This window comes from Marmota monax, unplaced genomic scaffold (genome assembly GCF_021218885.2).
Source record: "Marmota monax isolate L192 unplaced genomic scaffold, Marmota_monax_Labrador192_F-V1.1 WCK01_AAM20220418_F8-fsc00196, whole genome shotgun sequence".
NCBI lineage: Eukaryota > Metazoa > Chordata > Mammalia > Rodentia > Sciuridae > Marmota > Marmota monax.
Window position 1 is genome coordinate 706,314 of NW_026694390.1, and position 143,834 is coordinate 850,147.

The window sequence follows — 143,834 nt, forward strand, 5'->3', positions numbered from 1 at the left end:
GAACTGGAACTGACATATGGAAGAGCTTGCCAATAAACGGGCGACCTGTTACCTACCTCAGCCCCTGCTACCTCTCTTAGACCTATATAAACACACAGCCTTTTGTAATAAAGCGGAAACCTCTTTGGTAATCTGTGTCGTGTGGTGCGGCGTTTTCCAGTCTTACACATATGAACCTGAAAGTCACATTCTCAATGACCTACTTCCACACTACATGCCTACAGTGACTACTGTAATTCATTCATGTTATTAATCCATCAAATGAATTAATCCACTGATTAGGTTACAGTCATCATAATCTAATCATTTCACCTCTGAACATTTCTGTGTTGTCTGGTATGAGCTTTTTGGGAGAACACTGCATATCAAAACCATAACAACAAGATGAGGAGTTTGGTCTGTACCTGAAAGTCATGGGGTGGGGAGGCTATCTGAAAGTGGACACTGCGTAGACAACTTTGCAGTTGATCTTTGGTGGGATGGGAGAAGAGAAAGGTAGTTAGATGAGCCCTGGAGTAGAATAGGGATTTTATTAGGGTAGCCTGGGGTTCATCTGGACAGCAGAAAAAAGAATAGTTAAATGCAGTTGGAAAGAAGTAAGTAGAGGGAGGTGTAGAACATACAGATGAGCAAGGAGTTAGGTAACCTGAGAAGCAGGAAGGGACACCAGGTATTGTGCCAATTACCTAAAGCCTAAGGGCTTTTCAGGGGCCCACAAACATAGTTGATTGCTAAAAATAAAATTACTGACTCCAATTATTTTTTTTAAAGTGCAAAATTAAAATCAATGTTTCACTAAATACCTGCAACACATACTAAAATGTCAGCTTCATTTATGACTACATTTAATTTTTATAAAAATAGCCTTGCATTTGAAAACAAACAGCTTGGGAGTTAGAATTTTTCTCATTTTGAAATAAATCCCAAGCAAGCACCTTGGAGCTCCTAAAAAACCATAGTTAATCACTAATTAGACAAGCTTGTCTAATTAGTGATTAACTATTAACTATTATTAACTTAGAATCAAATAATTTTAAAAGCAAAACTTCAAAAAATTCACTTAAATTTTTCACAGCAAAAATACATATTTAACATGGAAAGTAAGTATGTTTAAATATTTGGGGGATGGTATGTGATTATGTTAGCCAGCTTTCCATTGTCGTGACAAAATATCTGAGAAAATCAACTTATAAGGAGAAAACATTTATCTTGGTTCATGGTTTCAGAGGTTTCAGTCCATGATTGCTTGGCTCTGTTGCTTTGGGGACTTTGGTGAAACAAAACATCATTATAGGGAGCACATGTAAAACAAAGCTGCTCACCTCCTGTTGTCCAGGAAGCAGAAAAATAAACAGGAAGGGTCACAGTCTCAATGTTCCCTTCAAGGGCACACTCCTATTGACCTATCTTCCTTGGCTAGGCCCCACCTGCTAAAGATTCCACTCTCTCCCAAAAGTACCACAGGCTGGCAACCAAGCCTTTAACACATGGGATTTGGGGGCACACTCCTGATCCAAAGGATAACAACCCAAGGTGTGTCCATAGCATGTGAGGGGATGATCTTGGCGAGGAAGAAGGTTTCAGGGAATTTGGTTGGCAAGAACTTCTCTGATGTTCTTTTGTTTGTTTGTTTTCTTTTGGTTTGGTTTGGTTTTATCTGTGAAGTAGGAGATGATGTTGTCTCTTCTGTGAACAGAAAGAGGGAGATGGGGCTGGGCAAAGAGGGAGGAACATGAAGATGATTTGAAATTGCCATTTCAGAGACAGAAAAGTGACTGGGAGGGCCAGGGCTGGGGCTCGGTGGCAGAGCAAGCGTGAGGCACTGGGTTCGATCCCCGGCACCACATAGAAATAACAAATAAAATAAAGGTATTGTGTCCATCTACAACTAAAAAAATATTTAAAAAAAAAAATCTAAAGGAAGCCGCGCACGGTGGCACACACCTGTAATCCCAGTGGCTCGGAAAGCTAAGGCAGGAGGATTGTGAGTTTGAAGCCAGCCTCAGCAAAAGTGAGGAGCTAATCAACTTCATGAAACCCTGTCTCTAAATAAAATACAAAATAGGGCTAGGGATGTGGCTCAGTGGCCAAGTGCCCCTGAGTTCAATCCCCAGTACTTATCCCCCCCAAAAATCTAAAAGAAGCCAGGTGCAGTGGTGCATACTTGTAATCCCAGTAGTATGTCTCACCAACTCCCAAAAAATCATATCAGATGTTGCATTAAGATGAAGTATTTACATATATTCTTTTCTATCTTTTTTTTTAATACCAGGTATTGAACCCAGGTGTGCTTAACCACTGAACCACATCCTTAACCCTTTGTATTTTGAGACAGGGTCTCACTAAGTGGCTTAAGGCCTCACTAAATTACTGAGGCTGGCTTTGAACTTGTGATCTTCCTGACTCAGCCTCCCAAGCTTCTGGGGATTACAAATGAGCATCACCATGCCCGGCATCTTTTTCCTTTTTCATGATGGTGCTGGGAATTAAACTCAGGACTCACACATGCTAGGCAAGTGCCTTACCACTAAGCTACATCCCCAGCCTTCATTAAGCTACTTATAGGTATGTGTGTGTGGTGATGGGGATTGAACCCACAGCCTGTGCATGCTAAGACAAGCTCCACAATTGAGCTACACCCCCAGCCCCATTAAGCTATTCTTAAATTTATTCTGTGAGTTTGAAATTTTTTTAAAGAAAACAACTGGGTAAAATCCAATTATAAAGTGACTTAGTTGGGACTCATTTACTTGAAAGGAAACCCAACTCCACCAGCTTTACTGATGGAATCCCTCCTGAAAACCTGAAACCAGAGGCTCAAATTTTCTCTTTCTCATCTTTTCACATTATCTTCACTCTCTCAGTGTCTGTAGGCAGCACAACTACTGATAGCTCTCAAGCTTGACTTGCATCTATAGCACATTGCCTCTGTTTTTCAATATCGGTTTGAAAGACCCCAAAGAAGGCTTGGTCTGGCCTAGTCTCCTCACACTCAATCAGCTATGGCCAGGTGGACATGATAATGTTGGGAATCAGACAAGTCAAGAAGTGCAAAGGGCACTCAGAGACTGGGAGAACTCAATCTTTACTTTACACCATCAGGCCCAGATTCTGAACCCCCCTCTCCAGTTTCTCACAACATTTATAGGCTGTCTGGTGCTGTGAATTCTCTAGCCTACACGATGGAAGGCCGCGCAGGGTATCTACTGGGAAGCATGTTTACAGAAGTGAGTGGAAGGGGAAGAACTGGCTCTCTCAACCAGACCTTCCATAAATCTCAAGCATTGGGCCCAAAGCCTCAATAGGGGCATTTACACTTCAAAGAGGAGTAGTTAGATTCCTAGAGGTAGTTAATTAGGTTCACTGAAGCAGAGCTGACTAAAAGGGGAGGAAAACTTTCCCTTTCCCAGGCACTAGTTTTCTGAGACAGTGTTTTTATAGTTTATTTTACATCCAGGTCTGGTTTTGTCATCCATCACAATAACATTAGAAAATGTCAACTTTCTTGATCAATGGGTACTCAGTTATAGTTATGGGGTGAGAAATTATGGTGTGCTATTGCACAGTAGGAATATACATTTCAAAATGGAATATACATTTCAAAATGTCAGAAAAAAGGAGTTAGAGTATTTTCATCCTAAAGAAATGATACAATGGCCGGGTGCATGCCTGTAATACCAGAAGCTCTGGAGGTTAACATAGGAAAATTGCAAGTTTAAAGCCATCCTCAGCAATGCTGAGGCGCTAAGCAACTCAGTAAGACCCTGTCTCTAAATAAAATACAAAATAGGGCTGGGGATGTGGCTCAGTAGTCGAATGCCCCTGAGTTCAATCCCCAGTACCCCCCCAAAAAAGAAAGAAATCATAAATGCTTGAGGAGACAGACATGTTTAGGCTAATTTAAACATTACACAGTATATTACTAGTACCTCATAAATACACACCATTTTTACATTTTTATGTATCAATTAAAAATAAATTTAGGTGGGTATGGAGGCACACACCTATAATCCCAGCAGTTTGGGAGGCTGAGACAGGAGAATCGCAAGTTCAAAGCTAGGCTCAGCAATGGTGAGGCACTAAGCAACTCAGTACAAATAGGTTGGGATGTGGCTCAGTGGCCAAGTGCCCCTGAGTTCAGTCCCCAATACTACCACCCCCCAAAAAAATCACAGAAATGATGGTTGTTATCGGTGCAGGGATAATTGGTTTAGAATTGGATTCCACTTGGCAAGGACTAAGCACAGATGTGACAGCAGTTGAATTTTTGGGTCATGTTGGTAGAAAGTCAGAATTGATATGAAAAATTGATAAAATTTTTCATATTTTAGGTATCTAAAAACATTCAAAGAATCCTTCAAAACCAAGGGATTAAGTTTAAGTTGAATATAAAGGTTACTTGTGTTACCAAAAAAGTCATATGGAAAAATTATGTTTCTATTGAAGCTGCTTCTGGTGGTAAAGCTGAAGTTACCACTTTTGTGTACTCTTGGTTTGCATTGGTAAACAACTCTTTCCTCTGAATTTGGGACTAGAAGAGATTGGTTTGAAACAGATCCCAGAGGAAAAATTCCAGTCCATAACAGATTCCAAACAAAAATTCCAAATGTCTATGCTATTGGTGATATGGTTGCTGGTCCCATGCTGGCTCACAAAGCAGAGGATGAAGGCATTATGAGTGTTAAAGGAATGGCTGGGGTGCTGTGTACACTGACTACAATTGTGTGCCATTGCTGATTTACAGACACCCCAAAGTTGCATGGGGCAAATCAAAAGAGCAGTTGGAGAAAGAGGGTATCGAGTACAAAGTCGGAAAATTTCCCTTTGCTGCTAACAGCAGAGCTAAGACAAATGTTGACACAGATGGCATGATGAAGATTCTTAAGCAGAAATCAATGAACCAAATACTGGGAGCACATATTCTAGGACCAGGTGCTGGAGAAATGGTAAATGAAGCTGCTTTGGCTTTGGAATATGAAGCCTCCTGTGAAGATACAGCTAGAGTCTGCCATGTGCATCCAACCTTATTAGAAGCTCTTAGAGAAGCAAATCTGGCTGCATCATTTCGCAAATCAATCAAATTTTAAATTAGAAGATATATTTTCTGAAATCTCCTGGAAGTTTGTATGTTTGTTTGTTTGGTTTGTACTGGGGATTGAACTCAGGGCCACTCGACCACTGAGCCACATCACCGGCCCTATTTTGTATTTTATTTAGAGATAGGATCTCATTGAGTTTCTCAGTGCCTCAGCATTGCTGAGGCTGGCTTTGAACTTGAAATCCTCCTGCCTCAGCCTCCTGAACCACTGGGATTACAGGTGTGCGCCACCACGCCCAGCATTCCTGGAAGCTTTTATAGAAGTCACAAGATATGCTCACAGTTTCATCAATTTCTATAACTGAATTATGAAACTTTTGGAAGGTATTTAATAGACTTGGACAGAATGGAATAATCTATATTCTCAAATATCTTGTTTCAGAGCATTAACGTGCAGGACAAAAAGCTACTAATAGTAGCATCCTGCAAAGTTTTCATCAACCCATATTTTCATGCTACTTATAAAAAAAAAGGCTCAACCTCATTGAATTAATGTTAGGTGGCTTTTATCTGATTCAGTAAAGTTGAATTTACTGGAGCTGGAGTATGATATATCAACAGTTGTGTATGGGGAGGCAGCCAGTGCCTCGTTAGGGGGTTTCTTCTTCCTGCCAAGGAGGGTGTAAGCCACCTGAGAAATTAAAGTCTAGAACAATGAGTGAAGAACAAAAGACAAAGTCAAAATTAGGTTTAAAAAATTGGAGCACCTGATAGATCCAATCCATGCAAGAGCTGAAACTAGACAATTAGAAAATGGCTCCCGTGGTTTATTTAAGGGGATACATCAAAGGCAGGGGTAAGGTTTTGGGGGTGGAGTCTTGCTCCTAGATGTCTTGCAGGCAACAGGTTGATGGCATCTTGGCAAGTCACACCCATGTCTGAGAGGCTGTGCAACTATAGCAGGTCACCCCATCTCCAGTGCTGTGTGGGACATGGCAGAGCAGAATAGAAATTCATAATGCTAGTGTGGTCCACATACAGCCCAAGGATGGCTCGCGACAGTTGCTTTGTTTGAAAGAAAGTGATCAAGTTATTCTAAATTTGGTTTTCATATTGGAAACAAATCAGTTATTAGAACAAGATTCAAATATGTATGAACTGACTTATATGAATAAAGAGACCATTTCTTTCATTTAAAACTCCTAAATTCTTGCAATTTAGAGATAGAATTTATGTATTTAAGAAGTTTTTATCTTTTATTGATTTTATTTTTTTAAATACACAACAGCAGTGGAATGCATTACAATTCTTATTACACATATAGAGCACAATTTTTCATATCTCTGCATATAAAGTATGTTCATGCCAAATTATGCCTTTATACATGTACTTTTTTTTGCATTACAATTCTTAATACACATATATATATACCACAATTTTTCATATCTCTGTATATAAAGTATGTTGACACCCAATTCGAGTCTTCATACATGTACTTTGTATAATGATGTCCATCATATTCCACCATTCTTGCTAATCCCATGCCCCCTCCCTTTTCCTCCCACCCCTCTTCCCTATCTAGAATTCATCTAATCCTCCTATGCTCCCCCTCCCTACCCCATTATGAATCAGCCCCCTTATATCACAGAAAACATTTGGCATTTGTTTTGGGGGGGATTGGCTAACTTCACTTAGCATTATCTTCTCCAATGCCATCCATTTGCCTGCAAATGCCAGGATTTTATTTAAGAAGTTTTTAAAGGTTCCATTGAGGTCTACAAATAGTTACACAGCTACTCACCAGTTTCATCTACTTGAAACTTAAATATTAAATGGAGACTCAAATGTATTATAGCAAGAAATGAAGATATGAAAATAAATGTCTTTTTTTGTTTGTTTGTTTTGTTTTATTTTTAATTTTTTATTGTGGGTTGTTCAAAACATTACAAATTTCTTGACATATCATATTCCACACTTTGATTCAAGTGGGTTATGAACTCCCACCTTCACCCCATACACAGATTGCAGAATCACATCAGTTACACATCCATTGATTTACATATTGCCATACTAGTGTCTGTTGTGCTCCGCTGCCTTTCCCATCCTCCCCCCTCCCCCCTCCCCACCTCTCCCCTCCCCTCCCCTCCTCTCTCTCTACCCCCTCCACTGTATAACCCTGAGGGTCTCCTTCCATTACCATGCAATTTCCCTTCTCTCTCCCTTTCCCTCCCACCTCTCATCCCTGTTAAATGTTAATCTTCTTCTCCTGCTCTTCGTCCCTACTCTGATCTTAGTTACTCTCCTTATATCAAAGAAGACATTTGGCATTTGTTTTTTAGGGATTGGCTAGCTTCACTTAGCATAATCTGCTCTAATGCCATCTGAAAATAAATGTCTTAATGTTAAAAAATAAATGTTTTGATAAATAACAAGTGGAGAATGGAAAATTGCAATTAATAAATACAGAAGCATTGTGAGAAGCCAGGTGTGGTGGTGCACACATGTAATCCCCACTACTTGAGAGGCTGAGGCAAGTGGATCACAAGTTTGAGGCCAGCCTCTGCAAATTACTAAGAATAAAAACTAAAACAAAAAAGCTAAGGATACAACTCAGTCGCAAAACATCCCTGGGTTCAATCCCAGTGCAAAAAAAAAAAAAAAAGTAATTTGAAAAATAGAATATTTAAGTAAACACCACAGTAATAATTGCTCCAAGCAAGATCCAGCAATGTATGCTAAAATAGTGGGTGAATGTTTAATAAAAAGCAAGATATTTGCATTGCCTCAAAGTATCTTCACCAAAGTAACTACTAAGTGTTAAGTGCAGGGCAGGCTGAACGAATGTTAACTGCAGGACACTGGACACTCAACCCCCCATCTATCTGGTTCTTTATCACCTGTTTGCCTCAAGTCCGAAGGCTCAAACCGCGCTCCTTAAAGACTGAATGCTTCACCTCCCTGCTCAAAGCTAAACACTCAACCCCCCCTTATGCCAACAAGGCAGCTTGCAAACCCAGAGACCCTATTAGATTTAGGCAGCACAGCAGAATGGCTATAAAATCCTTCTCCTGCTGAGCTCTCTCTCTCTCTTTTCTCCTCTTTCTCACTGCTGCAATAAAGATCTCTCGGTTGTTCTGAGTGTTATGGCCACTTTCTTTTCATCTGGTGCCAAAACCCAGGAAAAGGGTTAAAACCCACTTTTGGGTCCCTCTTGCTTCAGAAGTGCCACTTACTGGATGGACCTGAACCCATTTTCTCGACCGCCTGAACTACATCCACCACCGGCCTTCGATTGGTGAGTTTCCCCTTCCTGGAGTCCTAAACCCAATGGTGGGGTAGGGAGGACTTGACCATTGATCATCTAGCAAACCACTTTGCCCACCTATGGGGAGGAAAACACCCCACCACAGCCTTCAAGGCCACAGTGGCCCTCAGGGACTCCCTCCACGGGCAGATTCAACTCTTGGGTCCAAAATTATTTCCCTTCTCCTTCCCCGGCATAGACTTTATAGGTCACCCTCAAAGGACTGTGTAACCTCAGGGAACACATAACAGAGAACTGAAGATCACACCCCACCCAGACCTTCACGGTCCTGGTGGCCCTCATAAAGTCCTCTCACCTTTAAGACTCAGCCTCTAGAGATAGGCTTACCCTCCCCCCACCTCCTCGCTCAGGCCCTGGGAGTCTCTGGCCCCTCCAGAAGGGGTCCCGAAAAGCCTTGGCCAAGGTCTCCCACAGCTCCGCCCTGTCCGGGACGAGAGCCTCAACTGTCAGGGTACGGTAACGACCAATCTTTGCAGCTAGAACCTGCCACTAGGCACTGCCTGATTGGAGCTCTAGCAGGGATGCCCCTTTCGCCAATAAATCAGTTCCTTCCCCCTCCCTTATACTATGTTTGCGGCTCCTTTCCGCCCCTATCTTATACTACGTTTGCAACATGGGTAATGCATACTCTCTGCTGGTCAACTCTCCCTTACAATGCCTTTTAGACAACCTCAAAACCCTCTCCTCGACACCAGTTATTAAACCCCCCCAAAATTGATCAAATATAGCACCCAGGCTTGGCCAACTTATCCCCTAAACAACTAAAATAAATGGCCCCCATCTGGGTCTTTAGATCCCTCTATTCTAAGGGATCTTTACAATTACTGTGAGCATTCAAAAAATGGGTAGAGATCCCTTATGTCCAAGCTTTCTTCTTACTGTAATCCAATCCTGCTCTCTGCACCTCTTACAAACCTCTACAAATTCTTTTAGCTTGCAAACCAACCCCCCCCAACCACCAATCCCCAACCTTCTCCTCCTCTGGACTCATATTTGACCCTGCTGATGAACCTCCACCCTATTGGCCGGCTCCAATAGGTCCTCACCCTCAGCCTTCTGCCCCAGCCCCTCCACCGTCACTCCCGCCTCAACAACCTGCTTTCTCCTCTTCAATTACTAGATCAAAAGCCCAAACCACCTCCCTTCCTCAGAGCGTTGCCCCCTTGCGTGAGGTAGCAGGTACTGAAGGTAATGTCCAAGTGCATGTTCCTTCTCTATAGCTGACCTTTCCCGAACTGAAAAACAACTAGACTCATATACTACCAACCCAGTCCTATATACTAAAAAATTCCAACATTTAACACAGGCCTACAGCCTCACCTTCCATGATGTCTATATGATCCTCTCCAATACTTTACTTCCTGAGGAGAGGAGATGGGTTTGGGAACAGGCTTGCACTCATGCAGATGGGATCCATCAGACCAATCCAGCACATCCCATTGGGCCCCAAGCAGTCCCAGACCAAGATCCCCTCTGGGATTACAACACCAACAATGGCATTACAGACATCATTTCACCACTTGTATTCTAGCAGGCCTAAAAAGGGCAGCCCAGAAAGCAGTCAATTTTGAGAAACTTTAGGAAATTACCCAAGATAAACATGAAAACCCATCAGCCTTTCTAGACCGCCTAACTAAGGCTCTCCTGCAATACACTAATTTGGACCCAGACCTCTGATGGCCAACAGTTATTGATGGCTTATTTCTTTGCCCAAAGTTTTCCTGATATTCAGATCAAACTTAAAAAATTAAAACGGGGTCCCTCACTCCCCAGACCCCAGATTATTGCTACTGCTTTTAAGGTCTATCATAACAGAGATGAAAAGGCTAAATACCTAAAGTGCCAAATGCTGGCTCAGGCCTTCCGTGGGCCTTCCCAAAACTCATCTCCTACGCTGAGAGACCATCCCCCAGGTCAGAGCCCCCTGGAGCCTGCTTTAAGTGTGGACAAGAGGACATTGGAGCACAGAGCCTGCCCCAAAGGCCACCTACCAGACCATGCCCAAAATGTTCCACGATGGGCCACTGGGCTTCGGACTGTCCCACTACTCGAAAGGGTGCCCAGACAGGCCCTAGACCCCATGATCTCATAGGACTGGCCATTGACAATTGATGGGGCCTCAAGACTCCTGTCCCAACAAGTCCAATCTCCATGCTAGAACCCAAGGTCCAAATGACGGTTGATGGTCACAAAATCCTTTTTTTAATAGATACTTGAGCAACATTCTCGGTCCTACAGGAGTTTTTGGGACCCTTACTTCCCTCTCAGTCCCCTATTGTTGGGGTAGGTGGACAAACAATATATCCCAGAACCACCCAACCCCTACCCTGCTTACTTTCAGGCTGCCCATTCTCACACTCCTTCCTGGTGATGCCCCAATGCCCTGTTCCCCTTTTGGGCAGAGATATTCTATCCAAGTTTAAGGCCATGATTTCCTTTCCACTGTTTTCACCTTTTCCCTCCCTTCAATTATAGCTATGGCTGCCCTACAGGCTATGCCAAATCATTTCCTTCCACTTCCACAGATCAAGTTAACCCATTAGTCTGGGTCACCGAGACTCCATCCTTGGCTCAATGCCCCCCAACTGAGATCCACTTAAAAAACATCCATCACATTCCAAACAAGCTTCAATATCCCCTCCCGATGTCCAATCAAAAGGGGCTACAACTCATCATTTCCAGCCTTCTCAAAAAGGGTTTTCTTAGGCCCACCCACACATTCACCATATAATACTCCCATTCTTGCAGTCAAGAAACCCAATGGGACTTACTGCTTGGTCCAGGATCTTCGTCTCGTGAACGAGGCAGTCAAACCTATCCACCCACTAGTCCCAAACCCATATACTCTCCTGTCCCTTATTCCAGCCTCAACTTCCTATTTTTCTGTTATAGACTTAAAGGATTCCTTTTTCACCATTCCTTTGGCCCCACTTTCCCAAGACCTCTTTGTCTTTACCTGGACAGATCCAGATACTCAACAATCCCAACAATTAATATGAACTGTCCTCCCTCAAGGCTTTAGAGACAGGCCACACATTTTTAGTCAGATATTGTCTGCCTATCTAAAGGGCCTCAACCTCCCTCTTTCAACTCTCCTCCAATATGTAGAAGACTTACTCCTCTGCAGTCCCTCCCTCAATATTTCAAAGACTGATACCAACACATTTCTTAACGTTCTGGAAAACAAGTGTCTCCCCAAAAAGTACAATTATCATAACCCCAGGTCACCTACCTTGGAGTCCAACTCTTCCAAGATTCCAAGGCAATCATTCTAGATGGAAAGGCTCTAATTCATGACTACCCCATCCCAAAAACTAAGGAGGAAATCTTATCCTTTCTGGGTCTAGCAGGATATTTTAGGACTTGGATTCCCAACTTCTCACTCCTGGCCAAACCACTATACGAAATGGCCAAGGCAGATAAACAGGAGCTCCTCCCCTTGTCACCTAAATCTCATTTTCTCTCCATGATCCCTCCATTTCCACCAGCCCTACATCTCCCGGATATCCAACAAATCTTTATTCTTTATGTTCATGAAAAAAACAGGCTTAGCCCTTGGAGTGTTGGGTCAGAATAAAGGGCCCACCTTCGCTACTGTTGCTTACTTTTCCAGACAACTGGATCCGACTGTTAGGAGGCAGGCTCCATGCCTGTGTGCTCTAGCTGCAGCACACATTTTACTACAGGAGACAAAAACCTGACTTTCGGAGCATGAACTATTATTATTTCCCCTCGCACTCTAGAGCATCTTCATACTTACAAAGGCTTACATACCCTTCCCGGCTTGCTGCATCCTTTCCCTTCTGGTCTCATTCCTCCATGATCCCTCCATTTCCTTTAAGGCCTGCCCACCCTTAAAACCAGCCACTCTTCTTCCCAAGACTGAAACATCTCCCTCACACCACTGCCTCGAAATACTCGAAAACCTTATGCCCTGCCCCACTCATATCCATGAAGGGCCTTTGCCCGACCTAATGCCACTTACACTTGGTTTACTGTCTGCTAAGAGCCATAGCCAAGTAATATGATGCATGGCATTTTTGGTTGAAAGGTGACGCCAGCAAGCCATTGAGATGATATGATTATGTTAAGATCTGCATTCATATGGATATTGGACTCCTGCTGTCCACCTCGGCCTGCTACAAGACTCCTGGAGAGTTCCCATTGGTTGGGGAAGTGCGGTAGGAGGGAATTCCGGAGGAGGGACTTCCTGTTGGGGTCCGGCAATTTTCCCGGGAGCGGGAGCCTACGGGGCATTGCGGCAGTTTCAAAATAAAGTTTGTTCCTGCTGAGTGGCTTGTGATTTTGTGCCCAGCCAGACTGCGGCAACTGTCGGCAGCGTCTTCACACTAGATGGCCATCACCATGCAGGATAGGCTATTATCTCCCTGACTGACCCAAAATTTTTGGCACAAAATTTTCTACAACGGAGGCAATCCCTGCCTCTGCACACCACCAACCAGCAAGCTGAATTAACAGCCAGCCGTCACTAGGGCATTCCATCTGGCAGCTGACCATTCCCTATATTTATACACAGACTCTAAATATGTTTATCACTTAATCCTCTCCCACTCTGCCATATGGAAAGAGAGAGGACTCCTTATAACTAGGGGCTCCTAGTCACCAATGCTAAGCTCATCACTGATCTTAGAGCCTCACTCCTTCCCACTAAAATCGGAATCACACACTAACTCCCAAAGCCTCAAAGCTTTTACAAGCTCATTTCTCACACTCAGCCCCAATGATGTCCACTTTCCGCAACAGCTAACTTCTAACTGCTCCATCTGTAAAAGAACAAATCCTCAAACCCTTTTGAAACCTGGAACCTTCCCCACACATCAAGCTCGGGGCCACATTCCAGCAGCTGATTGGCAGCTAGATTTCACCAACATGCTACCGGTCCGCAAACTCAAATATCTACTAGTTCTAGTAGATACTTTCTCAGAATGGGTTGAAGCCTTTGCTACTTATGATATGCCCCTCAACTCAACTGCCCCCATTACCATGTCTCTTGCAAATTCTCATTTCTACAAAACAGCCTCAGTAGGACCCTATCTCTGCTTTCTATCGTATCAGACCCAAGATTACTGCAAATGGTGGCCAGACACTTATGAAGGCTGTCCTTACTTGTCATGTAAAATCCATCATTATGACAGGAGATTAGAAACCAGTATGTTCCATATGGTACCTGAGGAGACTTGGCAAGAGGCCAGAGCACAGGGCAGATGGCAAAAATACTATTTGGCACTAAAAATCTATGATCCAGCTCACCCACGATGGGCCTCAGGAGTCACGGGCGCTGCTTTTTGGGCAAACTACCAGGCCAAACCCTTTGGATATTTATGAATAGGGAGAAGCATAGTAGCACAGGCCCCATCCAGGTCAACAATCTTAACCTCAGACATATGGCACTCTGAAAAGGTCCTAACTAGGCAGATAGAGGAACTCCAAGGTCCCTCCTCCTCAGACCCCTCCAAACCCCGTTCTCAGATCCATACTTGGATCAAAATCATCCAAGACACACTGTCACTTCTAAACACAACAGTCCCCACCCTAAATCCCCAAAACTGTTTTCTTTGTGCCTCCCTGGAAAGGTCCCTCCTAGCTGCAGTCCCCCTTAACTTCTCCTCATATGATCTTTCCTCCACCGGCATTAAAATGCAACCTGCCTCAAATATCCCTTTGTGGGAATCCACACCCAGTAACACCAATTCCTCTTCCTTGCCCCGATGGCTCTGCATTAGCACTTCATCACACACCCAACTCGACAGATGCTCACATTACACGATTGCTTCCACAAATAAATACACAAACCCTGGAGACTTTCTTTGGTGTAACGGAACCTTAAATGATTCACATCTCTGACAATATAACCACTCCCTGTTTCATTGTCCAAGTACTTTATATAGCACCACAGAGTTTGAACTCTTACTCACTCACCCTAATTCCCCATGCAGCAAGCCAATTTTGATAGGAATCTCCATAGCAGTGGCTGGAGTATCAGGAGAAGCTATAGGGCACTCTACCTGGACTAAAGATGACCTTCACAAAAAGCTTCAAGCAGCTCTCAATGCTACAGCAGAGTCACTCTTCTCCAGAGACAGATCACCTCACTGGCTCAGGTGGTTCTCCAAAACCCACGACCTCTAGACTTATTGACAGCTGGAAAGGGAGGTACTTGCCTTTTTATAAGGGAGGAATGCTGCTATTATGTGAATGAATCAGGCCTAGTAGAACAGAATGTTAACAAACTCACTGACCTTGCAATCCAACTGACTAAAACTATTTCCCAAACTATTTTTCTGGGATTTTTTCAAAATCCCTTTTTCACGTGGCTCCTGCCCCTCCTAGGCCCACTTAGAGGCATACTGCTCTTCTGCACCTTCCTCTCATGCATAATAAGTTCCTCTAAAATCAGACGAACACAATTTCTAACCGTACCTTTAACCAGCTTATTCTCAGGGACTACCAACTGCTTCATGACCTAGATGACTCCAACTCCTCTCCGAAGTCCTCACCCAGTGTTGACAATGAGAAAACAACGGCCAATGGACAACGCGAGACAATGTACCCAGAGAACCTCTTAGCCTGTCATCCCAGATTTTTGAGCCTTTATGCCCTTTTGAGCCTCCTCATGGCCCTTGGCCTCTTCTCTGTTAGTCCCCCATCATGGAACTCCTGCCCCAAACTGACGTTTGCTTTAATCCTCATTCTGTTTTTGCTCGCTCTGACCCTCTTCAGTTGCTGGTGACGCCATGTGGAGCCAACGCTTTCAATACTTCCCTAGAGTCCCTATGACAGAACCAGTGGCTGATACCAAGGATCTCCTTCACTCAGGAATAGTTTGATGCCATTGACAACTTATGGCTTCAAGGAACCCTGCCGAGATAACTGTCTATAGCCACTGGGTACTATCCCTAGCTGTCCTGGCATTCCCAGGCCTGCCCAAGAACATTTCTCCACTCTCCCAGGCAGGTCCCACACCACCCCCTCTCTCAGAAGGAAGTAGCCATACAAAATTGCTCCACCCCCCACATCATTTAGAAAAATAAAAAGGAAGGAATGTTAGGTGCAGGGCAGACTGAACGAATGTTAGCTGCAGGATAACCTGAGCACTCAAACCCCCATCTGTCTGGTTTTTTATCGCCTGTTTGCCTCAAGTCCAAAAGCTCAGCACCCCCTTAAAGGCTAAATGCTTCACCCCCTTATGCCAACAAGGCAGCTTGCAAACCCAGAGACCCTATTAGATTTAGGCAGCACAGCAGAAGGACTATAAAAACCTTCTCCTGCAGGGTTCTCTCTCTCTCTCTTTTCTCCTTTTTCTCACTGCTGCAATAAAGATCTCTTGGTTGCTCTGAGTGTTGTGGTCACTTTCTTTTCACTAAGTACTATGTTTTTGGCACCTTTGTCAAGGGTTAGATGACTATAGATGTGTGGGTTTGTCTCTGTGCCTTCTATTCTGTACCATTGGTCTATATGCATTCGATATATATATATATGTGTGTGTGTGTGTGTGTGTGTGTGTGTGTGTGTTAGATGGGCACAATACCTTTATTTTATTTTTTATGTGGTGCGGAGCATCAAACCCAGTGCCTCACACATTCGAGGCAAGCACCCTATGGCTGAGCCACAACCCCAGCCCCATGTCTGTTTTATGTCACTACCATGCAGGCATTTTACGACAGCTCTATAGCATATTTTGAAGTCAGGTATTGTGATACCTCCAGCATTGAATTTTTGGCTTAAAATTGCTTTGACTAGTCTGGGTTTTTCTATTCTTCCAAATCAATTTTCTAGTTCTTCAAAGAATTTCATTGGTATTTTGATGGGGATTGTATTGAATATTTACATTGCTTTTGGTAGAATGGCATTTTAACAATATTATAACTGCCTTTCCATAAACATAGCAGGTCTTTCCATCTTCTGAGGTCTTCTTCAATTTCTTCGTTCAGCATTCAATAGTTTTATTGTAGAGGTCTTTTACCACTATGGTTAGATTTATTCCTAGGTTTTGTTTTGTTTTTGAGGCTATTGTGACTGGAATTGTTTTCCTAATTTCTTTCTCAGCAGATTCATTGTTGGTATACAAGAAAGCCATTGATTTTTGTATGTTGATTTTGTAACCTGCTACTTTGCCAAATTTGTTAACTCATGATCCACTTTGAGTGAACAGAATATGAAAAGGAAAAATTATAACATGATTGTAAGAAACCTGGCAGACACCAAGTGCTCAAAGTTAAATCATCAATAATATGGACACACTGAAGTAATGTACCTCCTGATATGATCCCAACAAAGGTGTATCATCTCTTTTTCCTCCTGATTTGTTTTTCTCAAAATTCCATAACTTCACTCTAATCATGAGAAATAAACAAATTCAAATTGAGGGACATTGTATAAAATGTACCCTTTGAAACTGCCAAATTCATGAAAGACAAAGAAAAACTAAGAACTGACAGAGGTTTGAGAAAACTGAGAACTAAATGCCACATTTAGCATTCTGGATTGGGCCATATAGAAAAAAAAAGCCACTGGGAAAATAGGATGAATCTGAATAAAGCCTATCATTTAGTTAATAGCATCATTCCAATGTTAATTTCTTAATTTTTGTTTTGTTTTTGTGGTAAGGGGAATTGAACCCAAGGGCACATTACCACTGAGCTACATCCCCAGCCCTTTTTTATTTTTTATTTTGAGACAAGAGTTTCACTAAGTTGCTCAGGCTGGCCTCAAACTTGCAATCCTCCTTTCTCAGCCTCCCAAGTTTCTTGGATTACAAACCTACCTGTACCATGGTTATGTAAGATGCTAACTTTAGGGGAAATAAAATGAGGTGTATGCAGGAACTTTCTGTACTACTGCTATAGTTTGGATCTTAAATGCTGTGCAAAGGCTGTATTAAAGACTTGGTCCTCAGGGTGGTGCTATTGGAAGGTGGTAGAAGCTTTAAGAGGCGGAGCATTCACCAGTCAGGTTCAATTCTTGGTGCCAAAAAAAATAAAAATAAAAGGAAGTGGGATCTAATTGGAGGTCTTTAGGTCACTGAGGGTGTACTATCAGACTGGACAATGGGGTCCAGCCTCTTCTCTCTCTTGCTCCCTAACCATGAGGGGAACAGATTTGCCCCAGATACACTCCCCCCCATTAAGGGTGGCCTCTCCCAAAGCAACAGGGCTGACTGATCATGGACTGAAATCTCTAAAAATTTGAGTCAAAATAATATTTTCTCTGTAAAAGTCAAATATCTCAGGTATTTGTCATCATAACAGAAAGCTGACTAGTACAACTACCTTTGAAGCTTTTCTCTAAATCTAAAATGACTTCAAAATAAAATGTTAAAAAGAAGTTTGTTGTGTGGTTACCATATTAAAGTCCCTTGTTTGGTTGCAAGAGAGAGAAAACCAACTTAGAGAGGACAAGAACAATCAAGATCTAGGCATGGTGGTACAGGCCTGTAGTCCCAGCTACTCAGGAGTCTGAGGTAAGAGGATCACTTTGAAGACAGGAATTCAAAAGCAGCCATGGCAACATAATGATACCCATTGAAAAAACAAACAGAAGGAGAAAATTAGAGAAATTATAGAAGGAAGGAAGTTATAGAAGAGTTGAACAAAAACAAACTCTGGATCTTAAAAACATCTGTATCTAGGGATGCAAATGGCATTGGGGTTCCAGGTTTACCTTCTACATCTTTGATATTTCCTATTTGGTGTTACTCTCTTTGACCTCAAAATATCTTCTTCATAAGTGTGAAAAATAGCTTCCAATGGCTAGTGGATTTTACATCTTGTACCATCAGAGAGTGCTGAGAGCCATTGCCAAGTAGGCATGACGCATGGCAATTTCTTCATCAGCCTACCCCATGTTGCTTAGAGGAAGGACTCTCCATTGTGGAACCAGATCATTTGCAGTGACTTTGCATGAAAGGTGACCTTGCTCAAGGACCAGGGCGGATCCAGGTTTAGGGCGTATCTTGCTGCCTCAGGCACGCCCGCTCCTTGAGTTCCTCTTGAGTTCTCCTGGGATTCAGAGAGTATTTTGGGATACAGAGCCCAGTGGAGGTGTGGATTTGCCCAGAACGTGTTTGTAGAGTGCCAGTGTGAGTTCGGGAATAAAGAATTGCTGTTTGAATCTACAAGGCTGTGAGTGGCTCGTGATTTTGTGCCCAGCCAGACTGCAGCATTTGGTGGCCCGTACGCGGAACGTCTGAAACTTGGAGGTAAGTGAAATTGCTTGCCCCTGAGGGAAGGTGAGAGAATGGGTGACCATTTCAAAAAACAATGTGTTCTTGTTTTGATTTATTTTGTTTTTGTTTCAAGCTGCCTATCCCTAGAAATTTCTCAGGCAAACTGGGAAAAATGGTTGGCTAAAAGTTTGAAGTTTGTCGGCCCGGAGGAAGAGAAAATGATACAACGATTTTTTATTCCATTTTTGTTTCATTCAGTTTCGGTTTTGTTTTGTGTTATCTTATTGGGTTGCATTATCTTTATAGTAGATTAGAAATTAGTAAAAAACAAACCGAAAAGGTGTTAAGTAAATTGTTGGAGTTTCAGACCATGGAGAAAGACATTTTAGATCAAGCAAAAGAGAAGGTCTCTCGAGCTAGTCAGACAGAGGAAGAAAATTTAAAGGAAAAGGGGTTATTAGGAAAAAGGCTACAACAGGAGGCTGTTACTAACTCCGTTTTATCACCAGAGGGTGTAATTCAACCAACAGCCCCACCTATGGAGACAGCTGAGTGGCCCTCAAACCCCGTAGTTGATAAATGGGATCCTGAGACAGGACCTCAAAGATTAGCATGCCCTGTACTTGAACAGGTAGGAGGGCAGCGAATTCACTGTGCTTTAGATTTTAAAACAGTGAAGCAGATAAAGGAGGCTGTAACAACCTATGGTCTCCAAGCACCCTTCACGGTAAGCATGGTCGAGTCCATTACTAACTTGGACATGACGCCAGCAGATTGGGCTAGCATGTGTAAATCTGTGCTAAATGGAGGAAAATATTTGTTATGGAAGGTTGCCAATGAGGAATTTTGCACGGAGACAGTAGGCGAAATGCAGCAGCCCGTTACCCTCAAAGAAATTTAGATATGTTGTTAGGAAAAGGACCTAGTGAGGGTCAACGGCAACAAATTGAATATGATCCTGCTATATATGCACAAATTGCTGCAGACGCAGTTAGGGCATGGAAGACTTTACAAGGACATGGAGATTTACAAGGTCAGCTATCTAAGGTAATACAGGGAACTAATGAACCTTACGCTGAATTTGTAGATATGCCTATTCAAACAGCTTCCAGAATTTTTGGGGATACAGAACAGGCAATGCCATTAATAAAACAACTGGCTTATGACCAAGCAAATCGTTGCTGCAGAGAGGTCATTAGACCATGGAGACATGAAGATTTAAACACATATATTAAATTATGTAGAGACATTAATGAACAAGGGCAAGTCTTGGCAGCTGCAGTACAACAGGCTTTAGATGCCAGGCCAAAAAAATGCTACAATTGTGAACAAACAGGACATTTTAAAAGGAGTTGCCCCATAGGAGGAGGGTTTAACAAAACTAGGTATCAAAGGAATAGAATACCGGGTATTTGCCCACGATGCCATAGAGGGAGACATTGGGCTAATGAATGCTGTTCTCAAACCACCATAGAGGGTACTCCCTTATCAAACAACAGACAAGGACCAGGTATTTACCCATGATATCGTGGAGAAAGGCATCAGGCTCCATTGCCAAAAAACGGACTGGGGGACCCAATGCTCCGGGGCCCACAACCACAAATATACGGAGCAGTGGAGGAACCCAGCAACACCATCAGGGTAGTGCCCAGGACACATTGTCCATTAAATCCCTTATCAGACAAACCCAAGGGAGCGCAGGGTTGGACATCTGCGCCTCTGCCAGAGCAGTACTAACTCCAGAGATGGGAGTTCAAATCTATCACACAGGAGTAAAAGGACCTCTTCCCCAAGGAACAGTAGGCTTATTATTGGGACGTAGTTCATCTATACTAAAAGGAACTATGATAAGTCCTGGGGTAATTGATCCCGATTATGTAGGTGAAATAAAAATTATAGCTAGTTCTCCAAGAGGTATATCAGTAATTTCACCAGGAGATAGAATAGCACAGTTGTTAATAATACCTAGCCTACATGATAAATTCTCTAGTTGTAGTGTAGAAAGAGGTTCCAGGGGATTAGGCTCCACAGGTGTAGATTGGGCTATGCTGTCTTTAAATTTAGATTCTTGCCCAATGCTAAAACTAAATATTCAAGGACATGAGTTTAATGGACTACTGGACACAGGTGCTGACCTTAGCATCATATCTCATCAAGTATGGCCAAAACATTGGCCATTACAACAAGCCACTCAAATGCTTCGAGGCCTAGGAGTGGCGACTAATCCCCATAGAAGTGCAATGATATTAGATTGGAAGGATCCTGAAGGATGTGAAGGAACTATACAGCCATATGTACTGGATCATCTTCCTATAAATTTATGGGGACGAGATGTCCTAGATCAATTAGGTTTGACGTTAACAAATAACATCAATCCTAATGCGCCCACTACTAGGGCTAGACAATGTTTTAGGAAAGAAAAAAGATTAGGAGAACAAGAACAAGGTATAGCAGCACCAATACAAATAGATCAAGGAACAGAGAGACATGGGTTGGATTTTCAGAAAGGGCCACTGAGACAATCAAAATTACTTGGAGATCAGAAAGACCAGTGTGGGTTCCTCAGTGGCCCCTGACTAAAGAAAAGATATAAGTAGCCCATGATCTGGTCAAACAACAATTAGCGGAAGGACATATACAACCTTCCGTATCTCCCCATAATACTCCCATTTTTGTCATCAAAAAGAAATCTGGTAAATGGAGATTATTGCAAGATTTAAGAGCCATTAATAATGAGATGGTTATTATGGGACCTGCTCAATCAGGGATTCCTCAATTGTCTGCTTTGCCAAAAACCTGGCATGTTTTAGCTATAGATATTAAAGATTGTTTTTTTTCGATTCCAATTCATCCCGAGGATAGTCCACGTTTTGCATTTACTATCCCTGCATTAAATCATGAAGGTCCTGATCAGAGATATGAATGGAAAGTACTCCCTTAAGGGATGGCTAACAGTCCAACTATGTGTTAAATCTATGTTAACAAAGTAATCCAGCCACTTAGAAATCAAAATCCTGAACTACAAATATTTCACTATATGGATGATGTATTATTAGCACATAAAGATAAAAACACATTGCTGGAATGTAATGCCACACTTACAAACTTATTAAAAAATTATAATCTAGAGATAGCAATAGATAAAGTACAATTAAATTTTCCAATTAATTATTTAGGAGTTCTATTATCCTCAACCATGGTCCCTCCACCAAAAATTCAAATACGAGTAGATCAACTCAAATCACTTAACGACTTTCAAAAGTTATTGGGAGACATAAATTGGATAAGGCCTTATCTAGGCATACCAACAGGAGAGTTGGGACCTTTATTTGATATTCTAAAAGGTCCATCAGATCCAAATTCACCCCGCATGTTAACTCCTAAAGCAAGAAAGGCATTAAAAATTATTGAAACATATATGGAAAATATGCATTTGGATAGAATTGATATAAGTTTGCCTTTATTATTTATTGTACTACCAACAAAAAATATTCCTACAGGAGTATTTTGGCAAGAAGGTCCATTATTGTGGATACATTTATCTTATTCTCCTAACACTATTCTTACTAGGTATCCTGAGGCTGTAGGACAATTAATAATCAAAGGAATAAAAGCAGCAAAGGGAGTGTTTGGAATTTCTCCCAATAAAATTATTACTCCATATACTATGGATCAAATTGATGAGTTAGCTAATGAGTTAAATACTTGGGCAATAATCATGTGTAAATCTAATGTTACATTTGATAATCACTTACCATCTAATCCTTTGTTGTCTTTTTGGTCTAAGCATCCTGTAGTTTTTCCAAAAATGACAAGAAAAACCCCTATCATGAATGCTCCAAATATATTCACTGATGGGTCAAATAATGGTACAGCAGCAGTAGTTACACCTGATCAAACTTTTACATTTTTAGTACCCAAACAATCAGCTCAAAAGGTAGAGCTTAATGCAGTTTTACAAGCTTTTGTGATGTTTAAAGATTCTGTATTTAATTTATTTTCTGATAGTCAGTATATAGTTAATGCTATAGCATCCCTTGAAGATGCTGGTAGGATTTCTCCTTCCTCTACTGTTTTCTCTTTGTTTTCCACTATACAAAGTCTAATCTGGGACAGAAAAGATCCATTCTTTATAGGACATATCAGGGCACATACAGAATTGCCTGGAGCCCTTAGTTTGGGCAATGATTTAGCAGATAAAACTACACATGACATACATATTTTCTCTACACTAGAAGAAGCTACAAATTTTCATAAAAGATTCCATGTTAATGCTAATACTTTACAAAAGTATTTTAAAATAACTAAGGAACAAGCCAGACATATAATAAAACAATGTTGGGGCTGGGGATGTGGCTCAAGCGGTAGCGTGCTCGCCTGGCATGTGTGCGGCCCGGGTTCGATCCTCAGCACCACATACAAACAAAGATGTTGTGTCCGCCAATAACTAAAAAAATAAATATTAAAAAATTTCTTAAAAAAAAAAAAAAACAATGTCAAAATTGTGTGACATTTTTACCACAAGTTAATCTTGGAGTCAATCCTAGAGGACTGATACCTAACCATATTTGGCAGATGGACATCACACACTTGCCAGAATTTGGAAAATTAAAATATTTACATGTTACAGTTGATACTTCTTCCGGATTTTTGATGGGCTCCCTTCATGCCGGAGAAAAAACTAAAGATGTTATAGCTCATTGCTTACAAAATTTTGCCACTGTGGGCATTCCTAAACAGTTAAAAACAGATAATGGTCCTGGTTATACTTCTACCTCTTTTAAACAATTTTGCTCATCATTTGGCATTACTCATATAACAGGAATCCCATACAATCCACAGGGACAAGGCATAGTTGAAAGAGCTCATCAAACTATTAAAACGTACTTATTAAAGCAAAAAGAGGGAATTGGAAAGGGGTATATATCCCCCAAAGATAAACTTAAAATAACGCTTTTTACTCTAAACTTTTTAAATTTGGATTCATCAGGACTTAGTGCTGCAGAAAGACATATGTATCCAAAAAATGTACATAAGCTTAAGGTACTTTGGAAAGATATTCTAACAGGACAATGGAAAGGTCCTGACCCAGTGATTGTCTGGAGTTGGGCTTCTGTTTGTGTGTTTCCACAGGGAGAACAGCAGCCGATTTGGATTCCAGAGAGACTAACCAAGACAATTTCTACAGACCAAAGATGATTTGACTCAAATCCATAACAGCTGATATCCAGAGCTCCAGCTTGGCTATTCTTACATCTGTGACAGTGATTAACCAGGATGCTTTTTTCAATATCTATTTTATTATTGCCTTTTCCCACATCACAAAGTTCTATTTTATTTTTGAGCTCATACAGACCTAGGTTAATGTTTTTCTGATCAGTTTTATTTTTTGACTGTGGAGTTTTTAAACATTGCAATGGAGATTTCACCTAGGTAAAGCTACAAGGCCTTTACTATTGTCTTATGTGTTGTACGTTTGTGTGCACTCTTGTGTTTTGTGTTGTATGTCTGTATGTGCGTATGTCCATATTTCATATATGAGGAGCACTCATGAAAAAATGGATCCGAATTTTTTTTATTCACGTGATTTAAATGGTTTAATTTAAATTAGGTAAAAAGCTGTTAAGGATTGTTTTTAAAGGTGGTTAACAGATCTGTTTGTTTACTAATTTAAATTAGGTAAACAGCTGTTAAGGATTATTTTTAAAGGAGGTTAACAGATCTGTTTGTTTACTTTCACCTTTCCTTTTCATCATATTTAATAATTCTGTTCAGGATAATGTCTCTTTAGCATCATTGCCAGAATTCCTATCTCCATCCCAGTGGTGGTGAAGACAAAGATAAAACCAAACTACAGCTTCTATGATAGCTATCACAGTAAACTGTATAAACTGATGCATCAATGAATATAACTCAACAAGCAATGCTCAATCAAGGAGTCGATTTACTTTGGGAGGAAATGGACATATTGATAGACTCCTCCGCTTTGAACTGCTTGCAGAACTTGCCTGGACTATGTATCACTTGTATGCATTGTGAACTATCGTTTGGTGCAGCGAATTGTGGTAGTGCTGGCATATCTTTGCTGATGGTGTCACCAGTGATGCAATTTTTCCAAAGGAGCCATCAATTGGCTTGGTGTCGTGGCATTTCTGTATCCTCCTCCCTTCTGCTAGTGATGGTCTAACATTTGGGGGCCAACAGAGGTGAGGCAAAGAACCTCACCCCCCCACTGGTGCATAGGCCTATCCACAAGTATGGCTGTATGCTGGACCGGTAGTCAGTGACGGGTATGATCCAATTGCAGTGGTATCAACCTAAGACAGGAGGCTGACGCCTAGAGGTCAGTTTTTCCCATGACGGGTAAGAACCATATGTTGAATTGGACAACCTACCAGGCACGGTCCTTAAGCCACATTGCTTGTTGTTTAATTAATCAGAAGGGGGGAGATGCTGAGAGCCATTGCCAAGTAGGAATGACGCATGGCAATTTCTTTGTCAGCCTACCCCATGTTGCTTAGAGGAAGGACTCTCCATTGTGGAACCAGATCATTTGCAGTGACTTTGCATGAAAGGTGACCTTGCTCAAGGACCAGGGCGGATCCAAGTTTAGGGTGTATCCTGCTGGGAATAGGGAGTATCCTGCTCCTTGGGTTTAGGGCGGTTCCAGGTTTAAGGTGTACCCTGCTGGGAATAGGGCATATCCTGCTGCCTCAGGCACGCCTGCTCCTTGAGTTCCTGTTGAGTTCTTGCGGGATTCAGAGAGTATTTTGGGTTACAGAGCCCAGTGGAGGTGTGGATTTGCCCAGAACGTGTTTGTAGAGTGCCGGTGTGAGTTCGGGAATAAAGAATTGCTGTTTGAATCTACAAGGCTATGAGTGGCTCGTGATTTTGTGCCCAGCCAGACTGCAGCAAGAGAGAGCTTGGTTCAAGGCCCTGGGTATGAAATTTTAAAATCCTAGCAAAAGAAATTGGTCTAGTATGACTCAAGTCACTACCTCTGCACTCATTATTTGTGCAAAATGCCTTGTAAAAACATGGTAGGTTCACTGGAACACTTATTCTATTGTGTAGAATGAAGTGTTGCCTGATTCTAGAATCAGAAGAATGAAGGTTAATAAGCAAACAACATGGCAGATCTTGGGTTAATTAAACTGTTGGAGGTACAGTCTTCAGGAGAATGCAATGATTAGTCCAGACCTGAAACACAGTAGGTGATCATTAATTGTTGGTCCCTTCTGTCTTCTTGCTTATCATCAGAGACATGTAGTATATGTCCAGGTAGAGGTGTGAAGCCACCAAGGAATTTTAAGTGGAAAATGACATATCAGTTTCTTTCAGAAAGATGGCTCTGTAGCAATACAGAAATTAGACTATATAAGGAAGGTTGGCATTGCTTATCTTTGTAATTTAACCTTTAGTTACAGAATATCCTGGTGGGGTCAAGACTAAAGGGCAATTTATAGTACCCAAGGATACTACATATATTGACTGAAAGCACTTTGTCTTCCCTTTTATTTTTTCAGATGGTTAATAGTGGCTCTGTTTTTACAACGGATATTGCATCATGTTAAATCAAAGCCAAAGCCGAGAATGGATCTAAAAGCGTAAATGGCTGGGTGAAATACTGCAGGCCTATAATCCCAGTAACTTGGGAAGGTGAGGCAGGAGGATCACAAGTTTGAGGACAGCCTTGGCAACTTCAAGAGAACCTGACTCAAAATAAAAATTCAAAAGTGCCTGCCCAGGGGCAGACACTTGTCATCCCAGCAACTTGGGAGGTTGAGGCAGGAAGGTGGCAATTTTGAGACAAGGCTAGGCAACTTAAGTGAGGTCCTAAGCAACCAAGCGAGACCCTGTCTCAAAATTAAAAAAAAAATGTAAAAGGAGTGGAGACATAGCTGAGTAGTAAAGTGCCTCTGGGTTCAATCCCCAGTACCACATATAAATAAATAATAAATAAAATTTAAAAGGACTAGGTGACAGCTCAGTGGCAGAGTGCCCCTGGGTTTAACCTCTGGTACTGCAAATAAAATAATAAAAGTTAAAAATTATCCTTGTTACCCACTAAATTGATGTCACAACTCACTGTCTTAATCACAGTATGAAATAGCACTGGAGTCATGTTCTCTCCCAGAGTCATACTTTCTCTAAACCCTCACTCACTCCTCCCCAAAGGAGATATTTATTTGAACAAGGAGTTGAGGAGGAGGCAGTTGACAAGCTCCACCCAGCAGCTTCTGAGTTCCCCTTTTGGCTCTGCTCATCTGCCCAAACTGGGCATTGGGTTGCTCCCTACTTCTGGGGGAGGGGAATGGTGACACTTTTCTCTCCATTTGACTATCTTCTGCATCTTCTCAATTAGTTCTAAACTTGGGGAGAGGAGATGTTATTTAAGAGCCCTTATTGTATTCTCCCTATTCCTGCCTTCAGACATTACCTCTCAAATAAGCTATACAAACTGCTCCCCACAAGTGTTAACATAAAAATAAATTTTAAAAAGCTGAAAGTAATAAATAAAAAATTAAGATGGCAGGAGAACAGCATAAATATGTAGCCAAAGGTAAAGGGAAGTCAAGTAAGAAGGAAAAGAGGGTGGGGCTAAGAGCCAGGGTACAGAGGTACTGGTAATTATAAGGAAGTGAAAAGTTGTGACTATACTGGGAAAAAGGCAGGCCCTGATGGGCACTGAGAGCCTTAGGCTCCCTCTTCACCCATTACTTCACAGCCCCCGCCCCCCATGAAGTGCCAAAGGATGCTAACGTTGCCCCCACCAAAATGCCAAGGGAGCTGGGTGTGGTGGTGCACGACTATAATCCCAGTGGCTCAAGAGGCTGAGGCTGGAGGACCAGGAGTTCAAAGCCAGCCTCAGCAAAAGCTAGGCGCTAAGCAACTCAATGAGACTCTGTCTCTAAATAAAATACAAAATATGGTTGGGGATGTGGCTCAGTGGTCAAATGCCCCCGAGTTCAATTCTTGCCTCTCCCCCACATACACACACCCAAAAAAAAGAAAAAATGCCAAGGGACGGTTGTTGGTATAACTTTCAGTTTATAGCTAGCAGCTAGCAGCTATGAGCAGCTCAGAGTGCTTGAAGAATCTACACTCTGTTCAAGCCTGATGGAACGCCTGCAGGATGCGATGCTCTGCTCCAGAGAGCTGTTAGTGAAACCACATCCTTAGCATTGTGGTTAGCATTGCTAAGCTGCCAGGCCAGTAAATCAATAGCCAGGAGCTTCAGGCATGGAACTCCTAACTTAGGACACCCCTCCCCTAGGGACAAAGACCCTTCCTGATGATAGCAATATTTACAGCATCCTCCTAGTGCAGTTACATTAGGCATAAGATGATTGGCTTATGGATACTATGGGCACGCCCCACTGGAACCCTATAACAATTGTATGCATTCCAAAAATAAACTGAGCTACTGGACAAGACTTGAGGTTTATCTTCTGCCAGTTCTCTCACCAGCCCCTGGATTCTGCGTCTCTCCCTCCAAGGACTGAGATAGCTGAGCACATCAGTGACTAGGAACGTCAGCAATTGGTTATATCTCAGACATTTCTCATTCCTTCTAGTGTTCTATCTGGAAGCTTTGGCAGTCACTGGGACTGACTGAAGATAAAATAGTAGACTTAAACATTCTGACTGCTGGCCCTGTCCATTTTAAAGTGCCCAGGACTCCAATACCGCAGAGCCTTTAAGCTCCAGGAGGTAGCCAAAGGAGGGTGGAAGTTACTGGAGTCAGGGATTGTGGTTCTGCTCCCATCTCTGCCACCTCATAACTAAGCATCTTGGATGCCGGCATCTTGTTTCAATTTCTTTCCTTAAGTCTTTTAAGCATGCTTGGGTTTAAATTCAGGCTACACCAATGTACTACAGTGCGAATTAGGGAAGGTTTTACTTAACTCCTGGGTCTCAGTTACTTTTGTTAAGTAGTAACAGAGAGCCGGGCTCGGGAGGCAGAGACAGCAGGAACACGAGTTCAAAACCAGCTTCATCAAGGCGAGGCGCTAAGCAACTCAGTGAGACCCTGTCTCTAATAGAACACAAGATAGGACTGGGAATATGGCTCAGTGGTTGCACCCCTGAGTTCAATCCCTGGTACCCGCACGCCCACACGCACCCCTCCCCACCACAAAGGAAATAACAGAGAAAATCCGTGAGCCAAGAAAGTACCCAGTAATTGTTAGGAAAATACTGCCAAGTCCCACCCTCCCCTGGCGCACCGCACAACACCTGGCAGAGACATCCTTAAGTCTCCGCTTGCCGGCCCGCGCCCCCAACCCGGGCCGCCAGGTCGCGGGCAGCCTGTCGCGACAGCGGCGGTGCATTGTGGGGTTTGTAGTGCGGGGCTGGGGTTGGGTGGGTGGGCGCGGCCGGCAGTCGCAGTGGGGCCATCTTCGGCAGGCAGGCGGGCAGGCGGGCTGGCGGGCTAGCTCCGCCTTTGCAGCCCGCACCTGCTCCCCTCGCCTGGCCCGATGGCGCCGCGCCCGCTGGGCCCCTTGGTGCTGGCCTTGGGCGGTGCCGCGGCAGTGCTCGGCTCTGTGCTCTTCATCCTCTGGAAAACCTACTTCGGCAGTGGACGGGAGAGGCGTTGGGACCGGGGCGAGGCCTGGTGGGGCGCGGAGCCAGCCCGTCTACCCCAGTGGGACGAGTGGGACGTGAGTGCTGGGCCGGGTTCTGCTGAGGGGCTGGGCGGGCTGGGGTCTGCACCTTTGCACGTGCGGCCCAGCCGTAAGAGCGCCAGAAGCGCTCTCTGGGGCTTGTCCGCCGCAGCGCGGATGGACACGAGGCGGGCAGTCATGGGGTCCTGGAACCCAGGTACGCGCGAGCAAGTTTGGGTGTGTGTGGCGCCGTCGTGCGACGCTGTGGGACTCGACATCCGGTCGTCAGGGTGCGGCCTGGGAGAGAAGGTGCGGCCCAACCGGGTCCGGCCGGCGCCTGCGCAGTGTGCGCGGCACGCAGCCAAGGGGGATCCTGGGAGAATTCTCAGCCCCTCCGGAGGCAGGCAGCGGGTCGGTCCCGCAACTCTGCAGACCTTAAGGGGCTGGGGCTGGGGTCTGTAGTCTGCGGAAATTGAGGCTCCGCGAGGGAAAGGAATGTGTCCGAGATCGTTCAGAGTAGCGGGGGAATTGAGGACTCCAAAAGCAGCTCTAGCGCCACTCCTTCAGATCACACCTGCCTGTCCCTGGACGGGAAGAGGGCGGGGATGGTGCTTTGGTCTAACCTAGGGTGAGGCAGGACGTTGTCAGCCGCAGCCTGACCTCTGTCCCGCAGCCCGAGGACGAGGAGGAGGAGGAGGAGCCGGCGCTGGAAGAGTTAGAGCAGCGCGAGGTGCTGGTGCTGGGACTGGATGGCTCTGGGAAGAGCACGTTCCTACGTGTGCTGTCAGGGAAGCCACCGCTGGAAGGCCACATCCCCACCTGGGGCTTCAACTCCGTGAGGCTACCTACCAAGGACTTCGAGGTGGACCTGCTAGAGAGTGAGCAGAGACACCCCCCCCACCCCACCCCCGCATTCCATCTCCTCATCATCACTGATGCTGGACCTAAGCCTGAATTGTTTAGAGGGACCGGGAGCCAAGAATGCATGTATAAGCAGGACACTCCCCTGTATGAAATTCTTCCCACCCCACTCCCAGAGGCAGAAGATACAGTTCAAATTCCATATACTGGCATTTCAGATACTTCATGATGGGTCATCTCTAATACGGTCACCTGCCCCTCACTACTAGTGAAGTTCACATATCTTAACACTGAGAAACTAACAGCTAAGGGTTCATATGCCAAGTACTTTATAAGAATTACTTAATAAAATCCTCCCAACAGTTCCCTAAATTATAATCAGTTACTACCTTCATCAAACAAGTTCAGTCATTTAGCCAAGGTCATCCTGCTTTTCAGTGTTCTAATGCAGTGTCTGGCTCTGGCTATTAAACACTGTGCTACATTGCTTGTTTCTGAAGGTCACTTGGTGGTCTCTTTCTTATCTTGTCTTTTGCATGCACTGTTCCCTCAGTCTGAAAAGCCCTTCTTCTCTTGATAAACTGCTATTTGACATCAGACTTTAAATATGATATGAGTTTGAAGCCTTCCCTGATTCTCAGATTAAGAACTCCTTTGCCCTCCCTTTCTGCCGTAGCCTATGCTCTTGACTAAGCCTATGCACCTTGTACACATATTAGTATGTTTCATCTTTATCCACAAGGGCTCATCCCCAAGTTGGTAGCTAGCAGAGCATATAGAGTGAGTGATCAGAGAGGTTCTTGAGGAACCCCTGTCTTAATTTCTAGGCTTCTTGAAATTTTAGGAGAGAATGGCAGAGAGGATTGAGACGGTAGCAATATTTAATCACTTATATCCAGCCTTAGTCTCACTGGGCAGGACTAGGGACTTCCTGATAGCCACAGGACTCAGGTCATAAAGACTGGGTACATTTAAGTACTAGGAATTAGAATCAGACTTTGAATGAGGCCTGAGTGGGCCTCGTTCCTTTGGTTTCAGATACTTGCCTATTGGATTGGTTTAACCGTGTCTCTTCTTCCTGCTTGTAGCAAACATTTACCCAGGATTCTGGTCCTTACACCAAACCTTCTCAGACTCCTTCTCATGTGCCAGGGACACAGCTTAAGTGGGGGCTATGCACTTGAGGCTTATTTGTCAGCAGAGACAATATCACTTTTCCCCCAGTTCTGCCAGAAGGAAAAGGATTTTTCATGCTTTCTGAGGGTCTGATATATAACAGTCCAAGCTCAATGGAGACCTTCAGCCTGGATTCAAACTTAGATCTCCCAATTCTGAAAGGCCTGGGACTTTTCTCTCTCAGTCCCTTCACTGAGACCCCTTATAATGCCTATTCTGAAGCCCAAGAGAGAATGGGCCCTTTGGGCATAATTGGTGACTGAATGAATGAATTCAAAACACTTTGATGACTATTCCCTTTCCCACCTCCAGCGCCCAATTTATTAGACAGTTCTGTCAGCTGTATCCTCTGATACATTCTGTATTGTCCACCTCCCATCTCCTCTGTTGCTTCCTGGTCCAAGCCACTGTCCTCTCTCTTGTCAGTACTACAATAGTTATCAAAGGGAATGACTTTACCATTCATTGCTCTGCTTAAAACTTGGGAGGCATTCTGGTAAGGAAATGGGCTTATTCAAAGCCAGTTTTGAGGAAGGTAGAGAAGAACTTCCTGTCCCAAATCTCCATCTTGGTGGTTGGGGGCTGGTAGGGGAGGCAGCTCAGGGTCTTTTACAAGAAGAGAGAAGGCAGAGTGGGGCAAAGGGTAGGAAATGAACATATGTAGATTGAACTACACTAATTAGGTTTCTCTAGGTTTTTAATCAGAAACATGTCAGTCCTGGGTTCCCTGACACCTGTCAGGCTACAGAGAGGCAGCCTGCACCCTTGACTCAGTATAAGGAAATATGGGATACAGAAAAAGTTGCCAGAATGTTGCCCTTAATTTTCTTTTTTTAAAATTTGTTCCTTTTTATGGTGCTGGGGATCAAACCCAGGGCATTATACATGCTAGGCAAGCACTTGACAAGTGACTACATTTGGTTATAGTGTCCAGTCCGTCCTCCCCATGAAGATATTACAGATTATTTTCCAAGAAAAGATTAGCTCTTAGAGCAGAAAAAATAAAATATCAATAAGAACAAAGCAATCCAGTCTGTACTATAGATTTGAACTAATAGTTTTTTTGTTTGTTTGTTTTTGTTTTTTGGTACTAGAAGTTGAACCTAAGGGTGCCTTACTGTTGAGCTACATTTTATTATTTTGAGACAGGGTCTCACTAAATTTTTGAGGATGGCCCTGAACTTGTGGTTCCCCTGCCTCAGCAGGATTTGTAGTCCCAAGTTGCTGGGACTACAGGTATGTGCATACTGTGTCCAGCATAGTTGTTTCAATTTGATCTAATCAAAGAAAACCAACATGGTTGTAAAAATAGTCCTGTCAGATGTGCACTAAAGAATGCCTGATATCTGGAGTCCTTCTTAGGTAAATCTGGATTGATCACCATCTGGGTAGAAAGTTTAACATTTCCATAACATCTTCAGAATTTAGGTATATTCCATAGGACCGTAAAACCTTGAACACAGTCTATGAGAATTAATATCAATCCATCAATTAAGAACATACAGCCAGGGCTGGGGATGTGGCTCAAATGGTAGTGCGCTCGCCTAGCATGCGTGAGGCACTGGGTTCAATTCTCAGCACCACATAAAAATAAAATAAAGATATTGTGTCCACCTAAAACTAAAAAATATAATATTTGAAAAAAAAAAAAGAACATACAGCCAGGCACAGTGGCACACACCTGTAATCCCAGCAGTTTGGGAGGCTGAGATAAAGCCAGCCTCAACAAAAGCAGGGTGCTAAGCAACTCAGTGAAACCCTGTGTCTAAATAAAATATAAAATAGGGCTGGGCATGTGGCTCAGTGGCCGAGTGCCCTTGAGTTCAATACCCAGTATCAAAAAAAAAAAGAAAGAAAGAAAGAAAAAGAATATATATAACTGGGTGTAGTGGCACATGCCTGTAATCCCTGCAATTTGGGAGGCTGAGAAAGGAGGATTGTGGGTTCAAGGCCAGACTTAACAGCTTAATGAAAACCTGTTTCAAAATAAAAAGGACTAGGGTTATAGCACAGTGGTACCCCTGGCTCAGTCCCCAGTGCCAAAAAAAAAAAAAAAAAACAATAAACCAACAATAACAAAACATTTAGGGCTGGGGATATAGCTCAGTGATAGAGTGTCTGCCTTTTCGTGTATGATGCCCTAAGTTTGATCCCCAGCATCACACACACAAAAAAGGAACCTACCTAAATACACTTACATGTATTTTATAAACTAAGTTATAATGCAAACAATACATTTGAGAAAACTCTTAAAACAGCCAGTCTTATCCTGTATCAAAATCTTCAACCTTAAATTTGTCTCAAGATAGAGGATGAATAAAGCAGGATTGCCCCTTATCAACTATAGAACTACAGTTCATGTTATTTAAAATAACTGCAAGCAGTACATAAGGTATTATTACTTAGCAGGCTTAAGTTAACTTCACAAAACAATTTAGTTACCCCTACAGTATGTTAAGACAACAATCGTGATTTATAGCATAATATCCAGATGCAGATTAGAGAGAGTATCAATAAATCACATCATCATAAAAATAATATTCATTTAACCAGTTATAAACCAAAAAGAGACTTTAGAACAAATAAAATTAGAATGAATCCTGATTCTTATAGGACTTAATTTTATTTTAAGCAATCGAAACCTAACAAAGGGGGCTTGGGATATAGCTCACTTGGTAGAGTGCTTGCCTCACATGCACAAGGGCCTGAATTCAATCCTCAATACCACCAAAAAAAAAAAAAAAAAAAAAACTAACAAAGGGCTGCGGATATTGCTCAGTTGTAGTCTGCTTTCCTACCATACACAAGGCCCAGGTTTGATCACGAAATAAATAATAACAAAAGCAGAAAACAGGAAATTGTCTTGATAAAACAAAATCTTTAAGTCAGTTTTTTCCAAACTTTGTTAAGAGCAGATCAATATAAGAAATCCTAAGTTCCTCTAGAATTTAATCAAGCAAACCGAAATGGTGAAAATATTTTCTGTATTTCTTTTTCAGAATTTCTATATCACATATGCTGATTTGTTACAAAATAGGTTTGCTCTGACCTCTGATACTATCTAATGGCCTGCAAGCCCTCTTCAACTTCACATTGCTTTGGAGAAATAGTCATTTAAATCTAACCATTATTTAGAAAGTTATTGATAAAAGAGACATATATCAAACCTGAAAAAAAATATTCCGAGGTAAAATTCTGACTCAAAAGAACAAAATTCACTCTTATCTTATGTCCTTAGATAATTGAAAATGGAGAAAATAAAACATATTTAAAATAATGTAGCTGGGCACAGTGGTGCACATCTGTAATCCTAGCAACTTGGAAGGCTAAAGCAAGAGAAATACAAGTTATGGTCAGCCTTAACAACTTAGCAAGACCCTGTCTCAAAATAAAAAGGACTGGGGATGTAGCTCAGTGGAAAAGCACCCCTGGGTTTATTCCCTAGTACCATAAATAAATAAATAAAAAATACTAGTAGGGCATGCCTGTAATCCCAGAAACCCAGGAGACTGAGGCAGGAAGCCAGCCTTGGCAATATGTTGAGACCCTGTCTCAAAATAAAAAAGGTCTAGGGATATAGCTCAGTGGTAGAATGCCCCTGGATCCAATTCCCAGTACCACTAAAAAGAAAGAAAGAAAGAAAACACAAGATATTTGAGTGGTGAAAAGCCTAAGATTTCTAGCTCTGAATTAAGGTTTTCTTATAAAAATAAAACCATTTTAAAAACTACATCTTTAAATGGTGTGCAGTGGTGCATGCCTGTATTCCCAGTTTCTCAGGAGGCTGAGGCAGGAGAGTTACAAGTTTGAGGACAGCCTTAGCAATTTAGTGAGACTGTCTCAAAATAAAAAAGGTTAGGAATGTAGCTTATTTGGAGAGCTCCCCTGGGTTCAATCCTAGTACCACAGCTACATTTTAAATCTAAGCAAAGAATAGTTTGGAAAACATTAGTAGCTCATCTATTACAAAGAAGCAGGTAAGCCTTTTCAGTTTTTATCATAGACTGTTGGCATTAGGTCACATAAATAATCATATGTGGTGACCATTAATTCTATGTGGAAAAGCCTTTGTTTATGGGCTTTTATACAAAACAAAGAATGTTTTTATAAAGCACTGAACATTTACAAATGTCTTTCCTAATATATTTATCTAATTTACTCATTTTAACAGCTATTTTGAGATTACCCATGGACATAGGAAGCATTGAACGTTATATCTTTAATCTTCTTAATATCCAAGTCAGTTTAGTAGGCCAGAAAAAAATGTGTCACCAAATTGTAAAAATATCCTTATTATCAACATTCAAATTAACCTTTTTGTCATAGATTTACTAAAGTCATGTGAATCAAAAGGCATTTGGATGACAGATTTCAAATTATGTGCTTACTTATCTATAAATCAACTTGTTGCCAGGCAAACAAACAATAGATAAGCATATAAACATAGGTACACACAAAATTTCAAAGCTTAGATTTATTTGCTAGATATATCAGACTATTAAGGCTATGATATAACCTTAAGCAGTCTATAAATCTTAAATTTGCATTGTCATTTGAGGTCAGGTAGAAATTTTACATCTCAAAGTTTCAGACCAACAAACCTTAAATAACCAGTTTCTTATTAGAGAAAATCAAATTTTTTTTTTTTTTAATATTCATTCTTCAGTTATCGGCGGACACAACATCTTTGTTTGTATGTGGTGCTGAGGATCGAACCTGGGCCACACGCATGCCAGACGAGCGTGCCACCGCTTGAGCCACATCCCCAGCCCTCAAATTTTTTAAAAATGTTTATTTTTTAGTTGTAGTTGGGCACAATATCTTAATTAATTAATTAATTTTTATGTGGTGCTAAGGATTGAACCCAGGGCCTCACACGAACTAGGCGAGCACTTTACCCCTGAGCCATAGACACAGCCCCCAAAAGACATAATTTAAATACACAAAATCAAAAAAAGAATTACCAGAGGGGAAAAACATGAGTTCAAAATAAAGTCCATTGTGGATAAGTTTTATCCATCTTGTTGATAGAGGCTCCTAAAGGCTGATGACTAAAGCAAGAGTTATGCTTGGGAAAATGGAATTCCCTATCTTATGCAGATAAATCTATTGCAATAGCCACCAGAGTTTAGCCTCTTAAGCCAACTTTCAATTTAACAAGCATTAAATCAGCATGCACTTTCAGATATATAGGCCATGCTATTATCTTTTTTTCCAAACCAAAACCAAACCCAGAGGAGCTCTCCAAACAAACCAACAGAATTACTGGAATTTTTACCTATGAATTTTACCTCATCCATCTGTACTCTGAAATCAAGTTCCAGATGGTAGAGAGAATTTACCTGATACCATCCTGTATTGCAAAATTAGCCACTCAAGACCCAAAGCTTCAAATGACTGAGATAAAATTCTCAATGTGCACCATGATGTGATACCCAGCCAGCAGGACTCAGTTCCCAAATAGACTTTTTCCCTCACCAACAAATCATTTTTAGGTAGCTGATGATACAGCAGAAAGATGCGGGGTGGAGGAGGGGTATTCCCCCAAATTTCACCTGTAGGTTCAACTAGCCATGAGCAGAGAAGCCCCCTTCTCCTTGGAGATGGCTGGGGGTTTGAACCATGCTGCTCAAGGGCAGGATCCTTTCCCCAGTACGGCTTGCCAAAAGTATGGCCTGAGGGAATGGTATTACAGCTCCTTGCTCCACTAGAAACTCAGGAGGCACACTGGCGAGGAAATAGGTTTATTCCAAGCCAGCTTTGAAGAGGATAGAGGAAAACTTCATGTCTCAAATTCCCATCCGGGGGTGCCTTAGGGGGGTGCAGAAAGTTTTTGTAAGAGAAGGCAGAGTGGGACAAAAGAGCTAGGCTGTGTTAATCAGAAACATGTCAGTCTTGGGTTCCCTGGACCCATCAGGCCAGGGGAGGCTGGCCTTCAGCCTCTATTCTTAATATAAGGACATATGGGATGCAGAGAAACAGTTATCAGGAAGTTGCCCTTAATTTCCAAAAGGTGGCTTTTTATCCTCATTACTCTTCCTGCTTCCATTTATGTCCTCAGTGTCAGAGGTGTCTTTCAGAAATCCATGTCAGATGTCAGTCTTGTTTAAATTGCCTAAGGGACTCCCTGTGGCCTTAATGGCCCTGTGCAGCCCACCACTGACCAACCTCACCTGTCATGCTGTCTTCGTCTCTCCCTCTGGTGGTGCCTCAGCCACAACATACTCAAGCATGTCAAGCTTCCCTCTGCCTGTGATGCTTTTCTCTGCCTTTTCTTTTGACTAGCTCCTTATTTTCCCAGACTCAGTTCACGTGCCACTTCCTTCACAGACCACCTAATTCAAGGCCATCCCTGCCCCCAACCACTTTCCCTTGTTCTGTTTTATCTCCTCCCTTTTTGTATTATCACCTGGTCCATCCTGGTTAGAGAGGGAGCTCCTTGAGAGCAGGGCCCCTGCCTGCTTGGGTTACCTCTGTATCCCCAGCACCCAGATCAGTGCTTGGCACCTAGTAAGCACTCAGTAAATACTTGATGAGTGCCTGCTATGTGCCAGGCATTGTGCTGAGGCTTTGGGGGGATCCAGAGGTAAGTACCTCTCAGAAGAGCTTAGAGTACAAGTATCAAAACCAGAAATACTGGGATGCAGGTGACCATGGGTACAGAGCAGAGAGGCAGAGAGGATCAGGAAGGTGGAGACACTATGTGGACAACCATGTGTTGGTAGGATAGAATATGGTATTTCCAAGAGAAGAGAACAAGATGACATGAGAACAGGGAGAAACTGACTAGGAATGGCTGTGAATAGGCAGGGCAGAAATCCTGTCTTTTCTAGGCATTGGGACTCCTGGCTTCTCATCACAGCCATCACTCACCTGGGAGAAAGCTAGGAAATGGTAATTGCAGAGCACCTATGTGCCACTCTTATGAAGGGTGCATTGCATATGGTACTTTTGGGTTTTAGTGCAACTCTGATAACTTCAGTGAGGAAGGTACTGATGCTCAAAAATAGCTACATCCCCTAAGAGACCTGGCTGTTGGAGCTAGAGCCAAACTCAGGTCTGATTAGTTTTGAACTCTGTGGTCCTTTCACTGCCCCTGGATGGTAGAGCCTTGGGAAGCTGGAATTGGGGTGGGGTTGCTGTGGGCAGAGAACCAGGCCCCAGGAAGGCTCTGATCTGGCCCCTGGCCTCTTCTCAGTCGGTGGCAGCCAGAACCTACGCTTCTACTGGAAGGAGTTTGTGAATGAGGTGGATGTGCTGGTCTTCATGGTGGACTCAGCTGACCGGCTGCGGTTGCCCTGGGCCCGGCAAGAACTTCATAAACTGCTGGACAAAGACCCTGACCTGCCTGTCGTTGTGGTTGCCAATAAGCAGGTAAGGGCCATGGGAGGCTGGCTAAAGCCAGTTGAACTTCTCACACATGCCTGGGAAGGGCAGGGAGCACTATAGAAGGATTTGGGTCTGTGCTTGGAGGACTTAGCTGAGATACTGTCCCCTGAGTCTTCTACCTATGCTCTTTCCTCATCCCTACCTCTGTCTTCACTCCTCTTTGCCTCCCTATCCTCTGTCACCCTGGAGACATAAGAAAAATAATTACTAAGTACCCACTATGTACCAGGTATGGTTTTGAGTGACATTTCTTATTGGGCTTCTGTTGACCCTACAAGGTGTGGGATAGTCTCAGAGAGGTTTTTTATCCCCCAAAGTTTGTATTAGTGGAATTGGGGTAAGAGTAGTAGAATTGGGATGTCTGATCCAAAATCTGTACGTTTACCTGGGTATGATGGTGCATACCTGAAATCTGAGCAATTCAGGAGGCTGAGGCAAGAACACTGCAAGTTCAAGGCCAGCCTGAGCAACTTAGGGAGACCCTGTCTCAAAATTAAAAAATAAAATGTCTGGGATGTAGATCAGTAGTAGAGCACCCTGGGTTTCAGCCCCAATACTAGGAGGAAAAAAAAAAAAAAAAACTTTTACCTTTTTCACTCTGTTCTGCCCTTTCAACTTCTGGTTATAAACCAGAGAGCTAAAGTGACAAGAAATAGAATGGATTAAATAATAATAACAACATTTATTATGTGCTCATAGTGTTCCAGGCATCTAACAACCATGATCTCACTTCATTACTGTAAAAATTCATGATGGGCTGGGCACAGAGGCGCACGCCTATAATCCTAGCTGCTCGGGAGGCTGAAGCCAGGAGGATTGCAAGTTCAAAGCCAACCTCAGCAAAAGCCAGGTGCTAAGCAACTCAGTGAGACCATGTCTCTAAATACAATACAAAATATGGCTGGAGATGTGGCTCAGTGATCAAGTGTCCCTGAGTTTAATCCCCAGTACCAACAACAACAACAAAAAAAAAACAACCCATGATGGGCCCTGCTGTCATCCCTCAATGCCTGAAGTTCCAACTTTAGCAAAGCCAAGACTCAAACTCAGGTCTTCCTCAATGCTTTTAACCATAACAGAGGGCTACCTTGGGTCCACCAAACTTCAACATCACAGACCTTCGGTGCAATCCTTGATACCTGGAAGCTCTGCAGTCCAGAACCCTGTCATACTTCCTATGGCCTGTGCCTGGGTGTCTCAGAAATGTGGGATATGTTTTTTTGTTTGGATTTTGGTGGTAATAGTGATGGAACCCAGGGCTCCAAGCATGCTACAAGCACTCTACCATTGAGCTATATCCCCTGTCCTGTGGAATATGATTCTAACTGAACTGGAGAGAAGCTCTATGTCTTTGACCTTAGATTCCCCCTACCTATTGACAACTATTTATAAATACAGTGACCATGACTGGACATGTAGCTCAATGGCAGAGCACTTGCGTGGCATGCACAAGACCCTAGGTTCAATCCCCAGTACTGCAAATGAATAAATAAATAATAGTGGTGACCAAATGGCCGGGTCTGCATCAGGCATTCCCCATCTATGTCTGTTACTCTGGTGTGACTATTAATAGTTCCTAGCCTCTGAAGTACCCTGGCTTAGACAATGAATTATATCTTCATCTTATTTATAACTAACAGCAATTTTACACCTATGGGAGTCAATGATTAATTTATAGTAATTTTGTGTTTTTTTTTTAAACTTTTTTTAGTTGTAGTTGGACACAGTACCCCAGCCCCTATAGTAGGTTTTTGTTTGTTTGTTTGTTTGGGTTTTTTTTTTTAGTTTTCAGCGGACACAACAACTTTGTTTGTATGTGGTGCTGAGGATCAAACCCAGGCCGCACACATGCTAGGCGAGCGCGCTACCGCTTGAGCCACATCCCCAGCCCTATAGTAGGTTTTTTAATATAATGTTTGGTTACTTTATATAGCAGCTTTAAACCTACAGGAGTTAAAACCAAAGGTCCCAGCATTCTATGAATTAGTACAAGAGAATCCTTTTAATCTTGGGCCATGATTGAAATTAAAATATATCATCAGCAGCCATGCTGTGAGTACGTTCTTTCTTTCTTTCAGCTAATTTTTAGGGTATTGTCTGGAAGTAACCCTCTATATGAACTCTACCATTCAGTGTAGGAAACTGAGCCAGGATTTCTATAAGGGTCAAAACTTGGTCATCAAACCAACCTGAGTTTGGAACCTGTCTCTGCAATTTATTACTGTTACTTGGGCTAAAAGACTTCACCTCCCTGTACCAATTTCCTCATCAGTTACGTGCACACTGCAGGAATTAGTCTAGGTGTATAAGCACCTGTCATGATGGCTGATACATAGGAAGTGTTCTGTTTGTTTGTTTTTAATTTTTATTTATTTTATTCACTTTAGTTGTTGATGGACCTTTAATTGTTATTTTTATGTGGTGCTGAGAATTGAACCTAGTGCCTCAACATTCGAGGCAAGCGCTCTACCACTGAGCCACAACCCCAGCCCGAAGTGTTCTGTTTCTTACTGTAGTTGCTGATAGTGCAATGAAAAGTAAGTCAGGTGGTACAAAAGTATGTCAGGGATGAGGGAGAGAGTTTTTGTTTTATTTTGGTACTAGAGATTAAACCCATGGCATTTTGCCACTAAGCTACAGCCACATCCCTGTTTTTTGTTTGTTTGTTCATTTCTTTTGTTTTACAGTACTGGGGATTAAACCCAGAGCCTCGCTATGCTAGGCAAGTACCCTACCACTGAGATAAACATCCCCAGCCCATCCCCAGTCTTTTATTTTGACACATGGCCTAAGTCCTGAGCTGGCCTTGAATATGTCAGCCTCCCGAATTGCTAGGATCACAGGTGCACCACTACGCCCATCGAGAACTCTGAGTTTATTACAAGGTACCCAGAGATGGCTCCTGGAAACTTGGGCCCTGATGTTCCCGGAAGTAGCCAAAGAGTAGTTGATTTCATGGATGACAGGATAACAAGAGTGGCAGTGTTGGGAACCACTGTCAGCTGTGTCCTAACTGGTTTCTGTGTCTACCCTAGGACCTGAGCGAGGCCATGAGTATGGTGGAGCTGCAGCAGGAGCTGGGCTTGCAGGCCGTCGACAGCCAACGGGAAGTTTTCCTCTTGGCAGCCAGCATTGCCCCTGCTGGACCTGGCTTTGAAAATCCTGGCACCGTGCATATTTGGAAACTGCTCTTGGAGCTTCTCTCCTAGGCTGGAGCCACCTGCTCATTGCCCAGCCAGGGACCACAGTTCCCTGCCTCCTGCTTCTTCATCACCAGCCTGGGCCTGGGGCAGGACCCACACGACACTTCCCTTCTCCCCTCCTTGCCCTCTCAAGAGCAAGGTCAAGTCCTGTGCATACACCTTCCTGGTGAGGTAGCCATGAGGCTGAAACAGAGAGGTGGGAGAGGGTAGTTTCTTGCTTATTCTAGGCTGGAGTGTGGATCCAGCGTTCCTTTCTGTTACCTGCACAGTGAGATGCTTACTGGGCTCAGTCCTCCCCTCCTTGAAGGTCTCAGTGGTTGAAAGAACCAGTGCAGGTGTCACAAATACTCCCTGGCACCTCCAGGTCTCCCAGTCTAGACTGTCCCTCCTGGTGACCATGCCCTTCACATCCGAGCAGGTTCTGTGTGGTTTGGAGTGAGCCCTTGCTTCCAGCTCTGCATTTGTCCTTCAGGCCCTGCTCTGCCAGCCAAGCTCAATGGCACATACCTGTAATCCTAGTGACTCAGGAGACTGAGGCAGGAGGATTGCAAGTTCATGGCCAGCCTGGGCAACTTAGCAAGCCCCTGCTCTTGTGTAGTCTCTGCCTCTCTGGTCCCTAGGCCATCATTTCAAAGGGAGGTGATTGCCATGTTTTGTTCTAACTGCCAACCATGGAGATGTGAAGTACTAGGATGAACCTGGAGACCCTAGCAAGGACCTTCTCAACACCTCCCTGCTTTTAAGGCCTGGATTGCCAGCTTCTCTTGACCGCAGAATAAGTACAGTTCACCAGACAGAAAGGGTTAAGGCTGGGTTTCCCCCTGATCTGGAGACAAGCTGCTGCTCTTGTACTAACTGTGCCAATGCTCATGTTTACATAAGCCTGAGTCCCTGGGAATGAGACTGTTGACTGGAGTTAGGAGTCAGCATCAGAACTGTGTTTTATTTATTTATTTATGTATTTATCAAAGGAACAGGCCAAAGTTCTAGGTTCTGTTTCTAGGTGCTGTAATCACAACCCCAGGTGATTGTCATAGAAAATTTGGAACATTGAGGAAAATGGAATCATGATGATATTGAAATAACCTACAGATGACAATGGAGACAAAGCTGTAGCCACACCTCCTCCTGCCTTTGAGATTGTAATTGATATCATATTTTACATTGATTCACATGAACTTAAACTCATCCCTTTGGCTCAGTATGTTGAAGGAACACAAACCCCTTCTGGATAGATAAAAATGACTCTGGGAGAGGAAATTTCTGTAAATCCAGGTAAAAAGATGAAAAAAAAAAAAATTCATCATGTGAATCTATAGGACAGGAATAGCAGACCAGCCAACAAGGTGGCCTTGGGCATATCACTCAGCCTTCCTGGACCATTTACTCCCCAACAAAAGCAAAGTTGGACTGAAATTCTGGAATTATCTCCAGTGCACATTCCATGATTCTATGAATAGTGATCAGCCAATTTAAGGACTGTCTCCACATCAACAGTTCTTGTTTGTACAGGCAAAAGAAGGAGCCTGTTGTCTGTCAGGGGCCACTGAATAATCAACAACTGCAAACGGACTTATTTTTTTAAGGTGATATCCCACTCAATTTGCTTTCTAATTGAGAACAGAAGTGTGTGCCTTTGTTTCATTTGACGTGTACCAGCATGCTTCAGTACCATAATGTGGTCAGGAAGGGCACTGTGGAGGGGCAGTGTGTGGGAAGCTTTTAAGTCCAGAAATAAGTGTGATCTGTGGGAATGTGGCCCACTGTGCCCTTGGACTGTGGAACTAACAGAATGGAATCACTGTTCTTTGATATGCCAATTCATCTTCCATGGCAAGAAGGGATGTTTCTGCTTTTGTATTAAATATTTAAGGAATGACTTGGGTTTTAGAGTAGCCTTTGAAATTTTGCTAGCAGTTTTTCATCTTGTCATTGGAAGAGTGAGAAACTGTGTCTTTGTTCTATAAAATTCACCTTGTTCTCCAGGGCTTAAAGGTTGCCTTCGGAACCAGCATTGACTGTTGAGAGGGATACTTTTTTTCCTAATTAAGATCTGCCTTTGTCTAATGAATATCATTATGTAGTACAATTTTTAAAGTCCTCAATAAGGGGAGATGAACTTGAAGAATAAACAATTCTACTATATATATCTACTTGAGCTGCTTTTATAAAGACCACTCTCAGAACCTCAGGTGTCAGTGGCACATTGAGGAGCTAGAGTAGCATCACCACCCCATCCTTATACAGCATATAGGAATTCCAGTGGCCTCTGGGTGCTAGTACACTCACATGGTGGGGGCTGCTAGCACATTCTTTTCCCTCCCTGCCTGGCCTTGTGGAGATTTTGTTGTTGTGTTTGGGTTTTTTTTTTTTTTTTTTTGGGGGGGGGTTGGTAGTAGGGATTGAACCGAGAGGTGCTTTACCACTAACCTATAACCCAGTCCTTTTTGTTTTTGAGACAAGATGCTGAGTCTGGTCTCAAATGTGCAATCCTTTTGCCTCAGCCTCCTGAATCACTGGGATTTTTAGGTATGTGCCACCATGCAGGACTCCTGTGGTGCTTTTACCTAGTTGCTGGGGATTGAACCCAAGGGCACTCTACCACTGAGCTACATCCCTAGCCCTTTTTTATTTTTTGTTTTGAGACAGGGTCTCTCTAAATTGCCCAGGCTGGTCTCGAAATCCTCCTGCCTCAGCTCCCACGTTGATGTAATTACAGTGTACACCACCACACCTGGCACTCAGCTACTTCTGAATAGTACTTTCTGGGACCAGGAGCTGAGAACATCTGGCTCTTGCAAATCAGCCAGTTACCTACAGCTTCTCATCTCAAAGTATGTTCCCCAGTCTAGCCTGGGTGACACTCTATTCCTCCCAGTGCCCCAGCCCCACAGTTGCCAATTTAGATGAGCTTAGAAACACCAAATTAAATGTCTGGGATGCACTCACATTCTAACAAGGTCAGCCAGAGGGAAGACACAAACCAGAATGAAGAGATGCCTCTGGGATCTGCTCACCTGTTGCACCTGTGCCAGGATCATTCACCTGGCCTTAGCAGCCTGGGTTGTTTTGGGAGGTGTTAGGGATCAAACCTAGGGCTTCATACATGCTAGGTGGGGCCTTTGTTCTTAAGCTATTTAAACAGAACTATGGCCTCTTGGTTTTCCATTTTGTGACCTGTGGCCATACTTTCTAGAGAGGCCACGTTGGCCCATATCATGGACATTTGTATGGTCAGGATGAGAGGGTTCTTGAGGTTCCTGGGACTAGCTTCCCATCCCAAGAGGCTATGTCCAGAAACTCTTGGTGCCTGGAACTGCAGGTTTTAAGATTGTGCTGATAACTTGATACCTGGCTGTGAGGACAGGAAGGAAAAGTCAGTCCATCACAGCCTCATGGTCTTCTGTGGGGAGGGTGCTGATGGAAATCTGATACTTGTCTCCCAGCCTGAATGAAACGTATTCTCCAAAAAATATTTCCACTTACCTTTAAAAAAACAATTCAACATCTGCCTTGGCCCACCCTGTGGATTCCCAGGCAGGATCCCTGCCCTCAAGCTTATCTAGCAAGGGATGCCAAGTAAAGAAAAATGATTGCTGGGCTTAGTGGCACATGCTTGTAATCCCATCAATTTGGGAGCCTGAGGCAGTTGGATCACAAGTTAAAGGTAAGCCTTGGCAACTTAGTGAGACCCCTCTCAAAAAAATTAAAGGACTGGGGATATAGCTCAATGGTAAAGGACCCCTGGGTTCAATCCCCAGTACCAAAACAAAAAAGAAAAATAGGTAGATATGGGGCTCAGGTCTTTGGCCCTGGTTTTGATCCCTAGCACAAAAAAATAAACATGTATTGTTATAGGAAGTCTGGGGGTGGCAACTACAGGGTACACCCAGCCTAGGGGCAAGGGCTAGTGGTAGGGAAGGCTTCCTAAAGTTGGCACCTGAACTGGATAAAAAAACAGGGCAAGGGGATAGCCTGGTCAAATGCTAGAATTTGGAATTCTGTAGACAGGAAGTTATGAAGCCAAATAGGCCCTCAGGAGCTCTGCTAGACAAGATCCTAAAAACCGCTCTCAATGCTCATAATGGCCAGTCACTGATGAAATCTAAGGCTGAGTCCAAAAGAGGGTGTTCTGGGACTCTTCCAGCCCACCTTGATAGTGTGGGATGGGTGGGCTGCAGAAAGCCTAGGAGATTTGACTTCAAGCCCCACTTTAACATCTCTCCAGCCTGTTTCCTTTATATGTAAGATGAAGATAAAAGCTCGCACCTCACAGGGTTTCTCAAAAGCAATGAAATGTAAACACACCAAGCCTTTTTTCTCTTTTTTTTTTTAGTCCTGGGGATTAAACCCAGGGGTACTCTACCCCTGAGCTATATCCCTCCCACCCCCTTTTAAAATTTTGAGACAGCATCTTGCTAAGTTGCTGAAGATGGCCTTGAACCTCAGATCTTTCTGCATCAGCCTCCAGAATTGCTGATTCTGTGTACCACAGCACCCAAGTCAAGCCCCTACTTTGAAGAACAGTGAAGACACATTATAGGTGCTTCTAGGAGAAACCCTAACAATAAGGCCTAAGTTGCGGATGAAGTATTAGGACTTAAGGAAATACCCACCCCATGCCCTGCCTCACATGTCACTGCATTCAGGTAGGCCTGGCTCAAGGATGACCACAAAATGTACAGCCCAATGCACTGCTCACAACAGAGTGGTATACAGCAAGCAGTCCACCATAGTCCCAGAGGCAGGTTTGGGGCCTGGGGTTCACTTCAGGCCAAAGTCAACAAGCAGTTTAAAGTAGAAAGGTAGATCACTTGGCGGGCAGACTAGGAGTTGGCTCCTTAACCTCTGGCAGAGAAGCCATAGCTGGCTCAGGGTTGGGATTAGAATACCAAGGCAGGCTCCCTTCCAAGCAGTGAGCTTCTATGGGAGGGTAAACTGAACTGCTGCACAGGAGACAAAGGCAGAGAGCAATCAAGAAAAGGAAGGAGAGGCTGGGGATATAGCTGTTTGGTAGAGTGCTTGCCTTGAAGCAGAAGTCCCTGGGTTTGATCCCCAGCACCCCCCACCCCCAAAAAAGGAAGGAGACTACCTACAAGGCATGTGCATGTGGCATATGCTTGTTGGGCAAGATGATCTCTGCGCTATTACAGTTGGTTTTCTCTGAGGCAGCCCCAGGACTTGGGATTGGGAAATATAAAACTAGCAACAAAGTAAAATATCTTATTTTATTATGTACAGACATATTCAAATAAAGCACCCACTCTGAAAACAAGTTCTGGCATTTCTGAGAGCTCCCAAAGGAATATAAATTGGAGTCTCAGAGACAGTTCCTTTCCCAGAGGAGGAGGAATGTAACCTGACTCCACAGGATTAGCCAATCTCATCTAAAGCCACACTCTCTCTGCCTTAAACCCTGGCTCCAGCTTCACTGGTCCTGGAAAAGCCTCAGCCTGAAACAGGTATAAACCAGTCACTCAACCTCCATTTTATTCTTCTGCAAAGAATCGATGAAAGTTTGCCACTCTGCTGGGTAAAAACGTTTATAGACGTTGATCTTATTCCGAATTTGTTTGGGGGTATCTTGATAGTAATTCTTCTCATCCCGAGCCATGGCCTAAAGAAGAGAGGAGGGCTACTTGAAGAAAGCTAGACAGGCAAAGTTTTCAATCATAGTGATACCGCTGGTTATCAATGATGAATTCTGCTCCCTCACATGTTTTAAGTTTGAACATTAGAGAAGCACACCGAGGCACGCATATAAAGCAGTGTTTATTTAAAAGAGGGTAACAGACTTCTCTCAGGAGAAGGGGGCCATAGCTGGTATCCTAGTATGCCAAGAAGCAAGTATTTTGCCTTTATCCCTCTCCTTCCTGCTTACGTGATTAGGCCCAGGAATACTTGGTGTGATGGCCAAAAGGTGGGAAAAAGGTGGGCTGAAGGGGGAAAGGCAGGATGGAGCAGCCTAGGACACACAGCTCCCAGTAGGAAGGGGCAATTCCTGGGATAGGTTACCTTAGCAACAGGTTGGAGCAGGGGCAGGTTCTTGATAAGGGTGGAGGAAAGGCTCTGAAGGAATTAAGATTTCAGTCCCTCAGGGGACAGTCTCTAACTTCCCATAAAATTGACTTCAATTGATCAAAACTGACTTCCTTGATCAACGTGACTTGATTTACCTATCTACACTGACTGCTTGTCTAATTCTGGCTTCAATAGCTCTGCCTGAATTGAGCAAGCCATTTCCTACCTTGAGGTCCAGATGCCTCACCTCAAAAGCCATGGTATATGTGGAACTCTTCTGTACTATGGAGCTAGGGAAATGAGTACAAATGTCTTTAAAGACCAGGCAGAAAGAAGAGTTCAGTGGGCCAAATAGGAACTATAGCCAGCTAAATAGTTCATTTCCCATAGACAGCCAGCTAATCCCACCTGGGCGCAGAGGTCCAGTATAGCCAGCTCTTTCAATTAAAAAAAAAAAAAAAAGAATCAAAAATATATATCGGGCTGGGGATGTGGCTCAAGAGGTAACGCGCTCGCCTGGCATGCGCGGGGCGCTGGGTTCGATCCCCAGCACCACATAAAAATAAAGATGTCGTGTCCACCGAAAACTGAAAAAATAAATATTAAAAAATTCTCTCTCTTCCAAGAAAAACACACACACACACATATAGTTTTATCCCTCCCATACCTAAAATGGCAACTAGTTTAAGTTGTTCAGTTCTTTAAAAACAACATCGAGGGCTGGGGATGTGGCTCAAGCAGTAGCGCGCTCGCCTGGCATGCGTGCGGCCTGGGTTCGATCCTCAGCACCACATACAAACAAAGATGTTGTGTCCTCCAAAAACTAAATAAAATTTAAAAATAAATAAATAAATAAAAATAAAAACAACATCGAAGCTGGGCATGGTGGCGCACACCTGTAATCCCAGGGGCTAGGAAGACTGAGACAGGAGAATCGGGAGTTCAAGGCCAGCCTCAGCAATGGTGAAGCACTAAGCAACTCAGAGAGACTCTGTCTCTAAATAAAATACAAAATAGGGCTGGGATGTGGCTCAGTGGTTGAGTGCCCCTGAGTTCACTCCCCAGTACAAAAAAAAAAAAAAAAGCCAGGCAGTCTCACATGCCTATAATCCCGAGGCTCAGGAGGCTGAGGCAGGAGGAACCCAAGTTCAAAGCCAGCCTTAGCAACTTAGTGAGACCCTATCTCTAAATAAAAAAATTAAAAAGGCCTGAGGATGTGGCTCAGTGGTTAAGTGCCCTTGGTTCATTCCCCAGTACCAAAACAAACAAAACACCATGGAAGCAAAACAACATGTTTGTGAATGGGATATGAACCACAAGCAACTGTCTATCTCTACTGTTAGCATTCTGTTCATTTGGGATCCCTTTCCTAGAGCCTCTTTCCTCCCTTTCCTTGTACTCAGTCTCAGGAAACAGGCAGTAGGCAAGCAGAAAAGGCCCTGAAGAGTCCAGTATGCCTTCCCAAGCAGTTCAAGTAGTTCTTCCTGTAAATCCTGAGCCACTCACCTTATAGTCCTCTCCATGGTTCTCCACCATGTAGCGGACATAGTCAATGAGGTCCCGAGACAGGGTGTTTCCTTTCTTTTCTGGGAGGCTGGCTTCTGCTTCTAGATCTGGGGTAAGAGAAGCCAGGAGACAGAATGAGGCTTTGCCTTCTACATTGTTAGAGCTACCCTCAATACCCCCTTACCCAATCCCAGGCCACAAGTATTTCTTTACCAACCCATTCCCAAATTCACTGCTGCAATCTTCTTTAGCCCTAGGATCCCAGACTCTGCCTATGACACAAATATCTGTCAGTATGGCAACTACCTGAAAAGCAAATCACTTCTCTCTAGGACTTAGATGGATTTAAAAGGCACCAAACTACCTGTTTAGTACCAGGTTCTGGGACTAAGAGAAATGAAGATACATTGCCTTCCCAGAAAGCAGGGCTCCCAGTGGTAGAGCACTTACTTAGCACAGCTGAGGCCCTCAGCACCATATTAAAACAACAACAAACAAACAACTAAATAAAATAAAGATTAAATTCTTTTTTTTTTTTAATATTTATTTCTTAGTTTTAGGTGAACACAATATCTTTGTTTCAATGTGGTGCTGAGAATCGAACCCAGTGCCTCACACATGCTAGGCGAGCACGCTACCACTTGAGCCACATCCCCAGCCCCAAGATTAAATTCTTAAAAAAAAAAAAAAAGGACCATCTTTTCTTGGTGTCTTGCACCAACACAGGAAATGGAAATGTCTATATAAGTGAAAACAAGAGCTGCAGGGACTAGGAGGGCCTTTCTCTATGCAAGGGGAAAAAAATCTAAGCTATGGAGACAACTGTTTCACTTTAATAAATAACTGCATAGGCTGAGGGTATAACTCAGCAGTGGAGTGCTTGCCTAGCAACAATAAAAGAAAAGCTAGGCAAAAAAATCATCCCATTTCTCATCTATGAAGGGAGGAAAATAGCTACTTCATAGAAACAAGGATGTTAAATCTAATCTAGTTGTTAGGTGCTAATATTGCTTATAGTCAAAATTATGTTTGTCATAACTGGAGCAGGGAGAAAAAGGGAGTAGTTTAAGGGGTATAGTTTGAGTTTTGCAAAATCAAAGTTCTAGAGATCTGTTGCCCAACACTGAATATAACACCAGTGAACTTAAAAACATCTCAGATGGTAAATTTATTTATGTATTTATTTATTTATATTGGGGGGATTGAACCCAGGGGTGCTTTACCACTAAGCAACATCCCCATTCCTTTTTATTTTTTGAGACAGAATCTAACTAAGTTGTTTAGGGCCTAAGTTGCTGAGGCTGGCCTTGATCCTTCTGCCTCAACTCCCAAGTCACTGGACTTACAGGTGTGCACCACCAAGCCCAGCCAGATGGTAAATTTTATGTAATTTTAAAGCCACGATTTAAATTTTTAAAAATAATAAAAAAAAAATCAAAAACAAAATTTTTATAATAAATACATGTAGCTTTGGGTATACAATCCTGTGCAGTATTTTTTTTTTCCCACATTGAACAGTCCACTAATTCTTATGAGAACCATAAAGATAAGCTACAGACAGGAATACAGGCTGAGGCTCAATCCTTTCCACTGAAAAAAATTACAAAAAAGCACAAGAAAACCCATGAAGTTAAGGGAAAGGATCAATGGGTGAAAAACTCTTTATAGAGTATTCCTGTTTTCCTGACTTAGTATCAGTCTCCAGCTGGGTGTGGTGGTACACACCTGTGATCCCAGCAACTCAGGATAATCACAAGTTCCAGGCCAACCTGAGCAACTTAAGGACACCCTGTCTTAAACTAAAAGAAATGAAATGAATTAGAAAAGGGCAGGGGCTGTAGCTCAGGGTTCAATCCCTAGTGTGGCCAGGGGTAGGGAATCCAGTCTCTTTAGCCTTAATACTACCTGACAATCTTTAGTCTTAATACACATGAAATTGATTTGCCATTGGAAAAATTAAATAAAATAAATGGTGGAATCTCCAAAAGTAAGTTCATCCTTAAATTCATGAGAAGCCAAATACATGCCTGAGACTTATTGGTTTCTTTTCCAGACTCATTTACCTGGCTATATCCCCCTGAACATCTCTTGACTTTAGTTGACACACTTTTTGTCTTTCTTTTTTTTGGTTGTACTGGGGACTGAACCCAGGAACACTTTACCACTGAACTACATCCCCAGCTCTTTATATTTTTTTCATTTTAAGGTAGGGTCTCCCTCTTGTTGCTCCAGCTGGCCCCAAACTTGCGATACTCCTAACTCAGCCTCCTGGATTAATGGAATTACAGGTGGGCACCACCACACCTGGCTCACACACTTAAGTTTAGTCAATATTAGCCTGAAAATGTCTCAGTGGAGGACACAGTCCTAACTTTACAGAGACCTAGACCATCTCCTTTTCCCTCTCTGAACCTTGGTCTCTCCAGCTTTAAAATGAGGACATCCGAGGACTCTTTCCAACTCTGATAGTATAGGACCATGAATTAGAGGCCCATACCCACCATTTAGCACATAGGGCTTCCGCACAAGCTCCTTAGGCCTCTCCTCCACGTCAATGTCCATGCCCATGGCCTTCACCTGCAGAGAACAGAAGCTGTGAGACCAGCAGACAAGGAAGGTCCTTTGATCAAGGAAAGTTTGATCAGAATCAAAGAAAGATGCTGCCACCTGAACACAACTATATCATCCCTAAGAATCCCTGCCCAAGACTAAGCAGAACTAGATAACAAGAACCAGTGCCCTGAAGGTTTCTAGAACCAAAATCCAAAGTTCCCAAAGAATCACATAAAGGCCTATGTACATGACTGTTTATAAAATGAGTACAGTACTCCTTGCCTTCCTCATTTGGTTGTATGACAACTGAGCTGAAACAATGCAAGGGAAAGTACTTTATAATTTTAAACGGGAGGAGGAGCGTCTACCTGACAGTGCTTAGCTATAACTTCATAACTGTTCAAGAAGCAGAAGTGTCATTTTCCTCTGGCATGAAGAATTAAAGAGAAATTTGCCTAAAGACATGGGACAAATTCATTCAGCAAGCCCATTCCTTAGGTTATCAAGTGACATCCTAAGCACACCAGAGAAAAACACAAGAGATTCTGTTACCAAGGAAATTATGTTAGGAGGAAGATGCACAGACAATAAACAGAGAAGCAAATAAGTTAATAAGCATATACTATGATATCTTTACAAGTGCTATAAATTAAAGGGGGGAAGAGATGCTGGGTGAAGAAGGATGCTATTTTTGAAAGTTTGAAGGCATGGTCCAGAAAAAGACTTACAGAGGAGAAACTAGTCTTAGCGAAACCTTAGGCCAAGGATGACTAGGGAAAGGTGTAGGAAATAATAAATTAAAGTCTCAAACTCCAGGGCGTCCTTATTAGGAAAGTCAAGAACAGAAAAAGATAAATTCCGGAAACTAACCTTCGAGATGCCAAGGGACCCCAAAAGGTTAATTTCCAAGGAAAATATTGAGTGCAGGAAGAGAGAATAAACTCCAAATCAGGTCCAAACGTGTGCTGAGGAGATGTGTGAGAGGTGGTGAAGGGACCCTCGACAACAGTCAGTACAGGATGACCAAATGAACTGTGGGCAAGTGGAGAAAAGCGTGAGGGAGCATCAAATTCTGAATCCCAGCAAGGCAGAGGAAGAAGGAAGAAGGAAAAAAGAGATAAAAAACCTGAGGAAAGGGAGCAAGGAAAGGAGAGGAGGAAGGAAGGAGAAAAAGAAAAGGAGACAAGGCCCGGGATGCTGCCTTGTCAATACCTTTTTCTTACGGAGGGGAACCGCCTTGTTGGGATCCATGGCCAACCCCATCTCCGCCAGGTTCTGCCGCACGGATTTGGCGTGGTCCCAGGCATGTCGGATGTGGGAGCTACCGGCAAAAAGAGAGTTCGTGGTTCTATCACCTCGCGGGCGATCCTTGTCAATGTCCCCCTGTTCCCCAAACCCCGAGCCACTCACCACTCGATCCGTGGCGCTGCCTTCCGTCGAGCATTCCGATTCAGACGCTTTCGGTTGACATTATAGCCGAACTTCTGCCTCCGAGTTTTGCCCTTAGCCTTGGGCATTGCGCTGACCGCCTCACCAGCAGCTCACCCCTGAAGCCCCGCACTTACAACCTCGTGTTAACAGACTCCTTCCGGCGGAGGAGCGCCGGGCTTTTCAGGCTTTTTTGGGAAATGTAGTCTTTCCCTTGGCGCTTCCGCATCGATTACTACGACTCCCAGAATGCAATTGGTTCTTGCGCCTGCGTACTACACGAATATGTTCGTTTTCCCCGCCCCTTTCATGACCTCATCAGGAGGCGGAGTTCAACGTCCGGAGTATCTCCTTACCTCTGTTGCCCCAGACATGGCAACTCCCAGTCCTGTGACTCCCGAGACACCCTTTGAACCATCTAAGCCCCCAGTCATTGAGGGCTTCAGCCCCAGTATTTACAGCAATCCGGAAGGCTTCAAGGAAAAGTTTCTTCGCAAGACTCGAGAAAACCCAATGGTACCCATAGGTAAGTGAGTACTGTAGGAACTGTAAACGAAGAGGACAGTGATGTCGGGGGGAATGAAACTGGGGAGGACCGGGAACTCCAGGAGGCACCGAATGAGATCGAACCGGAGACGTGGGAGAAGGGGCGGGGCAGTGAGGGTAAAACTGGAACCAGAGCAGTGCATGTTTGGCGGGGCCGGGATGGGACGGACTCTTGGACTCTCGAGGAAGACCCCGCCTCGGCCAACCACTTCCTCTCTCCCTGCTGTTGTTTAGTGGTCTCGTCCTTGGGGAAGGGACCTCTGGTACCCTACTCGCTGCTCCCCTAGTTTTGTCCCCTCCCCAGGCTGCCTGGGCACGGCGGCCGCCCTCACCTATGGCCTCTACTGCTTCCATCGCGGCCATAGCCAGCGCTCACAGCTCATGATGCGAACCCGGATCGCCGCCCAGGGCTTCACGGTCGCAGCCATCTTGTTGGGTTTAGCTGCATCGGCTATGAAGTCTCGACCCTGATGCCACTGCCGGCTCGTGAAAGCTCCGCGGAAGATCATTCCAAACCGCAGGAGCAACCACCAGCCCTGCCAAAGAGACTCATTCCCTGTCTCCTCGACAGGCTTCAGGCCCCTGTGTTGTTTAGGGAGGAAGTGGCCGATTGTGTGATCGACAAGATTTTTTTTTCCAGAAATCCCAGATTCGGTGGTTTGGGTGTTGCCCTTCCTCCCTACTTAATAAACTCTAATCCACCAGTGGTATGGTGAATGCATTCTCAGCCTCACTCCCGTGGCCAAAACCATGGTTTGGGGTCTTTGGTTTTAGGAGGAATCAGACTGAATATTGGAGTGACCCTTAAAAAATCTTGGCGTCTGGTCTTTCCCAAACTTTCCTGGTTAACAGTCACCTGGGACACTTGTTAAAAGGGGAGATTTTATGGGCATAGTGGTGCGCGGCTCAGTTGACTGTGACAAGAGGATTTCAATTTCCAGGCCAGCCTGGGCAGTTAAAGGAAAGCTATATCAAATTTTTAAAAAGCTTGGAATGAGTGATGTTGAGTAGTACAGTGCTCCTGAGTTCAATTCCCAGCTGGGAGTGGGTGGAGTGTAGAACTTTCCAGGCACCTCTCCTTGAGATTCTAGCTTCTAGTTCAGTGGGCCTAGAGTGATGCTGTTTGGAAGAAGAAACAAATCTAGCCAACAGTTTTCAAACTTTAGTCTTCCGATGAGGCCTGCCATGGTCCTGTCAGATAGGAAGCTCTGCCCTCCACTCTGCATCTGCTCTACACCCCATTCCCACCTGAAAACCCCTGGGGCTTCACTGATCAGTACTCTCAGCTTTGGATAGGAAGCCTCAAACAAATATTCCTGATCTGTGGTCAGCTCTCAAGAGTTGACTATATCATCCCTAAGAATGATTTAGGGACCTACACTCTTCCCATATGTGACCATCTTTTCAGTACAATCTCTAAACTGATAGAAGAGGAAAGAAATTAAAAAGACACTTCACACCTTATTGAGCCCTGACACAGTCTGGATCTCTTGAGTGGAGGAGTGTACAATCAGTGCCAGGTAAATTTCTTGCCTTCACCATGGTCTTTGAGGCAGATCAAAAATCAGAGCCAATAGTGTATTGTAATGACTCTTGGCCTCAAGATGCAAGAAAAGGATTATTGAGTGGTGAGGACTATAGCACTTTAAAAAAAGAATGTCCACTATAAGTATTGGTATTATGGTGTTTCCCCACCACCACCCCCAAAAAAAGATAGTTGAGGGCTGGGGATATAGCTCAGTTAGTAGAGTGCTTGCCTCACATGCACAAAGCCCTGGGTTCAATCCCCAGCACCACACATACACACAAAAAGATAGTTGAAGTCCTAACTCATAGTTCATTAGAATGTGACCTTATTGGCAATAGGGACTTTATAGAGGTAATAGTTTAAATGAGGTCATTAGGGGTGGACGTTAATCCAAGATGATTGATATCCTTATAAAAAGGGAAACTTTGGACACAAAGACAGACACACATAGAGGACAGATGATGTGAAGATGTTCCTGTGATATTGGAGGCAAAACTGGAGCATGCATCTACAAGCCCAGGAATGCCTGAAGCCACCAGAAGCTAGGAGAGGCATGGCACCGATTCTTCCCTAGTATGTTCAGAGGGGGTGTCCCTGGTGACACTTGATTTTGGACTTCTCACTTCCAGAACTATGAGACAACAAATTTATTTTTTCTTTGGTGGTGCTGGGGATCGAACCCAGTGCATTATACATGCTTGGCCGGGTACACCCCCAACCTGGAGACAATTTCTGTTTTCTAACCTAGATTGTACTACTTTGTTACAGTGGCCCTAGGGAACTAACACTGTTGGCAAATACTCAATTTTTTTTTTAAAGCTGGGTATAGTGGCACAAGCCTGTGACTCAGGAGGATCCGAAGTTCAAGGCCAGCCTTAACAACTTTGCAAGACCCTTAGCAACTTAGGGAGACCCTGTCTCAAGAAATAAAAAGGCCTAGGGATATAGCTCAGTGACCACTCCTGTGGTCGCTGGTTGTTATACCTAATTCATAGGCAGGTACAGCTGGAGGAGGGGATAAATTAGGCAGAGCAATGGGCACTTCACATCCAGAAGGTCCCAGCCAACTCCAAGGAAAGGTGTCCAACAGAGGCTGCTTTTACCAGCCTCTTACCCAGGCTTGGAAAAAGCCACCACGGGATGTCGGTCTTCCCTGTTTCTTCCCACTGGAAGCCATATCCCCCTGGAAGCCTTAGTGTCTTTATCTACATGTGAAAACAGCAGAATCCTTCTTACTTCACAGGTTTGTGAAAGGATCAGAAAGGATCAAGGTTACAAACGCATTCTATGAGAGGTTGTCTTTCCTCTTAAGTATGGAGGCAACAGACAGGTTAGGGCTTCCACTTCTAGGTGGGAGCTCTTAGGCTTCCAAGGTGTTATGGTTTAGATTGGAAATGTTCCCCAAAGAGCTCAGGTATTGAAAGCATGGTCCCCAGCACAGCAAGGTTCAGAGGTAGGGTTTTTAGGTAATGTTTGGAATATGAAGGCTTTGACCTCACCAGTGAATTAATCCATTGACAACTAAATAGACTACTGGGGGGGTGGAATCTAGATGAAGGAAGTAGGTCACTGGGGGGCATTCTCCCCAGCTCCTTCTTTCCCTCCTTTTGCGTGATCCCTTTCTCTCCCCCTCCCCCCACCTCTCCTCCCACTTGGAGCCTGCTAAACCTATATAGACTGAACCTCTAAAACTGTGAGCCAAAATAAACCTTTCCTCCTTTAAGTTGTTCTTTTCAGGTATTCTTTACCTTCTTCCAAGGCCATGAAGCTGGAAAAGTTCTAAGCACAAACTGAACCCTGACACCAGTTGTGGCTTCCAGGGAAATGAGGATGATAATAAATAGGTGTAAAAAGAGTTAACAACACACCCTTTAAGCAAGAAAAAAAAAATACATCAAGAGGGACAGTCACAATTGAGTGGACTGAGGAGGAGCCATGAGGGGCTGGACCATAGGGCCAGGAGAGAGCAAGGGACCAAAGGGGTCAGGGTCCCCTTTCTCAGCCCCGGGAGATGGAGAGGAACGGAATAGGCTGTGTGTAGCAGCTGCCAGAGGAAGTTTCCACCCTGGCCAAAGCAGCTGCTGCTCCTCTGCCCTGGTGTGGCCCGTGCTTTGTGATCATGCTTATGACAGGCACCTAGCGGGACAGCGGCGTCTGCTTCAAGGACATGAGCACCGAACGAAGCCGGGACACATCTTTGCACTGCTTGCTGCTCTTGGGGTTGAAGTCACAGAGCTGGGCCACCTTCTCCCACTCTGTGCCTGGAGTCTCCTCCTTGGATTCCTTCACGAATGCCTCCTCAGATGCCCTGCAGATGAAGACGGGGCAGATGTTTTATAGTTGTCCACCTTCTGAAGCCCTGATCCCAGCCTACTTGGGGACAATTTATCTACAGATTCTCTCCCTAACCCTATACTCTGTGACCTCAACCCCCCAGGAACAGCTTTATCATAAGAGGAAACCTAAGGCTGAGGATGTAGCTCAGTGGTACAGCACACATTTAGCATGCATAAGGCCTTGAATTTAGTCCCTGTCACCAAAAAGAGAAAAGAAGTAAAATTTGGTCCTGCCTCGGGACCTTTGCACTTAATTTATCACCTCTTCCTGAAAGGTTCTTCCTCCACATCTGCTTATGGCTTGTTGCTTCATTTCATTGAGTTCCCAGCACAGGCCTCACCTCAGAAAGTTTCTTCCAGTCTAGGCATTCTGCGTTACCTCACCATCTGGATGGAGTTCCCAGCCTGGTGATCCCAACACCTCAAGGCCCTTGGAGAAACTAACACAGTACCTCAGCTATGCTCAACATTTCCAAAACTTTAACCTAGGGAAGACATTGACTACCCATCCACCTCACTGAAACGTGGCTCAGCATTGCTTTATGAGTGTTCTCCAGAAAAGGGTAGTGTGAATAGAAACCCTTTTCAGCCCGAAAGGATCATCAACTCTGTGGAGCCACACCCAGGGATTGGCATTCTTACTTTTGGTTGGAATCACATTAGGATGCAAACTGAACTGGTCCCTTCTTCAGAAGTTCTTGGTAGTTTAAAAAGCTGCTGATCAGGCTGGGGTGCAGTGGCACATGCCTGTAATCCCAGCAGCTTGGGAGGCTGAGACAGGAGGACTACAAATTCAAAGCCAGCCTCAGCAAAGCAAGGCGGTAAGCAACTCAGTGAGACCCTGTCTCTAAATAAAATACAAATAGGGTCGGGGATGTGGTTCAGTGGTTGAGTGCCCCTGAGTTCAAAAGAAAATCTGCTTATCAGGTCTAGAAGTATAGCTCAGTGGTAAAACACTTGCCTAAGTGAGAGAATGTGTGAGGTCCTGGGTTTGATCCCCAGCACCACAAAAAAAGAAAAAAATCAGCAGTAAGGGACAATAGAGAAACAAACAGTAAATATAGCTGAGGGATAAAATCTAAACATGAGTGTCATTAAAAAAAAAAAAAAAACAACAGTGGAGAGAGCTGGATCTGTGTCCTTTTTGGCCTGCAGGAATCCTTTCTGGAGAGCTTTTTTTTCCTTGAAACCCCCTCTGTATCTCTAGGCTCCTAGCTTCCACCCTGCTGATCTGGTTCCTGGCTGACAATCCAGTAAGATGGCTGGTGTGTGCTGTGTAGAGTCTGATGATGAGAGGAGCTATCCCAGGAGCTGCCCCCCTTCAGGATCAAGAGATTTCCTTCTGTGGCTGGGGTTGTGGCTCAGTGGTAGAGTGCTTGCTTTAGCATGTGTGAGGCACTGGGTTCTATTCTCAGTACCACATAAAAATAAATAAATAAAATAAAGGTATTGTGTCCATCTACTATTAAAATATGGGGGAAAGAAGAGATTCCTGTTCTCTGTGCTCAAAGTGTGGTTCATGGTCCAGGGGCATCAATGTCACCATGGAGATTATTAGAAATACGGAATCTTGAGCCTTATCTTGGTCTTCCTGAATCAGAATCTGCATTTTTCAAGATCCCCTAGTAATTCAAAGGCACATGCAAGTCTAAAAAGCCTTTTCTCTCTTTGGGATCCTCTTGCATGCTCTCTCGGCCATGTTTTTGGGCTGAACAGGAGCACCGAGTCCCTATGGAATTCCATAGCACCAGAGCCTATGGGACATCCTCTTCCCCTGCTGAAAACCTCTCATGGCTCCCTACTGCTTTCGGGATCAAGTCGAAGCTTCTTAGCCTAGCATAACAGGCGCTTTGCAATACCCAGCCGCAGCCCCCAATGACTGCAACAGAGCAGCCCCAGAAACACTGCAGCCACTGCAGGCAGCTAGGTAGTTCCTTTCTCTAGGCCTTTGCCCCAGCTAATTCTCACCTAGAATGCCCTGCCCTTCCCCTCCCCACCCAGTGAATTCCTTCTTGAACTTTCAGATCCAGCTGAAGGTCACAAATCTCTGAAGCCTGTCCTGGCTTTCCCAGCAGAGGGTGGCTCCCAGAGCTTCCTGTGTCCTTCCACACATGGCTCTTATCACAGCATTCTCCAGTCCATGAGCAACTTGGGAGGCAGACTATGTGTGACCTATTTCTATTTTTTAATATATAATTTTAGTTTTAGATGGATATAATACCTTTATTTATTTTTATGTGGTGCTGAGGCTCAAATCCAGTGCCTCATACATGTGAGGCAAGGGCTCTACCACGGAGCCACAACCCCAGCCCCCCTGTTTCTATTAGACCAGAAACTGGCATAGGGTAAGTATCAGTGAGCACAGGACAGATGGAAGAGGGGATAGAAGGAAGAAGGCAGGCTGCTGCCCTGCTGGAACCTGCGTTTTATGAGCGAAGGCTTAGCCCAGACAGCATCAGAGAAGGCCGTGGCACACCCAGAGCAAGGAGTGGCTCCAGCAGGAACAGCAAGTACTTGGCACACTCATATGTGTCAGACAACACTCAGTTGAATCACTGCATTTTTGTCCTTGGTTTCAGAATCCCCAACACCACCCTCCAACCCGTCACAACCAATCAACTTAGACTGGCATGAGAGGAAGCCTGTTTTCCATGTCTACATTAGTCACAATACTAGCTAGACACCAAGCCCAGAACCGCGTGATAGGGGACCCTGGTGGTGTGGGCGGGGCTCATGACCAAAGTCAGTGCATTGGGGGTAGAGGGCAGGAATGGGTATACACATAAAAGCATCTCTTATTCTTTTGCCTTCAGTACCTTGTGTTTGTTTTGTTCAACAAAAGACTCCTTCAACCACCCACCTACCCACCCCAAGAGGCATCTCAGAAGAAACCAGGGCTGCTTTGCCCTTTGCCCCTCCTACATGGCACATTCTTTTCTCTGCCCTCCCCTGTAGGGCTCTCTGATTTGGCAAAGCAACCTCCAGTTTGCTGGAGAGACTGAAGTGAGGGTTAGCTTCCTGCTCTGATCATCACCCTAAGCCCAACCACATTGATTTATATCCCACAAGCATAAGACTCCAGAAGTCTTGTGCCAGCCACACGCCCACCTGGGTCCCTCTCAAGATCCCTCCCAGCAGAGAAGCAAAGGAGACACGTACACATAGCCGATGATATCAGCATCTGGCTGCTGGTAGAATGCTTTGTCAGCGATCCTTGAGGGAAATGTTAGGAGAATATGTTAGGTGGAGAAGGCCAGACAGGCAGGTAGTGGGTTAAAGAGAAAGAGAGAGCATTAGTACCTCCCATGGGAAGTGTATTAGGAAGCGCAGTTTGAAGGCGCAGCATAGCCCCAGAGGGGATCCTCCACCCTGGCCACAGTGCTTTTTCTGAAGCTCAGCCTGATCATATTACTCTCCTGTTCAAAAACCTTCAGTGACTCCCCATTGCCCACATCTGTGCCCAAAGCCCTCCCAGTGGGACTCCCCCATCTGTCTACTTGCCGTCTTTTCCAACACTCCCTGACCCCCTGTGACCCAACATGCCTCATCTTTTCTTTCCTGCCAGGCTGTTCCCAGGTGTAGAATCCCCTTCCCTACACCCTGCCCTTTTATTCCTGATGAACTCTTAGTTGTCCTCCAGAGCCCAAGTCTCCAGACACAAGAATTCTTCCCCAACCTGTTCCTGGCTTCCCTTGTATGACTTTTGTGCAGAGGGCCTCACGGTATTCAAGTTCAGCTGTACCTGCATGGTTCTCTCCTCTGAGCTCTTTGAGGACATAGACCAGCTTCTAACCTGTTCTCTTGGCAACCTCCATGAGAAGGACATCGGGTGGCCAACAGCTTCAGCTGAAGTCTTTGACCTGACTCTCATTGGTCTGTTTTGGATCCTGTGTCTGTGCCAGGCCCTGTGACTGTAGCCAGGAGGAGGGATATGCTTATGCCATTCGCCATGGGTGAAAGTCCCATTCCTTGAGCTCTGCATGAGGGTCAGTCCCATACAAACCACAGGGGCTGCCGTTGGAACAGCCTGATCCCACAGAGGACAGTCAGGGCACCCTTCCTGCAGGAAGCTCCTCCTCATCTGGACCCTGGCATGCTACAGTTTTTTGAACACAAGGTGGCAGCTTCCTCGAATGTGTCTTTCCCTTCCTGGAAGGTCTTGTACCTTGAAGGGAACAACCTCAAAGGCAGTCTTCATGGACAGCAGCCAGTCTGAGACCATTTCCACACAGGTGTTCTTTGGTGGACAATTGCCATCTTTGCCTGTCTGTCCTCTGTGGGATCAGGCTATTCCAACAGCAGCCCCTGGGGTTTGTATGGGACTGACCCTAATGCAGAGCCCAAGGAATGGGACTTTCACCCATGCCGGACGGCATAAGCTTATCCCTCCTCTTGGCTACAGTCACAGGGCCTGGCACAGACACATGATCTAAAAGAGACCAATGGGAGTCAGGTCAAAGACCTCAGCTGAAGCTGTTAGCCACCTGATGTTCTTCTCATGGAGGTTGCCAAGAGAACAGGTTAGAACCTGGCCATCTTTGCCCACCACTGGAGGGCTGTGTGCCCAACATGGAGGAAAGCAGAGCTGAGCTACAGTAAAGATATGTACCCATTGACTTCATGGATGATATTGTGCCTACAGTCCTCCCACTGGCCTTTTCAGTATTACAGGCCACGAATTTCCTTTTATCCTTTAGTCATTCTAGGGAGCAGTGCTATAACAGAATCCTACACACAGGTTGGTTCTTCACTCTCAGCCAGGCCTGTGCACTCTGACCTAACCCTGGCTGTGGAGGGCCCAGGGCTAGCAGTTGGCAGCTTGGCCCCTGGACAGTCTGGCTCCAGGGCCCTTGGAGATCTGCTGACTGACAGACCTGTGTGCTCTCTGTCATGGAAAGGTGGGGAGGGCTTAATGGTGGACCAGCTCTGAAGGATTCTCAACTCCACAGGCAACCAAGGAAGCACCCTGGGCACATCACCCTCCTTCCTGCATGTTCTTGCCACCAAATCACCCATCTCAAGACTGTCTCTGACATCATATACAGCTCCCCCTCACTGTCCCCACAGCTTACCTCAATCCCCATGTTCATGTTTCCGTAGTTCCTCTCATGTCCCCACGGCTCGCCGCTGTCTCTTTGGCCCCCCTTGTGTCCGCATATCTCCCCTCATATGCCCATAGCTCCTCTTATATCCCAAGAGCTCCTCCATGTTCCTAGGCTCCTCTCACCTGTTATTGATCTTGTTCTTCTCAACTTGTTCACTCTGGCGCTGGTTCCACTCTTCCAGGTCCCTTTTGGCCTTCTCCCGCCACTCCTGTTCTGTCACCTTAGAGGCAGCATCTGTGAACCCAACAAGAGAACAAGTGGCATCTTTCCAGTGCCCTACGGCCCAGGCTGCTCCTCCCCTTGGCCCCTGGCAGGGCCCACCCTTACCCAGATCCCACATTAAAGCAGTGTGGGCCTCCACCAATCCCATGACTTCCCCGTCCCCCCCTACCATGTTCCAGCACCAAGGCTGCCAGAGCTCAGCTCCCAGTCAACCCTGCCTTTACCTAGCTCTTGCAGCCGTTTCTTCTGCTCCTCTCTCCATTTGCGTATGCTCTCAGGCTCCTGAGTCAGCCTGTCAACTTGGGCAATTGCAGCGTAGCCATCAGTGGGGCCATTAGCTTCCTACACATAAATACACCAGTCATGTACCCAGCCACATCTGCCCAATGTCTCTGCTGCCCCTCTGAGGAGCCTGAGTACCAAGGACACAGACCTCTCACATCAGGACACCTCAATAGTTTCAAACAACTGCATACTGTCTCCTGTGACTATTCCCTGCCTTTGCACTTGCTCGCTCCTTTGCCAGCAACTGTACTTCCCCTGTGTGACCTTAGGCAGGTTAGTCAGCCTCTCTGTGCCTGGCCTTTGTCCCAAGCCCAGCAGCACTAATTTATACCCAACCTTCTTCATCATAAAATGGGCTTGGGGCTGGGGTTATGGCTCAGTGGTACAGCATGCGCCTTGCACGTGTGAGGCCCTGGGTTCGATCCTCAGCACCACGTGAAAATAAATAAAGGTATTGTGTCCATCTAAAACTAAAAAAATATTTTTTAAAAAAATGGGCTAAATAATAATGCCCACCCATAGGGTTGATAGAAAACTGAATTTAAAAATGTAAATAACTTGGCACACAGTGAATCCCTCTTGTTACTATCATAAAAGTTGCTTTCTATTATACTTGTATTGACTGATAATTATTTAATTGAAAATCAGCTCACTTTTTAATGTGTTTATTTGTCCATCAGAATGTCATTTTTGTGTCAGCAAGGACCTGGTCTGCCTTGCCCATTGCTGTGTACCCAGAGCCAGCACAGTGACTGGCACACAGCAGACGCTTGATAGATTATTTTTTGGGGCAGAGGGAACCAAGGACTGAGCCCAGGAGCATTTAACCACTGAGCCCTTTTTTATTTTGAGACAGAGTGTAAGTTGCTTAGGGCCTTGCCAAGTTGCTGAGGCTGTCTTTGAACTTGCAATCCTCTTGCCTCAGCCTGCCAAGTGCTAGGATTACAGACAGGCATGTGCCACCATGCTCGGTTTACATATTTGTTGATGAACCAGCAGCCCTCAGAACAGGACAGCCATGGACAAGCCTATGAAGTGGTGAAGAACTTGGACTCTGCAGCCAGACTGTCTGGGTTTGGATCCCATCACTGATGTGACAGGTATGTGTATGACCCGGGCAAATTGCTGAACCTTTCCCAACCTTTTTTCTCTTCTGAACACGGGAATGATGGCAAAAACAACCTCTCAGAGTTGCTGTTGTGATTTGATGCAACAGTACTTGTAAGACGTTTGGAAGAGTGCCTGGTGAAGAGTGACGGCTCAATGAATGGCAGTTGGAACTATTACTGTTATTACTTCTCATTTTATAGGAGAGGAAATAGGCCTGGAAGGTGGAACGATGTAGTAGCTAGAGTTTCAAGTCCTGGCTTTGTTCACTTCTCCCAGCCTGCTACCCGATCTAGGGACAGAGTGGCTAGAGCTGGGGACAGAAACCTTAGGGTTTGTGAGCTCAGCAGGAAGGGGGGCACCCTCTGATCTGGCAAAGCCAGAGCCCCTCCCCTTTTTGATTGAACTGAGCACGCCCCCCCTCTGGCGAGCTGTGTGCTCCACATTCCTGTCTGCAGGCATCCCCAACACTGCCTGCAACTTTGCTGCCACGCCTGTCTCCTGACACTTCAGCCTGCAGTCATCTCCCTTTCTTCTCTAGCTGGTGAAATCTTACTCCATCCCTTGAGTTTCCCTGCTCAGGAGTTACTTGCTCTGGGATATTTCCCAGTGCCCCCAAACGCATCCCCACTCTCTGCACACAGGTCACAGCCTCCTCCACTAGACCAGGAGCTCCTGGTGCGCAGGACAGGGCCTTGTTTATAGCCCCAGAACCGTTGTTTTATCACTTGATTACTCACTGACCTCCACCAAGCATCTGTACAAACTGTTATGATTGCTTAAACTATTTCCCATGGGTCAGTGTCTGGTGTGCCCTGTCCTGTGGTGCCCACCAATGCCCTCAGCACATAGTAGGTGTTCAGTAAACAGTGACTGGATGGATAAAGACCCACACGAATCTGCAAGTGCAGTATTGGGAGAAGGAGCTTGGTAAGTGGTTTTGCTCAAGGGGTATGGGTAGCCAGAGGGAAGCAGCAGGCAGATGGAACAGCTGGGCTGTCTCCAGTGGTCTGGGGAGCGAGGAAAGGGCGGGGCCCAGGGCAGGCTGCCAGGATTTAGGCCCTGCCCCTAGTTGGGGCAGCTGGGGTGGGCCCTTACTCCTCTCTCCTGCACAGCACTAGCTTCAATTCAGATTCTCTCCCAACATTCCAAGGGACCTTCAAAGGCCACAGAGATTCCTAGGTTGATCACTGTTGGCTATTCTGCCCTCCTTTGAGAATAGGCCTGCCTTGAAGCCCCCACTCCTGCCCTACTGAACTTTTCATCGGCAGACAGCTACACTGCTTCTTTATTTTGTTTTATTTTTTGCTTTTGTTACAGGGGATTGGGTAAAGGGCACTTTACCACCACTGAGCTACAGCCTCAGTCTTTTTTGTTTATTTGTTTAGTTTTTGGTACATGGGATTGAACATAGGGGCTCTTATCCCCAACTCTTGTTATTTTTTATTTTGAGACAGGCTCTGGCTATATCGATTAGGGCCTCACTAAGTTACTGAGGCTGGCCTCAAACTTGCAGTCCTCCTGCCTCAATCTCCTGAGTTGCTGGGATTACAGGTATATGCCATCATGCCAGGTCCCAGTCCTTTTTATTTTTCGTTTTGAAGCAGGGCCTCACCAAGTTTCTAAGGCTGGCCTCTAACTTGTGATCCTCTGGCCTCAGTCTCTCAAGTCACTGGAATTATGGTGATCTACAATGGATCTCTCTGATCCATTGCCTTCTCTCACCTCAAGAAAAGGCATCACTGTCCCCCCTGTTGCTGAGATCATAACCTATGTTTGCCCTTGATTTTTCCTGCCTTCCCACATCTAATCCATAAGCAAGTCCTGTTGCCACAATCTCTAAATTATGCCACAAATCAGATTATGAAAAAAAAATCTTAGACTCTTCACTTTTGCAATAAATGTCCAATGGGTGACTAAAAGAAGGATTAAAGACTTGGCATCTCTGTCTCCATATTGCACCTGTTTCCTTTGCTCTGAGTGACTTTATATTCCAGGAGCAAAAGGTCTGATTGATAAATGTCTTGTGAAGAATCAAAGCTGCCCATAACCACGGGCCACAGCAATGTTCTTATCACCCACAAGGTCCACCCGACCAAGCCTGAGATCCAGATGGATCATACCATACCTGCTTTGGCTGCTGTGAAAAGCCTCCAGCTATGAAAAACCCCAATCCTTGCCCACATCCCCCTTAGTATAAAGTTTCAAAGTCATTGTCAGCTCCTTGAAGAAAGGGCTAAGAATGTGGATCCCCTTGTCTTTCCAGGGTAGCTACACCAATTAAAGTTCTTTACATGGCCAGGTGTGGTGGTGCATGCTTATAATCCCAGAGGCTTGGGAGGCTGAGGCAGGAGGATTGAAAGCTCAAAGTCATCCTCAGCAATGGCAAGGCACTAAGCAACTCAATGAGAACCTGTCTCTAAATAAAATACAAAATAGATCTGGGGATGTGGCTCAGTGGTAGAGTTCAATCCCTGGTACCCCCCCCAAAAAAAATTATTTTCATGCTTTTCACCATTACTTTTCTGTTTGGCTTTGGGGGTGAGTGGTGGACCTGATTGGTTGATCCCTAAAATCAGAACTCTGGCCTAGAACTCCAGTAACAGGATCACTTCCTACCTTCTCTCCCTCCAGCCCCTGCCACTTTTGACCTGGACCCCAGCTGGTCTCCCTTCTTCACCCACCAAAATGATCCACACACAGCCTAAATCTGATTATATCATGCCCAGCTTAAAAACTTCTGAAGGCTTTCCACTGCAATTAGAATAAAATCCAAGTCATCTGGTCTACCCCTGCTCCCCTGATTTTTGTCCTTGATCAGCACACACTTGCCACACTGCCTCTTGAACAATGTTGTGTTTTATTGGCCTCCCACTCACCATAACCACTTCTTTAAGCAGTTGCTGTGTAATCCACCCTCCCTCTGCATCTTCACATCCTTGAATTCAAGTAAACACTGATCCTGTACTATGCAGCTAGGCCTACAATAGTTGCCTCTATACTCAACATATACAGAGTTTTCTTTCTTGGCATTATTCCCTCAACAGTACAGCACAGGGGCTGGGGATATAGCTCAGTGGTAGAGTGCTTGCCTGGCATGCATAAAGCCCTGGGTTCAATTCCCAGCACCACACACACACACACACACACACACACACAGCATAACAACTGTTTACACAGCATTTACCTTGTATTAGTTATTATGAGTCATCTACATCTAAAGTGATAAAGGAGGATACATGTAGGTTATATGCAAATGTGTCACCTTTTTATAAAACTTGAGCATCCCTGGATTTTGGCATCCTGGAATCAATCCCCCTAGATTCCAAGGGACAACCATATTGTATTTTCTTCATAGCACTTATTGATATCTGAAATGAGTTGTTTACTATCTGTCTGTATCCACCCCCCAAATAAGTAAACTCCATGAAGACAGAGACTGTCTGTCTCTATGGAATCCATAACAGGAGGGCCTGGCTGTAGGAGGATGTTAAGAATATTTATTTATTCTCCACTGAGTCTGGAGATGTGGCTCAGTGGGTAGGGCCTAGCATGTGCAAGGTCCTGTTTTGATCCCCAGCATGATCAAACAAAAAGAATACTTAATGAATTCATAGATGTTCAGCTTTGGGGACAGGGATGAAATAAGATAGCCCATCATCTTGGAATTTGGGAGGGGAGTCCTTCACAGATAAGGACCATGGCTGGGGAATGTGATGTAACACAGGCCATGTAAAGAATGGGGACAGGGCTGGGGATATGGCTCAAGAGGTGGCGCGCTCGCCTGGCATGCGTGCGACCCGGGTTCGATCCTCAGCACCACATACAAAGATGTTGTGTCTGCCGAGAACTAAAAAATAAATATTGAAAATAAATTCTCTCTCTCTCTCTCTCTCTCTCTCTCTCTCTCTCTCTCTCTCTCCCTCCCTCCTTAAAAAAAAAAAAAAAAAAAAAAAAAGATTAATTAAAGAATGGGGACAAAGGACAGCATGACCGTTCCTACCTGGGGGCAGAGGACAGCAGGAAGGAATGGAGAAGTGCATTCCAGGCCAAAAGCCAGCATGTAGAAGGACCACATGGGGCAGGTGCCTTTGGGAAACTCTAAGTACACAGATGCTACCAGATATGGAAGGAGATGGGTGCGAGAGGTGGGCTGGAGAAGGGCCTCTGGGCAGGCATCTCTTCTCATTTGTGTCCTTCAAGGCCCACCATCTCCAGAAAATCTGACCGAAAATTATAAGCTTCCAGAACACCTGCAATTAAATGTTCTTTGGTCTTTACAATTTTATATGGAGGGTTTTATTATCCTTGTTTTATAGGTAGGGAAACTCTAGCTCCAAAGTGCTAAGGTCACCAAGTCAGGAAGTGACAGAGCTGGGAATATCCTTGCCAAGAGTAGCTAATAGGGGCCTACTATAATGGAACACACCTGTAAACCCAGCAACCCAGGAGGCGGAGACCAAAGGATCTCAAGTTTAAGGCCATCCTCAAAAACTTAGGGAGTGACCAATGTGATTCTACAATATGTACACTCAGAAAAATGAAAAATTATATCCCATCTATTTATGTGCATTCTACTGTCATGTATAACTAATTAAAACAAATTAAAAAAAAAAAAAAAAACTTAGGGAGACCCTGTCTCAAAATCAAAAGGGTTGGGGATGTAGCTCAGTGGTAGGGCAGCCCTGGTTTCAAATCCCAATTCCAAAAACAAAATTAAGAAGAAAAAAGAAAAAAAACCCATGAGGGACCAAATTCATTTCTCTGTAGCATAATTTCTGTGCTTCATTTTTGTTTCCCTGATGAATGCACCATAGAGACTGTGTCCCCTTCCTTCTCTGCCCCTACACCCCACCCACCCTCACCTCTCTCTCTTTCACATGTAGCTGGATAAGAAATTTATAAAAAGTTTTCATAGCTACAGAGCACCTTTCTCAACAGACCAGTGGGGGCAACAGGGCCTTGAATCCGTATTTTACAAATGAGAAACCAGGCTCTGAAATGTTAAATAACTAGTTCAAGTTCATCTAGCTGGGAAAAGCCATATAACGAAATCCAGGTCTTCTGACTTCATCCAAACTTCTACTGCCGACTGTAGTCTGGGCATGGGCGTTCCTCAGTCCCTGGAGAGCTGCAGCACACATCTGGGGCCCACTCAGTGTGATCCACAGTGTGAAGCCTGCTAAGCTGGGCCCACCTCCTCCAACCATGTGCTCACCAGCAGCAAGGCCCACTGACGTGCTCTGGCTGGAACTAAGCATGGCTCTTCTGCTGCCAGGAACACCAGTTCTGCACCTTAGGTCCTCTGGGATCTCCTGGCACATCTCTCTGTGCAACAGGACTCATGGGGGCTTTGGGTAAGCCCCAACTAAATGTCTTTGTACAAGCTTTTCCCTTAGCCAGGATAACCCACACCCCCCTGGGCAGCCTCAAAACCCATTCCCAGCATTCTTTTCCTGTTGTGTTCCCTGACTTCATTGCAAGCTCTGGTGCGTGAGCCTGGATTCAACCTATGTAACTAGAACAAGCCATTAACCTCCTCATGTAAAATGGGGATAATGAAAGAATCTGCATCCTAGGGTGTTGGGAGGATTATGTGAGTTAATCCTTACAAAGCTTTTGGATGGTGCCTGACCCATAGGAAGAATTCAAACTATTAGTTCACTCTCTTCTCTCTCTCTCTCTGTTTTTTTTTTTTTTTTAGATGGGGTCTTGATATGTTGCCCAGACTATCCCAAAGTCCTGGGCTCAAGCAATTAAGTAGCTGAGATTATAGGTGCATTCCACTGTGTCTGGCTCTAGAAACTAATTATTTGAGGACAAACCCCACACTGGATTTGCGCCTACATCTACCTACCACTCCAGCAGCACAGGGTGTTGCACTCACAGAATGTGACTTAATCAAGTGAATGGACAAGTTGCTGATTGTAAAGTGATGTGGAGGGTGCAAGGAAGCATTGAACTCGCATCAGAGGGACTGGGCTTTAAGTCTCTCTCTCTGCCACTCACTGGTGCATCACTATTGATAAAGTCCTTTCCTGGGCAATTTGGATTTAAACCTGTTACATGAGATTAACAAAATCCCACTCAAGGTGCAAAAATGAGGAGCCCATGAAATGACTGACATGGAAACACCCTGTAGTCCATAAAGGTGCCAATAAAGGATCACATAGTTATTGTGGTCCATCATTGCAATGTGACAAGGTCTCCACACATGCTAGTCCTCATTGCACCATGATCAGGAAGAGCACAGAGTCCTGAGAGGCAGTTTCCCAGTTCTTATTTTCTGGGCTGCTCTGGATTCATTTCCCTGCCTTTCCCCTTACCAGTGAGTTTTGGGGCCACAACTGGACTTTTCCGTAATCATTTGAGCACCCCAGGTGGGAAATAATAAGGTCATTGCCAAGAAGCTTGTCAGCTCATCGGTCACTAGTGACTACAGAAAGACTCTGAGCCCCTCCAAAGTCCCAGAGAAGAAAGGAGTCAGGGATGATTAGGACCAGAAGGCAACAGTCAGGACCACGTTGTCTGAGCCCAGCTTCTTGGCACCCCTCTCCTGAGGGATTCCTTTGCTGGGCACTGCCTTGAGAGCCTCTGTGGACCATGGTGGTCAAGTGTATGCTGTGACTCCAGGGAAGGACTGGAGGATAAGGCATATCCATCTTCAGAACTGACAAGCTAAACCGGGCACAGTGGTACATGCCTGTAATCCCAGCGGCTCTGGAGGCTGAGACAGGAGGATCACAAGTTCAAAGCCAACCTCAGTAACAGCGGCAAGGCTCTAAGCAACTCAGTGAGACCCTGTCTCTAAATAAAATACAAAATAGGGCTGGGCATGTGGCTCAGTGATTGAGTGCCCCTGAGTTCAATCCCTGATACAAAAACAAAACAAAACAAGCAAACAAAAAAACCCTACAAAAATAACTGACAAGATAAGCCAGGTGTAGTGGCACAAGCCTTTAATCCCAGCAGTTTGGGAGGCTGAGACAGGAGAACTGCAAATTCAAAGCCAGCTTCAGCAATTTAATGAGACCCTAAGCAAATTAGCTAGAACCTGTCTCAAAATAAAAAGGACTGGGGATGTGGCTCAGTGGATAAGTGCCCTTGGGTTCAATCCCTGGTTAAAAAAAAAAAAAAAAAAAAAAAAAAGAATCCTGACCAGCTAAAGTTAAGCTAAACTGAGCTGCTGATTCCTCTAAAGAGCTCAAAGGAGGATAAAGGTAATGTGTGGTAGAGAAATGGAGAGAGAATTTTTGCAGTGGAAAGGGGGAGAGTCCTGCAGGCACTTTCTGTCCTTGTACCTATTCCTAGTGACGCCAAATGAAACTGAAATAGGTGTAAGCATGCTTATCCCTAGACCACAAAAGATTAAAGCACAAAATCTCTGCCCAGACTGGGTACTATGGTGCAAGTTTGTGATTCCAGCAACTCTAGGAGGCTGATAGAACTTTTTTTTTCCCCCTCTGAATTACATCCCCAGTTCTTTTTATTTTGAGACAGGGTCTCACTAAGTTGCTGAGGCTGGCCTTAAACTTGTTATCCTCCTGCCTCAGCCTACCAAGTAGCTGGTATCACAGACATGCACCATTACATCCAGCTACCCAAGACTCTTAAATGCTTTTTAAAGATACACAGGCCCGGGCATGTCCTCTGAAAGGGCAGACCAGATACTGATATTTTCAGTCCTAAAGAGTTTTCCGGGGCTTACCACTTGTAACCTAGTGACTGTGACTGGCCAGTTCCAGGAACAGAGGGGTAGTAGAGTACAAAGTGTATCAATCAAGGATCAGAAGATGTATGTGAACAGGGCATGGTGGTGCATACTGTAATCCCAGCAATTTGAGAGTATGAGGCAAAAGGATCACAAATTCAAGTTGTGAGACCTCACAGCAACTTAGCAAGACCCCGTCTCAAAATAAAAAATAAAAAGAGCCAGGTGCAGTGGCGCACACCTGTAATCCCAGCAGTTCTGGAGACTGAGAAGGAAGAATCGTGAGTTCAAAGCCAGCCTCAGCAAGAGAGCCAAGCGCTAAGCAGATCAGTGAGACTCTGTCTCTAAATAAAACACAAAATAGGGCTGAAATGTGGCTCAGTGGTAGAGCACCCCTGAGTTTAATCCCTGGTGGTAGTAGTAGTAGTAGTAGTAGTAATAATAATAATAATAATAATAATAAATGAGTAAATAAATAAAAAGACCTGGAGCTATAGCTCAGTGGCAAAGCACCCCTGGGTTCAATCTCCAATACCAAAAAAAAAAAAAAAAAAAGTAGGTGAGTTGAAGCAAGTTGGAATTTTGTCACTAAGTTTCTGTGACTCATCTCACCTGGGACCCTCCCCTGCCTGAAAGGATTCTAGGATTGCACCGATGTGAAATGATTTACAGATCAACATGCCTGAGGTCATTATTACTAGCAGTGAGAATAACTATCATGAGATTGGGAAGGAGCCCCAGGGTTCCTCAGATCCACCAAAACTTGCAAAGTAGGACTGGGGAGGGAGAAAGCAGGGGAGCTAAATCAACCAAATGAGGAAAACTCCAAAATTGGCTGATTTCCTGTGTGATTTTGCAGAAGTCACTTCACCTCTCTGAGCCTCAAGTTCCTAATTGATTGAAAACTAAAATTACCCTGCTCATAGTATTCTAGCTGCTCATAGTATTCTAGGTACTTTTCAGCTTATCTCCAGGTCCAGGACTACTTCAAAGTCCTTTTAAGTGTGCCTAGAGGCTGATGATCTAAGTCTCAAAGATCTAACAAACTGAGGGAGGAAATGGTCATTGTTTGCTCTGTCAGCCTCAACTGGACATGAAGCTGCTAAAGACCTAGAGACTGACTTTTCTAGCTTGCTGAGAGTTGAGTAATTTTCCAGAAACAGAACTTGGCTAGTTTCCCTGTGTAAGGTACCAGCCCATCCCACTTACATAAGAAAGTATTGTTTGTTCTCCCAGAGGATTCAGGAGGCCAGCTCCTCCACGGGGCGGGGCTCAGGAGTCTCGGCTCAGTGGCAGCCACAGGGATCAAGGGGCTTTGACCCAATGTGCGTGAGAATTAAGGCACATTCAGTGGAGGCATAGCCCCAGCCAGGCATGAGGCGGAGGGGTTGCAGGGTAAGGACTGTGCATCTGTGGGGTTCTAGGAATGCCACTGTACTGTGGGTCCTATCAGAGTAAGTATTCTCTCTCTCTCTCTCTCTCTCTCTCTCTCTCTCTCTCTCTCTCTCTCTCTCTCTCTCTCATTTTGTGGTCCTGGGACACTTTACATTGTATTACACCCCCAGCCTTTTTTTGAGACAGAGTCTTGCTAAATTGTCCAGGCTGGCCTCAAATTTGTAATCCTCCTGCGTTCAGTCTAAATTCTCCTAAACCGATTTGTGGGTATGTGAGGGGAGGGATTTAGGAGGATGCAGGGAGAAGCAATCTCATTTTGTTGTTTGTTTTGCAAGGTTGGGGATGGAACCTAGGACCTCACACATGCTAGGCAAATGTTTTACCATTGAGCTACATTCCCAGTCCCTAAAAATCTCTTTACAGATTTCCCCTCCCTTTTTGTGGTATAGGATCACTGAAAAAAAAAAAAATTGCTTGGGGGGAGGGGATACTGGGGACTGAATTCAAGGGCACTTGACCACTGCCACATCCCCAGCCCTATTTTGTATTTTATTTAGAGACAGGGTCTCACTGAGTTGCTTAGCGCCTTGTTGCTGTTGCTGAGGCTGGCTTTGAACTTGTGATCCTCCTATCTCTGCCTCCAGAGCTGCTGGGATTATAGGCGGCAAGGCGCCCAGCAAAAGATTTTTTGTTTTTTAAATACAGTGAAAATGAGTGCCCTTTTCTTACTCCCTTGGGTCCCAGGCCCCTTACCCGAACGCCCAATCCTATTCTCAGGGCCAACCATTGTTAATAATTGGTACACATCCTTTCGGATATTTGGCTTGAACATTTTAAAATAAAAAACAGGACTATACTGTGCATAATATTCTACAAGCTACTTTTTTTCAGTTATATATCAAGGGTATCTTTGTATGTCCACAATATGAGAAATTCTGATTGCCCTTTGTAACAATGGTTGGCCTTTCAATCTCTGTATCTAAGCCCCTGATGATGCGCACTGAGGTTGTTTCCAGTTTGTCTGCCATTATAAAACAATCCTGCAAAGATTTGGAATGTAGAAACAACAAATAAACAAAACACAAGAATCTGGGTGTCTTTCTCCAATTATTTGCTTAGGAAAGATTCCAAGAAGTGGAATCTCTGGTTCAAAGGATCTGCCTAGTTAAAATGCTTACATGTGTGGGTGATGGCCACTCAGTTCTGCCTCCCCCCAGTGGAATGTACTGAGGCAGGGTCCTGTACTCCCTTCATTACATGCAACTGTGGGCCACTTTTTCTCTCCCTCCTGAAGCTGAATATCATCATGGTCAACCCAAGGCTAATCCTCATCAATCACTGTCTCTACAGGTCCTTATTCTTTACCCCCTCTCACTTCATAACAAGAAAACATTTCAAAACCTTTCTCTACATTCCCAATCCAATGAATCAGACATAATGAACAGAACAAGGAGCCTACCAATGATGGTGTCATGAGTCACTGGGCCCTGGGCTATCAGTCCCCACTGCAAGACAGAATCTTGCTTACCTGAAACACGTCTCCATTAACAGTAGTCCCCATGTCTTCAGAACCAGCTAGAAAGAGAACAAGCAGACAGTATCACTCATTGTTCAGCTTAGAGCAAGCATACAATGGCTCCACCTTAGCACTGGGAGCCAATCTCTCTATATGTTGACCCCACACAGGTAAACATAATAGATACCCAAATAACTATGACTCAATCCCTCACCTCACCCTATAATGAAGTGGTTAACCATCCATTTTACAGATTCTCAAGCACAGGCTCAGAGAAGCTACATGATTAGCCAATATCACCCAGACAATAATGCCTCCTCACCCACCTGGAGTTACTTGACCAACAGTCATGTGGCAATGGTCTGATTGGGTGTGGAGCCCATGCCTGCTTTTGGGCGCTGAGAGGAGCACCTTAGGGTGGGAGCTACCAGGGGCAAGGAAGAGAGGAAGCTACTCCTCCGCCTGTCCTGGGGAACCTTGAGGAACTGCTCTACCTGGAAGAGCAGGAATCACAGTCCCTACTGCGCAGCACCTGGCCTGTTTTTTCTCTCTACGCCTCTTCCAGAAGAATTTTATTTTGCCTTCTGCAGTGACCCCTCCCAGTCCTTTTGTGACATCCAATTAGTCACAAATTCCTGCAGCTTTTGCTGGAACAGTGACCCTCAAATTTGTGTTCCCACTGATTCCCTGATGCCCAGCCTCAGCCAGGGACTTCACCATCTCCCTCCTGCCCATCTGGTTTGGTCTGTCTGCCCTGCTAGTGGCAAACACCTGGTAAAGTATAACTGTCTCTTTCTCTCCTTACCATCGTCTTCCCCAGAGCCACACATGGGATTTGCACCTTTGAAAGAGTCAATAATTGGTTGTTGAATAAATAAATGAATTACTTTTTTTGTTTGTTTTCAGTGCTGGGTATTGAACTTAGGAACTTGAGCATGCTAGGCAAGTGCTTTACAGCTGAGTTACATCTGAGTTACATCTCCTCTCTCTCTCTCTTTTTTTTTTTCTTTTCCCCCTTCTTTTTAAAAGACAGAATGAATGTGTGGCTTTTGCTCATTCACTGGCTTCCCTAACTCCAGCTTTACCCTCTCCCATCCCTCTTTCAAACTCATTGCCAGGTGGATATTTTGAAAAACATAGACTTGTTTATGTCCCTCCTCTGATTAAAAGATAATGGGAGTAAACCAAAAAGAAATCCACTTCCCCTGGACCACAGGGGCCTAAAGAATCTGCTCCTGCTTTGGGGACTTTGCAGGTGCTGTTCCTTTTGCCTAGAAGCCTTTCCTACATATTCCACATGGGCTCCTCCCTCACTCCCCTGTCTCTGCTCAAAAGTGGCCTTAACACATGGCTTCCCTGATCACATCTCATTCTGCCCTCAGGCACCAACTTCTCCAGTGGTATTTGCTTTAGAGCAAATATAGCCTGATAAGTTCACTCGTATATGTGTTTATTTTCTGTCTCTGCCACTTGAAAGGACCCTTCATGAGGACAGGGACTTTGTTTTATCCTCAATGGGGCCCAATACCTGGAACAGTGCACAACAGGGATTCAATAAATAATTGGTAAATAAATACATTTAACCCTGGAATACAGTTCATGAGGAGCTTTATAATCTGGCTCTGCCCTTTTATCCTGACTCACTTCCTAAAGAACCCTTTGTTTAGATCCATTCCTTCTCCAAAGTCCAGTTTACAAGTCACCTCTTCCAGGAAGCCCTTGCCTGCTACCTTGCTTCCCTCCGCACTGAGAGAAAGATCTTACCTCTAGGGTATGCCAGAATATTGCATAGCATCCCCCACTCTGTTGTGCAATTACTTGTTACCCCCTGAATCTGGGTACTCCCTTTCCAGATTGTAGCCTATCAGCTCCTAAGGACTCCTGATTAAAATAGGCAAGCAACAACTACTGGCTAAATGAAAATTGAATTGCTCTTTGGCGATCTACTATAATGTGCAAGGCCTCTCAGAAACTGCAATACTTCCTAGCAAAGTGCCATACGAGGGTACAGGAGGTTACTACAGATGGACAAATAACCCTGTATACCAGATAGGGCTGTGAGCAGAAGCAATCGTGCTTTCAGCCTAAGGACTGAGATACTTAAGCCCATGGCCATAATCCTGGGTTGATATGAATTATAACTGACTTTACTGAATCAAGCAGTGATTGATTTTGACCTGACCTATGAGTCAGCTGTCACTGCCACATATTCAGATAGGATTTCTCCTGCAAATCAGCATGAGACCAATGAAGTTTCAGAGGCAGCATCTTCTGCAAAGATGCTTCTCCCGGGGCGCCTCCTCTACCAGGGCCCAACATTGCCAGGGTCCATTCACGATGATGCAGGTCTGTACTTAACAGCTTTTTGGAAAAGTTGCACCACCATCCTCCACCCTGACCAGCTCATTTAGATCTTTCATCTGCAGGTAGCTGCCTGGTACCCACCTTGGCCTCTGGAAATTGTCTCTGCCCCAGGCTCTCAGTCTTGTGAGTGTCCCTCTGGAGATGTGGTTTCAGCCTCTTTGAGAATCCACACCCACCCACACAGAGCATTGCCAGTATCTATTCCCATAATGCTCTCTGATTATTGCACATTTATTATCATGGGTCTGCAATCAGAGCCCAGCATAACAGGAGTAAGGCATATCCAAGTCCCAAGGATAAACTCCTGGGTGTGTGACTTCCCTCAGATGCCTGGCCCATTTTGGAACAAGTTTAGAGAGGGTCCAGAACATTCCTGTGAGCTTACTGAGGCCCAGAAGGGGAAATGGGCTTGCCCAGAACTGATGGGCAAGTCACAGCCAGGCCTGCCGCCCAGAAAACTGGGTGTGAAAATGTAAACCTCTGGGCCCTGCCCAAGGCTGAGGAATGGAAACAAAGTGTCTATCACTCAGGCTGGTCACAGATCCAGCCCGGGGAGAAAATCCTGTGGCTCAGGCTCAGCCCTACACCAGACACCTCTTTCCCCTTGTTCCCCAGGGGCCTCTGGGAGCACAACATCAGGACACTCAGCATAGGGACTGCTAATCAGAGGATCCGTCATTTAAGAGAGGGTGACTACTGGTTGGTGGCTGGAGCCAGCTTCTGCCCAATTCTCAACAGGACAAGGCCCATTTTCTCAACCCCCTCCATCGCTAATCAGGGGAAGATGGCCTGTTCACTGCTGCCTTGTCTTAGAAGGGTCAGATCAGTTCTATTTATGTCTGGCCACCCACTGAGCCACCATCAGGCAACACCTCCTTGCTCCCCAGATCACCACTCAAGTGGGCAGCTGAGCATTTGTAGCCTCAGCAGGTTTGAGTTTGGGAGATGCTCAGAGGGCTGTGTCCTTGGCAGCGTCCAGTGCTCTCCTGGAAGAGGAGAGCACGTTGCTGTTTCTCTCCCTGTCATCTCTGGTCTGAGGCCAATCTGTGGCCCCACCATGTCAGAGAGGGAACCCTCCATCCAGGCTAAAAACCCAGGAGTCCCATCTGGAACAAGCCACAACTTCTAGTCCCTTCTGATGACCCTCAGCTGAAATTCTACCTGCCCTTTTCTCTCATGGGGTTCTGATAACATGAGGCCTCTTGGAACCAATCAGGCTACATTAGGGAATGGGCTGGTCTCAAGGAGGAAGTATGAACAAATGAATACCATTGCATGAACTTGGGCAGACATTTCTGAGGAATTCCCTGGGACAGGGTAGGGTCCATGCTGAGGGGCTAGGAGCCACTGCTTCAGAAGACCTCTACTGCTGGCTGTGCTTGGGTAGCAAAAGACACCTGCCTCCTCCCCCACATCCAAAGGCTTCCCACAGCATTTGAAAGAACATGAAACAAAAAAGAACAGAAACTCAGAGCTGGGAGGCCTGGAATCAAATCCCAGATCTATCACTCATGCTGTGTGACTGGGCAAGATTCTCAGACTCTCTGAGCCTCCAGTTTCTCTTTCTTCTTTACCCTCTACCCATGTTGGGGATTGAACCGAGGGCCTCATATATGTTGGGTAAGCACTCTGCCACTGAGTTATATACCTAACCCTGTATATATATATATATATATATATATATATATATATATATATATATATATATATATATACCTAACCTCCTCCTGCCTCAGCCTCCCTAGTAGCTAGGATTACAGTCTGGTAAGACCCTGTCTGGCTGCTTCCAGTTTCTTGTATGTTACAAAAAGCTTGTTATATTTCTCATATCAAGCGGATACAGAGTTGCTTCAACTACTCAGCCACAGGAACTGTCTTACTCATTTCTGTATCCCCAGTGGGGCTTGGCATATTAAGTAGGTACTCAACCCATGTTGAATGAAAACAAAAATGACTGTTCAATAGCTTTGTAAATAAATAAATATCTCCAAAATGACAATAATAGGAAGCAAAATCTGTATGGGATGTACTCGTGTAGGTGATATCTACTTTTTTACTAAATATTTTAAGAAATTGGTTTTTTGGGGGGTCCAGAATTAGAGTAGGAACATTGTTGATAAATATGATATCGCAGGGACCAGGCTATGAATCCTGAGTTCTGAAGCCAAGTACAATAGCCCTGGACCACCTTTGGAAAATCATTAGGTGGACAGAAACCCCTGAGGGGCAGGAACCCTTCTGACTGATGCTCCTTTGTGCCCCTGGCCCAACCTCAGAGTTTTTTGCAGAGCCAGGCACATGGAAGACAGTGTGGTCAGAGGGAGGGGTTTAGCGTCTGACAGAAATGGGTTTAGTCCTTGATTCACCCTTACTAGTTGTTTCAATAGCTTTGTTTCTCTTCTTTTTTTTTTTTTTTTTTTTTTGTTGTTGTTGTTGTTGTTACTGGGGAATGAACCACTGAGGTATATATCCCTAGGCTTTTTATTTTTTATTTTGAGGCAGGGTCTTGCTAAATTGCCTAGGCTTGCCTTGAACTTAATGATTCTCCTGTCTCAGCAACTGGGATGACAGGTGTATGTGACTGTACTCAGCTAATAGTGTACCTTTAGAGCCTTAGTTTTGCTGGCTTTGAAATGGGTTCAATAATATGTATGGAATTCTTAAATGTAATTAACATGCCTAGCTAAGTGGCCAAGGGAAGATGTGTGGTCCCCAGGGAAGATTTGTGATTTCTTGGAGCCCCCATTATTCCCTGTTTTGCCAGCTGTGTGAAAGCTAAGGCTAGGGAACAGCAGGTCTGCATTCTGCCCACACCTGCACCACTTAACTGGGAGCCTAGATCACTCAGGCTATTAGAGGACTCAAGAGGGACTCTTAGAACTGGGCAGGCAATGAATTTCAGAGCCAGGCAGTGGTGAAGTTGGCCTTGGAATAAAATGTCATGACCGAATTCCTGTCCCCAGAGTCAGCAGATCACAGTCCCAGGAGAGGCCTCCTCTCATCCCCCAGCTCAGAGATCCTAGAGGTGAATCTCCAAGATTGCTCCCTAGTTCCCCCAGGCCCTCTGCTCGCAAACGCACAGCCCCCGGCCTGCTCCTGGCTGGCCTATCCAGATCCTCGCCACTCTCCCCAAGACTCCTTGGCCGGGTTTGTGAAGGGCCTGGACCACCGTCCCCGGGTGACAGGTTCAAGGCCCCCAGCTCCCAGGCCACTGCGCTGACTCACCCCCACTCGCGGGTCTCGGCTGCGCACAGGCCACCTGACTGCCGGCAGGTGCCCCGAAGCCCTCGTCATTCTCTATGCCTGCGATCTCGCTCTCCTGCTGGGCCAGGAAGGCAGCCGCTGGGTCCTCCTCAGTCGCCTCAGGGACCCCGCTCTCTGACGACGAGAAGAAGCCAAAGTCATCAGCCATTTTCCCCGCGTCTCTGCTGAAGCCTCCGCCTGGCTCTCGGCTGCCCGGCGCTTGCCCCGCGCTGTGCCCGGCGGCCGCAACACTGTCACCCAGCCGCCCGGGGGAGCCGGCCTGCGCGGAGACGGGCTCGGCGCGGCGGCCCCGCACTTCCTCTCCGCCACCGGGCGGGGCTCGCCTGTCACTGCCGCTGCAGGCGCCGCGGCGGGAGGAGCTGGGAACGGGAATGCGGTGATGTCACCGGCCGAGGGAGGGTGCCCGCAGGACGACGGGGAGACCGCCTTGCAGCTGCCACAGGAGGGCGGCAGCAGCACAGCGCGCGGCCTGAGGGGCGCGACTGCCGGGACCGACAGCGCGGTCGGGCTGCCTCCGCTCATTTCCAGGACACCAGGATCAAAACAGATCCTGCCGGTCTCCGGGCCAAGTCGAGTGGACAAAGCGGCCAAACAGCGCACACTGCCGAGACAGGAGGAGAGTCCGGGCCTCCAAGAAGGTGGAATCGGAGCTGACGTTACTAATAATTAATTCTGCAAAAGTTTGTGTGTTTGTTTTTGCAGCGCCAGGGATTGAACGCAGGGTCTGGTGCAGGCTAGGCAAGCACTGAGCTACATCCCCAGCCCTATTTATTTTATTTTGCTAGTTTGCGTAGAGAGGGTCTCGCTAAATTACTGAAATCTCGAATTTGCGATCCTCCGGTTTGCTGCAAGCGGGGGGGTGGGGGGTGGAATTACGGGCGTGCAACACCGCACCTGCCGGACCTCCACGGCCCTCGCAAGTGACTTCAACCAAAACGGCGCCAATGTTATGAACTCTATTAAATGGCCCTTCTCTGTAGAGGAGGGAAATAAGCCTGGGAAAGGCTTCCATGCATCTTTTCATGCAACTCCAACTTGGCCACATTGCTTTAGTGCATTGCTTGGGCATTTCTCATTTGAGGGGTCTTCAGCTCCTACTATCAGTTTGTGTGACCTACCTGGGCGCCTTCATTGCATTTAGATATGAACCGGCTGAGAAAGGCCTGCATTTTATCTAGGCGACCTGACACCTTCCTCCAGCTACCCTCAGTTAACACCCAGTCTCCTCCCTGCCAGAGATGACCAAGCACCAGGACAATATTTAGTAACTCAGCTTTGGCCATGTGGAGATTACAATCTAATGAGACCAACAAATGGCAAATAGCTAAACACAAGGTACTGGGCAACCCAGAGAACCACTGAGGGATTTGGACTGTTTTCTTCTGATTTGAGACTCGAAGGTCAACTATGAATTACGAACTGAAAAAATGGAAATATATGCCCCAAGTTGTGGGTAGTGGTTCCCTTAGGTGGTGAGGAGTGAAAGTAAAGCTCTGTCAGGGCAAAGCTCTTGCTTACTATTACTGGGCTATAGATTTCAATCTCATACAGATGCTCCTTGATGCATGATGAGGTTGCATCCCAATAAACCCATCATAAGTTGAAAATATCATAACTGAAATGCAGTTAATTCCCCTCACCCATCAAACATCATACCTTGGCCCAACCTACAATAAATGTCTTCAAAACACATTAGCCTGCAGTTGGGTAAAATCATCTAACACAGACAATTTTATAATAAAGTGTTGGATATCTCATGTGATTTATTAAATACTGTACTGAAACTGAAAAACATAGTTGTAGGAGTGCCTGAAGTAAGGTTTCTAATGAGTACAAATGGCTTCTGCACCATGATAAGTTTGAAAAATCTTAAATTGAAACATTGCAGGTTAGAGATAACCTATAATGAGAATGCAGTCGTATTTAAAAAGAGAGAAACTTAAGGCCCTGCACAACTTGATCCAAACTCACTCCAGCATCATCTTCCCTCTCTTCCTCATTCCTACAACTATAGACTTGTGTAACAAAAAGACTTAAAATGTTAACTAGAGCTGGGTGTGGTAGCGCATGTACATGTAATCCCAGCAGTTTGGGAGGCTGAGGCGGGAGGATTGAGAGTTCAAAGCCAGCCTCAGTAATGTACCAAGACCCTAAGCAATTTAGCAAGATCCTGTCTATAAATAAAATACAAAAAAAAAAGGCTGGGGAATTGGCTCAATGGTTAAGTACTCCTGGAGCCAATTCCTGGTACAAAAAAAAAAAAAAAAAGGTTAAAAGGTTAACAAGTTTAAGCAGCTAGGCATGGTTGAGACAGAAGGACTAATGGACTATGCTACTGCCTACTGTGACCTCCATGGGATATCCTTGCTTGATTCTCCCAGGCTTCAGTCAGTAAGGTAGGTAACACTTAATGCAAATCCAGTATAGACATTCTTTCTAACTACTTCTTCCTTTTCTCCTCCTCCTTCATAATATATCCATCAGCAAAATTTCTGTCCTTAATTATACAAGTTACTTGTTCAAATTATTCTGTAACCATTCCTGCTCCTATATATTACTCTTACATGTTAATATTGAAAATTATTATTAAAGTTATATTTGAACAATGTAGCACTTATATCCAATAGAAATTTCCAGTTCATTGACACTTCTCTGAATGTCTTTGTGTCTAAACATTATTCAAGATTTTTTTGAACTGGAGATTGAATCCAGGAGCACTTTACCACTGAGATATATCTCCAACCCTTTTTTTTTTTTTTTTTTTCATGGTACTGGGGATTGAACCCAGGGCCTTGTGCATGCAAGGCAAGCATTCTACCAACTGAGATATATCCCCAGCCCCAACCCTTTTTTAAAAGCTATTTTTAGACAAAATTTTGCTAAATTTCCCAGACTAGCCTCAAACTTGTGATCCTCCTGCCCTGGCCTCCTGAGTTGCCTGGATTATAAGCATGTGCCACTAGGTTGGGTCCTGCAAATGTCTTTCTATTGTGGGTTTGTTCAGTTTAGTTGGATGACACATTGAATTTGGTTGAATTCTTAAGTTCTTTATGATTTTTTAAATTATGTACTATTTCCAACATTTACAAAAGCAGACATAATTATAAAATAATTGTAACAATAAATCATTATTATAATAATAAAGTTATAATAACAATACAGTATAATAAACCCCAATATAACTATAACCCAACTTCAATAATTATCCATATTTGGCCAAATTTGTTTCGTCTAAACCTCCACCACTGCCCCATACTTTAAATTCTTAGAAAATAAATCCCATGTTATGTCACTTCATCCACAAATATTTCTCCAAAAGAGAAACACCTCTTTCCCTGTTAATTTAATCACAAAATAATGATCAGAGATTTTAAAAAATCAGCAAATACCCAATCAGTATTCAAATTTTTATGATATCCGTATATACATCCATACATAGCTCTAAACAATGTCTCCACATTGTATTTGTTCATGTATCCCAAATAATTTGGGACAAATAACCTTATGGATGCAAAATCTATAATCAATAGAGTGCACCATTTTAAGTGTACAGTCCCATGGGAGGTACTGAATGTGTGTACCTGTGTAACCACCAGTACAATTAAGATACGAATCTGTAATCCCAGCAACTTGGGAGACTGAGGCAGGATTACAAGCTTGAAATCTGCCTCAGCAACTTAGTGAGGCACTGTCTTAAAGTAAAAAATAAAGGGGCTGGGGATATAGCTCAGTTGGTAGAGGGCTTGCCTCTCATGCACAAGGCCCTGGGTTCAATCCCCAGCACCACAAAAATAAATAAATAAAATAAAACTAAAAAATAAAATGTGGTGCTGGGGATATAGCTCAATTAGTAGAGTGCACAAGGTCCTGGTTCAATCTCCAGCACCACAAAAATAGATAAATAAATAAATAAATGAAAAGGTGTTGGGAGATGTGGCCCAGTGGTTAAGTGCCCTGAGTTCAATCACCAGGACCCCCCCCCAAAAAAAAGGAAAAAAGAACATCTATCACCCAAAAATTTCCTTGTGCCCCTCTTAGTTAACTCTCTCTACTTCCACCTATTCTCAGGAAACTAGTGATCTGCCTTCTGTTACCAGATTGCTTTTAGTTAGTTCGTACATGCTATTGCATGCCTTAATGTTTATTGCTGTATAGAATCCCTTGGTACTATTATAAAGTAAATTGTGTATCTTTTCACCTGTTATGGACATTTGGATTGTTGCCAAACTTTCACTATTATGTATAAAGTTGCTAAGAAAGTTTGTATACGATCTTTGAATGAACATATTTTTATTTCCCCTTGGGTAAACATCTAAGAATGGAATTGCTAGGCCATATAGAAAATATGCTTAACTTACTAGGGAATAGCCAAACTTCTAGAAAGTTGTGCCATTTTATACTTCCACCAGTAAAGTGTGAGCATTCCTATTCCACATCCTCATACTTGGTCTTTTTTTTTTTTTTTTTGGGTACTGGGGATGGACCCAAGAGGCATTTTACCACCGAGCCACATCTCCAGCCCTTTTATTTTTTATTTGGAGACAGGGTCTCACTAAATTGCTTAGGGTTTTGCTAAATTGGTAAAGCTGACTTTGAACTTATGATCTTCCTGCCTCACCCTCCGCTGAGATTATAGGCCAACACTGCTGTGCCTGGCAATACTTGGTCTTTTTCAACTTCAGCTTTTCTAGGTGTTTGAGTGTTATCTGGTTAAGATTTTAATTGCATTTTCCTGAGAACTAAAATATTGAGCATTTTTTCATGTTCTTATCAGCCATTTATTTTTTTTTCTCCTATGAACTTATGAGGATAACAAACTAGAGGCCAGCCTGGACAACTTAGTGTCTCAAAATAAAATAAAAAGATCTAGGAGTGCAGCTCAGTGGGGAAGCTATATCACCTGGGGTCAATCCCCAGGACTGCCAAAAATGAAAGAATGAATAAATAAAGGATCTATTTATATATTCTATATTCAAGCCTTTCAACAGATATGTGTCCTGTGAATATTTTCTCTAGCCTGTATTTTACCTTTTCATTTTTGCATCTGTGACGTTTAGAGAGCAGATCTTTTTACTTTTTATTTATTTATTTTTATTTTTTGAAAAAGTACCACTTTGTGTTGTTCAGGCTATTGGACTCAAACAGTCCTCCTGCCTTAGCGTCTCAAGTCCTGGGATTACAGGTATATGTCACCACTTTATTTATTTATTCATTTATCTTTTTGGTACTGAAGATTGAGCCCAGGAGCACTTTAACATTGAGCTACATCCTCAGTCCTTTTTTTTTTTTTTTTTAAATATCTTTTTTAGTTGTCGGTGGACACAATACCTTTATTTTATTTATTTATTTATTTTTGTGGTGCTGGTGATTGAACCAGGGTCTCGTGCAGGCAAGGCAAGCACTCTACCAAGGGGGCTGAGCTATATCCCCAGCCCCCTCAGTCCTTTTTATTTAATTTTTAAATTTTTAAATTTTGAGACAAGGTCTCATTAAATTGTTGAGGCTTACCTTGAACTTGCAGTTCTCCTGCTTTAGTCCTCCACCCCAACCCCATTTGCTGGGATTACAGGCATGTGTTACTTCACCTGGCTACCTCTCTCTCTCTCTCTCTTTTAAATTGCTTTATGCAACTGACTAGAACCTCCAGCACAATACTGAATAGAAATGAAAGAATGAACATCCTTGACTTAGATCCCATCTTAGAATGAAAGTTTTCAGTCTTTAACTATTAAGAATGATGTTAGTGTAGAGTTTTTCACAGATGCCCTTATAAAAACGAGGCCATTCTCTTCTATTCCTACTATGCTGAGAAACTTTATTATGAGTGGATGATGATTTTAGAAAGTGCTTTTCATCAATTATTGAGAAGTTAACTAAAAATAATAATATTAAATGACTTTAAACTGGGCACATGGCTCATGCCTGTAATCCCAGCAATTTGGGAGGTTGAGGCAAGAGGATTGAAAGTTCTTAGCAACTTAAGGAGGCTCTAAGCAACTTAGCAAGACCCTGTCTCAAAAATAAATTTCCAAAAGGGGGCAGGGTTAGGGATATGGCTCAGTAATTAAGTGCCCCTGGTGGGTTCAATCCCTGGTATTATAAAAAATAAAAATAAACCATTGATCTTAAAATTTTACATCAACTTTGAATTATCTCACTTGGTCATGATGTAGTATCATTTTTCTATATTGCTAGGTTCAGTTTGCTAATATTTTGTTAAGGCTTTTTGCATCTATGTTTATGAGAGATAATTGTCTATAGTTTTGTCTGCTTATAAATCTTTCTTCTGAGCTTATGATCAGGTAAATGCTATACTCACAAAATTAGTTAAGAAATGTTCTTCCTCCACTATTTTTTGAAAGCATTTCTATTGTATAATGTTGTATTTTTATTCCTTAGATTAATAAAAGAAATCACAAATAAAGACATCCAGATTGGAGTTTTCTTTTTACAGTACTAGGAATTGAATCCAGGGCCCCAACCATTCTAGGCAACAATCTATCACTGAGAAACATCCCAGCCCTTTTATTTATTTTTTTGGAACTAGGTATTGAACCCAGGGGCACTTTATCACTGAGCCTATTTATTTATTGGTTCTGAGGATTTTTATTTTTTATTTTATTTATTTTTATTTTATTTTATTTTATTTTATTTTATTTAACCTAGGGGCACTTAACCACTGAGCAACATCCCCAGCCCATTTATTTTTTATTTTGAGACAGAGTCTCACTAAGTTGCTGAGGGTTTCCTTGAGTTACTTAGGGGTTTCATTTTAAGAAGAGTGTCTAACTAAGTCACCCATGCTGGCCTTGAACTTGTGATATACCTGACACAGCCTCCAAAGTTGCTGGAATACAGAGAGGCATGTGGAACTGTGCTCAGTTTGAAGTTTCCTTTAAGAGAAGGTTTTAAATATGATTTAATTTTTTAAAAATGGACATAGGTCTACTTAGCTTTTAAATTTTCTATTTCAGTCAATTTGGAAATTTATGCTATTCATGTAATTTGTCCATCAAATAGTAGTTTAAATTTATTGGAAAAAAATTTTTCATAATATCTCTCATTTTTCTTTAGAAAATGTATTATTTTTATTGTGGGAAAATACATGTGGCAGAAAGTTTACTATCTTAACCTTTTTCTTCCCCCCAGTACTGGTGATTAAACCGAGGGAGGGGGCTCTACCATTGAGCTAAATCCCTACCCCTTTTTGATCATTTTCTTTTGAAGCAGAGGCTCACAACTTGTTGCCTAGGTTGGCCTTGAACTTGTGATCCTTCTGCCTCAGCTTTTTGTTTGTTTGTTCTCAGTGCTGATGGGTGAACTGAGGTCCTCAAGCATGCTAGGCAAGCACTCTACCACTGAGCTACACCCCAAGTCCCTGCCTTGGCCATCTTAACCAGTTTTAAGCATACAGTTCAGTGGTATTAAATACTTTCATCATTTTATACAGGCATTACCACTGTTGTGGGAAGAAGACTGGACGAGAAGCAGCAAGAGCACTGGGACAGGAGGAGAATTCCAAAATTTATTTCACACCGGCAGGTCCAGAGGAAAACAATGCCAGATTCGGAGCCCTGATCCACAGTTTCTCACAACATTTATAGGTTACTTGGCATCATCTTAGACCCATCCTATCATTGGGGCTTTTTTCCTCTCAAAAAAATTCCTAATCTACTCAGCTAAAGGCCTTGCACAAGGTCTCTAATGTAAAGTATGCTTACAGAAACAGTTAAGGAGAAAGGGCTCAGGCTCTGGGCTGGGGTTGTGGCTCACCTAGCATGGGTGAGGCACTGGGTACCATCCTCAGCACCACATAAAGATAAATGAATAAAGGTATTGTGTCCATCTACAACTAAAACATATTTTAAAAAAAGAAAAAAGAAAGGGCTCTTTTCACAGGCATCTGTTAAATCTCTAGCCCTGAAAGCCTGGCACAGGGGTATTTGAATATCAAGAGGGAGCAGTCAGACTCCTACAGAAGTTGTTTACAATCCAAAAAGTAAGGACTCTTGGTTAATTAGGCTTCCTAAAGAAAAGCAGAGAAAGGAGAGGGGAACTGACTCTTTCCCCAGGTATTGGTTTCTTAACTTAATGCCTGTATGATTTCATTTCACAATCAGGTTTGGTTTTGCCATCACCATCACCATACATTTATTTCTCTTATCAATACTAAGGATTGAACCCAGGGGTTCTCTACCATTAAGCTACATTTCTCCAGCCCTTTTTACTTTTTATTTTGAGACAAGGTCTTGCTAAATTGCTCTGGCTGGCCTTGAACTTGGGATCCTCCTGCTTCTGTTAGACCAGGACACAAGAAAAGACCACTGACTCCAATTAAAATCAAATTAAAGCAAGCTTATTATTTTGACCGGCCGGGCTGCCTCTCCCTCCCAAAACGGCGGGAACAAGACAGCCGCCCAGCTTTCCTGCAGCCCAGCTTTATAGCCCAGAAAGTTACACAAAGGGGGGTTACAGATAACAGAACTCTGACGAGCATCACACTAATGGTAGTTTACATTTTTTTGCTGGCCCCAACATCAGAATTTATGAGGACCATTAGAGCCTCAGAGAGGGTCGTTATCTGGCCAGGGAAGGCCGATATTTATGAGGTGTCACTAAAGTTTCAGAGAGGGCTGCTCTCTGGTCAGAGAGCCAGGCATGGGTGAGTTCAAGGCACGGGCAGGCATTCCAAGCAGATTCAGAATTTGCAGTAATTTATAGTAAAGCCGAAATTATCTTTTCATGGCTTTGTGACGAGATTGCTCCCAATTTTAAGAAAAGATCAGGTTGGGTCTATCATTTCAACCTCTTTTGCTGCCTTTGCAGGGTGATAGAAAGAGAAGGTGGGGGGGCAGGAAATCTGGGATTTATAAAAAGGTAAGATACACCCATTCTGAGGGCATCCAGCTCTGGGTCCCAACTTCTCTAGAAAAGTTGGAGTAGTCGGCTGTCTCTGATCTGTCTCCTTAAAAACTTGCATTCTATACTTGCCTGAGTGTTTCTCGGTGTTTAATCTTCAGCACGGGGTGGGGGATGCAGGGGCAAGGACTGGATCCTGATTTCCAAGACCTGTATCACTGAGAATTGAACCTAAGATCTTAACCACTGAGCCACATGTCCAGCCTTGCTTTACATTTTACTTAGAGACAGGGTCTTGCTGAGTTGCTTAGTGCCTCCCTGAAAGGAAAGTGAGGAAACGAGAGACAGGCAAGTGAGAAATGAAAGACGATGGAGACCAGGCAGAGATACATATGAGAGTTTATTTGTCAGAGCTGACAAAAAAAAAAGGCCATCTCTCCATAGACACAGAGAGGCAATACAGGCTTGGGGTTCAGAACCTTTATGGGGCAGGCTCAGGGATTAAAGCTGGGCAGGTCCTAATGTTGTGGTGAAGCATTGGGTTGGTATGAGGGAATGGTGAGCCTTTCTCAGAAAGGCCCTTGGGCAGGAAAGCAAACTTTTTCTCAGAATGGCAGCTGTCACTTAAGATGGGTGTGCAGATGCTAAGCAAGGACCTTATACTCCCTAAGTTGCTGAGGCTGGTTTTGAACTTGAAATCCTCCTTCCTCAGCCCCCCAAGTGGCTGTGACTACAGGCGTTGGCAATGGTACCCTAATATCTCTATGATTTTGAGTAGTCTTAATACCACATATAAAATCATACAGAATTTGTCTTTGCATAACTGGCTCATTTCACTTTAGCATAGTAGCCTCAAATTCCAACCATATTAGATGCATATGTCACAATTTCCTTCCTTTTTAAAGCTAAATTCTGTTGTATTTATATATCATATTTTGCTTATCTTATCTGTTAGAGTTGCTTCCACGCCTGAGTTATTGTGAAAATGCTGCTCTGAATATGAGAATAACATATCTCTTTTTTTGTGGGGGCGGGGGTGCTGGGGATTGAACCCAGGGCCTTGTGCATCCAAGGCCAGCACTCTACCAACTGAGCTATAGCCCCAGCCCAAGAATAACATATCTCTTTTAGACCCTGCTTGCAATTCTTTGGAATTTATACTCCAAAATGTAATTCATAGAACATATGGAAATTTTCATGTTTAATTTTATGTATTTATGGTGCTGGGGATTTAACCCCCAGGGCGCTCTAACGATGATTAGTTACATCCCAAGCTCTTTTATTTTGATTTTGAGAGAGGGTCTTCCTAAGTTGTTGAGGCTGACTTTGAACTTGCAACCCTCCTGCCTCAGTCTCCCAAGTATTTGGGATTATAGACAAGTGCTATTGTACTCAGTTATATTGCCACCCTAACAATATTAAGTTGTTCAATACTTGACCATGGGATGTCTTTCCATTAATTAATATCTTTTCAATTTCTCTTAGCAACAATTTGCTGTTGTTATGGTAGAAGTCTTTCAGTTCATTGATTAACTTCATTCCTATGTACTTTATTCTCTTTTATGCTATTTAAATGAAATTGTTTCCTTTATTTATTTATTTATTTTTGAGAGAGAGAGAGAGAGAGAGAGAGAGAAAGAGGGAGGGAGAGAGAGAGAGAGAGAGAGAGAGAGAGAGAGAGAGAGAGAATTTTTTTAATATTTATTTTTTAGTTTTTGGCAGACACAACATCTTTGTTCGTATGTGGTGCTGAGGATTGAACCTGGGCTGCACGCATGCCAGGCGAGCGCGCTACCGCTTGAGCCACATCCCCATCCCTGTTTCCTTTATTATTATTATTATTATTTCTTCTTCTTCTTCTTCTTCTGTACTGGGGATTGAACTCTGGGGCACTCAACCACTGAGCCACATCCCCATCCTATTTTTGTATTTTATTTGGAGACAGGGTCCACTGAGTTGCTTAGCACCTCCCTTTTGCTGAGGCTGGCTTTGAATTCCAGATCCTCTGCCTCAGCCTCCAGAGCTGCTGGGATTACAGGTATGCACCGCCTCCACCTGGTCAGGCTTCTTTGTTTTTTTAAATTGCTCATTGTTAATGTAAAGAAATGCAACTGGTATTCGTGAATTGATTTTATATCCTACTATTTTGCTGAATTTTATTTAAAAAAATTTTTTTTTGTAGAATCATTAGGATTTTATACACATAAGAGCATATCACTGTAAACAGATATAATTTTACTTCTTCCTTTTCAATTTAGATGCCTTTTGTTTCTTTTCTTATCTAATTCCCTGCCTGGGACTTCCAGTACTATGTTGAATAGAAATGGTGAAAATGGACATGCTTAGCCGGGCATGGTGGCACATGCTTATGAATGCCTATAATCCCAGCAACTCAGCAAGTCAGGAGGCTGAGACAGAAGGATTGCAAGTTTGAGGCCAATTTCAGCAACCTAGTGAGGGCCTCAGCAACTTAGTGAGACTCTATGTAAACCAACAACAACAAAAAAACAAAATCCCAAACTTTCCATGTTCCTGATCTTAGAAGAGTTTTTCACCATTGAATATAATGCTCACTATGGCTTTTTCATTTGTAACTTTTTTTTTTTTGTACTGGAAACTGAACCTAGTGTCATTTTCCCACAGAGCTATAACCCTAATCCTTTTTATTTTTTACTTTGAGACAGGGTTTTGCTAATTTTCTGAAATTAGCCTTGAATTTGGGATCCTCCTACCTCTGCTCCAGAGTCGCTGGGATTACAGGTGTGTGCCACCATGCCAGCTCACAGGTTATATCATTCCATTTATATCAGATATCCAGAAAAGACTAATTCATAGAGACAGAGTATAGATTAGCTGTTGCAAGGTACTGGGGAGTGGTAAATGGGGAGTGAATTCTTATGGATACAGGGTTTTCTTTGGGGATGATGAAAATGTTTCAGAACTAGATAGTGGTGATGGTTGCACAGTATTTTGCTAAATGCCACTGAATTGTATACTGTAGGATGGTCCAAATAGTAAAATTAAATTCTTTTTTTTAGTTATAGATGGACAGAATGCCTTTATTTTATTTTTTATGTGGGGCTGAGGATTGAACCCAGTGCCTCACGCATGCTAGGTAAGCACTCTGCCATTGAGCTACAGCACCAGCCCAGTAAAAATTTTATTATATATCTTTACAACAATTTTAAAATAATTAATCAATACGATTCACCTTATTAACAAACCAAAAGAGAAACATTGTATCATCTCAATAACAGAAAAATGAACCTGACTAAATCTAATATGAATTCCTCTTAGCAAGAGCCAGCACAGGGGGGCACACCTGAAGTCCCAGCGACTCAGGAAACTGAGGCTGAAAGATGTCTTGAGCCCGTGAGCTTTTAGTCAACCTGGGCAACATAGTGAGACCTAGTTTGAAAAGAAGGAAGAAAGAAGGAAGGGAGGGAGGAAGGAGGAAAGGAGGAAGGGGAGAAAGAAAGAACCAACAACAAAATAACTCTAAGCAAACTACAAATCAAAGGGAACGTCCTCAAACTAATAAAGAACAACCTTAAACTTAATAGTAAAAGACAGAATGCTCTTCCTTTAAGATCAGGAATAAACCGGGCACAGTGGCGTCTGTAATCCCAGCATTTAGAGGGCTGAGACAGGAGGACATTGAGTTTATAAGCCAGCCTCAGTAATGGTGAGGTGCTAAGCAACTCAGTGAGACCCTGTCTGTAAATAAAATACAAAGTAGGGCTGAGAATGTGGTTTAATGGTTGAGTGCCCCTGAGTTCAATCTCTGGTACCTGCCCCCCCCCCCAAATCAAACTAATTAGTATAGAGTAACAAAAAGCTGCCTTCTGTAAAGGGCTTTAGCAATGTCAAAGCCTCTTTTTAATTCATTATTCAATTTGATCCTCTCCCCAAGTGTGCAAGGGTAGCTAGGATTAGGATATGAACTTTTCATATCCTCTTATTTATTTATTTATACTGAGATTGAACCAGGGATGTTTAAACACTGAGCTACATCCTCAGTCATTTTTTAAAAATATTTATTTATTTTTTTTAGTTTTCGGTGGACACAACATCTTTGTTTGTATGTGGTGCTGAGGATCGAACCCGGGACACACGCATGCCAGGTGAGCGCGCTACCCCTTGAGCCACATCCCCAGCCCAGTCATTTTTATTTTATATTTTGAGACAGGGTCTCACTAAATTGGTGAGGCTAGTCTTGAACTTGCAATCCTCCTGCCCGCCTCCCAAGTCACTGGGATTCAAGGCATCATGGGACCCAGCTTCTCTTTGATTTAATGCTTGCCACTGCCCTGTGTGATGGGTGTAATATTAGTGTGTTTACAGCTGAAGGGTGAACAAACGAAGAACTGACAAACTCACATGGTCAATTAATGGTGGCATCAGAGTTTGTACTCAGATCTCCCTGAAGAACTTGAAATATACTTTGTGATCTGCATAAAGTAAACTTGGCTCCAAAACCTAATTTGGAGGTGTTTTTATCCCCCTTGTGGTACTAGGGGTTGAATCCAGGGGTGCTCTATCATTGAAATACACTGTGCCCCAAGCCCTTTTATTTTTACACAGGGTATGTTAAGTTGCTGAGGCTAGCCTCAAACTAGCAATCCTCCTGCCACAGCCTCTAGAGTCTGGGACTACATGTGTGCATCACCAAGCCTAGCTATCCAAACCTAACTTCAAATATTTTCCCAGAAGCCTGAGGATATTTAATATTATAACAACAAACAAACAACAACAACAACAACAACAAAAAACTGTGGCTGACATCTCATTACTCAGCAATCAAGATGCTGGTATTCCCTGACATTCTTTGCAGAATTAGGAAAAACAATTATTAAATTTATTTGGACCAATAAGAGATCCAGAATAGCCAGAGCAATACTGAGCAAGAAAAGTAAAACAGGAGGTATCACAATACCAATCTGAAATTATACTACAGAGCTGTAATAATTAAAACAGCATGATATTGGCTCCAAAATATAAATGAAAACCAATGGAATAGAATTGAAGATACAGATAGAAACCCTCAAGCCCATAGCCCTCTGATACTTGACAAAGGTGCCAAAAATATAACTTGGAGAAAAGACAGCCTTTTAAACAAAGGGTAGCTATCTGTAGAAAAATGAAATTAGACTTTTATATTTTGTTATGCTTGAATTCGGGACCCCCAAAAGACCACCAGAGACCAAGATCTATGTAAGCAGCAAAGAGGTGTTTATTGCGAGCTAGCGTGATCCTCTGCACGCACACAGCAACTGGTGATGCTGAGAGGCCCCAGCCCAGGGTTTGCAGCAATTTTATACACTCTTTGGGGAAGGCAGGGACTTCACATACATCATAACATCTCTTAGCAAATCATCACACATAGCGGGAAAATCATAAAACAACTCTAAAATATGATTAGCACATTCACTGGCGGGAGCAAGTTGGATAAGGGTGATTGGTTACTACAAGAGGGGGATTCTTTTGAACTGATTGGTTTAAGCCAAGAGGGATGTTCGTGCTGAACTACATGGTTTTCCAACACGTTATCAACCACCATAAACTACTGGGAGGGTCATCTGGCATCCCAGGTATTTCCCTGTCTCATGCTGATTGGTGGCTGCTAGGGGGTTGCTATGGGTCCCCACCTAGCCCGACTGAGTCAGGGACACCTGGAGCAGCAGATCTCTCCTGTTACTTGTAGATAAACAATTCAGCAGGGTGGGTATGTGCCTAGGAGTGCTCTGTGGGTCTTTCCAAGGACAAGGGTCACGTCCCCTTCCTTGGACAGGCTTTGCTGAGGTAGAGGCTGGTTTTTCAATTTCACCCTGCACAAAGCTTGAATCAAAATGGATCAGAGACTTAGGAATTAGAACAGAAACATTACAACTGCTAGAAGAAAACCTAGGGTCAACACTCTATCATATAGGTGCTGGCACAGATTGCCTTAAGAACACCCCAAAAGCACAAGAAAAAAAAAAGCCAACAATTAATAAATGGGATGCCATTGGACTAAAAAGTTTCTGCACAGCTAAGGAAATAATTACAGTGTGTAGACAGAGCCTACAGAATGGGAGAAAATCTCACTCCAGTTAGATTGGCAAATATCAAGAATAAAACAACAATAAATTATAGTGAGATTGTGGGGAGAAAGCAACATTTGTATATTGTAGGTGGGACAACAGACTAGTACTAGCACTCTGGAAAGCATTTTGGAGAGTCCTCAAAAAACTAGGAATGGAACCACCATATGACCCAGCTATCCACTCCTGGATATTTTCCCAAAAGATGTAAAATTGGCATACTACAGTGACACAGCCACATCGTTTATAGCAGCACAATTCACAATAGCTAAATTATTATTTTTTTTAAAGAGAGAGAAGAGAGAGAGAATTTTAATATTTATTTTTTAGTTTTTGGCCGACACAACATCTTTGTTTGTATGTGGTGCTAAGGATCGAACCCAGGCCGCACGCACGCCAGGCGAGTGCGCTACCGCTTGAGCCACATCCCCAGCCCCACAATAGCTAAATTATGAAATCAACCCAGATGCCTGTCACTACATGAATGGATTAAGAAATTATAGTATATGTATACAATGGAGTTCTACTTAGCCATGAAAAAGAATGAAATTATGGCATTGCCAGTAATGGAAATGGAGAATATCAGGCTAAGTGAAATTAGCCAAACTCAGGAACTCAGCATGGAAGTGGGGTTCCTTGGAGAGTTAGGCCTGCCCAAGAAAGCTGGAGTGGGGGCTGCTCTGGGGTTCCACCTGGGGTACCAAATTTGTTCCTTAAACCTCAGTCCTTGTCCCCAATGCCAATCCAATAACAAGATGTGGTTTGAGAAAAAGGAAAAAGGTTTATTGCTTTGATAGCAAAGGAGAAGCACAGGGATTTGCCCATCAAGGGAAGCAGGGGGCTTTTAAAGAGGTGACTCAAAGGCTACATTCCATGTGTTCTGTCCAGAGTTTGTATTAATTTGTTAATTTGGGAGATAGTCATTTCTGAGATCTTCTGGAGCCAAACCCAAAGTTTGAATTATTTCCTTCCTATAAGTGTTCAAGGACAGATAACTGCCTAGGATGGGGAAGAAAGGGAATCCTATTTCCCCTGAGATTAGGGAGAGGGAGAGATTAGGGAGGAGCAGGGGAGAGAGGAAGAGAAATAAATGTCTTTTAAAAAATAAATGGCGCAGGGTGTGGTGGTACACACCTTGTAATTACAGTGACTCTAGAGGCTGAGGCAGGAGATTGAGAGTTCAAAGCCAGCCTCAGCAAAAGCAAAGTGCTGAGCAACTCAGTGAGACCCTGTCAGTAAATAAAATACAAAATAGGGCTGGGGATGTGGCTCAGTGGTGCCCTCAGAGTGCCCCTGAGTTCAGTCCCTGGTACCAAAAAAAAAAAGTCGCAGTGGCAGAGCAGCAATGGCTATTTTCAAACCATAAAGTGGACCACCTTTACAAAACCTGGACTGCCTAGATTATTTTTCAAGGATTTGAAGGCCATTTTTGTCAGAAATACTGAATCTCTACACTGGCTCTCTGGTTGGGCCTGCACAAATGCCATATGGATGACCTCATTTTCTTTTTTTCTTGTGGTGCTGGCGATTGAACCCAGGGCCTTGTGTATGTGAGGTAAGCACTTTACCAACTATATCCCTAGCCCACCGGTGAACCCTCGATATCTGGAGGCCTACTCCACCCCCAGGTTATGCCAATGCCACCACTTTTTTGAGAGAGGCACATATTTACAATTGTAAACCCATCTTTTGGTTAATACCCAGCAGATGACTGTAGCCCATTGAGCAAGGGCTCCATTTTATTGCTGAAACCTGATCAAGACTAGAAAGAAAATAAGCAAAATATAAGTTCTTCCATTCTGGTTTTTTTTTTTTTTTTCTTTTTTTTGCAAGAGGGATTGAACTCAGGGGAGCTCAACCACTAAACCATATTCCCAGTCCTATTTTTTGTATTTCATTTAGAGACAGGGTCTCAATGAGTTGTTTAGCACCTCACTTTTTGCTGAAGCTGGCTCACGATCCTCCAGTCTCAGCCTCTGGAGTCACTGGGATTACAGGTGTGCGCCACTGTACCCGGCAAGTCCTTCTATTCTTTAACTTAACCCTTGAGAGAATTTACTGAAGTTCAAAGCACTTTCTGTTAGCAGGGGTGGGGATTATAATGGAAGGTGGGGTCCAGGAGGCCAAATTCCTTGCTGGCAGTGGCATGGTAGTGTTAAGAGGAAAAACTCCCACTGGGCACTATAGTGTTGGCCTGTAATCACTTCAACTCAGAAGGATGAGATGGGAGGATCACAAGTTCAAGGCCAGATTCAGTAACCTAGAGAGTCCTCTCAAAATAGAAAATGATGCCTGGCTTGGTGGTGTATTCCTGTAATCCCAGCAATTCAGAGCCTGAGGCAGGAGGATCTCAAGTTCAAAGTGAGGACCTAAGCAACTCAGAGAGACCCTATCCCTAAATAAAATATAAAAATGGGCTCAGTGGTTAAGTGCCCCTGTTGCCATGTCCAGCCCCACAAATTTATATTTATATTTAATATGGCAGTGGAAACGTGTGTACCAAACCCAGCTCTTTGCATCAAGTAGCAGTAACGAAAATGGGAGATCTAAGGAGAAGTGTTAGGCTTCTCTTTTTGCAAGGAAAGTAGAGACTCAGAGGTGGGGTAAAACAGAAATAGCATATGAAAAGGGTATGGAAGTTAGCTATGAAAAGGGTAAGGAACCTTCTCCAAGGGAAATGAATAGAGGCGGTATGTCAGGGCTCTAGGGGAAAATCTTATTCAATCATTGGTAAGATGGAGCCCAAGAGGTTAGCCGAAGGACGCCCAGCATTTGCAAGGTGGTAACTAGAACTTGAACCTAACTCTCCTGAACCAAGTCCTGGGATCCTTCTTGGGCTGTAGGGGCCACTGGTCTAGGCCCTTGGCGCTAAGTGCAGAATGACCTGAGAAAGCTTGAAGCTAAGGTGACTTGGCTACAAGGTTTTGGAAAGCTCCCCCAATATACGGGAGCACCATCAACAGACAGGAAGCCAGGTCCAAACACTCCTGCCAAATGATGCGGAGACCGCAATTTAAACAAAAAGCTTTCCCACAGCTTCCTGTACGAAGGCGGCGGCGGAAACGCCCCACCAGCATTCAGACTTTCGGAGCCTCCCGAGACGATCCGGAACTTTTGAACAGTCAGGACGTGAATCAAGTGTCAACGGCCGACATTTCCCAACGGTCACGATTTGCTGAGAATCCTTCAGGATTATCGGAAGTGATTGGAAGATGGTTAGGGAGCAGCCCAAATCGGCCGAACGCCATTTGGGACCTCTCCGAAACACAGTCAAGCCCCTTCGGTTCTCTGCGTTCCACTCAGGAATCTTGGGACTCCCGTCACCGTTCGAGGCTTGAATCCAAAGGGCGACTAGTACCGACAGCCCCTCGGCAGTTTCCGGAATTGTTCGGCATTGACCGGAGAGTAGCGCCCTCGGGTTGCAGGCTGAGGAAGGGGCGTGTGAGCCAGCGCGCGCACACGCAGTTGCGTGCCGGCGACCGTTCAGACCGGAAGTGGTTGCGCCTGAGGTCACTTCCGGCGGGTGACGGTGCGGACGGGTCAGGAGCGTAGAGGCGGCGGCAAAATGGCGGCGCCTGAGGAACGGGATCTAACCCAGGAGCAGACAGAGAAGCTGCTGCAGTTTCAGGTAGCAGCGAGTAGTCGGCGCAGCAGATGTCCCCGCGGGATGGGGAGTGGGCCCCTAGAGGATCGCATAACCCTCCTAACTCAGATTGGGTCCGGGCTCTTTCTCAGACCAGCAGGAGCCCCCACCCCCCCCACCCCTCTCAGATGCCAACTGTCCGGATTCCCCTAGTCTCCGAGCCTCTGTCGGGTCTCAGCCTTCTAGCAATCTCTGCCAGCCAGGCGCATCTTCTGCGTGCCCCTCTACCCTCAGCGGGTCAGCTTTCCTCGTTTCTCTTTGCGGAGCTAGTCCTCAATTATCCTTGTCAACCTAGTTACCTGTCAGACCATCTCCGCCCAAAGACTCTAGATCTGCCCGAAATGCATAATTCCTATCTCAGAGTTGGCGTGAATCCAGGTTTCCTGATCATTTCCACCACTGTCCCGTACTATTTCCACAAACATTCACCCAGGGCCTCTTTGGTACCAGGTCTTGTGTTGCGGGCTGTGGTGGGGGAGGAAACACCTACACACAGGCCTGGCTCCTGCTCTGTAGTTGTGGGAGGACACCATATACCGAAACAGTACAACATAAATATGATCATCGATGGCTTCTGAGGGGTTTGTTACACCTCGGCTCATTCCTAGACTCCTGTGCTTGACTATACTTGAGGAATCTGCATTTTAGTGAATTTTACGTTAAGAACATTTGGCACTAAGCACTTCACCTCTCAGCTGGAGAATCTGGTTGTAGGAGACCATTAGGGTGGATAACCAGGGTTTTGTTAGCAGTTCTCCTGTCTGCATATTTTAAAAGTGTCTACTCCCTTGAGGATGTTGTGGAGAACAAACGAGTTTATGGATATTAGAAGGGCATTCTAAACAGTTAAATGCTCTCAAACAGTATTGCTGCTGTTTATCATTATTTACTTTAGAAAAGAACTAAAGTTAGTATTACATTTATTTCCTAATATGAAATGTGCTAAATATTCATTTATTCGTCAGTATTAGGAAAAATCTTAGTGCTCAGGCACTCAGGTAGAATACTATTTACTAAGTATTTACAAAGTTGTAAGCATTTTGCTAAACATTTAACAAAAAAATATACTAATCTCATTTAATACTCAGGCTCCAACTGTCACAGTACCTATTTTAAAGATGAAGGACATGAAGCTTTAGAGTGATATGCTTAGCTTATATAGCTAGTATGTGATGGTGTCATATTTAAACTCAGGTCCATCTTTCCAGAGCCTTTCTTGGGCTAAACTGCTGTACAACAGTTTACCTCTACACAATGGTTTAAACTTCTGAATCTGTAGGCATGGGAAACCATCAAAAGTTTTTTTCAACCAGAGAGTGACAACATTAGATATCTGTTTGCTTCAGAAACAGTATTCAACTCTTACTTAGAATCTCCGCAGGGTCAGAATAGAACAGTATGATGCTGCTTGCTAGGAGCTGGCTCTCAATTTCCTCATTTGATACATTGAGATTAGTGAAAGTAAAATATTTTGGAAATCTCAAGTTTTCCTCTATTTTATTTTTTTGTGTGACATGTAATTTGATTGGAACTCCCTAAAGTATATTTATCATGTTTCTCAGCCCATCTGATATTTCTAAGATTTTTTTGTAGTTCTCCATTGCTTCTGTTTATTTTGGAATCAGTTGAGTATTAATACCTAGTTTAGGTGTTTGTTTTAAGATATTTCAATGGGAGAGAATAGGGGCGTGTGTTATAAGGAGAACTAATGCAGGGATATGAAAGGAGTCCATTCCCCAAATATCCATATATAGTGACTTCCCTAAGAGCTTTATTGCTGTTGAACACCTAGACAATGATAATATGGACAGAGAGAGAAGAAACTAAATGAGCTATGCAATTGCCCCAGGAGGAAGAAGTGATCTCTTTTCTGCTTTTACCAGGAGTAAAGAAAAATTTCCTTTTAAATGTATAGTATGGTATTATGACCCATTCTTTCTTTTTCCTCTACCACTGAGCAACATCCCCAGTCCTTTTTTTTTTTTTTTTTTAAGAGAGAGTGAGAGAGATAGAGGTAGAGAGAGAGAGAATTTTTTAATATTTATTTTTTAGTATTTGGCGGACACAACATCTTTGTTTGTATGTGGTGCTGAGGATCGAACCCGGGCCGCACGCATGCCAGGCGAGCGCGCTACCGCTTGAGCCACATCCCAGCCCCCTTTTTATTTTTTTGTATCGAGACATGGTCTTGCTAAGTTTCCAGGGCTGGCTTTAAACTTGTGATCCTCCTGCCTCAGCCTCCTGGGTAGTTGGGATTACAGATGTGTACTACCATACCTGGCTGTCCTCATTCTTTTGAATTATAGCAAGTAAAGCCTGAATTGAGCTGTAGAATCAAGTTTATACTCATTTTGAAAATCTTTCAGTGTGCTTCATTAGTTACCTAGCAGGAAAAAACAAATATATGATGCTTTTTTTGTGTATTTAAAAATTCAAGATGGCTGTGATGGCACACCCTGGTAATTCCAACAAGCGACTTGGGGAGGATGGGCAGGAAGATCACAAGTTTGAGGCCAACCTCAGCAATATATTGAGACCCTGTTGCAAAATAAAAAGGGTTTGGATGTGGCTCAATTAAATGGCCCTGGGTTCAATCCCTGGCACCAAAAATAAAAATTCATAGTCATCTGAGGGTTTTTTTGTTTGTTTGTTTGTTTTTTTGAGGCGGGCAATGAATTTGACATTGTGGAGAAATGTGAGCTTTGAAACTCTAGGCATATACAATTAGAGCCTTTCAGTTTAGCTTCTGGTGAATTCTGCAGTTTCAGGCAAGTTCTCCCTTCATTGAGTCTCTTTCTTCTTTTATAAATTGTTAATACTTTTATCTAGTTTACAGCATTTGATTTCTTTTTTTTACTTTAAAAAACAAACCTATTTTAGCCCGGCGTGGTGTCACACGCTTGTAATACCAGTGGCTTGCCTGTAATCCCAGAGGCTCGGGAGACTGAGGCAGGAGAATCCCGAGTTCAAAGCCAGCCTCAGCAACAGTGAGGTGCTAAGCAATTCAATGAGATCCTGTCTCTAAACAAAATACAAAAATAGAGCTGGGGATGTGGCTCAGTGATTGAGTGCCCCTGAGTTCAATCCCTGGTACTAAAAATAAAAAAAAAAAAAGTAATGCATGCTTGTAGGTTAGCCACATATACCTATATTAAACAATTAAGTCTCATTCTTCTAGTTTTAATTTGGGGTATGTTGCATGTCTTTGTATACTTTTTTCTAATATATGTGCACATCTATAAATTCTTAATGTAGAATCTCTTACCCTGTCACTGGACTGATGAGTTGAAAAAGACTATCTTCCATTTTCTAATATATTTAAGTGTTTCTGCTCTCATCAGTTGAATTGTACTCTTGACAGGGAGTCAATTGTGTTTATTCCTAAATTAGTGTGTGATGCTGTTTGTTATATAAATTTAATTAACTATTACATAAACCAATAAAATACCAGTACATAGTTTATATGAAAACTTTTTATGGCTTTAGAAAGGCTGTATAAGGATAAGTTGCTGAAAAAAATTGTAATTGACTTAGGTGTGGGCAAGATGTCTGTAAATGACTTTTGGAAAAATCATTGAGGTAGAAGATTGTGCACGACTGCTTGGCATTTGTTTTAAGGTTGCACTACACTTAAAGAAATCCAATCAGTGTGGTTTTGCTAGAAAGTACAAGGAATACCAGTGTAGCCATTCCCTGAAGAAAAGGGTAGGCCTATTTTAATTTTATTTTTTAAAATATTTTTTAGTTGTTGATGGACTTTATTTTGTTTATTTATATTTGGTGCTGAGAATTGAACCCCGTGCCTCACACATGCTAGGCAAGTGCTCTTCCACTGAGTTAAAACTCCAGCCCTGAAAAGGGTAGCTTTTATTTAAAAAAAAAAAAAAAAAAATTGCTGCATAAACATTTATACTTTATTTTCATCTTAAATAAGAATGTATAGCATATTTTTATTCCTTGCTTTATATGACTTTTCATTCTTATTGGGTAAGAGAAGTTCTGCTCTCATTGTTTTATAGGGATATGATCATATTTGACTTATGAAAGCAGATCATAATAAGAGGCTAGGAAGATTAACTTTGGAATAAGGCTTCCTGGATTTGAATTCTGGATCTCCACTTACTAGTTTTGTGACCTGAGCATATCACTTAACCTCTCTGTGCCTTAGTTTTTTCATCCATGGATTAATAATATATTACCTATTCACAGGATTGTTTCAGTGTTTAAATGTTACCATATCTAAAGCACTAGGAAATATTAAAAACTTGAATGTTAAACTTTATTATTACTTTGTAGTTACTTAAAAACATTATGGATAATAATGTTATTTTTGTTATTTGTGGTCATACAAATAATGCTGCAGTGAATATTCCTGTGAATATGGCATAGTGAATCCCACTATTATGTATAATTCTAATTCACTAAATAAATACATCCTTGTACATATAGATTTATCCCATTCTCAGTCAACTGTTATTCAGCCACCTACTCTGTGCTAAAGTTCTAGGCACAGAATGCAGTGGTACAGTAAACATATTCTAGGGGGAAGAGACAGGAGATAAAATAAACAAGTGAAATGTGTAATATGTTAGATAGTGGTTAGTACTGTGGTGAGAAATAAAGAATTTTGAGGAATGGGTTTAATTTTAAATAAGATGATTACGGGAAGACATCACTAAGTGTCATTTGTGAAGGAAGTATTGGAACAAATCACATAGATAGCTGAGGGAAGAGTATTCTGGATAGAGGAAATAAAGGTGCAGAAGCTCTGAGGCATGGTTTGGTTTTTGGTTTCAAGGAATGGCAGGGAGGCCAGTGTGCCTTGAACCAAGAGAGGAAGGAGGTATATAGCAGGAGATGAAAGATGTGATAAGACCATCTGTAGAATGCCTTGTAAGCCATTGTAAGGAGTTTTGGGTTTAACTCTGAGGTAAGGTGGGTAACCTTGAGAAGGTTTTGAATAGGATGATGACAGGATTTGATTTATGATTTAATAGGGTTACTTTGGCTGCTATATTTAGGAGACCCTGAGGTAAGGGAGGAAGTAGAGACCAATTAGGATTTTTTTCCAGTGGTTTCGAAAGGCTTGGGCAAGGGTAAGGAGGTGGTAATGCTGAGTATTTGCTGAATTCTGAGTCTGTTTTTTAAGGTAGAGTAGATAGGATTTTCTGAGAGATTGATTGCCTGGTGAGAAAGGAAGTTAGAGGTACCTTTTTTTTTTTAAGATTTTTGCTGGGGCTGTGGCTCAGTGGTAGAGCACTTGCCTAGCATGTGTGCCTGGGTTCGATCCTTAGCACCACATATGAATAAACAAAGTGAAAAACCCATTGGCAAAAATTAAAAAAAAAAAAAAAGATTTTTGCCCTGAGTAATAGGAAGGGTAGAAGTCATTAACTGAAAGTACAAGAATGCCAGTGAAGCCATGTAAGGGTGAGATCAGGAGTTTAGATTTGTTCTGTGAAGTCTGAAATTTCTATTAGGTATCCAAGTGAAGATGCTTAGTAGGTAGCTGAAGTCTTGTGTGCAAGAGAATAATCTGTAATTGGCAATACAAATTTGAGTGTTGTCCATATATAGATAATATTTTAAGCCATGAAACTGCTTGAAGCTGGGCACAATGGCACAGTCCTGTAATCTCAGCTATTTGGGAGACTGAGGCAAGAGGATTACAAATTCAAGGCCAGCCTGGTTAATTTAGCCAGAGATCTTCTCAAGTGTAGCTCAGTGGAAGAACACTCCAGGGTTCAACCCCTAGTACTTTCCCTCCAAAAAAAAAAACATAGAAAAGGTAAGAGGGCTAAGCTCTGAGGTACTTAATCTTTAGCATTTGGAGGATGTCATGAGAACATACAAAGAAGATTTAAGTAGCAAGTGAGATAGAAGGAAAACTAGTGTTATATCCTAGAGTCGTGAAGTACTTGGAAAATGAGAACAGACAGATGTCTCTTATTATCTGAGTGGATTCCAAGAACCCCAGTGATATCCATATCTGAAGATGTTTGAGTCCCTTATATAAAATGGCAGTGTATTTGCTTATAACTTAAGCATATCTTCCCGTATATTTTATAATACCTAATACAATGTAAATGCTATTAAATAGTTGTTATACTGTATTGTTTAAAGAATAATGACCAAAACAAATCTCCACACTGAGTACAGACCACATTTTTCTCCCTGAGTATTTGTGATCTGCTATTGGTTAAATTTATGGATGCAGAATGCTGAATGTATTAGAACAATTATGCAAATAGTAAAAACACCAGGATACTAGTAGAGTTGGAGAGGATGACAGGCAACTGGGAACTAAAATTTTAAAAGAATTTAAGGCAGTGATTTAGAGTGAGCAGATTTCCCAACAAGAACAGGATATTGATTGGTATAATCTGATGAAACCTTGAGATTTAAAGGTGTTTTGTGATGTTGTTTAAATATTTATTAAGCATTTACTTTGGCCTACATAATTCTAGAGTCATTCTATCAGTGAATTCTCCTGGTGAATTCTCTCAGTAAACAAATGGAATAGGTTCCAGTTTTGTCGAGTTAACTAGTATCTGTAGGTAACATTCAATGTTAATTATGATCTGAGATTTGACCTGGATTGTATTTCCTCTTTCCTATTTCCTAGCACTACTTTTTTGGCTCTTAAGTGTTAATTTGTTTTTAACATCACATATGGGAAAAGGGCCAGTAGAAATAGCTATGTAGCAGGTTTATTTATTTATTTATTTATTTTTGCAGTGCTGGGAATTGAACTTGACTGTGCTAGGCAGGTGCTTTACCACTGAACTATACCCTGAGCCTTACATGGCAGTTCTAAGAAGGAGAATTCAGCAGAGGAAGACAAAAAGTGTGGTTCTTATTCTAGACATATCACTCATGGTAACTCTTAGTATCCTTTATGTGAAAGTGGCCACCCCCAAACAGAAATGAACCATGTCCACTGATATGGGGGAGAGAGAATATCTGGAAAGAGTGCCCATTTCATTTTCTTTTCTTTCTTTTTTTATTTGGGGGTGGTGGTGATACTGAAACCAGGGGTGCTTGTTTTATGAAGAGCACTCAGGCGTTCTATCACTGGGCGCTCTACTATCTCTCTCTCTCTCTCTCTCTTTTTTTTTTTTAAAGAGAGAGAATTTTTAATATTTATTATTTTTTAGTTTTTGGCGGACACAACATCTTTGTTTGTATGTGGTGCTGAGGATTGAACCCGGGCCGGCCACACGCATGCCAGGCGAGCGGGCTACCACTTGAGCCACATCCCCAGCCCGCTCTACTATATCTCTAAGTCCTTTTCATTTTTTAATTTAATGTTTTAAAAACAGGTCTCACTAAGTTGCCCAGGCTGGCCTTGTACTTGGTGATCCTCCTACATCCCCAGCCTTTTAAAAATTTTTTATTTTGAGACAAGATCTTGCTAAGTTGCGCAGGCTGTTCTCAAAATTTTGATCCTGGCTAGGCCATCTGGGTTGCTGGGATTACAGTGGTGGGCCACCATGAGTGGCTCAAGGTTTCAATTAGACTGTAAAGATGGAGAAAATATTTAGAGGCTAAGAATAAAGGGAATATTGCTGATATAGTGGGGGTTTAATTTCTGCAGAATAAAAGTACTAAAAATGGGGGTTTCTGAAAACCTTAGTCCATTTTGTGCTACTGTAATGGAATACTCAAAACCCGTTAGTTTATAAAGAAAAGATTTATTTCTTATAGTTCTGGAGGTTAGGAAGTCCAAGGTTGAGGGTCCACATCTGGAGAGGGCCTTGTGACAGAAGGTGGAAGGGTAAGAGAACATGAGAAGGAAGACTGACTCATACTTGTATCAGGATCCCTTTCAGAGATGATGACATTAATCCCTGTCCTCATGACCTAAACACCTTTTAAAGGTCCTACTTCCTAGCACTATTGTGTTGGGGATTAAATTTCCAACACTTGAACTTTGGGAGGCACATTGAAACCATAGCACTAGTTAAACAAATATACTTGTTAAATTTTAAAAGTGACTACTAGACTATTTTCGAGAAGGATTTTGGCAGCTCATTTCTACCAAGATCATTAATAGGATGCCTTTTCCCATACTTCTGCTAGTCTCAGATATCTTTTTTTTTTTTAATTAATCTGATGGAATGAAACTTATTTTAATTTGCATTTCTGGAGGCAGTGGTGGTGGCAGCAGGTGCCAGGGAGGCTGTGGTATTTGATTTTGTTTTAAACAGCAAATGCTGGTCTCCCTGCCCTCCCGTTTTGTGGCATTGAGGATTTGAACCCAGAGGCGCTCAGGCGCTTTACCACTGGGCACTCTACTATATCTCTAAGCTCTTTTCATTTTTTAATTTAATGTTTTAAAAACAGGTCTCACTAAGTTGCCCAGGCTGGCCTTGTACTTGGTGATCCTTCTGCTTCAGCCTCCCTAGTAGCTGGGATTACAGGTGTATGCCACAGTATCTGGCTATTTGATGTTTTTTTTTTTTTTTTTTTTTTTAAACACTGCCACTGAGAGAAACATTTTTTTTTTTTTAAATATTTATTTATTTTAGTTTTCGGCGGACACAACATCTTTGTTTGTATGTGGTGCTGAGGATCGAACCCGGGCCGCACGCATGCCAGGCGAGCACGCTACCGCTTGAGCCACATCCCCAGCCCCTATTTGATGTTTTTATAGCACTTTTTTTTTTCTTTCTGGCTATTAGGTTTTCTGTTTCACTGGTTTGCTTCCACTTAATGGGGCTATACAAATACATTTTTCCCTTTGGAATTTTATTTTATTTTTTAAAATATTTTTATTAGTTATTGATGGACCTTTATTTATTTGTTTATTTTTATGTGGTGCTAGGAATCTAACCCAGTGTCTCACACATGCTGTGCAAGTGCTCTACCACTGAGCCACAACCCCGGCCCTCCCTTTGGAATTTTATATAGTTCAATTTTAATTTCATTTTTATTTCTAAAATTGTATTTATTTTTGTGGTACTGAGGATTGAACCCAGGGACACTTTACCACTGACCTACATCCCCAAACCCCCTGTTTTGGTTTTTTTTTTCCTCTCATTTTGAGATAGGATCTTGCAAAATTGCCAAGACTGGCTTCAAACTTGCAATCTCCCTTCCTCAGTGTCCCAAGAAGCCAGGCATATGCCATCATGCCCAACTATGTAGTTTTATTTTTTTAAATTGGATCTTTAATCCCCATAGCATTTAATTTTTTTGTGTGTGGTATCTGATAAAAAACCAATTTCACTTTTTTTCCAGGAAAAACTATAGGTTTACACTGATTTTAAGTAGCCCTCTATGTTGTTTCACTAACTGGTCTGGTATTTATTGAATAACCTTAGATTTATACTAAATTTTAATGTCTGATAGAATAGGACTTTCACTAATCTTTGTTTTTTTCTTCCTGAAAAATTATTTGTAATTCTTACAAGGGCTTTCATTTGCCTTTAAAAATCACTCTTTTAGCCAGTCTCAGTGGTGCACATCTGTAATCCTAGCAACTGGGGAAGCTGTGGCAAGAGGATAAAATTTGAGGTCAGCCACAACAACTTCACAAAACCCTGTCTTAAAATAAAAAATTAAAAAGAAATGGGGATGTATCACACTGGTAAAAGCACCCTTGGGTTCAGGCCCTAGTACAAAAATATGAAAAATCATTTATGCAGTTTTGAGATTATTGGAATTGCAAAATGAAAATATGTCCACACAAAAAATCTGTACACATGGTGTTGCATGCCTGTAATCTCAGCTACTTGGGAAGCATGAGGATCACAAGTTCAAGGCCAGCCTAGGCAACTTAGGGAGACCCTGTCTCAAAAAACAAAAAGGACTGGGGTGTAGTTCAGTGATGGAATGTCCTGGATTCAGTCCCCAGAACTAGGGGGTGGGGGGAAGATTGCTGGGTCTATATTTAACTTTTTATGAAATTACTGAACAATTTTCTGAAGCAGCTGCACCAGCATTCCAACCCTCAGTATGTGAAGGTTCTGATTTTTCCATATCATGCCAATATTTGTTATGGTCCATATTTGTTAATTATCCTAGTGAGCTTGAAGGGATTTCTCATTGTGGGGTTTGATTTGTATTTTCTAAAACTGAAATGATGTGGAATGTCTTTCCAGTGCTTGTTGATCATTTGTGTATTTATGGAGAAATGTCCATTTAAATCTTCTACCCATTTTTTGACATACTTGTTTAAGTGGTAAGAGTTCTTTATATATTCTGGATACAAATCTTTAATCAGATATGTGATTGGCAAAAATATTCTGCCATTTTGTGGGTTATCTTTTCTTTTCTTTCTTTGCTACCAGGGATTGAACTCAGGGGCACTTAACCACTGAGTCACATTCCCAGCCCTGTTTTTGTATTTTATTTAGAGACAGGATCTCACTGAGTTGCTTAGTGCCTCCCCGTTGCTGAGGCTGGTTTTGACCTGGAGATCCTCCTGTCTCAGCCTCCCCAGCCACTGGGATTACAGGTGTGTACCACTGAGCCCAGCTATCTTTTTTTTTTTTTTAATAAATATCAGTCTTATGTCTTATAATGTTTTTATCAGTTTCATTCTATGGTCTCTCCTACTTCCAAGGTCATTACTCTTGTTTTTTTTTTCCCCAGTTGTAGATGGACAACATAAGGTGCCTTTATTTTATTTATTTTTATGTGGTACTGAGGATAGAACCCAGTGTCTCACATGTGCAAGAAAAGCGCTCTGCCAGCTGAGCTATATCCCCAGCTTTTGCCTTCACTTTTTTTAAAAAATATGTTTTTAGTTGTAGTTGGACAAAGTACCTTTATTTTATTTATTTTTATGTGGTGCTGAGGATTGAACCCAGCACCTTGCATATGCTAGGCGAGCGCTCTACTGCTGAGCCCCAGCCCCAGCCCTTCACTTTCTTGAGGGTATGCTTTTAAGCTTTAAATTATAGAGTACAGTTTGTCTGTTGCTTGTATGTTTGGTGTCATACCTAAGAAATCATGTCCTAAGAAATCATAAGATCACAAATATTTATGCCTATGCTTTCTTTTTAAAATTCTTTTAGTTGTTGATGGATCTTTATTTTATTCATTTACTTATATGCGGTGTTGAGAATTGAACCCAGTGCCTCACATATGCGAGGCAAGCACTCTACCCCTGAACCCTAACCCCAGCCCTATCTATGCTTTCTTTTAAGAAATCTGCATCTTTAGCTCTTTTATTTAGGTCTGTAATCCTTTTGTAGTTAGCAGTTGTGAGTTAGGGGTCTGATTTATTTTGCATGTGGATATTCATTTTTCCTAGCACTTAGTTGAAAAGATTATTCTGTCTACATTGAATGATTTTGGAACTTTTCTCAAAAATGAGTTGACAATAACTGAGGGTTTGTTTCTGACTCTTGTTAATGTCTCACTGACGTGTGTCAGTAATTATGCCAGAACCGCATCCCACTGTCTTCACTATTGCACCTGTGTAGTAAGCTTGAAATCAGGAATTGTGAATCTTCCAACTTTCCTCTTTTTCAAATTGTTTGGCTGTTCTGGGTCCATTGTATTTCCAAATGAAAGTTAGGATTGTCAGATCAAGTGAGGCAGGCAGTGACCAAAGGAGGCAGATTTAAAAAGGCCGCCGAAGGAGGCTTTATTGAGATACCACTCACAGGCAGAACTCGATCAGACCCACAGAGTGGACAGGAGAAGGGGCTGAGGAGAAACCGCGTGGAAGCTCGACTGGACTGGACTTTTATGGGGCTTACAGCAGGAAGGGAAGGGCTTGGGACAGGAAAAGGTGTTCTTAGGATCCCTTGTCCTGTTGGAGTTGGTCAGGGGAGTTGACTGAACTCGAGGATTGGCCAGGGGGTCCTGCTGATTGACAGTCATTTCTCCCAGCGCCTGATTGATGTTCCTTTCCCCCATGGGCTGCTTTGTTCTAAGTCGCCACCACCAACCTAACACCTAACAAGGATCACCTTGTTAATTTCTTGGGTGGGGGTGTGTGTTGATAGTTGGAATTGGCTCTATAGATTAGTATGGGGCATTGCCAACATAATACTATTGAACCTTCCAATCCATGAACATAGGAAGTCTTTTCTATTTATTTAGGTCATCCTCAGTCTTTCTTTTCCTTCTGAGTGTTTGTGTATCTGTGTGTGTGCTGCTGGGGATTGATCCCAGGGGCATTCTACCACTGAGCTATATTCCTAGCCCTTTTAGATTTTATTTTGAGACAGAGTTTTGCTAAACTGTCCAGGTTGGCCTCATACTTGTATCCTCCTGCCTCAGACTCCTGAGATCTGGGATTATAGGCATGCACCACTGGGTCTGCCTATCTATTCTTTTTTCTGTTATTCTTATTTCTTTATTTTATTCTGATTTGTAGTTTTCAAGTCTTACTCTTCTTTTGTTAAATGTATTCCTGAGGGCTGGGGATGTGGCTCAAGCGCGCTTGCCTGGCATGCATGCGGCCCGGGTTCGATCCTCAGCACCACATACAAACAAAGATGTTGTGTCCGCTGAAAACTAAAAAATAAATATTAAAAATTCATCCTCTCTCTCTCTCTAAAAAAAAAAAAAATGTATTCCTGAAAGTTTTATTCTTTTTGATGGTATTGTGAATGTAATTGTTTTCTTAATTTTATTTTCTAATTGTTCATTGCTAGTGCATAGAAATATAACTGGGTTTTGCTAGGCATGGTGGTGCACACCTATAATCCCAGCAGCTCCAGAGGTTGAGGCAGGAGAATCTCGAGTTCAAAGCCAGCCTCAGTAATGGCGAGGCATCAAGCAACTCAGTGAGACCCTGTTTCTAAATAAAAGACAGTGGGGATGTGACTCAGTGGTTAAGTTAAATTCCTCTGAGTTCAATCCCTGGTAACCCCCTGCCAAAAAAAAGAAAAAAGAAATGTAATTGGGTTTTGTATATTGGACTTATACCCTGCAACCTTGCTGAATTCTTTTGTTCTAATAGTTTCAGGGGAATTCTATACAAAAGGAACAGTCCTGAGCTTCAATTATACACACATTTTTTTTTACACACACACACACACACACACGTGTGTGTGTGTGTGTGTATTTTAAAAATTTCTTCTTCAGTGTTGAGAATCCACCCCAGGGCATTGTGCATGGTAGGCAAGTGCTGTAATACTGAAGTACATCCCCACTTCCTGTTCTCTAATATTTGTCTTCGTTTTCGTTTTTCTGGGGACCATTCAATAGAGGATGAAATTGAGAATTTGTGCAAAAATATCCGCCCCCCACACTTTTTGTAATGGGGATTGAATATAGGGAGACACTTTACCATTGAGCTGCATTCCTGGCCTTAAACTTTCAGTCCTCTTGCCTCAGCCTTCCTTTGTCACTGGGATTACAAGTGTGTACCAGTGCACCTGGTAATATTGTCATTTATTTATTTATTTATTATAGTTGTAGATGAACAGCATGTCTTTATTTTATTTGCTTGTTTTTTTGTGGTGCTGAGGATTGAACCCAGTGCCTCACACATGCTAGGCAAATCCTCTACCACTGAGCCACAACCCCAGTCTGCAATATTGTCCTTTTTAAGTGTGTTAAGATAGGAAACACTTATTGCCAGGTACAGTGGCACGTGTGTATAATCCCGATACTAGGTAGGAGGATCACAAGTTTGAGGTCAGCCTTGGCAACATAACAAGGCCCTAAGCAACTGAGTGAGACCCTATCTTAAAATAAAAAAGGGCTGGGGGCTGGAGTTGTGGCTCAGTGGTAGACCATTTGCCTTACACCACATATAGATAAATAAAGGTATTGTGTTCATCTACAACTAAAAAAAATAATAATAATTAAAAATAAAGAAGAGTTTAAAAAAAAAAAAAAAGGGCTGGGGATGTAGCTTATTGGTGAAGCATTCCTGGGTTTCATCCCCAGTACCAAAAACAAACTAAACCATGTATCATGTAGCCAGATATACACTTGAAAGACTGCAAGTCCTTTTCACAGGGACCTAAAGATTTTTTATATATGAAAGATTTATCTGATATTTTTTACATATACGAAATTAAACCTGTCATTTGAACATTAAAAGTGCTTTAACTTTATGATTTTTTTTTCCCACTTAAAAATTCAGATATTAGGTGCTGAGAATGTAGCTCAGTGGTAGAGTAATGTGTCTAGCATGCCCAAGGCAGCCTTTGATCACCACCACCACTACATTACACATACATATGTACACACACACATCAGTAGAGCTTCACACATTCTCACAAGTTTAATATTAATGCATTATGTTTCATTAGCTTTTACCTCACAACATTACCTTCTTAGTGACTCATAGGTGATTCAGATGATTTTCAACATCTCATTTGAATAGGTGAGAAATCAGCTGACATAGGAATAATGGGAAGCATAATGTGACAAGAGCATAAAATGAAATCAGAGTACTCCAAGTTCAGTACAACTTGCTTCCCATTTACTAATGGGAATGTTCATGGGAATGTTAGTTCATTCTTTAAGTAGTAAGTTTCTTTTTTTGTAAAAACAACAACAAAAATAGTACTTAATGTCCAAGGGTTATTGGAATTAGATAGTGTATATTAACTGTGCAGCACAATTCCTGATACATAATCATTACTCAGTTAATGTAAGTTACTGTTGTTTTAGAATCCCAGTCATCTTACTCTTGGTATATAGTTATTCTCTGTTCCAAGTATAACAGGCCACCTCTATAAAATCTGTGCATTTTGACAAGTGCTAATTGAGTGAATAACCAAGTATTTTCTTTGAATAAAATTTTTTACTTAACTGGTATTACCTTCTGAGAGTTACAGATGAATTTGTTTTAATTAAACTATATTTTTTAGAGTAGTTTTAGGTTTACAGCAAAGTTGAGTGGAAAGAGATCCCATATACTCTTTCTTACCACACAGACAATATTCACATTCTGCACCACAGTGAAAATTTGGTACGGTTGATGAATTTTTACTCACATATTATGAAGTCAATGCCATAGTTGACATTAGAGTCTTGGTGTTGTATATTCTGTGGTTTTACAAAAATATGTAATGACACTTATCCACCATTACAATATCATACAGAATAGATTCATTTCCCTAAAAATCCTCTAGTCTCTGTTATTTACCCCTCTTCCCTAACTCTTGGCAACCACAAAACTTTTTACTGTTCTTTAATTTTGCCTTTTCCAGAATATCTTATAGTTATTACACAATATGTATCCTTTTCAGTTTGGCTTCTTTCACTTGGTGATATGTATTTAAGTCCTCTTTTATGGCCTGATAGCATTGAATAGTATGCTGTTATCTGGATATACTGTAGGTATTACTCACTGAAGGACATCTTATTTGCTTCCAAACTTTGGCATTTATGAATAAAATTGCTATAAACACCTAATACAGGTTTTTGCATGGATGTGTTTTTTACTCATTTAGATAAATACTTAGGATGTGGCATACTGATTGTATGATAAGACTAATTAGTTTTGTAAGAAACTGTCAGCTGTCCCAAAGTACCTGTATGGTTTTGTATTCCTATCAGTGGTGAATGGTATTTCCTTTTGCTCCACTTTTTTTTTTTTAATCAGTATTTGATGATGTAACTGGGGTTTTAGCCATTCTAATAGGTGTATAATGGTGTCTCATAATTTTAATTTGGCAGTTCTCTAATGACATGATGTTGGATATCTCTTAATGTTTATTTGTCATCTGTATTTCTTTCTTGGTGAAGTATTCATTCAGATTTTTTTTTTTTTAATTTCAATCAGAGTACTTATTGTGTGAATGGCTAATCATCGAAATTCTCTTTATTTTTTAAATCGAGTTATTTTCTTTTCAATTTTTTTTTAGTTATAGATGGACATGATACCTACCTACCTACCTTTCTTTCTTTCTTTCTTTCTTTAATTTTTTTGTGGTGCTGAGGATCAAACCCAGTGCCTCAGATGTGCTAGGCAAGCATTCTACCACTGAGCCACAACCCCAGCCCGAGTTGTTCATTTTATTTATTTTTTTTATTATTAGTTGTTCAAAACATTACAAAGCTCTTGACATATCATTTTTTTATTAGTTGTTCAAAACATTACAATCATTTTCTTAATGTGAGTTTTAAGAGTTCTTTTCCCAGTCCATGGCTTGACTTTTCATTTTCTTGACGTCTTTTCTTTCTTTCTTTTTTTTAAATTTATTTTTTAGTTATAGGTAGACACAGTATCTTTTATTTTATTTTTATGTGGTGCTGAGGATTTAACCCAGTGCCTCACACATACTAGGCGAGTGCTCTACCTCTGAGCCACAACCCCAGGCCCTTGACATTGTCTTTTCAAAAAGCAGTTTTTAATTTAACTAATTTATTTTGTAATAATGATAATAATAATTGTCATTATTATTGTGGCACAGCAGATTAAATCCAGGGTTGCTCTATCACTGACCTATATATCCCCAATCCTTTTTATTTTGTATTTTGAGACAGGATGTCCCTGAATTGCCCAGGCTGGCCTCAAACTTTTAATTCCCCCTACCTCAGCCTCCAGAGTCACAGGAATTATAGGCATGTGCCACACACCTGACTGTTTTTTTCACACAGCTGGTATATAGGCAGTGGTTTCCTACAATCTTGCTATAATCACTTACTAGTTCCAGGAGTTATTTTGTTAGTGCTTTCATATTTTTTTTTTACATAGATGATCATCTCATCTGCAAAGAATTTATTTCTTCTTTCTCAATCTATATGCTTATATATATATATATATATATAAATATATATATAAAATATATATATATATATATACACACACTATGTGTGTGTGTGTGTGTGTATTTAGTTGTAGATGGACGCAATACCTTTATTTTTATGTGGTGCTGAGAATCGAACTCAGTGCCTTACGCACTCCAGGTGAGCACTCTACCACTGAGCCATAGCCCCAATCCCTGTATATGCTTTTTATTCCTTCTCTTATCTTATTGTATTAATTAGGACTTCTAGTACAATCTTTTTTGTTTATTTGTTTCAGTTTTTTTATGTGGACACAATATTTTATCTTTATGTGGCGCTGATGATCGAACTCAGTGCCTCATGCATGCTAGGCAAGCACTCTACTTCTTGAGCCACAACCCAAGTCCCCTCTACTACAATCTTGAAAAGCAATGGTAGGAGGGACACACCCTTACCTTGTTTCTGATCTTAGAGGGGAAGCTTGTTGTAATCCTCCTGCTTCAGCCTCCCAAGTCACAGATATTACAGGTGTGTGTCACCATAGCCAGCAACTTCTGTATTTATTAATAGGGATTTCTCTGTAAAGAGAAATATTCTCTCACCTGTTATACTGAATTATCATATACTTAGACATGATAATGTTGATTCTTAGCCAGCAACTTCTGTATTTATTAATAGGGATTTCTCTGTAAAGAGAAATATTCTCACACCTGTTATACTAAATTATCATATACTTAGACATGATAATGTTGATTCTTTTTAGTTATTTACTTTTTTTTAAAATAAGTTGGTTTTCCTAGCATTCTCTAAACGTGACTACTGAGACTTTTCAAAATTTGAATATTGCAATGAGCTCATGAATTTAAACATAGTTAATATTTTATAATTCATTATGTTTATATTAATTGGGGCACAGATTTTGCCATGTTTGATAACTGAAAATATTTTTGGAAGGCTCCTAAGGACTGTTTTTTTAAAAAGTCAATTGTTACCCATTTTTTTGTGTGTGAAATCCAAAAAGCTCTTTCTTTGAATGTGTAAAAAAGTCTTATATGATTGCTCTCAAGAACTTTTGTCATGTTATCATGGCCCTAGTCATCTTTGGTAGCTTTTTAGCTTTTTCATACAACAAGGTGCTTTCTTAGATCCAGAATCAACCATATCTCTAAGGAATCTGAGGAAGGATATTTAGAAACCACAGTATGGAAACTGAATGCTTGTTGCCACTGGATTGGTCTAGAATTGATTAATGTCGGTTTGGAAATACATTATCTACATAGACATATATTTGTGTTTATTTTCATGATATAATAATTTAGTATTCCATTTCAAATTTAAGACTACCAATCCTGATTCTGCGTTACACCTATGTCTGTCTACTTTTTCATGTCTCCAAATCTGGTTGTTTTTTGATATTGGGGATTGAACCCAGGGGCACTGGACCACTGAGCCACATCCTCTGCCCTGTTTTATATTTTAGAGACAGGGTCTCACTGAGTTGCTTAGTGCCTCACTGTTGCTGAAGCTGGCTTTGAATTTGCTATCCTCCTGCCTTGGCCTCCCTAGCCACTGGGATTACAGGCTTGCGCCACCAAGCCCAGCTCAAATTTTTTTTTTAATAAGATAACAAATGTAGCCAGGCGTGGGTGGCACATGCTTGCAATCCCAGTGGCTTGGGAGGCTGAGACAGGAGAATCTTGAGTTCAAAGCCAGCTTCAGCAACTGTGAAGCGCTAAGTAACTTAGTGAGACCCTGTCTCTAATAAAATACAAAAAAGAGGACTGGGGATGTGGCTCAGTGGTCGAGTACCCCTGAGTTCAATCCTCAGTACCAAAAAAAAAAAAAAAAAAAAAGACAACTAAATCTTTTGCTTTCGCACATAATTAACACATAACTGTCTCAAAATAGCAATATCCATACTACTAACTAGCAATATGATTATTTAAATAAGTTAAGCTTTTCCCTTTTTCTTTCTGCAGTAGGGCCTTAGGCGGGTTAGGCAGACAATCTACCACTGAGCTGTATCCCCAGCCCCTGAGCCTTTTATTTTGAAGGGTGTATAATATATTTACTATGTTTTAAAGTAATTTGGAGGATTATTTCTCTGTGTCTGTATGCTGCAAGAAAATATTTTCAGCTTGTCAAGCCATGTAAGAGGCATAGAGAAACTTTAAATACATATTACTGAATGAAAGAAGCCAGTTAGAAAAGTCTGATTCCCAACTGTGACATTCTGGAAAAGGCAGAACTGTGGAGAATGTAAAGATCAATGGATGATGCCAAGAATGGAGGTCAGGGAGCGGGAAACATAGGTGAAGCAAAGAAGATTTTTAGGCAGAGCTATGCCCTATAACTCTTTAGATACTGTACCTGGCATTGTACATTTAGCAAAACCCATAAGAATGTACAACACAAAAAGCGAACCCTAATGTAAACCATGGACCTTAGTTAACAATGATGTGCAGCCATAACAAATGGGTATCACCAATACAACATATTAATAATTGGGGGAAATGGGGAAAGGGGTAGGGGAAGGCCTATTGAGAACTCTGTATTTTCTGTTAAAAATTTCTGTAAACCTAGAACTGTGCTAAGAAATAAAATCTATTAAGTAAAAAATAAATCTTTTCTTCCATTGTTCTGAGATGCTTACCATATCAATATTAGATTTCAATCCATAGTTAGGACTGTTTCTAGACTTTCTGTACCATTAGTCTTTGCATATATATGGCAACAATACTCTTTTGAATTAGGGATTGAATCCAGTGGCACTCTACCACTGAGCAACATTCCAGCACTTTTTATTTTTTATTTTGAAAAAGGATCTTGCCCAGGCTAACTTTGAATTTATGGTCTTTCTGCCTCAGCCTCCCAAGTAGCTGTGATTACAGCATGTGCCCCATGCCTGCCACAATATTACTTTGTTTTTTTTGGTTGTGCTGGGGACTGAATCCAGGGCCTTGTGCATGTGAAGCAAGCACTCTACCAACTGAGCTACATCCCCAGCCCTCAACATTACTCTTAATTATAGAGGCTTGTAATATATTTCAATCCAGAAGGTTGTTACCCACCCCCCTTTGCCCCATTGCTCTTTGTTTTTAAGGTCCTCCTGCATTTTTTCTTGGTGGGGGGGATGGCACCAGGGATTGAACCCAGGGGCACTTTACCACTGAATCACATACCCAGCCCTTTTCATATTATATTTTGAGACAGGGTCTTGCTAAGTTGCTTAGGACCTCACCAAATTGCTGAGGCTGGCTTTGAACTTGGATCTTCCTGCCTCAGCCTCCCTAGCTGCTGGGATTACAGGCATGTACCAACGCGCTCATCTTATAATTAACTTTTTTAAACTGTAATTTTATTGTATTTGTAAACTAACTTCAGGAGCTGGATTGACATTTTTTATTGTTGAATCTTCCTATTCAAGAATATGGTTACATTCTGGGAATTTTTGATTCAGTAATGCTAGCTGCCCCCCAATCTTTATTTTATACAAACATTTATGATCAAATTGGTTTAAGATTAGTGTTATTTCTTTAGGATGGGCTGGGCATCAATGATTATGTCCTCTTCTAAGTATTTTAAGGAGTATTTCTGTACATGACACATTAGTATAATTTCAGGTTTCTCTGAGTGGAGTATTCCCTGTACTATACATATTCTTTTAGATGTAGGTCTTTTTTTTTTTTTTTTTTTGTAATTTTTTTTAGTTGTGGATGGACACACAATATCTTTATTTTTATGTAGTGCTGAGGATTGAACCTAGGGCCTCATATATGTGAGGCAAACGTTTTACCACTGAGCTACAGCCCCAACCCAGAAGTAGGTCTTCTAAGGTAGGTCTTAATAAAGATTTATTTAATTTTGTCAGTTTTCTTTTGGACCACCTGAGCATCATTGCATACATTCAAGAACTCTAGTTGTGGTCTCCTCAACATTATATTTTTGCTTAAAATGAGAAGCAAAAATGAAGTAGTACAGTTTATAAAATTAAAAATTGGTAACTGCTTTTGCTTGTGTGTACATTAAAAATATTAAAAACACTCCCTCCACCCCACCAGAGACTGAACCTAGGGGGTGTTTAACCATTGAGCTACAACTCCAGCCTTTTTTGTTTTGAGATAGGGTCTCACTAAGTCGTTTAGGGACTCACTGAGTTGCTGAGGCTGGCTTTGAACTTATGATCCTCCTGCCACAGTCTCCCAAGCAGCTAGGATTACAGGCATTTGGCACCATGCCCAGTTTAAAAATACTATCTTTAATAGGAGTGCCAGAAATGATAAATAGCAGAAATCCCCATAAACACTTTAAGGGCCTGTGGGCTTTGGGCTTCCCCACTAATAAAATTTTGAAAAATTTCTCACAGTCCTGGAATATATATGGAAAGTTTTGTTTCTTTTCTTTTTCTTTCTGTTTTTTTTTTTTTTTTTTTTTTTTAACACAGTACTGGGGATGAAACCTAGTGGTGCTTTACCACTGAACTAAATCCCAGCCCTTTTATTTTTATTTTTGTTTTGAGACAGGGTTTCAACTTCTGATCCTCCAGCTTCAGTCTCCTAAGTAGCTGGGATTACAGGTGTGGGTTACTACTACACCCCCATGAGAAAAGTTTTTATGCTAAATATCAGGCCACCCCCCCACTCCCCCGCTTGGTACTAGGCATTTAATCCAGACATGCTTTACCACTTAGCTACATTCCCATTACTTATTTTTATTTTGAGATAGTGTTCCATTGAGTTACTTAGTGCCTCACTAAATTGCTGAGGCTGGCCTTGAACTTGTTGATCCTCCTGCTTCAACCTCCTGAGTTGCTGGGATTACAGTTATATACCACTACACTTTATTAACAAATGTCTTTTTAATATGTCCTTCATCTATCTATCTTCCTCCCCCCCCTTTCTCTCTCTTTTCTTTCTTTCTTTGCTGGAGATTGAGCCCAAGGCCTTGTGCATGTGAGGCAAGCACTCTACCAACTGAGCTATATCCCCAGCCCCTTCATGTTTCTTAATAATAATAATAGCTAACCTCTGTCAAGACTGTATTCTTCATTTTTACAACCCAGACGTTTAAGTACTTTTTGTTTACACTTTACCAATGAGGAAAGTAAACACAAGATTCTAAGGTTACCAAGGTAGTTAATGTAGAAATAGAAAGCAGGATTTTTTTTTTCTTTCTTTCTTTTGGGAATTGAATCCAGGGGTGCTCTACCACTGAGCTACATCCCCAGTCCTTATTTTTATTTTGAGACAGGGTTTCGCTAAGTTGCCTGGGCTAGCCTCAAACCTTCTGTCCTCCTGCCTCAGCCTCCTGAGTACCTGGATTACAGGCATGTGTCACCTGGCTCAGCTGAAAAGGAAAGATTATTGAAGACCGTGTCCTTCTACCTTTCCAACAAAGGTCAACCACTTATTCCATGTATTCTTAATTGTTCAGATAAAAGATATTATGGATTTCTTGGAAATATTCATTCATGTGGGTTTTGTGTGTGTTTGTGGTATATGTATGTATTATTTTGTTTTAAGGTGCTGGGGATTGAACCTAGGGCCTCACATATGCTAGGCAAAGCACTCTCGCATTGAGTGACACATCCCCAGCCCTTGTGTAGATTCCCCCTGCCCCATTTTACTTATTCAGTCTTTTTTTTTACCCCTTAGGCAGTTTTTAATGTAGATTTATATATTTGCCTATAAAACATCTCCACATACATAATGTAATTTGGTTTAAATAAGTTATCAAATATTTAAGACTCTAGTATGTGGGTATGGTTATCTCCTGATTCACACAGGACATTTAGTTGACATCTTGTGATCATCGAAATCAGTGATTTCCACTTTGATTCTAAGTGAAAACTTGTTGAGCAATATCAGTAGAGTTCCTAAAAAGATCTTTCCTATGTAAGGTGTGAGGTTAAATTTATTTTTCAAAGAAGGACCTTTTAAAGCCTTTTAAAAGATTATATTGCAAATTTCCAAAAGGGGAAATTGTTGTACAACATTTTCTAGTCTTATTTGACCCCAAAGCCCTTTGGCTATAGAGCAAAACTATTTTAACATGTGTTGATTCTGGGCATAAAGGAGAACAACTTTAAGTACATCTTTGAGCTTTTATTCAGCTACAGATAAGGACATTAAAGAAACTGGATTTTTTGCTGGAAATGTAGCTCAGTGATAGAGTGCTTACCTGTCATATATGAAACCGTGGGTTCAAACACCAGTATTCTCCCTCCACCCTGCCCCCCCCCAAAAAAAAAAAAAATCAAGAAACTGACATTTTCTAAATTGAAAATTTGTTGTTTTCAAACATGAACTTATCAAATAATAATTGGAGGCATGATGGCACAAGAGAGGACTCAGACTTTGGAGGTAGTTTTCTAGGTTTCAGTCTCAACTTCACTACTTAGTATCACTATCTATGTATTCTTAGAAAAGGTTCTTAGCTTTTTGAATTCTTGGCTTTCTCAGCGCTGAAAAAAGGGTTTTGATGTTTACAGAGCTTATTACATAGTAATAGGTGCTTGTATAGCAATAATAAGCACCTATTACTGTGTCATTATACATAGTGGGAGTTGCTGATAATTAATTTGGGAAACCAGTAATTTAATGTGAATAATAAAGATCTGTATATAAGAATTTTAGTTACAGCCAAGCACATGGTGCACACCTGTAATCCCAGAGATTTGGGAGGCTGAGGCAGGAGAATTGCAAATTCAAGGCCAGCCTCAATAACTTTGTGAGGCCCTAGTCAACTTGGTGAGACCCTGTCTCAAAATAAAAAATTAAAAAGGGCTGGGGATTTAGATTAGTGGGAAAGTACTCAAGGGGACAATCTCCAGTATAAATAAATAAATAAATAAATATATACACACACGCACCCATATATATTTTTTTTTTCATTTTTTATTATTTATTTTTATCAGGGCTCAGCTGTGGTTACTTTTAGCATGGACTTTTTCTGTTTCTCCTGCCATGCATGGTGGTGCATGCCTATAATCCCAGCTACTCATGAGGCTAAGGCAGGAGGATTGCAACCTTGAGGCCAGTGTAGCCAACTTAGGAAGACCCATCTCAAAAATAAACAGGGCTGTGGATGTAACTCAGTGGTAAAGCACTCCTGGATTCAGTTCCTAGTACCACATAAGGTATAGTGCCTGTTACATAAAGCAAAGCCAAATTGTCTACATGGTAGAAAAGGAAAAACAAAGATCCCCTGGTTTTGCCAAGTTTCTCTCTGGGCATAGTTGAAAACAAAGCTTAAAATGTGCATCCTCAACAAGCTAGACCTAGCAAGCCAATTGGAATTTGGAGAACTTACATCTCAACTGAGATTTCCACACCACCCCCTTCAGTTTTGTTTTTGTATAAACAGTTGAGATATGAAAAGAGAAACACTTCTTGGGAAAGTTATTATGCCCTAGTTACCCAATGCCTGTCAAAACACTTGATTAAGACATCCTGTTAAATAGGGTGTGGTGGCATACTCCTGTAATTCCAGCAGTTTGGGAAGCAGAGGCGGGAGACTAGCAAGTTAAAAGCCAGCCTCAGCAATTTAGTGAGTCTAAGCAACTTAGAGAGACCCTGTCTCAAAATAAAAGGGGCTGGTTAAATGCCTCTGGATTTGATCCCTGGTAGAAAAAAAAAAACAAAACATGGTGATTATACACATACCACCTAATGTGACCATCCTTGGATCATAGTTTGGCAAGAGATAGCTCAGGGATTACAGTGTTCCAAAGTTGGTTGCCAGGTGATTGATGTCCTCTTATCTTTTGACTTGAGAGAGGAGATAGTTAAGACCAAGACTAGATGGTATAGGCTAGGGTTATAGAATAGTTCAGAACCCTCTCCCAGTTTTGCCTATGGATTGGGGTTTGTTTTTGTTCTTTTTTTTTGTCCCAAGGTAAATACTGCCCTTCTGCCTATAATGCTATTATCAGTTATACTTTTATATAAATCGCTGTGTCTAAATGCAGTATTCTCCCAAATCCTTAGGAGGTCAGTTCATTGAAGGGTAGTTACCTCTGAGGGGATATGAAAGGGGGAAAAGTTGGAACAAGGGATATTTCTCAGACATTTGGATGAACTGCCCAGTGGGGGATGTATGGCAGCAGTTGGTGACATTTGACACTTTTCCCCTAAGAAATTAGAGGGAGAAAGAGATTCCAAAGTTAAGCTCTATTTCCCATTACATCTGTTTTGTCCAGTGCTGTTTGTAGTCACCTTAGATATCAGTAGATCTGAATGTAAATCACATCTACTCTGAAGAGCAAAGCAGTAGGAGAAATTGGAGATTTGATCAACTTATAGTGAGGACCAATCCTTTTTTTTTTTAATTAATTTCTTTTTCACTTGTTTATTTATTTATTTATTGGATGTGGTGCTGAGGATCGATCCCAGGGTCTTGCACGTGCAAGGCGAGCGCTCAAACGTTGAACCACAACCCCAGCCCCAAGGACCAATCTTTTAAAAAATATATTTTTCATTGTAGATGGACACAATACCTTTATTTTGTTTATTTAGTTTTTTTTTTTTTTTTTAATGTGGTTCTGGGGATCAAACCCAGTGCCTCATGCCTGGGAGGCAAGTGTTCTACCATTGATCCACAACTCCAGCCCATGAACACCAATTTTATACCCAAACGGATGTGGAATGTTTACATATTCTTTTTTTTTTTTTTTTTTGAGAATTTTAATATTTATTTATTTTTTTTTTTAGTTTTTGGCAGACACAACATCTTTGTTTGTATGTGGTGCTGAGGATTGAACCCGGGCCGCATGCATGCCAGGCGAGCGTGGTACCGCTTGAGCCACATCCCCAGCCCCACATATTCTTTTTTAAAAGATTCATTATTCTCAATTTGTAATGGACACAACAACAATATTTGTCTCACGGATAGTTGAGGAAAATATTGTGAACGTAGGAATAAATTAGTAATAATAGTAAGAAGAATAATGTTTAAGAAAATATAGAAAAGTAGCCAGGTGTGATGGCTCATGCCTATAATCCCAGCAACCTGGGAGGCTTAGGCAGGAAGGTCTCAAATTTGAGGCCGGCCTTAGCAAGACACAGTCTCAAAAAAAGAAAGAAAGAACTGGGGATATAACATCCCTGGGTTCAGTAACAAAAAAAGAAATGAGAAAGGTGAAGTTTCGAAACAAGTTATTTGGGTGATAGAGAGTTTATTTAGTTTCTCAAACATTTCCTGTTGCAAGGCATTATGCTAGGTTTTGGGAATATAAAGATAAATAAGTTTTTTTTTCTAAGGGAAAAAAAATTTGCAGGGCTAGGGTTTAGCTCAGTTTTAGAGTACATGCCTAGCACATGCAAAGCCCTGGGTTTAATCTCCAGCACCCCCCAAAAAATTACTTTTTAAAGGAGAATTACCTATTGAACTCTAAAGAAAGTACTTTGGAAGGAGCTTGAAATCTGTGACCAAGGTAATTAAGTTTAATGTTCCCTCCTCTTTGTTTTATTTCTCTCCCAGAAATGCTTAAAGCTAATAGCCAAACTTTATTATTGCTGAGGCAAGAATTGGTAGCAGAGATAATGGAATTATCTCCTGCCAAAACTACTGTGGACTTTCTTTCTGAACAAAGTTGGCATTGCAAAACTCTTGTACTGAAATGAGAATGGATATTGTGCTGGAGACACACTCAGGTTTTAACTCATTAAAACCAGCTCTATCCAGTGTAAATTGGAATAGTTCTTTCACATGCATTAAAAATACCTGAGTGTTGTAGTGTACACGTGTAATCCCAGTGACTTGGGAGACTGAGGCAGGGGGATCCCACATTTGAGCCAGTCTGGGTAACTTAGCAAGACCTTGTCTCAAAGTAAAAAATGCTGGAGATATAGCTAAGATATACTAAGAGTGCCTCTGGGTTCCATCCCCAGAACTATAGATAGATAAATAATTATGGCCTAGAAAGGAGCAAATACCTTTAACCAGTTTCCCCAATAATTAAAAAAAAAAATGAATATGGAGAAGAGGTTGAGTCAAAATCCTAAATCCTTATTTTGGAGTGTGGGGAACTGGAAGGAAATATACTAAAATGTAAACCATTGAATTACTGTATTATTAGTGGTTGGGACTACTTTCTTAGTATTTAAACAACTTTATCTTTGTGTGAGGGGGGCATGGAGGTACTAGGAACTGAACTCAAGGGTGCCTTACCGCTGAGCAACATCCCCAATCCTTTTTATTTCTTATTTTGAGATGGGGTCTCATTAAGTTGCCCAGCCTGGCCTTGAACTTGGGGATCCTCCTGCCTTATCCTGAGTTGCTGGGATTACAGATGTTGGCCATCCTGCCAGGCTTCCTACCTATCAAGAATTTATAAACAGTTTTATTTTACCATAAATGTTTCTAACAAAGATGAATAACATTGTCCCAACAGTTTTCCCTTTTTTGTTTTTTGTTTTTTTGCTGGTATTTTGCTCTTTTTCATGCCCTGTGTAATTAATTTTTCATGTGTAACCAGAATAGCTTCTTAAATAGTGTACATATGATTATGCCACTTCCATTGAATTTGAAATTATGGCTTTGGATTTAGTGATTCTCATCCCTAGTTGCATATTAGAATTACCTGGAAATTCCAGACCCCTACAGAAAAAAATTGCCTAGGCTAGGTAGTCTTCAGAGAATTTGAATAAACTGCTTAGGGTCTTTTTTTTTTGATAGGATATTTTAAAAATCTACTCAAGTGCTTCTGATATGCGGGCAAGATTGAGAGCGCTTCCCTTAGATGAATGATCTTTCCTCTGTCTACTTCTCAGACCTTATCTGCCAACTTCCCACGCTTGTTCAGCCTCACAGGTTTCCTCCTCTCAAAAGTTATGTTGTCTGTCTTTCCCTCCCATTCACCCTTCCTCCCTCCCTTCCTTTTTTTGCATTGCTGGATATTGAACTCTGGGCGTCATACATGCTAGGCAAGCACTTTCACCCCCCAGTCCTATTTATTCTTTTTTTTTTTTTTACTACGAATTGCATCCAGGGGCATTTAGCCATTGAGCCACATTCCAACCCTTTATTATTATTATTTTCATAATACCTTTATTCTATTTATTTATTTTTATGTGTTGCTGAGGATTGAACTTAGGGCTGCACACGTGCTAGGCAAGTGCTCTACCATTGAGCTACGGCCCCAGCCCACACCCTTTTTCTTTTTATTTTTTGGTACCAGGGATTGAACCCAGGGATGCTTAAACATTGAACTACATCTCCTCCCCTTTTTACTTTTTGATACGGGTTCTCATTAAGTTGCTTAGGGCCTCCATAAATTAACTGAGGCTGGCTTTAAACTTACAATTCTCCTGCCTCAGCCTCCTGAGCTGCTAGGATTATAGGTGTATGCCAGAGTACCTGGCTTATTTTTTTATTTTGAAACAAGATTTCCCTCAATTTCCCAAGCTGGCTTCAAACTTGAGATCCTCCTATTTCATTCAGCCTTCTGTGTTTGGTTTTTACCTAATGTCCTTTTTTGTTTAAGGATTCCATCTAAATTACCACATTATATTCAGTAGTCACATCTTAAGCTCCTCTTGGTTATGACAGTTTTTAGGACTTTCTATGATTTTGATAACCTTGACAATTTTCAGGAATACATGTCAGGTTGTTGTATGTCCTCTGGTTGACATTTGGCTAAAGTTATATATTTTGGGGAGGAAGACCACAGAGGTAAAACACTGTTTTTATTACATCATATTTAGAGTACATAGTATTCAACAAAATTTAACACTGTTGATTATTTACCTGAGTGAGATAGTGCTTATCAGTTTATCCACTGTAAAGTTAATATTCCCTATTCCGTTTTCCACACTGTATTTTTTGGAAAAAAGTCACTATATGTTGGGAAAGACTAGGAAGTTATGCTTTAGTTTGAAGGTAAAGTATCTACCTAAGTTATTTGAAATTCTTCTGTATAGGATATTTGTCTCTTCTCCTCCATTTATTTATTCAATCATGTATTTGTGCCAGATATGTTTATTTTGTACTTTGATTTAGATTTAGGTGGACACAATATCTTTATTTTATTTTTATGTGGTGCTGAGGATTGAACCTAGTGCCTCATGCATGCTAAGTGAGCACTGTACCACTGAGTCATGATCCTAGCCCCTATGGGGTCTTTTTCAATTGACTACTGTATCCCTTTGACATAGACATTATAGTTTTTTTGTTTTATTTTTTGAGTACTTCCTTAATTCTCAGCATTATAATTTTCTCCACCTTCGTTTACATATTTGCTGCAGTTCTTTAGTTAGCCTTTTCTGCAAGGAACCCTGTTTCCTTTTATTGGAGAATGGTATTAGAAAATCAGATCTGGGGGCTGGAGCTGTAGCTCAGTGGCAGAGTGCTTGCCTTGCATATGTGAGGTGCTGGACTCGATCCTTAGCACCACATAAATATAAAACAAATAAAGAAAAAAACTACATAAAAAAATAAGATCTGGGTCTTAGTTGTGTACATAGGGCCTCAAAGCTGACAGCAAGGAGGCTAAAGTGAGTTTTTCTATATGTAGCCATGTGCATCTGTATTAAGCTAAGCATGAGCCAGGTATGGTGGTACACATGTAATCCCAGCAATTCAGGAGGCTGAGGCAGAATGATCTCACATTCATGGTCAGCCTCAGCAACTTAGTGAATACTTGGATTTATTTAGTTAGTTAGTTAGTTGTAGATGGACCCAATATCTTTATTTTTTATGCGGTGTTGAGGATGGAACTCAGACCCTCACATGTGCTAGGCAAGCAAGTGCTCTACCACTGAGCTACAACCCAGCCCTGAATACTTGGATTTAAATAAAAATAAAAAGGGCTGGGGATATATAGATAAGTGGTAAAGTGCCCGTGGTTCAAAACCCAGTAGCAAAAAAGAAAAGCTCAACATGAATTGGTACAGATGTCTGTATTATCACATAGATCATTCCAGCTTTCTCTCTTTGGTTTTTTCTCTCTCTGTAAGCTCACTTTTCAACAGTGAAAAATCTGGCTCCCACCATCTATCATATATTTACTTATTTGTTCAGTTTCAATGTACATATATAGATTCAGCAGCTTCAGATTAATAGAGAGTCCTATGGAAGACTCTTAGTGCTTATTTGTAGTACCTGTTGCCTTTTGTCTTAGATTCCAGTCATTTCCAAAGTTACTTAGGTCAGCACCTTTTCTACACCTGCTTCAGTGAGGTTGTTTAATTTATTTGAAATACAATTAGATTATTTCATCACAGTTTGTACTCCATCCAGAAATCACCTGGCATCCTATATGATTTTTTAAATTTGCATACATTAAGATTCACGCTGTGAAGTTAGTTTTGATAAACGCAAGGTGTCACACATCTATTTGTCTTAGAATTTTTACATTTGTTGTCCTTTTGCCTGAAATAATCTTCCTACATATTGCCCCATGGTTACCCCCTTATCTTTCATTCCCTTCTGTGCTCAATGGGGAGGCCTTCCTTGGGCATTCAACCTAAAGGACTCTCCGAACAAAATGAAAAATTGTATTCATTTAATTTCTTCTCTCTCTCTTTTTCTCTGTATTGTTTGGACAATCTCCCTCTACTAAGATACAAATTTAGTGAGAGCAGGGACTTTTCTGTTTCCTGAATATTTAAAATACTGGGTCAGTAAAAATATCTTGATGTATGAATGAATAATCCTGTCCTAGGTGTGTCTAGTCTTATTCCTAGTCATGGTTTCATGATTAACAGTATCTGAAAGCAGATTTGTTCAATTCAGCTTCCTGATTAACTGCCTCACTACTTACAAAAGGGATTTGCTTGCAGATTAGGTTATTTCAGTATATTGAAAATGTGCAATTACTTTATTCTCTCCTACATGTTGATAACCCTTTTTAAAAAATATGTTTTAATAAGAGACTTAAAATCTTTGTTCCAGGGTTGAAGTGTATCTCAGGGATAGAGTATTTGCCGAGATCAAGGACCTGAGTTCAATCCATGGTACTTCAAAAACAAATATCTCTGCTCATACTTGGAATTGCATATTAATAACCACTGACTTCCTAGTCCTGCTGTAATTAGAATCAGTTGAGGAATTAAAAAAAAAAAAAAGGTTAGCTGAGGAACTTAAAAAAAAAAGTACTATTTCCTGATTAGGAAGGTTCTACAATTTTGTATTTTTAACATGTAGTCTGGCATCTAATTAATTGAACATTTGGTGTTTCTGAATCCCACTGGGGTTATTGGGGTTATGGCTCAGTGGTAGAGCACTTACCTAGCTTGTGTGAGGCACTGGGTTCGATCCTCAGCACCATATGAAAATAAATAAATAAAATAAAGGTATTGTGTCCTTCTACAACTAAAAAAAAAAGAAAAAGAAAAAATAATAAATCCCACTGGGACTGAGGGTAGTTCAGTAGTAGAGCCCTTGCCTACATTCACAAGGCCCTAAAATCCATCCCCAGCACTTAAAAAAAAAAAAAATCAGTATATGGTTATACAGTAAGATTTTATGATAATTTCTAGAAGAATTCAGTTTTAGTACTATTGAACATACACGCAAAATCTTTTTAATTTGCACTAACTTTTTCTGTAGCTGTTTAAGCTCTTTCTATGGGCTAGGTGCTAGGGAATATCATAAGTGAATCATGGACACTGCTTTCAAGGAACCTACACCCTCTGAGAAGGCAGTAGCATGGATGTAAATAATTATAGTAGAAATTAGAAAACAATTTTGGTATTTTAGGTAGGGAGTGATCCTTCAGACTCCTGTGAGAAGGTAAAATTAGAGTTTTGTTTTTTTTTTTAAAAGAGAGAGAGAGAGCGAGAATTTTTTTTTTAATATTTATTTTTTAGTTTTTGGCGGATACAACATGTGGTGCTGAGGATCGAACCTGGGCCGCACGCATGCCAGGCGAGCGCCCTACCGCTTGAGCCACATCCCCAGCCCGGTAAAATTAGAGTTTCATTTCTTCTTTTTTTTTTTTTTTTTTTTAAATATTTTCTAAGTTGTAATTGGACCCAATACCTTTATTTTATTTATTTTTATGTGGTGCTGAGCGCCTTGCAAGGGCCAGGCAAGTGCTTTACTGCTGAGCTACAACTCCAGCCCGTGGAGTTTCATTCCTTTTTGTTGTTGTTGTTGCACTGGAGATTGAACCCAGGAGTACAATACCTCTGAATTATATCTCCAACCCTTTTTATTTTACTTTTGAGATAAAGGTTTTGCTGAGTTGTTCAGGCTGACCTCAAACTTGTGATTTTCCTGTCTCAGCCTCTTGAGACACAGGAATTATAGACATGAGTCACTGCACCCAACTATAGTCTAATTCTTAAAGAGAATACACAGTGAGAAAGAGGACATGGAAGTCCTTTATATGGACTGTAATGTAGGAAATTGAAAAGTAAGGAGGGCCTGTCACAAGCCAGAAAGAAGATCATTGCCAAAATGGAAAAAGGCCTGGAATGGTCAGGAAATAAAATTCAGATTGTCAGAGCTATTGAAGTCATCATTTCTTAACAGAGTTGTATAGCTATTAATACTTTTTTAATTTTAGTATTGGAGTTTTTAATAGTAATTCAAACTTTAAACATTTTTAATTAGAAAGTTTATTTATCACTTGTGAATTTTAAAAAACAAACAATTATAGCAAGGCATGGTGGTGCATGTCTGTAATCCCAGCAACTCAGGAGGGTAAGGCAAGAGGATCGCAAGTTCGGTGCCAACCTAGGCAATTTAGCAAACCCCCATCTCAAAAAATAAAAGGGGCTGGGGATGTGGCAGAGGATCCCTGGGTCAGTACCCAGCACCAAATAAATAAATAAGTCCTGAAAAATCCAAGCTTTAGTGTTTTTGTTTTTTCAAGCTCTGTAAAGGATATTGAGTCCAAATTAAACCCCTCATGTTGTAAATAAAGGAAAATAAATTCCAGAATGTTTTAAAATATGTCTGTCCATGAATATGGAGAGCAAAATCAAGCAAGAACTTGAGTCTTATGACTAGTTAATCTATGTCAATGTATTCTTGTCAGGTTGAGATCACTCTTTGTCCTGATGATTGTCAGTTATCAAGAGAAGTTTCCTGAGGATATAGACTTTTTACCTCATTTCTCTAGCCCTTAGACATTATATACTTGCTATACAGAATAGGCACACAGTAGGCATTTGTTGAATGAAAAGGTGAATGGATGGAAAGATAAGACGCCTGTAGTGGTCCTTGAAGGAAGGCTAGGGTTTAGCTCACTGGATATCATATATGCAATGAACTATTAGATTTACTAGGTATTGGGCATCTGAAGGGAAACTTTTTGGATGTGGGGCAGCACTAGAGATTGAACCCAGGGCCTTGTGCATACTAGGAAAGCACCCTACCTCTGAGCTGCACCCCCAGCCCCCTCAAGGCAATTATTGAGGGAAATAACCTAGAAAGCCAGATTGGGTTCACATTATAGAAACACTTAAATCCGGGCTAAGGATTTTGGAATTATTACTTTCATTTAAATAACAAAAATAACTTGAAATTATTTCAACTGACTGTTAAAAGGTTTTGAACAGAGGAGTAATGCACACAAACACACTAAATACACAGGAATAAGAATCAAAAGGAAAGAGAGAAATTATTGACAGTTGATTTGAGGTGTTATGAAAGGTTAATTAAAGAGTCTGGCTGTGAAAATGGAAATGTTACAGATGTAAGATAAATGGAAAATGGAACTGTCAAAACTTGTTTACCGATGAAGTGTGGCAAGGTGAGGTTGAGGTTTCCAGATTTCTTTTTTTTTTTTTTCATTTTTTGTGATAATGGGGATTGGATTGAACTCAGGGCCTCCTGTATACTAGTCAAGTGCTCTACCACTGAGGTCTATCCCCACATCCCCTTTTATTTTATTTGGAGACAAGAACTTCCTGAATTGCCTAGGCTATTCAAAACTTTTTATCCTCCTACTTCAGTTTCTCTAATGCTGGGATTGTAATTGTGTGCCACCACACCCAGCCAGATGTCTTCTGTCTGGATGTTTTTGTGGTATCACTAACAGATACAGTAATTTTAAAGGGTGGATTTGAATGAGGTACTGTGCCTTGTCTTGGTGGATGTGGTGAATGGGCTACTGGAAGTGTTGCTAAGAATCGGAAGAAATAGTGGGCCCAGAGATTGTACTAGCAGTTCTACATAGAAAGGATGCTTGAAGGTTGGGGATTGAATAAGATTGCCAAAGAGAGAGACAAAAACCAAGGATACATCCTTAGGAAATTACATTTAGAGGGATAAGAAGAAGAGGAACCAGAGAAGGAGTTTTGGTCAGGGTCTAGTTGAAACCTTAGAATAGTCTGAGGAGAGTGGGGGAAAACATCTGAATTACAGATTCTTTTTCATAAAAAGCTTTATATAGTTCATATTGAAGCTATTTATAAAGTGATATAAATTAAGGAAAGGCATAGCATTTTGCAGGAAAACTGCATTGTATCATTATATATTAAAATCAGAATAGTTGTTTACCTTTAGAAAATATTTTGCTAGACCCAGAGGTTGACGAAATATTTAAAATTTTAACTTGAATTTGAGTGAGAAAAATTGATTTTAATCACTAGTTCTCTTTAATTGAAAGCCTTGAAGTTTTAGAAATTCTGTGAGTCTAGAATAGTTAATTTTTTTTTTTTTTTGAACCCAGGGATGCTTAACCACTGAGCCACATCCCCAGACTTTTTTTGTATTTTATTTAGAGAAAGAAATTCACTGAGTTACATAGGGCCTCGCAGAGTTGTGAAGGCTGGCTTTGAACTGGTGATCCTTCTGTCTTATCCTCCCAAGTCCCTGGGATTGCACATGTGCGCCACTGTACCTGGCCTAGATAAATTTTTAATCAAAGTTTTACCATGCTTTAAACATCTACTTTAAACATTTAGTGCATTTTCCTATCATTATTCAATAAGGATTCCTTTGGGGTAAAAGTGCTCCAAACAAAAAAGTAAGTACTATTGATTTTTTCTTAAGTAACTTTTATCTTTCTTTTTAGGATCTGACTGGCATAGAGTCTATGGATCAATGTCGCCATACTTTGGAACAGCATAACTGGAACATAGAGGTATAATAGGATTTGTTCTAAGCTTATTCCATTTGTTGTCCTGGTCTGACAAAGAATCAACAATATGTATTTTTCCATGGCAGGAACCTTTCCCCGAAATTAAAGGTGTGGGAAATGGAGAAAGCCTGTCAAAAATGTATGAGATCATAAATGGTGAAGAAATCCCGTACTCTTATTCCCTTCTTAATTTTTCTTAATGGCTGTTTGAGAAAACTTTTAGATTTTTATATTTGGTGTTTAACCAGATACTTTAATGTGAACCTTCTTATTACATATTTTGTAGCTTATTCTTTTGGGTTTTCTAGGTGATCATGTCATTTGCAGCTCAGTGATTTTTTTTTTCATTACTTGCATCTTTTGTTTCTTTTATTTGATTATGAATTGGCTAGAACTTTAGAATATTGTCTAAATCAGCAATGGTAGTAGCAAACATCTGTTCTCACTGTCATGTTTCTGATATTGTATTATCAGTTATAATATTGGTTGTTGCTTTGAGTTAGATTCACCAGAACGTAAACTTTATGAGAGCAGAGGATTTTTGTTTGTTTCTTTCTTCTAGGTTTTTTTGTGTGTGTGGTGTTAGGAATCGAACCCAGGGCCTAGTGCATGCAAGGCAAGCACTCTACCAACTGAGCTATGTCCCCAGCCCTCTTCTAGTTTTATTAACTGCTTTGTTCCCAGCATATAACACTGAGCTTGGCACATCATGGACTCTCAATAAATATCTGTTGACTGAATCCATTCTTAGAATATTAATGCTATAAGGCATTAATACTATAGACTTATTAATATTATAGACTCATGCCTGTAATCCCAGCAACTCAGGAGGCTAAGACAGGAGGATCAAAAGTTGAAGGCCAGCCGTAGCAAGTTAATAAGACCTGTCTCAAAATAAAAATTTAAAAAGGGCTGGGCATGCAGCTCCATGTTAGAGTACCTCTGCACTAAAAAGGAAAAGCCATGTACATGTTACACACCCACATAGGCAAAAGGTTTCAAAAAGCATAAAGAAGAAATCTATCACCTATAAACCACTTTATGTATAGATATTGTTATATTTTAGTGTATTTTCTTTCTGAATCTCTATTGAAATGACTATATGGATTTTTAAAAAATAGACTATTTTTAAAATATATTTTAGTTGTCAATGCACCTTTTATTTTATTTATTTATATGTGGTGCTGAGAATCGAACCCAGTGCTTCACCCATGCTAGGCAAGTGCTCTACCAATGATCCACAACTCCAGCCCTTTGAAATGACTATATGGATTTATATTTAATTTTTTGAGATAGGATTGTGCAATATTTGCAATTTTTTTCACTTTAATCTATTTTAGTAGCTTGTAAAAATAATAGACAAAATATATAAAAATAATTTTAGTTTTTCAAAAGTTCAAAGAAAGCCTAAGATAAAGTATCAAAGAAATTCCATTAATATCACTTTCCTACATTGTTTCTTAGTCCTGCTTTCCTAACACTGCCATGTTAACTATCTTCTCCCATCCCCACCCTTTGTCCTGGAGAGCACTTTAACCCAGGGGCACTTTGCCACTGAGCCATATCCCCAACCCTTTTTATTTTTTATTTTGAGACAGGGTTTCATCAAGTTTCCTAAGCTGACCTTGACTCAAGAACCTCCTACCTCAGCCTCCTCAGTCAGCGGGATTACTGGTGTGTGCCACCATACCCAGCTAACAATTTCTTTTGATTTTGTCCACATATTATTAATGCCCATCTAAAAATATATATTTTTGAGAATTTTTTTTAATATTTATTTTTTTTTAGTTTTCGGCAGACACAACATCTTTATTTGTGTGTGGTGCTGAGGATCGAACCCAGGCCGCATGCATGCTAGGCAAGCACACTATCGCTTGAGCCACATCCCCAGCCCCTAAAAATATTTTTGTTATATACTTCCTATATAGATCAGAGCTTTTTCCCAAGTGAACTGGAGTTTTAGTTTATAGATACTAATGAAGTTTATTAATTTATTTTTAAAACAGCTCATTATATGTTGGACTGGGGGTACATAGTTTTGCCTAGTATGCATGAGGCCCTGATTTTGATTCCCAGTACCACAAAAACAATAACAACAAAAACTATTAAAATTACTTTTGCTGGGCGCAGTGGCGCATGCACGCTTATAATCCCAGTGTCTCAGGAGGCTAAGACAGGAGGATCATGAGTTCAAAGCCAGCCTCATCAATGATGAGGTGTAAGCAACTGAGTGAGACCCTGTTTCTAAATAAAATACAAAATAGAGCTGGGGAGGTGGCTTAGGGGTTGAGTGCCTCCCCAGTACCCAAAAAAAAAAAAACTTTTATAAAAGATAACTATGTTTAACTGAGTGCTGTGGAGCACACCAGTAATCTCAGCAATTTGAGAATGAGCAGGAAGGTTGCAAATTGGAGGCCAGCTTCAGCAACTTAGCAAGACCCTGTCTCAAAATAATAAATAAGTTTGAGGATGTAGTTCAGTGGTAAAATTCCCTTAGGTTCCAACTCATATTCACAGACTTGTACAGTTACTATCACAATCAATTTTAAAACATTTTCATAAAAATATTTTAGATCATTTAGAAGATTACCCCAAAAAGAAACCCCATACTCTTTAACTATTACTTTCTGCCCTTCCACCCCTAACTAGTCTACTTTCTGTGTATAGATTTCTTTTTTCTAAACTTTAATATGAATAGAATCAGAGCATGTGGTCTCTTGTGACTGACTTATATGTTTTCAAGGTTCATCTTGTAGCTTGGATCAGTACTCATTCCTTTTTATGGTCAAAAAATATTCCCAATGGTCTGGGGGTGTAACTTTGCTGGAGTGCTTGTCTAGCATGCACAAGTTCCTGGGTTTAATCCTTAGCACCACCATCAAAAAAAAAAATTCCTCTGTGAAGGAATTTTAAGACTAATCACCTCTTAGACCAGTCATCTACTACAACAAAATATCATAACCAGGAGGGCTTATAAACAAAAGAAATTTATGTCTTATACTGGAAAAATGAAGGCACTGTCTAGTGAGTTTCCATTTTCTGGTTCACATGTGACACTTTCTTACTGTATTTTCACATGGTGGAAGGGGTAGGCAGCTGTCTAGGGCTTCTTTTAAAAGTCACTAATCCTGGGCTGGGGATATAGCTCAGTTGGTAGAGTGCTTGCCTCACATGCACAAGGCCCTGGATTCAGTCCCCAGCACCACCAAAAAAAAAAAAAAAGTCACTAATCATGAGTCCTACCACACTGGTTGCTGGGTTTTGATATAGGAAAATTGGGGAGGGTGGTTTACAAAAATGCAGACCATAGCACCACAGTATTTTCATTCATCATTTGATTGATAATTGGGTTTTTCCACTTTGGGCTGTTAATAATGTTGCAGTGAATTAGTATGCAAGTTTTTGTGTGAATGTATATTTTTAGTTTTCTTGAGTATATACTTAGAAGTAGAAATTGTTGGGCCATATGGGAACTATTGAAGACCTGCTAGACTGTTTTCAAAATGTACCATTTTAATTTCCAACAGTAATGTATGAATATCCCAATTTATCCATAACCTTACCAATACTTGTTAGCATCTTTTCAATTTTAGCCATTCTAAGGGGTATGAGATAGTATTTCATTGTGTTGTTTTTTTAAAAAAATATCTTTTTAGTTGTCAATGGACCTTTATTTTTTTATTTGTTCATATGCAGTGCTGAGAATTAAACCCAGTGCCTCACACATTGTAGGCAAGGGCTCTATCACCAAGCTACAACTCCAGCCCTCATTGTGGTTTTGATTTGCATTTTCCTAATGACTGAAATGATGTCGAGTATCTTTTTTTTTTTTTTTTTTAATAATTTATTTTGGAATGTAACATGAGTTGCCCCTTTCTTTTCTTTTTCTTTTTCTTTCTTTCTTTCTTTTTTTTTTTTTTTTTGGTATGAGGATTGAACTCAGGGGCCCTCAACCACTGAGCCACATTCCCAGCCCTATTTTGTATTTTATTCAGAGACAGGGTTTCAGGGAGTTGCTTAGCACCTCACTGTTGCTGAGGCTAGCTTTGAACTCCGTGCGTGATCCTCCTGTCTAGCCTCCCAAGCCACTGAGATTACAGGCATGCCCTACCATCCCTGGCAATGTTGAGTATCTTTATGTATGTTCTTGTTAGCCATTTATAAATCTGCAAAGATGTCTTTGCTTATTTTTAAACTAGATTGTTTGTCTTTGGTGTTGAGTTGTAAGAATTCTTTATATTCTGGATACTTGATCCTTGTCAGACATGATTTGTAAATATTTTCTCCAATTTTTTAAGTTTGTTTTTTATTTTCTGGAGAGTGTCTTTAGATGCATAAAAGTTTTTCATTTTGATAAAGAGATGTTTTTTACTTTTTTCCTTTGTTGCTTATGCTTTTGGTGTCAAATCTAAGATAACATGGCCTAATCCATGTTCATGAAGATTTACATCATTGTTTTCTTTAACGGGGCTGGGGATGTAGTTCAGCGGCAAAGTACTTGCTTAACGTGTGAGGCACTGGGTTCAATTCAGCACCACATAAAAATAAATAAATGCATTCTACAACTGTCTATCTACAACTAAAAAAAAAATTTTTTATTAATTTAAAATTTCAGGGCTCAGGTTGTGGCTCAGTGGTAGAGCACTCGCCTAGCTTGTGTGAGGCCCTGGGTTTGATCCTTAGCACCACATAAAGAAATAAATAAAGGTTTTGTGTCCATCTACTACTAAAAAATATTTTTTAAAAAAATTTAAATTTCAACCAGGCATAGTGGCACACATCTTTAATTCCAGCTACTCAGGAGGCCAGGGCAGGAGAATTGCAAATTCAAGGTCCCGTCTGGGCAACTTAGTGAGACCCTGTCTCAGAACAAAAAATAGAATGGACTGGAAGTGCAGCTTGGTGGTAGAGAACGCTTGGTGAGCCCTAGCACCACAAAAATAAAAAATGTGGAAAAAAAATTTCAAAATTTTAATTCTTATACTTAGATCTTAATGTGTGTGTTTTGAGTTAAATTTTGTGCATAGTTTAGGTTTAGGGGTTCAATTTCTTTTGCAGTGGCTAAGTAGTTAAACCAGCCCCATCTGCTTAAAGAGTATTTTTTCCCCCACTGAATTGTAAAACTAGGAGAATGTCTGAAATTAGCCAAACCACACAGTTTAAAACTGGCTATCAAGTTTAGAGAATATATGGCGTTCCAAGGCCTTACTCCCCATTCTGATACCAACTGCAAGTTCAAAGTATATCAAAAATCATCCTGGGGTTTGATAATTCACTAGAACTCATGTAAGTTGTTACACTCGTGGTTACAGTTTATTAAAGGGAACTGATACAAATTAAAATCAGCTAAAGAGACACAAAGGGCAGAGTCTCAAAGGGATCCAAATGTAAAACTTGCATACTCCTCTCTTATGGAATCAGGATGCATTACCATCCTGGCACAGGTGTTTTGCAATATACCTGAAGTTTTGTCAACTAGTTGTGGTCTGGAATGTTGAGGATTTTTTGGGGGGGTGGTGTGGGGGGCTTCATTACATAGGCATAATTGATTTAATTACTTATATGGTTGAACTCAGTCTCCAATTGACTAATAACCAAGTTACTCAAAGGCCCCACCCTAAGTCACATGGTTTTTCTTTCTGGCGTGGCCAGTCTTCACCCCAAGACTATTGGGTGAGGCAGTTCTAACTACAACCCACAAACAAAAAGGTACTTCTATGAGATATGGCATAGATTACCGCCCAAGATAGCAGACATTTCATTGGGTATGGCCAAATTTTTTACTACTATGGGATAGCCCCCTTTTCAAGGGCAGAATTGAGATGAGAATGAGTTTTTTAAAATACCTTCATTTTGCACATAAGGAATCTGAGGCTTATAAATTGAGTGCCTTTTCTGAATGATGAAGCTAGGGTGCAGACCGATGCCAGAGTCCTACAGTCAGATGCCACTCATCAGAACTGCTCCATTGCACAACCCCAGGGGATCTCTACACTGTGTTGTTCCCTGTTAATGGCTTTTCTTGGGATTGTACAGTGATGCACCTTGTTATCCCAGCTCCCTTGAATAATATATACCATCTGACTAAAAGCATTATACTTGCTGCATTGATATAGCTTTCAGACAAGTTCTCTGTGTTTTGTTGTTGTTATTGTTGTTTGTTTGTTTTTGTGTTGTTTTTTAACCAGGTTTGAAAATATACTACTCAGATCACCTTTGTGTAATGATCACCCTGTTTTAAAACACCCAATGGTTGCCTCATCTCTTCTGGGTTGATGTGAACATCATTGAAACACTTGCTGTTCTGTTTTCCTTCTCAGGCTGCTGTACAAGACAGGCTGAATGAGCAAGAGGGTGTACCGAGTGTTTTCAACCCACCTCCATCCCGACCCCTACAGGTTAATACTGCTGACCACAGGATCTACAGCTATGTTGTCTCAAGACCACAACCAAGGGCAAGTTACTTTGTAGTTGGCATTTCCCCCTTTATGATTTTATAAATTCATTCCCTTGATTCTTTTGATCTCTGTTTGGTAGGAGTGAAAGAAATATTCAGAATGTGAACATGTTAGCTAGACCTGGGCCCTTGGTAGATTTAGTGAGATATAATTTTATTTGATTTTTAAATTAATTAATTAACATAGAAACTATCTTTTTTGTTGTTGTTGTTGTTCTTTGCCAGTTATTTGGAGTGTTTTCTGTGCCTTGTTTTGAATATCTGAATGGGTTCATTTACATGTGTAAAATTATTTACTGCACATTTAATAGATCACCCACTTTTAAATTAGAATCTCTTGACCAAGTTCTTTGTTGCTTCAGTTAATTTCAGCTACTTTTGAGAAAGTGTTTGGAATCCATTGAAGTCCTCTACCACATCTCCAAAGTTAATATTGAAGGGTTAATAAGCAAAGAGGAGTTTCACTTAAGTTTGACAGGCATTTAAGAGCTCTAGTAACCTGGTATTTTTCTTTTGGGCGTCTAGAGGTGGATTCCCATTTCAAATTTTAATTTCTCAACAGTTAGGGAAGTCATATATATACACACATACATACATACATATATATATTATATTTATTTATTGATAATGAACTCCATAGAACTTCTTGGAATTTCTCTTTCTTGAGATTACATCCACTTCTTACGTATACATTCAGAATCCTAAGAAAGCATCCCCTTTAACCTTGGAGCCATAGACTTTACTCTGTCATCATACTTTTGTGGAGTACTTGATAATTTTAAATATGATTTTGGTTTTTGGTACTAGAGATTAAACCCAGGGGTGCTTTACCACCGAGCCAAATCCCCCGTCCTTATTTTTTACTTAAGTTGCCCAGGCTGGCCTTGAACTTGGGATCCTCCTTCCTCAGCTGGGATTACAGGTGTGTGCCACTGTACCCAGCGGAATACTTGATGTTTTAAAATTAGAGTTTAGGCAGGAGGATCATGAGTTCAAGGCCAGTCTGGGCAACATAGCAGAACTCTGTCTAAATAGATAAATACAGTCAGTACTGTTTAAGTAGAGTAGTTCATCTTTATCCTTGAAGGATACATTTCAAGACCTCTAGTAGATGTCTAAAACTACCAATGGTACCAAACCTTGAACATCTTTTTTGTGGGGGGAGCTCCTGGGGATTGAACCCAGGGGTACTCTACCACTGAGCTACACATAGTCCTTTACTTTTATTTTGAGACAGGGTCTCGCTAAATTTCTGAAACTAGCCTCAAACTTGATGATCCTCTTGCCTTAGCCTCCCGGGTTGTTGTCTTTTCCATTTTACCTAAGCACCTATCACATACTATGGATGTAACTTTCTCTTTTTTCTTCTTCTTCTTCTTTTTTTTTTTTTTTGGTGGTACTGGGGATTAGACTTGGGGCCTCACACATGCTAGGCAACTGCTTTACTCCTTGCAGCAGTAAATTTTGCAGTTTGTGGTACAACAGCAAAACTAGCATGGATTTTTTTTTTTCCTTCACAATTTCATGAATAAAAATTTGTTCTTACCATATATCTTAGCAACCTCAGCATAGAATATTTTTCTCTTTCTTACTTATGCCTTTTCACTTAAAGGAAACACCTTCTAATTTTTTTTTTTACATATCCAGATTGGCAACATCACTACTCATTTGCTTTGGGTCTATTATCAAGTAAAGTAGGGGCTACTTTAACACAAGCACTGCATTACCTTGACAGTTAATCTGATGACTAAGATGGCCACTCATTGATTAATGGGTTGATATAATACACAGTACACTCAACAAAAGGGCAATTCATATCCTGGGTGGGATGGAGTAGGGTGGAGTGAGATTTTTATCACAATAAGAATAGCATGCACTTTAAAACTTATGAATTCTTTATTTCTGAATTTTCCATTTAATATCTTCAAGTCTTGGTTGACTATATAGGTAACTGAAACTGCAAAAAGTAGAACTGTGGATAAAGAGGAGGGCAGCTACCATACTTGTTTTAAGATATCCTGAGGTAGAAGAGTATAGATTCCTAAAGAATTATATAACTCATAGAGTAGTTCTGTGTATGCCCAGTGTTTCTCTATCTTGCTTTAGGCTTGACTAGGTGTTTGGGACCCTAATGTCAACTGTGGGGCTCCAGAGTTCCCTGGCTGTTTCAGGTTAGCACAATATGATATCTGAGCAGTGCTTTGTAAACTACAGAGCCCTGTATGTTTACTAGTTAATAATAACAATAGTAATAATCACATTAATAGTTGGTATTAATACTAAGCCTATCAGCTGTATGAGGATTTGTTATTGTGGTAGTATACTTATCATTTACATACAAATGTCCAAGTAGATCTTTCTATATCTACATACTATATTTTGATATATATATATATCTAGAAAGAAAAGAATGAATATTATTATTTGGAGAGGCAAACTTATGGTTGAATTTGATAGCCAGTGGAAGCAGCTGCAGGAAAAGTGTTAAAGGAGATTTAAGACAAAGTCAGGGGGCTGGGGATGTGGCTCAAGCGGTAGCGCGCTCTCCTGGCATGCGTGCGGCCCGGGTTCGATCCTCAGCACCACATACAAAACAAAGATGTTGTGTCCGCCGAAAACTAAAAAATAAATATTAAAAATTAAAAAAAAAAAATAAAAGACAAAGTCAGGTTAAAAAAAAAGGAAAAACAATAGTATTAAATGGAATGAGATCAAAGGCCGTAGCATTTGAGAAGGACAAAGTTTAAAAAAAAAAAAAGTAAGGTAGCCCAGCATGTGGCATGTACCTGTAATGCCAGCTACTTGGAGGGCTGAGGCAGGAGGATCACAAGTTTAAGACCAGCCTGGGGTCTCATTAAGTTTAATGACACTGACTCAAAAAGAAAATTTAAAAAGAGCTGGGGATGCAGCTCTTTTTAAATAGTGCTTGCCTAGCATGCACAAGGCCTTGGCATTAATCCCTAGTACCCTGTACATGCGTGCATGCCCCCCAAACCCCCTGCCACAGACACACACACACACACACAAACACACAAGGAGAAGGTGATGAGGAAGAGGGGAAGAGGAGTATCATAGTGGGGGAAATCACATATGAAAGGATAAAAAAGTGCAAAAATTTAAATTAGCTATTTTGTAAGTTATTAGAGATTGGAAGAATAGTCTCTAACTTTGTTTTTGGAATTTCAGGGGCTGCTTGGATGGGGTTATTACTTGATAATGCTTCCATTCCGGTTTACCTATTATACAATACTTGATATATTTAGGTATGTACCTCTATATTTATGTATTAATAACAACAGTGTAGACCTTGGGACTGAAGCTTAGATGAGCATAAATTTTATGCTTTTATCAATTTTGACTTGCCAGTTTGTTATCAGATTGAATATTCTTCCTGAACTTTTACTATAGTTTAAAATATTTTAAATTGTTC

The 143,834-nt window shown here is 41.9% G+C and overlaps 5 protein-coding genes, 1 long non-coding RNA gene and 1 pseudogene across 9 annotated transcripts in view; 4 read left to right on the plus strand and 3 right to left on the minus strand.

Annotated features, from left to right (window-relative positions):
• The first annotated feature begins 4,165 nt into the window (after positions 1–4,165).
• On the plus strand, positions 4,166–5,087 carry LOC124109424 (dihydrolipoyl dehydrogenase, mitochondrial-like; annotated as a pseudogene).
• Positions 5,088–28,932: 23,845 nt separating this feature from the next.
• On the plus strand, positions 28,933–43,930 carry Arl10 (ADP ribosylation factor like GTPase 10). The gene is made up of 4 exons (XM_046467967.2): positions 28,933–29,213; positions 29,830–30,034; positions 38,392–38,567; positions 41,618–43,930. Exons 1-4 carry the CDS (start codon positions 29,031–29,033, stop codon positions 41,789–41,791), a joined length of 738 nt encoding a protein of 245 aa, XP_046323923.1. The 5' UTR covers positions 28,933–29,030; the 3' UTR covers positions 41,792–43,930.
• Positions 43,931–46,999: 3,069 nt separating this feature from the next.
• Nop16 (NOP16 nucleolar protein) lies at positions 47,000–53,610 on the minus strand. The gene is made up of 5 exons (XM_046467970.2): positions 53,276–53,610; positions 53,078–53,186; positions 51,814–51,889; positions 49,313–49,419; positions 47,000–47,402 (listed from the first exon to the last, which is right to left on the minus strand). Exons 1-5 carry the CDS (start codon positions 53,380–53,382, stop codon positions 47,259–47,261), a joined length of 543 nt encoding a protein of 180 aa, XP_046323926.1. The 5' UTR covers positions 53,383–53,610; the 3' UTR covers positions 47,000–47,258.
• Higd2a (HIG1 hypoxia inducible domain family member 2A) lies at positions 53,601–54,543 on the plus strand. Its single transcript, XM_046467971.2, has 2 exons — positions 53,601–53,819; positions 54,144–54,543. Exons 1-2 carry the CDS (start codon positions 53,603–53,605, stop codon positions 54,308–54,310), a joined length of 384 nt encoding a protein of 127 aa, XP_046323927.1. The 5' UTR covers positions 53,601–53,602; the 3' UTR covers positions 54,311–54,543.
• A 2,680-nt stretch (positions 54,544–57,223) lies between these two features.
• Cltb (clathrin light chain B) lies at positions 57,224–80,991 on the minus strand. Of its 2 annotated transcripts, XM_058586611.1 has the most exons (6): positions 80,634–80,991; positions 75,057–75,103; positions 63,255–63,372; positions 62,931–63,042; positions 60,863–60,916; positions 57,224–57,675 (listed from the first exon to the last, which is right to left on the minus strand). In XM_058586611.1, exons 1-6 carry the CDS (start codon positions 80,818–80,820, stop codon positions 57,504–57,506), a joined length of 690 nt encoding a protein of 229 aa, XP_058442594.1. In that variant the 5' UTR covers positions 80,821–80,991; the 3' UTR covers positions 57,224–57,503. The 2 variants fall into 2 exon arrangements, with proteins under 2 accessions (XP_058442594.1, XP_046323925.1); XM_046467969.2 differs by lacking the exon at positions 60,863–60,916 and having other exon boundaries at positions 80,634–80,986.
• Positions 73,595–75,048, minus strand: LOC131425074 (uncharacterized). Its single transcript, XR_009228931.1, has 2 exons — positions 74,904–75,048; positions 73,595–74,870 (listed from the first exon to the last, which is right to left on the minus strand). It is a non-coding gene; the product is annotated as an uncharacterized LOC131425074 (long non-coding RNA).
• Positions 80,992–99,045: 18,054 nt separating the features above from the next.
• The window catches only part of Faf2 (Fas associated factor family member 2), a 59,791-nt gene continuing 15,002 nt past the window's right edge, over positions 99,046–143,834 (plus strand). Inside the window, exons 1-4 of one of the 3 annotated variants that reach the window (XM_046468014.2) lie at positions 99,046–99,242; positions 133,882–133,950; positions 140,268–140,402; positions 143,591–143,667. In XM_046468014.2, the coding sequence (XP_046323970.1) occupies positions 99,180–99,242; positions 133,882–133,950; positions 140,268–140,402; positions 143,591–143,667 (344 nt within the window). In that variant the 5' untranslated portion in view covers positions 99,046–99,179. Of the gene's footprint in view, positions 99,243–121,184; positions 121,311–133,881; positions 133,951–140,267; positions 140,403–143,590; positions 143,668–143,834 lie in introns of those variants that run through there. The other 2 variants (XM_046468015.2, XM_046468016.2) reach the window with 2 other exon arrangements.

What these genes read in the sequence shown, in the direction of transcription:
- Arl10 (XM_046467967.2), top strand. Translation starts at nt 29,031, where the DNA reads ATGGCGCCGCGCCCGCTGGGCCCCTTGGTGCTGGCCTTGGGCGGTGCC. An exon ending in CCCAGTGGGACGAGTGGGAC is followed by an intron (nt 29,214 to 29,829) that starts GTGAGTGCTGGG and finishes TCTGTCCCGCAG; the next exon opens with CCCGAGGACGAGGAGGAGGA. An exon ending in TTGTGGTTGCCAATAAGCAG is followed by an intron (nt 38,568 to 41,617) that starts GTAAGGGCCATG and finishes TGTCTACCCTAG; the next exon opens with GACCTGAGCGAGGCCATGAG.
- Nop16 (XM_046467970.2), bottom strand. Translation starts at nt 53,382, where the DNA reads ATGCCCAAGGCTAAGGGCAAAACTCGGAGGCAGAAGTTCGGCTATAAT. An exon ending in GCAGCGCCACGGATCGAGTG is followed by an intron (nt 53,187 to 53,275) that starts GTGAGTGGCTCG and finishes TTTTGCCGGTAG; the next exon opens with CTCCCACATCCGACATGCCT. An exon ending in GAAGCCCTATGTGCTAAATG is followed by an intron (nt 49,420 to 51,813) that starts GTGGGTATGGGC and finishes CTCTTACCCCAG; the next exon opens with ATCTAGAAGCAGAAGCCAGC.
- Higd2a (XM_046467971.2), top strand. Translation starts at nt 53,603, where the DNA reads ATGACCTCATCAGGAGGCGGAGTTCAACGTCCGGAGTATCTCCTTACC. An exon ending in AAACCCAATGGTACCCATAG is followed by an intron (nt 53,820 to 54,143) that starts GTAAGTGAGTAC and finishes TCCCCTCCCCAG; the next exon opens with GCTGCCTGGGCACGGCGGCC.
- Cltb (XM_058586611.1), bottom strand. Translation starts at nt 80,820, where the DNA reads ATGGCTGATGACTTTGGCTTCTTCTCGTCGTCAGAGAGCGGGGTCCCT. An exon ending in TTAATGGAGACGTGTTTCAG is followed by an intron (nt 63,373 to 75,056) that starts GTAAGCAAGATT and finishes ATTTATGTGTAG; the next exon opens with GAAGCTAATGGCCCCACTGA. An exon ending in GAAACGGCTGCAAGAGCTAG is followed by an intron (nt 63,043 to 63,254) that starts GTAAAGGCAGGG and finishes TTGGGTTCACAG; the next exon opens with ATGCTGCCTCTAAGGTGACA.